At 34.7% G+C, this 119,826-nt stretch overlaps 5 protein-coding genes, 2 long non-coding RNA genes and 3 pseudogenes across 10 annotated transcripts; 8 read left to right on the top strand and 2 right to left on the bottom strand.

Annotated features, from left to right (window-relative positions):
- The first annotated feature begins 5,629 nt into the window (after positions 1-5,629).
- Positions 5,630-28,433, top strand: LOC142539429 (uncharacterized; annotated as a pseudogene).
- A 3,359-nt stretch (positions 28,434-31,792) lies between these two features.
- On the top strand, positions 31,793-36,849 carry LOC142539428 ((+)-borneol dehydrogenase 2). Its single transcript, XM_075644870.1, has 2 exons — positions 31,793-31,864; positions 35,852-36,849. Exons 1-2 carry the CDS (start codon positions 31,821-31,823, stop codon positions 36,648-36,650), a joined length of 843 nt encoding a protein of 280 aa, XP_075500985.1. The 5' UTR covers positions 31,793-31,820; the 3' UTR covers positions 36,651-36,849.
- On the top strand, positions 31,871-34,781 carry LOC142539430 (uncharacterized). Its single transcript, XR_012818915.1, has 2 exons — positions 31,871-32,892; positions 33,400-34,781. It is a non-coding gene; the product is annotated as an uncharacterized LOC142539430 (long non-coding RNA).
- A 1,256-nt stretch (positions 36,850-38,105) lies between the features above and the next one.
- On the top strand, positions 38,106-48,831 carry LOC142539427 (uncharacterized). The gene is made up of 3 exons (XR_012818914.1): positions 38,106-38,410; positions 48,397-48,744; positions 48,794-48,831. It is a non-coding gene; the product is annotated as an uncharacterized LOC142539427 (long non-coding RNA).
- A 1,046-nt stretch (positions 48,832-49,877) lies between these two features.
- Positions 49,878-59,215, top strand: LOC142539426 (E3 ubiquitin-protein ligase makorin-like). 4 transcript variants are annotated; one of them, XM_075644867.1, is made up of 8 exons: positions 49,878-50,040; positions 51,201-51,288; positions 51,367-52,142; positions 52,227-52,296; positions 57,278-57,366; positions 57,470-57,539; positions 57,901-57,976; positions 59,017-59,215. In XM_075644867.1, the coding sequence occupies exons 1-6, from the start codon at positions 50,033-50,035 to the stop codon at positions 57,504-57,506; spliced, it is 1,068 nt and encodes a 355-aa protein (XP_075500982.1). In that variant the 5' UTR covers positions 49,878-50,032; the 3' UTR covers positions 57,507-57,539; positions 57,901-57,976; positions 59,017-59,215. The 4 variants fall into 4 exon arrangements, with proteins under 4 accessions (XP_075500982.1, XP_075500983.1, XP_075500981.1 ...); XM_075644868.1 differs by having other exon boundaries at positions 57,901-57,982; XM_075644869.1 differs by lacking the exons at positions 57,470-57,539; positions 57,901-57,976; positions 59,017-59,215 and adding an exon at positions 56,179-56,447 and having other exon boundaries at positions 49,946-50,040; positions 57,278-57,365.
- A 7,358-nt stretch (positions 59,216-66,573) lies between these two features.
- Positions 66,574-70,019, top strand: LOC142539425 (FT-interacting protein 1-like). Its single transcript, XM_075644865.1, has one exon. It carries the CDS (start codon positions 66,743-66,745, stop codon positions 69,839-69,841), a length of 3,099 nt encoding a protein of 1,032 aa, XP_075500980.1. The 5' UTR covers positions 66,574-66,742; the 3' UTR covers positions 69,842-70,019.
- A 9,057-nt stretch (positions 70,020-79,076) lies between these two features.
- Positions 79,077-84,139, top strand: LOC142539424 (sister chromatid cohesion 1 protein 3-like; annotated as a pseudogene).
- A 7,699-nt stretch (positions 84,140-91,838) lies between these two features.
- On the top strand, positions 91,839-92,657 carry LOC142538840 (uncharacterized). Its single transcript, XM_075644131.1, has one exon. The coding sequence runs from the start codon at positions 91,963-91,965 to the stop codon at positions 92,386-92,388; it is 426 nt and encodes a 141-aa protein (XP_075500246.1). The 5' UTR covers positions 91,839-91,962; the 3' UTR covers positions 92,389-92,657.
- Positions 92,658-96,038: 3,381 nt separating this feature from the next.
- Positions 96,039-98,592, bottom strand: LOC142538839 (serine carboxypeptidase-like 48; annotated as a pseudogene).
- A 2,650-nt stretch (positions 98,593-101,242) lies between these two features.
- On the bottom strand, positions 101,243-103,355 carry LOC142538838 (protein SOSEKI 1-like). The gene is made up of 6 exons (XM_075644130.1): positions 102,998-103,355; positions 102,840-102,909; positions 102,627-102,745; positions 101,796-102,408; positions 101,584-101,685; positions 101,243-101,483 (listed from the first exon to the last, which is right to left on the bottom strand). The coding sequence occupies exons 1-6, from the start codon at positions 103,350-103,352 to the stop codon at positions 101,315-101,317; spliced, it is 1,428 nt and encodes a 475-aa protein (XP_075500245.1). The 5' UTR covers positions 103,353-103,355; the 3' UTR covers positions 101,243-101,314.
- Positions 103,356-119,826: the final 16,471 nt, after the last annotated feature.

Raw genomic sequence — 119,826 nt, 5'->3', positions numbered from 1 at the left:
GTCAAAATTACATTAATATGATATAGATGTTACACTTTTCGTTTTTTTATTCCAATGTTTTAAATTTCATTTTAATCTTTCGATAATTTTTAAAATTATGGTATGATTTTCGAATAAATATAGTCAATTCAAATATCACTATAGTTTTTCATTACTTTTTACGTACACAACTATGATGTTAACCATATTTGAATACAATTCAAATTAATTATATCTATATCGTAAATAAAAAATGTTCCTAATAAAGACAAAAATACATATCAACTTTTTTGTAAGAAAAAATATTATACAAACATACAACATGTAGACTGATACACTAGTATAGATAATATATTTAGGCAGTGTTTGGTTGCCTTGATTAGGTGGGTTTATTTTTTTTTTAACACACCTAATCACTCGTTTGGTACGTTTTTTATTTAACCAAGTTAATCCCTCCTATGAATGATTAGGTTATATTAGGTAAGTTAAAATAATATCTCCTCAGCCCTTAGGATTATTTATCCCACTCTTAATCCATCCCATTTTTTCAATTTTACACTTCTCCTAAATCCAAACTCACCACCATTTCCTTCCACCGACCGCCCGCCGCCAACCCCTGCCGCCGGCCGCCTCCGGTCGACCGCCGCAGCACGTCCGACCGACCGCCGCCACCGCTTCTGGCCGACCGCCGACGCTTCCGACCGGCCGCCCACCGCCGACGCACAAATGGAAGGACAATTTTGTCAATTCATCAAAAAATATTAATTATCACATTCTTATCCATCATATCAAACATAATATTATTTTATCATTATATATTATATTTCTATTTCAATCATTTTTTTTATCATTTATCTCTTAATCATTTCATTATTTTATCCTCCAAACCAAACGCAGCCTTAGTGTTTTAACACCATTTCAAAACTATATTCAGAAGACATGTACATCCTTTACAACCGCGAATATCATAACTTCTATTCATTTTTCCTCAGCATATCGACATATGACTTCACACCACTTTGACAAACACGACGTCATTTTAACTTTTCTTATCGGTATCACATGAATTAAACAAAATAATTTTATAAAACTCAGCAAGTGAGACTCATTTATTATCGAAATACGTATACCATAACTTGAAATTAAGTAGTCTCGTCTTGAAAACATATCCAACCATCAATTTTTGTAGAACATTAATAAGGTTTATGTTATTCCAAGGTTTATGCCACCGATAGTTCAATGTACGTTCAGTCATTTCACATGTACATATCCAGTCGCATTAGGTTATTGTACATACATTGTATTACGGGTTTCCCATCCTTTCAGATATTATCCGTCATTCCTAGTTTGTGGTTTTTTCATCCTTTCACGTATTTACCATACTTTAACATATAACCATCAACCCAAAACTTCATAAACAATTTGTCAAATACTTGATATACATATTAATTTTATAGTTTATTTCACACCAAAGTGTATATATAACATATTCTTTCAATTATACTTGATATATGAATACATTGTAAAACTAATTAAAAGCATTAGAAAGAAGTTATTATCAAAATTATTATCAATAAATATCATATTTTCATGTGAGCAACAAGGAAATAAATTCCACTTACAACCAAGCTGAAAAACGTTAACGGAAATTATTCCACGGTATTCCTAAGCTGCAAATTCATAGGATTCCAAATTAACATGTATAATTCCCAAGATAAATCAATAATCATACCTACCCTTGCACCTCCATCATTCCCACCAAGTATTTCATACATAAGAACACACATATGAAGGATTTTTAATGAAGATTCTTAATTTGGCTTCAATTGATCTTGATGTTTAAGTTTTTGGAAGAGATTTATGGAATAAATTCGGAAAAAAATGAACTGCCCAAACTATTTTCGATTTTCTGGGTTGAATGAGGCAAGAAATGGTGAAATTAGCGAAAAATAAAGTCTCCATACTAAGAAGTGTTGGATTGTCTTTCGAATAGGCTCTGAAAAGAGAAGGAAGGGTGGAATGCCAACAGACGTCTATTATTGAATTGATCTAATAGTACCCATTTTTGGAACTTCAAGTGCCAAAGTCACTGAATGGGTAAGTCGCCAATCCCTAGACTATGTAATGTACTTTATCTGCTAGGTGACGGGTGTACATTTTATCCGATGTTTCTATTATACTCTTGTGTGATTCATGTTGAAGCATATTGTGGGGCCCTTAGCTCCTAATCGTTATTACAATGCACTTTGATTAGGGTTAACTAAATACAACGGAAAACGAGTTTAAAATTTCTTTACAATGAGCCCGAAATATTTCTTCTATAATTTAAATACTAAAAATATTATTTAATCTCACATCATAAACATGTCCACACGAAATCATAAACAATCATATACAAACAACTCATATTCTCGGGACATGTCCCGGTATATAAATACATATACATATATACCGGGAACAAAACATAAACCTCAACTCAACTGTGACTCCCTCCAGAAGTACCCTCTCCGGTCTCCTTGATATCCTGGAGTACCTGCCATTGTCCACACACAAAGACAACAACAGCCCCCCTTGGGGGTGAGCAAAGCTCCGTATGGAACAACCATCATATATACCACAAGTATCTAAACAATGATATATGGTATGCAATGCATGTATGTCGTGGAGATATCGGGTCAAATGCCCATCCACCGAGCACATGTCAGAATCAAACGAATCGCTATCAAATCAATGCTCGAGCTGGCACACCGGCCTCAATAAGGGATACTCGTATGATAGCGTCGACGAAGCGCCATCAAATCCCAATTCTCGTATCAATCGTCGGGGCCACAAATGTCTATGTTTTAAGGGTCATGTAATACCAAACATAGCATTGTGTTCACAAACCCCAGAATCCAATCAAATCATATCAGGGTATCTAAGGATCATAGCTCAACGTGCATGTCATGTATCGATGTATGCATCAAACGATGTGTGTTAACAAAACATTTATTTTATACATCGATAATCAAATCTCAATGTCATGTATGCCACATCAACTCAACAAATAAGGCATATAGACATGTATTCTCATTCCAATCAATCAAATCAATCCAACATATATCATATAATACAGATACCTGTCGTATGTTACCCGGTCGCAACATACCTCAATTCTTCGTTCCAGTTGATGTAGCTTGAAGATATCAGTATAATAATTTATCTACATAAATAACATACTCATTTCAATCAATAACATCATTCAAGATTGACAATATGAGTTTCAAATGTCTATTGAAACTTCAAAAATTCATATCAAATCAAAATCAAAACATAATTTAATTCCGACTTTGAATACGAGTTTCTTGTTGGTTATTCTACCGCATACATGAATCTCGACTTCAAATACATGCTATTCCAGCACTTTAATATTTAGAGCTGCTGAAACTAGAAGAAATTTACCTCAAAAGGAAGCTCTCGACGCGAGGATTCCGAATATATAATTTGTTCCAAGTTTGGACAACGTTTCGAGGTGATTTCGTACGAAAGAAATCGAATTCCCTCTTTCTCTCTCGAAGCTTCAGCAAGGTATGAAGAAAATACAGACAAAATTCATTCTTATCAGCTTTATAACGTGTGCTACAGAGGCATTCGTGCATATGCGCGACCAAACTCGTGCATATGCGCGCATAGTTTTGCCCGCACGTGCAGTTCTCCGCGGGTGCGCGCCTTGATCTGTCCGAAACGCTATTTTAGGTTTCGAATTAGCAAAAATGGTAAACAGGAAAGTTGTAGATCTATGTCTTGGCTTTCATTTGCCACTAACCTCACTCAATTTGGATATCGGATACGAGAGTTATGCTCATTCTTCCAAACTGTGTCATTGTAGGAACTACAACGCACACGATACACTTCGGGATGATTTTGCCCATATTTTCAAATGGATTTGGACAAAAATCAAAACATGAAAGTTTTAGTATTATGAATTATCTTTCCAATGAAATTGGCCTCATGTCATTTGGACCAATACTCTGCTAATTATGCTAAAAACCGTAACATGTGTCACTTTTTTGTTGCGGTTCATCACATGTTTCAAATACAAATCAATTTCTAATACAATCTTTCATCCTCACCACCTATTTTCTCACTTTCATTGTCATGATATACATCATATACATAATCACATAACAATTTCATGAATTATCGATAATCAACATAGAATTTACGATAATACGATACACGGTCCTTACACATATACTCGGGGTGGGTGCATGGCGGACGGTTTTAAAGCAGATCACTTAAAGACCTAAAATCATGTTTTTGATCGTGTGAAGGGTGCTAAGGCATCGCTACCTTGCACTTGTGCATGATGGGGCGCCTCCCCCAAGGCGCTATGGCGCCTGAAGCTCAACTTTTATGTCCCAAACTTATTTTTCTGTTCAAAATTTGCAAAAGTATTCAACATAAAAGTTGTAGTTCTATGTCTTAAATTTCATTTTCAATTTGGCTTCACTCCATTTGAAGACCGAACCATAGAGTTATGATCATTTTACTAAAACATGTTAGTGTAGGAACAACAATACACACGACATATTTCGAGGTGATTTAGGTCATTCTTCTGATTGGATTAGGGCAAAATCCAAAACATAAAAGTTATAAGCTTATATATTGGCCTTTTAATGAAAAGTTGTCTCATCTTATTTAGATTACTATCCGGATTATTTTATTAAAACTGCAACCACCGACGTACTTCTCATATCATTTTCCGCATTTAAATTACCTATTTAGCGTAAGTTCAATATTTTAAATTCTATCATTTCTTTTCCATATCCATGATCAACCTCTAATCATTACCATTACCTCAACCCTTCATCTTCCAACACAATATCACTACATCAACCTTCTACACCAAAGTTTAACAAGTTCTATGCACAAACTCATGCAACATATACCCCTTATACCTATCATTCATGTTCATCTTCTTTCATGTTCATATTTATACACTATATCCTCAAAGCATGGACCAAGTTATAAAATCAATCAATTCATGTCAAAATCGTATATAGTGTCATATTCATAAGAATTAATCAATAAAAATACCATATATCATGTAAAGTATAGGGACGACTAAGCATTACACATACAATATGCGCACAATTAGAATACATACATACAATACGTGCATAATGACAAAAAAAAATTTGACCCTAAAATACCTCAAATATCCCTTTCTTATCAAGGAATTTGTGCTAATTTTAAAATTCAACTTTTAAAATTTTATTATTTGATTAACTTTTAAAACATTCTTATTAATCATAATCATAAAAATATAAAAGTAAGTTTCTTGTGAGACGGTCTCACAGATCTTTATCTGTGAGATGAGTCAACCCTATCGATATTCACAATAAAAAGTAGGCAAAAATTTATGTGAGACGGTCTCACTGGTCGTATTTTGTGAGACAAATATCTTATTTTGGTCATATATGAAAAAATATTACTTTTTATGCTAATAATATTACTTTTTATTGTCAATATCGGTAATATTGACTCGTATCATAGACAAAGATTCGTGAGACCGTGCAGAAATGTCTCACAATTTTTTGCAAAAATGTAAATTGATTTATAATTTTTAAATTTTAGTTTATCAAAGAGTACGCGCGTTCCAGTGAAACTTGAGCTCCGACTCCGGACTTCTCTTCTTCCCCCCTCTGGGTTTATCCCAGAGAACCCTAGCTCCAGTCTCAATTGATCTAGGTGCAAAGTTCTAAAATCTACTAATTCATTGGAATATGACGAAGATTTACGGTATGGGGGTGTACGATTTCCGGCGGCACCGGGTGGCGGAGTACCCAGAGTCTGTGGACGCCTCGCAGCCGCACGAGTCCGACAAGGGACCCAACTTGTCTGGTTCCATTACTCTTAGTGAGATTCAAAGGGAGCGTTTAACCTAAATAGCGGCTGCCAATTGGGCGGTAAACGCGGACTCAGACCTCAAGAAGCCCTTCAGCGAAGAGCTTGTCAAAGAAATTTACTATTCTGAGTTAACCGTCAAAGGTAATTTGACACGGTACAGTTCATGTGCGGTTTATTGCTGGCTGTTTCTCATGCAGAGGCGTCAATACGCCGAGTGTTGTTGGTTCTGATTGTTTGGTTAGCTTGTTGTTTTTGGAATGTGAATTTATCTTTATTCTGCCTTTTGTGACAAATTATGTCGCAGCATAAAAAACCGACCTGCATTGTATCAACGAAGATTATTTTTTTGGATAACAAAATTTACCTTTTGTAAGAGGGAGCCAAACTAGTATATCATTATAATTATTTTAGATTAAGTTAAGCAATAACTAATTGCAAGACACGGAAATTCTTAGAGCAAATACTATTGAGGAGAACCGCTAGAAAGTGTGTTTTACTTAATTTGGTTGTTTTTCAGTTTAAATGAAAAATGAACTGGGTAAAAGGAAGTGTCAAGTGGACCCTACTTGCACAAAGTGTTGGCTGAGCGAGCACTTGCAATTACCAGTGTTGCACAAAATCTTTTTTCTTTAAAAGTTTGATTTCCTATTCTTTTGTTTGCATTTTCAAACATATTTTGTAGCCTTTTAAAAGAATTATTGTTCCATATTTTGTTTATCTTGAAATGACATATTTCCCAGAGCCCAAAATGTAGGCCTCTGTGTGCGTTGAACTTCTAACATATTTCACTGGGCCCTGGGGTAGTGTTGTGTGGCTTGTGCCGTTTTTATGAATGTTTTAACTTTTAAATACAATATTATCATTTTCTTGCAATCAGATACTCATGCCTGTGCATTGACTAGCCATATATACTGTGTTATATTATTACTATAACATTAAATCATTTTTGAACGTAGGAGGTAGAAAGCCGGTACCATTGCAGAGAGTTATGATATTAGAAGTCAGTCAATACTTGGAGAATTATCTGTGGCCAAACTTTGATCCTGAGACTGCCTCTTTTGAGCATGTGATGTCAATGATACTTATGGTTAATGAGAAGGTACATATTTAAGTGTTTTTTTGTTGATACATCTTCTTGGTTAACCATTTGTACAACCACTGAACATTTTTTGCAGACACATGTCCTGGATGTAAAGCAATTTTTTCACTACGAGTTGTGTTTACACGATTCCTTTTTAATAAAGTGTTAAATAGTATTTTTGCTAGCAGTACATACTCGATTAATATCCGTAGTGAGATGGAAGTTAAGTTTGCTAACGGGGAATACAGGAATTAAATTTTAAAGTATGTGGCATTTCCGGTAGAAAGAAGGGATGCAAAGCGTATTAGCAAGGCACTAGTCCATCCATAATCACGAAATAGGCGGTGTTTTGGCTGAACTGCAAGTATTGGTATAATGTATTCACCTGTGCCAGAGACTTTTCTTTCCTTCCTTTGGGAGCAGGGAATGGGTCTCGAATAAGGTTCTGTTTGCCTGCGAGATTGTAAATTCATTTGTGGCATATCCCTATTAACTCTGACCTGCATTAGGCCAAGCTGAGATTCTTAGGTAGGTAAGAAGGAAAATATGCCCTGTCTGTGATCCTTGGTTAGGTAGGACTTGAACATTTTACATGCTTTAAACTTGCAGTTTCGAGAAAATATGGCTGCTTGGATATGCTTTTATAATAGGAAGGAAATGTTTAAAGCATTCATTGAGAGGGTACTTCGCTTGAAAGAGGTATGCTGCACTCATAACTTAAAAATGTTTTATTTTCCTGATTTTTCATTCACTATACCAATATTTTCAGTGTGATATTATGTTGACTGATCTTTTTTTTACTACTGAATCTAATTCCTTCAATATTTTATACCACGAAGCCTGAAGGTGCTGTGAATCGACTTGCTAGATATAATCTCTAGACTCTGTGATTTTTGCAAATGATGCACCAACTAGGGAAAGCATTGGAGAAGGTCTTTTCTGCTTGAGAATAAATTTTTATTCAGTGAGTCTATTAGGCAATAAAGTCCTACAAAGCACTTGTATCTTAGTTGGAATAATGATTTTTGAAATGAGAGGTGGGAGTAGGGGTGGGATCTGGTAGGGACCCGTCCTGTAATCCTTTTATCCAATTCCCGTATCGATAAGAATCGGGAGCCTTTTTCCTCCCTATCCCTTACCGGACACATGTCGGGACCTGAATATTCGGGATTTCTTCAGGCAGAGAGATGATATCCCGATAATTTTCATTTTCAAAGTTTTGTTCAAAATACCTAAAAAAATTGTTTTAATTTTTTTTAAAAAAAACTATTTAGAAACTTGTGTCCAAAGAAAAAGCAATAATCAATTAGAAACATATAAGATTGAAATGTTATGGATAATGCTTCAAGAATTTCTTTAGGAAAATATTTTTTATAATATTTTTTTAAAAAAAACTATTTAGAAACTTATATTTCTAAAGAAAAACAAAACCTTCAACTAGAAACATAAAAGTGCATAACATGATCATTATATATGTTCATGATTAAATTTGATGATCATAAAATTCTAAGTATTGTACGCAATAACTAAGATCAGTCAAATTCGTCACTAAATTTGTTGTTCATGCACAACCCAATTTCACATCAAAAGTTGATTAACATATAATGCGTTGTTGAAGCTACATTGGTAGATACGATAACTTGGTAATTGTGTTGTTGAAGCTGGATTCTTAGATACGATAACTTGGTGATTGTGTTGTTGAAGCTGCATTTTTTATAAGCTTTTCTTATCTTCTGTTTGTATCTTTTCTTCTGGAAAATGTAGTTCCTGTTTGGAACTGCCAGCATTTTCTTAACCGACTCTTTTTCATGATTTTTTAGTTGCCAACTCTGGTATCTGCTTCCTTTTCTTTTACTTTTATGTGTTTATGAGTCATTGCGGCCATTGTACTGTAGCTGTGCGCTTCTTAATCCACTAAATTTGGTATGTGGGCAAAGAGGCAGTCATTGTAAATGCGTTTCTTAATATAAATCTGAACCTGCAGTGAATTTCTTTCTGGATTAGGGGAAAAAATATTTATAATATGCTGATGTATGCTTGCAGGGAAGAGTTCTAACTGTCGCGGAGAAGACAAATTATCTACTTTTTATGATAAATGCCTTTCAGGTATGTGTTCTTTGATTTTTCCTTTCAAATATCTACATTGCAATTCACTTCCTTTTTTTCTGAACCTGATTTCGTGCTAATAAGTGAAGTCCTGTTTGAAATAACTTCATCTCTAATTGTTTCCCATAACTAATTTTAGTTTGATTCTTAAAATTTGTATGTTTTAGTAAATATGCTGTGTCAAAATTTATGGTGATTTTTCTATTCGAATTTGTGGCTAAGCATTATGAATTGTTTATTTAGTCACTTTAAAGGGGGCTGTCTTTTCTTATTTTCTTTTGATCTATTGCCATTAGATACCCTACTATGCTTTAAACTACATGTTCACCATCTTGACTATAGACATATTTTAAGCATCTAAACAATTCTCATGTTGCTGTGTCTTCTGTTGACCCCAAGAGATGTGTGTAATACTTGATATTTATTTTTGACCACGATATTACTGGGTATTGCATGCAGAATTTCTGGAAATCATTCATTATGTTTGTTTTCATTTCCTTGAACTATCTCCCCCTAAATGGAGAACACGCATTATCATGTGTTTTATTTCCTTTCCTCAAATTAAATTCCTCCTTTTTACATCACTAAAATATCATTACTTTTAACTTAATTTTTCATTATTTCGGAGAAACATGCTATTATTATATTATAGTACACTCTAAAATATATAATGATCAAATTTTAAAACTATGCCTGACATCATTCGATATTTATAGTAATAATTTAATTTCCCAAAAACAAAACCAAACTTACATTTTATTTCCCGAAAGATAAAACTCCGAAAACAAATCTAAACATTGTGATTGTATTTCTTTTAAAATGAAAATAATTCTAATGCTTGCTGTTTTCTGTTTCTTATCATTGATAGAGTCTTGAAGATGAAATTGTAAGCGAAAAGATTATGAGATTAGCGAGTCTTGAGTGCTGGCATAGCCTTTCATATGGCCGTTTTCAGGTATGCTTCATTAATATTGTTTTGATTTACTTGGAGAAAGGGGTCACGTGACACACAAGATTTTATATTAACTAATTTGATAAATTCAGTGATATTTTATAATTTTATCATGTGTTCTGGTTGTCTGTGTTTCAATGGGCAATAGATGGAACTTTGTCTTAATGAATCTTTAATCAAGAAATGGAGAAGAATTGCGAAGCGGGCAAAGGATGCAGCTAAACGAGGGGAACCTTTTGATCCCACAACAATGGTAGAAGCAAGATTCTTGCGTAACCTCATTGAGGAGTTTCTAGAAGTACGCTTCTGCTCAGTATCTTTTGTAATCTTCGATTGAATATTCAAAATACCGAGTAATGCAATTGTCTCATCTGTCAACTTGATTGCCAGGTGCTTGATTCTGAGGTTTTTCCTACTAAACAGCAAAATGATAAGGATAACGACCTGGTTGATATAACTGGGATGAATGAAGGGGATGGCGCCAGTATTTTATATTGTGAGAGGTTTATGGAGTTTCTTATTGATCTGTTGAGCCAACTACCAACTAGGAGGTGCGATTTTACAGTGGAATGTTTCTATCATGTAAGTTTCCCCATTTATTAAGCTTGATATAAATGATTGCCGTGACTTAAATTAATAGCCACAACTAATTTTTCCAGTTGGATCGGATGAGTGGGCTAAACAAATAATTTGTTTTCAGGACTCCACGTCATTTGCAAAAGAGAATGTAAAAAAAGAATGAATCATTATTTTATTTATGCATCTGCACTTAGGGTAGACCCTAGTACGCAAATGAATAAAAACCTTGGTACACTCATCGGTCAATTTCAGAATACATTCAATTGCTAGATCGGGTCATGTGAAGTGAAAAAATGGTGTATGGAAGATCTTTGCTACTCATCCCAAGCATGTTTTTTCCGAATCCTATACTAGCTAAGAAATGACAACTGTTAGAGACTAAAACTATTAAATATCACCACCGTGTGGACAACTAATTTTTGTGGCGATGAATGGGTTAGTTTTCTTGGGGTGCGTTTCTAATGTTTCCTATTCTATTTTTATCAACAGAAGGCCACGGGGTAAAATTAAAGGGGAGAGAGGACTCGGACAAGGGAATCCCCTATCACCATTCCTTTTTAATTTAGTAGTTGATGGGTTGGGAAGGATGGTTGATAAGGCTAAGGAAGATAACAACGTCAGAGGGCTCGAGGTAGGTAGACAAAAAGTACAAATTTCTCACTTGCAATTTGCGGATGACACATTATTTTTTGCACAATCAAAGCTGCATCTGTTGGAAATAGTGGAACTACTAAAGAGGTTCGGCATACTCTCGGGTCTTAAGATTAATTTGGATAAAAGTACGGTGGTGGGCTTGAATATGTCTGACGAGGATACCAATGGAATGGCACTAACCATTGGGTGCAATAGAGGCAACTTTCCGATTAAATATTTAGGGGTTCCCTTGGGAGGAAACCCTATGACTATGGAGTTCTAGGAACCGTTGTTATCCAAAATGGCAAAAAAATTAACAAGCTGGAAAAAATCATTTTTATCGAGGGGGGTCGGCTAACGTTGATCAAGGCTGTTTTGAGTGCCATGCCATCTTACTTTATGTCCATCTTCAAAGTGCCGATTAAGGTGGGGATAATAATGGAAAAATTGATGAGGAACTTCTTTTGGGATTTGGCCGACGGAGAAAAGCATTGTCATGTAGTAGGATTGGGATCAAGTGTGCAAACCTAAGGACAGAGGGAGTCTGGGATTGGGAAACATCCGTTTAAGAAATAAAGCGCTTCTTGGAAAATGGTGGTGGAGAGGTTCAGTGGATAGGGAGAATATGTGGAAGAAAGTGATTACTATCATTTATGGTACTCAAGATAACGGCTGGGATATGGGGTTGGCTGGGAATACGACCTTCAGAAGTCCGTGGAAATGTATTTCTCGATCGTACCCGGCTTTTCATCAGTTGGTTAGGGGGGTGCTTAAAGAGGGTAATATCATTCGGTTTTGGGAGGATGAGTGGGTAGGGGGGTCCCGTTCAAAGATCGTTTTCCTTTAATATTTCAGATTTGCACTTTAACTAACAAACCAATCATAAGCTTTGTTGATGTAGTCAATAGCAGCGAAAACTTTCTTATCCAATGAGATGTCTGGTTTAAAAGGAATTTTAATGAGAGAGAAGAAAGTGAGTCCACAGATCTTTTACGGGTCCTACAGGACGTTCGATTGCAGTGGGGTGTAGACAATTTTAGAAGTTGGTTGGGGGACTCTTCAGGGTTGTTTTCTGTTAAATCTTTTTATAATTCATTCTTTCCCACACCTATTTCTAATCCATTCACATATTGTTACAATATCTGGAAAATACCTGTCCCACCGAAGGTTCAAGTGTTTTCGTGGATTGTGGCTTTGGAGAAGTTACAAACTTGCGATTCGGTGCTAAGAAGATGGCCGGCTTGTGTATTAAGTCCACAATGGTGTTGTTTGTGCCGCATGAATGAGGAAAGTCAGGATCATTTATTACTTCATTGTTCCTTTTCATCACACATTTGGATAAAGGCTTTGAAAGAGTTGGACTTGGTATGGGCTTTCCCGGATAAGGCAAAGGAGCTGTTTATTATGGAACCGAGTTTGCATACAGGGAGGAAACATATGAGGTTCTGATTTATCATTGTATATTCTGGTCCATTTGGTTGGAAATGAATAAAAGAATATTTGAAGAGAAGTCGAAGTCAGTCGACGAAGTCTGGGATATAATAAAATTCAGGGTTGCGAGTTGGTCGACGATTCAGCCGGAGTATCAGCATCTTTGTATCTCAGATTTGTCTTGGGATTGGAATTTTGTTTTGTCATGATTGTGGTGTTGTAGTTTGGTTTTATTTACTTTAACTACAGCGGATTACTTATCCGCTAATTGTAATCTTTTATTATCAATTAATATAATATGTTTCCTATAAAAAAAAGTTGTTTTGATCTAAGATCCTTTAGTTGCATGGGAATAGGAGAACAACTACTATAGTCTTAGTTATTTATGAGATACATTGCAGTGGAAATTGAGTGTCATTCCTTTGTGATTTTACTCTGATGAGTTTTATTAGTTTTTAGCTTCATCAATATTCCCATGAATGTATTGATGTGTGTCGCAGGTTAATTTAACTAGTCTAGTGTGTTGTTATGTTTATATTGGGAATGATGTTTAATATATGTCAAAAGTAGGTGTGATATCTGGTTTAAGTTCTCCTTATGGCTCTTGTAGGATCGATGTGGGATATGATCAACAAATGATATCAGATCTGTTATTTTGCTTTGTTTACATTTTTATGCGTTTGGTACACATTAAAGGTTAAAAAAACAATATTTGTTAATTAGCAATCTCACGCAAACTGTATCTTTTCAACCATCTAAATTAAGCTTTCTTGCGGGTTAATTGGCGGGAACTTGGCTTTTATCAACTAATTTTTTATTGCCTATAATCAAGCTGCGCAAATAAATATTCCATTGTGGTCATACATTGAGCTTGGATAGTCCGGAACTTAGAGCCTAATAGATACCCATCATTTTGTACTCCCTTGAAATTGTTTTTCTCTTTACTTGATGAATGGCTAGCCCATGAGAAACTGCTGGATGTCTTAACTGGTTGAGTGGCCTCGATGTTACATTGATTGCTTACATTTGGAATGCTCTTCAATATCACGTGATTTTCAAAGTGAGGTGTGTCTATTTACTTGGCGTTTCCATTATCCTGTTTTATTCTATTTCTTTTTGTATGCTCAGATTAGTCAGGGCACTTGTTGCTGACGTTGCCGTTGTCTCCAAATGCCACTTGAGTACTTTGTATAAACATGAACAATGTAAGCTCTTTGGGCAATTGGTTGACTTACTACAGTACTATGAAGGTTTTGAGATTGATGATCAAAAAGGTAGACAAATGACTGACGATGAAGTCCTTCAAGCTCATTATAAGCGCCTTCAGGCTTTTCAAGCTCTTGCATTTAAAAAGATTCGAAAGGTATGAATGCATACTATGTGAATGGAAGGAATTATTGTAATTTTTTCTGTTGCCAAATGACAGAAGAACAAGAGGGAGGTGGAACATACAAACTGTTTGAAAGCAATTGTCTTGTAGGAAGAGCGGTTGAAACGTTATTTTGGTGCTGCTCTATGATATAAAAAAATTTGAGTTTCACCATTACCAGCAGTTATAGTTTTTGGTATTTAACAAGTGTTTGATCCTACGATTAGTGATAATAACGGTCATATGTTCAATTTCCATTAGTTATAGGCATGTACAATTATTGGGAAGGATCCTTTTTTTTGCTTAAATTTCACATCTTTATATTTTGTAAGTGTGTTTTGATGATAAATCGAAAACCTATTCAAAATGCTCTCTCCCTCCTCTGATTTTCGCCCCATCGTTCTCGCCCTTTACCCAATCATCAACCATCGTTCTTTCAACACCGAAGGTCGAACCTGAAAATCCGGCCGTCTCCGACTGCCGATCGCCGGAAATAGTCTTTCAACTTCAACAGAATCGTCTTCTCGTTATAGTCATCTGCTGATATTTTGTCCAGGTAGTTTCGAAAGATGTCTCATAGGAATCGTAAGTACTGTTCTTCCGCAACTTGGGGTGCTGGGTCAGCAAATCGTGATCTAGTTATTAAAGTAGAACACAAAATCTTCTCGATGAGACGAGGGAACAGAGGAGACTCGATTTGGTGGTCCGAACGTACCAGGAACTCGTGTTACATGATGGATTTTGATTCAAAGGAAGCCCATTGGATTCAACTTAGATTCTTAGACGCAGTTAACTCTTCTCAGTTAGAGTCGCCGTTCTTTAGACTTAGAGGTCGGAATGCGGTGTTCACGGTTCAGATTTTCTCTAACAAGCGAGGTAGGTTTCTGGAACTTTCTAAATTTAGTCACCAAGGAAAGAAGCAAACTACCATTGTGCCCAGTGGTATCAAGTCTGTGGGTTGGAGTAATTTAGCTAAGGCGTTGGGCATGATGAGGTCAGGGTATAACCAGAGCGGCAATTCTATGGATGACCGTGGGCCCATTACTAGAAAGCTCATTAAGGATAAGTACAGAGACAAAATGGCACATCGGGAGAACATCCGCGAGAGGAAAATCTCAAATGTTGTTGGAGGCAACCTAAACTCGAATAGGAAGTGGGAAGAGGCTCTTATAATCTCCAAAAGCAAGATCACCACTCCTTGGTTAGACATTCAAGAGGTTCTTGGGAAATCATCGAATAAGTCAGTAATTCTATTCCCGTTTGATGCAAACAGAGCAGTTTGGTGGCCTTCTAACGCAGATGAATTCTCCTTTTATCTGAGTCTTAAGAGAGGCTTTTTCGATAAGGGGATTATGCTGGATTTCAAGGGATGGAAACAAGATATCAACTCGGCTGTTATTAGAGAGAAATGTTGCAACAGTTGGATTTCCATCTCTACGGGCTACCATGGAACCTCTGGGGTGTGGATACTTTTAAAATTATAGGGGATTTCTGTGGAGGGTTGATGGATATCAGTGGGGAAACTCTTTCACTTAGTGAGCTTGAGGCAGCTAGAATTAAGGTAAAAGGCACCGAGAGAGGATTCATTAATAGCAGGATGCATATTCCAATCCAAGGAGAGCTACGAGAAATTAGTATACGGGTAGAAACTTTCGACCCTATTGCTTATCATCAATATGATAAGTGTACGTATGCTCAAGTGGCGGTGAATGGCAAGATAACATTGGCGGGCTGGGGTAACAACAACATTCTCAGGTTGCAATCTCTTGAGGTGGGAAGCAGAGGAGGAAAAAGTCTAGAAAATCAAGAAAAGTCATGTGCTAATGATCAGACAGTGGACATTGTTTCCGAGAAGACGAACCCTGATCCGATCATCAACTCAAAGAACAAGGCAGATAGGTCAGCTACTTTGAGTAGGGAGCTACTTAATCTTTCACCCAATAACAAGGAAGAAAGGACGGCTCCTTTGATCAGGGAGTCACATCATCTATCACCCAAGACCAAGGGTCCAGATCGTGCCTCCACTGCAGATAATAAGGTGATCAAAATCCTTTCAAGAGTTGTTCCTAAAGAATTAACTGATTTTCAGCAATCCCAGATCAACACATTGACCGAGACGCCAAGGAAGGGTCTGGACAACGAGGAGGGCGTTGTAAACTCTAAAATTTCAGTGCCGAAGTTTGGGAAAACTTATTACCGCAGATATAAGAGAGAAGAGGATGTGATTAATTACAAATCACGTGGTCAGGAGATTGATGACCAAGTTTTTAATAGCCCGAGGAAAAATTTTTGTGACTTGATGGGCACAGAAGGAATTGATGATGAAGGCTCACTGGATAATCAGTTGGAAGAAGAGTTGTTATATTCGGATACGGATTCTCATATTTCTTTAAGATCAGAGAGTTCTGATAAATTGGAAGAAGATTTTGAGGACTTGGCAGAAATGTTTTCTCCATCGAAAAAACTAATTGATTCCAATAAGTTACAAGAAACTGTAATTACCAGATCTAACGTGGGACATGTATTCTCTGGAATTCAATCATCTTTTTCCAATTACTCTTTTAAGATTCAGTGTCTTCTTCCCGCGTCATTTTCTTCTTTGGGGCTGTCTAGAAGTTTTTTAAGAGGGGGGGGGTCTTACGATCGATGAAAAGCCGGGTAACGAAAAAGTAATCCTTGTCATGGAATCGACAGGTTATAAGGGTAAGTTCGGGGGTGGTAATGAGGGGACACATTCAAGTGCAATTCGTGAGGTAAGGACTAAAAAGGGGAACTTGAGTAGAGAACTACAGAGGCTATATTGTGGTATCAACTATGAGCGAGGTTCTACTTCCAAGGGATTCAAAGTATCGTTATGAAAATACTATCATGGAACATACGAGGTGGAGGGGCAGCAAGTAGGAGAGAATTAATAAAGAGTGTAATACGAACAGAGAAACCGGAGGTTGTTGTATTACTGGAAACAAAAAGAGATCGGGTGGACAGGCAATTTATAGCTAGCATTTGGAAATCGAGATTTGTGGATTGGGTATGCTTACCGTCAGTGGGAAGATCGGGGGGCATTCTGGTTTTGTGGGATCCTAGGGCTGTGGTAGTGGGTGGTAATTTGATAGGTGAATTCTCGGTCTCGATCGAAATTTGTGCAAGTGAGGAAATTAAATGGTGGTTCTCCGCGATTTACGGTCCAGTTAATCCGAGGGAAAGAGAAAATTTCTGGGATGAAATAGCGGGTTTGCACTCGATTTGTGGTGATAAGTGGTGTTTAGGAGGAGACTTCAATGTGGTTAGGAATACGAGTGAAAAATTTAATAGCCTTTCCAGAACTACGAGTATGAGATGCTTCGATAGATTGATTGAGGAACTACATCTAATCGATCCACCACTCCTGAATGCCAAGTACACATTGACCAACTTTAGGACACAACCGATTTGTTGTCGTCTTGACAGATTTCTAATAACTAAGGGATGGAAAGAAATTTTCAAGAATTACAGACAAAAAATACTGCCAAGAATCACTTCCGATCACAATCCGGTTTCTTTTGACACTAGTACTTTGCGCTGGGGACCGACACCTTTTAGGTTTGAAAATGCGTGGTTGACACATTCCAAGTTCAAAGAGATGGTCAGGGAATGGTGGAATGATGGAATATATCAAGGGTGGGAGGGGTATAAATTCATGTCAAAACTGAAAAGGATCAAAGCGGATGTATCTAAGTGGAACAAAGAGGTTTTTGGAGATGTGGGTTTTAAGATAAAGGAGCTGACCAGGGATATTCATAGGCTGGACGAATTAGAGGCGGCGGGTAGGTGGTCTGAGGCGTTGAAAGATGAAAGAAAAAATTTAAAAGTCGAGTTGGAAATGAACATGTTAAGAAGAACACAAATGCAATGTCAAAAAGGGAAACTCAAGTGGATGAGAGAAGGGGATCAAAACTCTAAATTCTTCCACTCTTTACTTAGTGACAGAAGGAACAAAGCACTGATTGACATTGTGGAATTGGAAGATGGCTCAAGAGTCATTGAAGACAGAATCATTGAAGATGAAATTCTGAATTTCTATCGCAGATTGTATATGACTGGAGCAGAGGGACAGCGAGAATTCGAATCTGAGTCCGAAGAATTAAGAGGTCTAGATTGGTGTGCAATAGATATCAGTCAATCACAAGAGTTGGAGGCACCTTTTTCGGAGGATGAGATCAAAAAGATGGTTTTTGAGAGTGATGGATGCAAGGCTCCGGGTCCAGATGGATTCACAATGGCTTTCTATCAACATAATTGGGACACGGTAAAAGATGATTTAATTAGAGTCTTTGCTGATTTTTTCAAAAGCGGAATTGTTAATGGTGTTACAAACGAGACTTATATTTGCCTTATTCCGAAAAAAAAAGAAGCGATGAGAGTAAAAGATTTCAGACCGATTAGCTTGATTACGAGCTTATATAAAATCTTATCTAAGGTTTTGACAAATAGATTGAAAAGGGTCATTAATTCCACAATCGCGGAGAACCAAAGTGCGTTCATTACGGGAAGACAAATATTGGACTGCTGCTTGATTGCTAATGAGGTGGTAGAATTTTATCGAAGAACAAAAAAGAGTGGATGGATGTTCAAAGTGGATTTGGAAAAGGCTTACGATTATGTTGACTGGAATTTTTTAGATTGGGTACTGATGAAGAAAGGCTTCGGAATCAGATGGAGGAAGTGGATATTGGGGTGTGTTTCCAGCGTCTCCTACTCGATTTTTATTAACGGAAGGCCAAGGGGTAAAATCAAAGGAGAGAGGGGGCTTAGACAAGGGGATCCACTTTCACCACTTCTTTTCAATTTAGTTGTAGATGTCTTGGGAAGAATGATCGACAAGGGAAAGGTGGATGAAAAAGTTAGAGGTTTCGAAGTAGGAAGACAGAAAGTTCAGATTTCTCACCTGCAATTTGCTGACGACACTTTATTTTTCGCAAAGTCTAAACAGAATCTGCTGGAAATTGTTGACATACTACAAAAATTCTGCATGCTCTCAGGTCTGAAGATCAACATGGATAAAAGTATGGTGGTAGGCTTATTCATGGATGATGTGGAAACAGACACAATGGCTACCACCATCGGTTGTAAGAAAGGTAACTTCCCACTGAAATATCTAGGTGTCCCATTGGGGGCAATCCTCTGAAGATGGAGTTCTGGGATCCAGTTATTTCGAATATGAAAAGGAGACTAGCAAATTGGAAAAAATCTTTTCTATCTAGGGGCGGGAGACTTACACTGATTAAGGTTGTATTGAGCGCTTTGCCTTCTTACTTTATGTCCATATTCAGAGTTCCGAATAAGGTGGGGAAATTAATGGAAAGATTGATGAGAAACTTCTTGTGGGATGGTCCGGATGGCGAGAAGCATTGTCATGTGGTGAATTGGGATCAGGTGTGCAAACGCTAGCCAGCGGGGGATTGGGAGTGGGAAATATTCGTCTAAGAAATAAAGCACTCCTCGGTAAGTGGTGGTGGAGAGGCTCAGTGGATAGGGAGACTATGTGGAAGAAAGTTATTACTGGGATTTATGGTACGCAAGATAATGGATGGGATTTGGGTCTAGCTGGAAATTCTACTTTCAAAAGTCCGTGGAAGGGTATTTCTAGATCGTTTCCCGCTTTTCATCGATTGGTTAAGGGAGTTCTTAAAGAGGGGAATTTTATCCGTTTTTGGGAGGATGGGGGTGGGTGGAGGGGTTCCTTTTTTTATTCGTTTTCCTTCTTTGTTTGTGATTTCAAGTCTTACTAACAAACCTATCTCATGTTTTGTTGAGAATGTCAGTAGGGAGGGGGTGAGTGTTCAACAATGGGACATACGATTCAGGAGGAATATGTATGAGGAAGAAGAGGCTCAATTCAGTGAGCTATTAGGGGTTTTAAACGATGTTCGGTTGGAAACGGGGGTAGACGATTATAGAATTTGGGTGGGAGATTCATCGGGGAGGTTTCGGTTAAATCGTTTTACAACTCTTTTTACTCTTCGAGTAATAATTCACCTTTCCCTTACTACTTGAATATCTGGAAAATACCTGTGCCGCCAAGGATTCAAGTATTCTCGTGGATTGTGGCGTTGGAGAAATTGCAGACTTTTGATGTGTTGCAAAGAAGATGGTCAACTAATGCGTTAAGTCCGCAATGGTGTAGTTTGTGCCGCAGTAATGAAGAGAGTCAAGATCATCTCCTCCTTCATTGTGCTTTCTCTACACAGATTTGGATCAAAGCTTTCAAGGAGCTGGATCTGGTGTGGGCTATACCAGATAAGGCTAAGGATATGTACACAGTAGAACCGAGCTTGCATAAAGGAAGGAAACATTTGAGATTTTGGTTCACCATCGTCCATTGCATTTTTTGGTCCATTTGGATGGAAAGGAATAAAGAATTTTCGAAGATAAGGAGGAGGTGGTTGAAGAACTATGGGACAAAGTCAAATTTAGAGTGGCATGTTGGGTGAAGATTTGGAAAGAATACAAACATCTGAGTGTCTCTCAAATTTACAGGGATTGGAATTTTGTTCTCGTTTAAGATGTGTTCAACTTGTTTTTAAGTTTCGTAGGAGTTTTATTCTAAATTAGCGGATGTCTTATCCGCCTATTGTACTAAATCCCTTTTCATCATTAATATTATATGTCTCTTATCAAAAAAAAATAAATCGAAAACCTCAATTCATGTAAATTGTTGTATCTTCTGGTCACCTAGTCCTCGAAACAAGTTAAAAATATCAATATTGTCAACCTTGATTTGAACATGAATGCTCATACAAAATAAAAAAACTCTCTTTTATTTTGAGTTTGAGAAGATATATATATATACATACATATCTCAATTTCTTTTTGTAGTTGCGAGAACTTGCATTGGCTAACATCGGTGCTATTGATAGGCGTGCGAACCTGGAGAAAAAGCTCTCAGTACTTTCTCCTGAAGAGCTATTTAGTTTGCGGTAAGGTTAGTGTGGTTGCCACTCATCTCTCATGTCACATACCACTAAGTAAAAGATTATCACTTTGTCTTATTTCGTACAATAATTGCTAAGCTATCATAAAACAGGTGGTAGTGTTGTTTATGTATTTAGATGCATTTTGATATAGAAATTGTTGCACCCGAGTGGTTTTTTAAACCATTTTTTAACAGAAATTGATGTTTGAAATTTGAATGAAAAAGGTGCTTCAAATTTGTTAACATAAATTGATGCTTCAAATTGTATGAGAAAGGTGCTTCAATTGCCAAGCTATCCCTTTATTTTTTTTTCATTTTATCACATCATTTTAAGTAGCCGTTTTCTGATTTTTTATTTTTTGTTTTTGAAACTGCAGCTCAAGTTGATATCTAAGGATGATCCATGGTCAGAAAGAGTTGACTTCTTGATAGAAGTCATGGTTTCATTCTTTGAGAAACAACGGTCTCAGCGAGAGGCAATAAATGCTCTCCCACTATATCCAAATGAGCAAGTAATGTGGGATGAAAGTCTTGTGCCAAGCATCGACTACTCTGGAGAAGGCTGTTTGGCACTTCCAAAGCTGAATTTACAGTTTTTAACTCTTCATGATTACCTTCTTAGAAATTTCAACCTCTTTCGCCTTGAATCAACCTATGAAATCCGTGAGGATATTCAAGAGGCTGTCCCACACCTTCTTGCATACATTAATTATGAAGGAGAAACTGCTTTTCGTGGTTGGTCAAGAATGGCTGTACCTATTAAAGAATTTAAGATAACCGAGGTTAAACAACCAAACATTGGGGAAGTTAAGCCATCGGCGGTTACAGCTAAAGTTACTTTCAGCATTTCCAGCTATAAAGCACAGATAAGATCAGAATGGAATGCGCTTAAGGAGCACGATGTTCTATTTTTACTGTCTATCCACCCTTCATTTGAGCCTCTAAGTGCTGAGGAAGCAGCCAAGGCATCTGTTTTGCAGAGGTTTGGTCTTCAGTGTGTACGTGGATGTGAAATTGTTGAAATACGTGATGAAGAGGGAACTCTCATGAATGATTTTACAGGGAGGATCAAGCGCCATGAGTGGAAGCCTCCTAAAGGAGAACTAAGAACTGTGACTATTGCACTGGATACAGCACAATATCATATGGATGTTTCTGATATGGCAGAAAAGGGTCTCGAAGATGTGTATGGCACTTTCAACATATTGATGAGGCAGGAAACCAAAAGAGAACAATTTCAAAGCAATTTTGGAATCAATAAGGGATCTTATGAATGAATCATGTATTGTTCCTGATTGGTTGCACGACATATTTTTGGGTTACGGAAATCCTTCAGCAGCGAAGTGGACTAATATGCCAGACCTCCTGGAAGTGGTGGATTTTAAAGACACCTTCCTTGATGCTGCTCATGTCAAAGATAGTTTTCCGAACTATCAGGTTTTTGTCTTGTACTCCCATTATTTGAAGTTCTGTAATCAATTATAGAAGTAATGATTCAATGAACTAGAATGCTCATCAGTACCTTTTTCACTTCTCGGTAATTGCTTTACAAATTCAGATGGTAGTATGAACATGCAACCTTCTCCACTCTTCCGTATTAAGTTTCCAAAAAATTTTAACGACGATCTTCATTCTCTTTCTGGCAACGAGATCGCCAAAGCATCTTCAACAGATTCTGCTGCTTCGGCAGATATTGATTCTGATAAAGAGAAGCTTCTAGTTGAGGCTTATATTCCTCCTGATCCAGGTCCATATCCCCAAGATCAACCGAAGCAGAATTCTGTACGGTTTACTCCCACACAGGTGCTTGGATACTTTCATTGATATGGTTTATTCCGTTAGTTGTTGATCTTGCCTCTTGTTATTCACATGTCCTAACCTCTATTTTTTATTTATGGTATTGTCGAACAATTTTGAAATTATTAAGTTGTGTGGTCGGTCTTTGACAAAGATGGACAGCTTTGGAGAAGTCTCCATGCTACTTTGAAGTTTACTGTTAACATGCATACATCTAAATCATTCATGCAGTACGAATTCAGTCATCGTCCATCATTTGCTTTTCCTTCTCTTTTTTGCTTACCGTGTTTACCTTGTAATTTGGAAACCTTTTGTTGGCTTTTGGTTCGTTCACTCTTTGTAAATAAAGCAAGTAAACCATGTTATGTGCTCATGCTGATTGTCTCCTTCCTTCTCATCCTTCCCCCAAAAAACAGAGAGAAAATGAAAAATATGAACAAATGAAGTGGATCGGTGAAAGTGAATCAACTTCCTTCTGAAGTTTTATATTACTTGAGTTTATGTTGACCTCGTTTAAACAAGGTTTATGGAGAAACTTTTGAAAGAGTGCCGTACTGTTCTTATCCAATGAGAACTTAATATGTAAGTCTTATGATTTTTGTCCTATTTTTCATGTTCAGTATTTATGTGTCTGTCTAGCATATTGTTCGACTTGTACCCATGTCGAAAGTTAGAGTTAAGACCTACAGCAGTATTGGTTACCGATATTTTCTACTTAAATATAGCATGATTTGGGAATTCACCGTTTATAAATATTATAATTTTAGCTTCCTAAGCTTCTGTAAGGACAGCAAGAGCTGATAGTTTCTGCATATCATACTGAAATGTAAGTTGGGTTTGATCATATTGTGTTGAAAATTGCTCATTGATACAGTTTATTAGATTGGCCGTCTATGTTGCATGGATACGGGTACGAGTATCGTATCGAATACGATACGGATACGGCGACACGTCAAATTTTGAAAATATTAGACACGATACGGCTAGGATACGACAATCATTAAAATATATATAAATATTATATATATTTATATTTATATAAATTTAGTATTGAAAAGTAAAAATTATAGAAATGGAATGAAAGAGACGGACAAATTTATTTATGGATTTAAAAGCCCATCCAAATTTATTTTAAATTATTTTTCTTTAGTCCCTAGAAATTTTAATTTTTTTAATTAACCCCTAAAACTTTTAAATATTTGCAATTTTGCCCAAACGTATCCGAAAAACGTATCCATGACGTGTCCTCGCCGTGTCCAAAACGTATCCGGCTGGTCAACCCTAAACAAAGTCAACGATACGGATTTTGTGGTATCCGACACGCGTATCCGCGTGTCGTATCCGTATCCGTATCCGATACTTAAAAAAAAAATTTTTTAAGGTATCCGTGCTACATAGTTGGCCGTAATTCACAGAATTGACCTTATGGGCTAGGTTTGTGCTGAATTCAAAACATTTTTTTACTGCTTACATTTCTCATGTAAAAATCTCGTGATTTTTCATGGCTAAAATTGACACTTCTAACTTTCATTAAATTCTCATTGTTTCTTTCGATGCGTTATCATGCAGATAGAGGCAATCATATCAGGAATTCAGCCTGGATTAAGTATGGTGGTTGGTCCACCTGGTACGGGAAAAACGGATACAGCTGTGCAAGTATTGAATGTACTTTATCATAATTGCCCTTCTCAGAGGACATTGATAATTACCCATTCAAATCAGGCGTTGAATGATCTTTTTGAAAAGATAATGGAGGTAAGAGATCCACTGAGTATCCTCTAGGCAATGATAAACTTTAGTTTATCAAATTCATTTTCAAAATCATTTTGGATGATATTTTTATTTATATTTGATTTTATGCTCTCATTGTGCTCATGGTTTTATAGGGATGTGCCTGCTCGATATCTACTTCGACTCGGTCAAGGTGAGCGAGAATTGGCAACTGATCTTGACTTCAGTCGCCAAGGCCGTGTGAATGCAATGCTAGTTCGGCGATTAGAACTGCTTAGTGAAGTGGAGCGCCTTGCAAGGTCTCTACAACTGCCTGAGGATGTCGCATATACATGTGAAACTGCTGGATACTTATGGGAACTATTTTTAGCTGCTTGTGTTGAGAATCAAGACAAGCCGTCGTGTGTTCAGGACCGATTTCCTTTTAAGGAGTTCTTCAACAATACTCCAAGGCCAATTTTCACGGGTCACTCCTTTGAGAAAGACATGCATGCAGCTAAAGGTTGCTTTCGGCACCTGCAAACTATGTTTCAAGAACTTGAAGAGTGTAGAGCATTCGAGTTGCTCAAGTCAACTGTTGATAGATCAAACCACCTGATGACCAAGCAGGCAAAAATAGTTGCAATGATTTGCACCCATGCGGCTCTTAAAAGGAAAGATTTTCTGCATCTGGGATTTAAATACGATAACTTGTTGATGGAAGAAAGTGCTCAAATCTTGGAGATTGAAACTTTTATTCCAATGTTGCTCCAAAGGCAGGAAGATGGCTATGCTAGGCTTAAACGCTGCATATTGATAGGTGACCATCACCAACTGCCCCCTGTTGTGAAAAATATGGCTTTCCAGAAGTACAGCCATATGGATCAGAGCCTGTTCACTAGATTCGTGCGTCTTGGAATTCCATATATCGAGCTCAATGCACAGGGCAGAGGTAGGCCAAGTTTGGCAAGACTTTACAATTGGAGATATAAAGACCTTGGTGATCTTCTGTTTGTGAGAGAGAATGCTATGTTCCATAGAGCAAATGCTGGATTCTGTTATGACTATCAGTTGGTGGATGTTCCTGATTACCATGGGAGGGGCGACTGGCGAGACTGCTCCATCACCTTGGTTCTATCAAAATGAAGGAGAGGCTGAATATATTGTAAGCGTGTATATGTACATGCGATTACTTGGGTATCCAGCCAACAAAATATCCATATTGACTACATACAATGGTCAAAAACTTTTAATTCGTGATGTTATCAACAGAAGATGTGTCCCATTTGACTTCATTGGTCCACCTTACAAGGTGAGTTATGTATCGTCTTGTACATTAGACTTGTGATTGCTAAAATGTCCAGAGTGCAGAATGTTGGATAATTTAGGATCCTAGTATGTAATGCATTTACATGTTCTTGCAATTCATGTGGTTATTTAATGACAGAACATGCCAGGTCACAAAGTAAAATCAGCGTGGTTATGACTTCTGAATGGACTTGAATTTTTTATGTATTAGAATGCAAACTATCTGCATTGGTTTATCTACCGAGGTAGAAGTCCTTGTACATAGTGCATATTTGTTATCTCTTAGCTATTTACCCTTTCTTGTTTTTGTTCCTTCTGCCTTCATTTTTATGTCAATTGTGATGTGAAGCTACTTGGTTGGTTTCTGGATAAGTTGAGGATTTATTTTAGTTGACTGATTTGTTATAGAAGTGGACAATATTTTATTAGAATAATTTATTTCATTGTTGTATCTGTTTAGAATATATCTGGACAATATTTTATTAAAATATGGACGATGTTTAGAAGTGGACTATATTTTAGAAGTGGACATTTTATTAAAATATTTAAATGTTGCACGCTCCTTTTCAATGCAAAATGTATCAGTCGACCCTGATTATGAATATATTCTAATTCTCAATAAATCACTGGAATTTAATATGGGATGGGGATTGTCTTTAAGCAGCAATCTGATGCTAAATTTAAACAATGCGGAGTCGCGGAGATTTAGCTGTATTAGCATTCAAACTGATGCATGACCGGGGTGGGGTCCTTTCCACTCTGCATTCTCTTCTGCACTTGGTTGTAATTTTTGTTGATTATCACTCCTGATAAAGTTTTATGCTCTAGGTAACCACTGTCGACAAGTTTCAAGGACAGCAAAATGATTTTATCTTGTTATCTCTTGTTCGTACTCGCTTTGTGGGCCACCTTTGTGATGTGAGAAGATTGGTTGTTGCAATGTCTCGCGCTCGATTGGGGCTTTATGTTTTCTGCTGGCGTTCGCTGTTTGAACAATGTTATGAATTACAACCTACATTTCAGCTTCTTCTTCAGAGGCCCGATCTTCTTGCATTAAACCTAAGTGAGGTTAATGAATTCACTGATCGTCACGTTGAAGAAACAGGTCCAGCCCAGCTTGTTAGTGGAATTGAAGAGATGGCCAACATTGTAAATTACAAGATACATCAGGTCTATCAGGTACTGTCCTCCTTACCTCTTACATTGTTTGGTGCCTTTTTTCCACATAGCATACATGTCATTTATTCTTTACTGGTAATATTGTAAGTTAGAAGTGTGATAAGCCACTTTTATCTATTGTTTGATGGTACGACTTACAGTAGGGAGTCCAAGAAGTAAAACTACTACAATCTGTGCGTGCTTTCTTTCCCCCCTTTTCACCTGGGTGGTCCTCACAAGTTCTTGCATGTGTGAACTTTTCAATCCTGGCACATACCCTGGTTATGACTGAACGCTTTTTTAGTTACCTCTGAGATAGAGCGTTCCGTGAGGAGTAACATGTGAACTGAATGAAGTATTCTGTGCACATTCTGTGCACTCCATACTCATTGCATCCCCATGCTGCAACAAACTCATGGCACAGTCACTCGAAACTTTGTCAATAATTTTTAAGAAGCAGTATTTCTATCTTTTTGATCAACCCCTTTTCTGATTTCACCAGGAACGATTAATGATTCACCAGTTAAATCAATTTCCTGCCAACCCAGAGCAAGGCTTTGTGGGCATTGATGCGCAAGAAGAAAATGGACTGCTGAATTCAGAAATCTCTATGGGTGCAGTGGATCTAGATACGCGTGGTTTGGCAAATGGGGCTAGCAAGGAAATTCTACCTGATGGCAACTCAAATGATGTATCAAGTCCAGAAACTTGTGCGAAACATGATGGGGATAAGCAATTACAGAAAGATTTAAATATAGAAGCTGATGTGGATATGCAAGAAAATGATATAAATGGAGTAGCACTTGAAAGCAATCTTGGTGAGAGCATGATGGATAAGTAGACAAACATCAATAAAGTCCTTGCCTAGGCTGATTTTCATAAAAGGATTCCAAATTCTTTCCTGATCTTACTTTTTGCATCAGTTAGTGCTATCTAGTCGAATCAATTTACGTTCAATCTGTTGCTAAAGGTGATCAATGGAACCACTCACTAGAATGGTGTGTTGTAAGATGCAAGAGGTTGTGCTACATCGGGAATTAATCATGCAAAAAGATTGGGTAGCAACCCGGGTCTCGTTTATTTTGATAAAGATGTTCTTGGGCTGTTGCTTGGAGGTATACTTAAGATAATTCTAGCTACAAACTACCAGAAAGATCAGAATGTGTCAACCTTCTGTCCTTGACTTGGAGCTGCTACTACATGCCATGAATGTTAATCTGGTCTGCATTGTCATTGGAGAATGGTCTAGGGGATGATATTATCGGCTTAACCACCACGTTCAAACGACCAGTCCTCTCGTCATTGTTTGTTGAGTTTTGAGCAAAATATCTTCTTTACTTATGCTTCATACGTATACTAACATAGACGCTTCTAATCTTAATTCGCCTCGAATTTATAGAAATGCTGTCATTGTATGAAACTCCAGATTTCCATTGTCATGGGATTATATTTAGAATCTATCAAAAGAGGAGCTAGTTTCACTCGACCCGGCAAGTTTTTCAAGTTTCACGCCCACCTTGTTCCATTTTATCCATTGGTTTACTTGGCTCCCTGAAATAGTTATCCTAATCGTCATTCGTAACCAGTGAAAGTTCACATGCATATGAGTTAATTTTGTTTAAATATCATAATTTGCACATATTTTATATCAACTTTCGAGGCAAAGTGTATTATGGAAAATAAAAGAACTTCAGCAGTTTAGTATACTAGTTTAATACAGATTTATAGCTACGTATCTATATTATATATTAATATCAGATACGAACAGTGCTTTACAGAATAAAAAATAAACCAATAGTTTAGGGGTTAATTGATATGTTATGAGATGGAAGCATTGTAGGATATGGGTTCATTTGTACTCAGACTGATTGTAGCCGCTAAAAAAAGGTTTCTAAAGCTTTTGTGATGAATTTGTATTTCCTTCTTGCTTTTTCTTTTACTTTTTGTTTTTTTAAAAAAACAAATTCTTAACATATAAATTAAACGTTTCGAAATATGTAAAACTAATTCAAATATTGTTGTTGTATTGTGCTCAAATATGTTTAATTAATTTGCCACAGATTGATGATGTACCAAGTAGAAAGAGATTTTTTGAGTTATCTATGATTTAAAATAACGTGTTTAGATAAATGAAATAATTTGTGGAAGATGATGAATAAATAATAATCACATATGAAAATTTTGATTTTTTTAAAATTAAAATAGTAGTTAACCGTTGACTAGCTGTTAATTATTATTTTTTTTAGATTTTCATCCTCTTAGAATTATTCAATTGAGGTTTAATGGATCGAAATGCTTCCAAATCTATTACAATTATATCCGTTGGTTTATAATTGCTAGCAAAGAACAAAAAAATGAAAAAAATGAAAAGAAAATAATGAGATATGGAAAAGGAAGGTGCATGTAGGGGTGGGCCAATCCCATCGGCCGCCTCCGATCCTAACTGTAACGCCTCAAATTTGACGACTGTCCTCACTATACCAAGACGAGTCTTTACAGCGTGCTTATGTCCTCACTTACACGAACCTGGGAAACTTCCCAGGAGGTCACCATCCCAGAATTGCCCCAAGTCAAGCACGCTTAACTTTAGAGTTCTTATGTGATGAGCTACCGAAAAGAAGATGCACCTTCGTGATATGAGTAGTACAAATCTAATCTTTTAAGCCCTCTTCAACTGTACAGTCCATTACATTGAACAGTCTCGGAATCCCTCTCATTCCCGTGTGGGTCGGTTCATTCATGTTCCCTCCACCTAGAAGCCTGCCAAGAGCCGCTCATTGTCCGTGCAACTGATGGCACCGGCGATCACCCCCTGCCCTCTTCGGCCCCGGGCCTCACACTAACAATATTTGGGCCTGAGTCTAACTTTTAAAAACAGGCATCTGAATCATAATGTGTGTTCATATTTTTTTTAGTTCCATAGAAATTTTTCAAATTAAATCAATACGTCAAAGACGATATAAAAAACTAAATGAATAAAAATATCAAACATGTCCAAAATGATCACTAAAAAACAACCCGCCTAATAGTTTTAGAGTTAAAAATATTAATCAAGTCTGTATAATCAAGTTGTTCAGTAATTTCTTTTTCAATCGATAACTATAGCCAATCCATTCAATCTTTCTTGTGACATGGTTGATCGGAGAAAAGTTTTGATGAGCTTTAACTTTGAGAAACTTCGCTCTGCACTTAATTCAATGAACAATTTAATAAATAAATGACAAAGAATTCAAATACAATCCACTTATTTTTTATCGGAGCAATTCACTTACACCATCCCAGTCTATTTATTTATTTACGTACTTATTGTCATATTACTGTTATTGCTACATAGAGATTTGAGAAAAAATATCATACAAATACATTATTAATCCTAAATAGTAATCGCATGATATGCTTGTAAATTTTTGGTGTCACGCATACTAGATATCAAGTATTAACTATGGACACACACAAGTTTGCTGCAGTTGTACTGTGCTGCAATAACATGAATATAATATGTTCCACAAAAATCCAATCATCATGGATCCTTTGTTAGAAGGTAAATATGAAGCAGTTTAACCTTTTTTCATATACAGATGGAAACTACCAGGAAAGTAAATACAGAGGCAGACAAATAGCTCGTATGAAGAAAGAGAACTTGTCATACGTGGGGCGAAACAGAAAACATGAGCAAACAGAGTCTGAGAAAGACTCGTGACCAAAATTTCGAGAAAAAATACTTTGAATTAAAACAGAAAATACATTACACATTGAAAGCCGGATAAGCATTACATCCACCAAAATTTCAATCAAAAGCGTAGATTATAGATACCACATAAAGCCCCGAAAAAAGTAAAAAACTACAATAAAATATTAGAAGCCCGAACAAAGGAAATGCGAGAAAATAGACTTACAGCTCCTCACGAGTCTTTCAATCAAACCTAGAGACGACGCAACGACTGGAGTCGATTAGGGCTTGTCTGCAGATGAATATTGGGGAAGATTGAGGAATAAATCGATAACATGCTAAGCAAGTTCCATTTAATAAATAGTTGGTTTTGAGCTATCTAGTAACTAGTATTATATATACTAATTTTTTTAAATAATTTTTGGGCCCCAAAAAAGAGATGGGCCTGAGTCATTGGACTCATTTGCCTCTTAATAAGCACGGCCCTGCATGCAAGCTCACACCAACATGAAAACGAAAACTTTTTTTGGGCGTTCATGTGTCATTATCAACCTACATTGATTTTGAATACGAATGATATGAGTGTATATTCCGACTCGGCATGGTTTAAAAAGTGGTGATATTTAGAAAAACAGACCTAAATAAACTATTTTTATATATATATAAATCACTTCTTCGAGTATATTTAAAAGGCAAAAACTGGTGCTGAGACGATCTCACGGATCGTATTTTGTGATACAGATATCTTATTTGGATTATCCATGAAAAAATATTATTTTTTACGCTAAGAGTATTACTTTTTATTGTGAATATCGGTATGGTTGACCCGTCTCACAGATAAAGATTCGTGAGACCGTCTCACAAGAGAATTACTCTATTTAAAATATGGAAAAATTTATAAAACAAACCAGATTGACTAAATATATACACAATGTAAACAGAGGTGTTGGTCAATGTAATATATGAGTGTGTATATTCCAACTATGCATGTAGTGGAGAGCAGAGATATTTAAGAAAATAGACTTAGTCAAACAATTTTTTTTTTTAAAAAATAATCTCTTTCGATGTTTTTAAAATAGGGACAAATTTATAAAATAAATTTGGTGATTAATTTTTTCTTTTTTAATTTTAGAAAATGACCTCACGTGGGCTCATTCTTTTGTCTGATATATGGTGGACTTGCCGCAGATTGTTGAAAAAAATATGGCTGCCACAGGATCTGATCACTCCACTCTTCTTGCCCGAAGGTAAGAAGATCCCTTTTCGTGTCTGTAACTAAATCCCTGATGCCTCAAAAACTTATAAACTTTAGGTGAATCTTGCTTGAATAATTTCGAAATAGTTTTTTTTTATTAATTCTGAAGGTTGTGAATTCAATGGGGTTTTGAAATCGGGTGGGTTAGTTTGACTGCTGATTAGTTTCATGGCATAGATTCTGCCCTTTTTTTAATTTGATGTTGGTACTTCGTTAATTGAGTTTTTTTTAGCATTTTCTTTACGTTCTATTTTGGTGGTGGGAACTTAAGAAAGTCTTGAAAAATTACTGATTGAAATATGATACTTCTCGTTTGAAGGGAACTTGGGGATCATATTTTGTTGTTGTTGGTATTTGACATAAACTTTGCAGGGCTTATCCCAGGATTTAATGCTATCAGACGAGGGGAGCAGGGAAGAAATTTGATTTTTTTAAGAAAAGTAAAAATTCAAAAAATTTCAGGTCGACGGCGCTCGGTCTTCCTCTGGCACAAGACTTGATTATCTGTTGGCTTTGATGTTTTAAGAAAATTTCATCCTTTTATTTTGCTGCAAGTGTTGATGTGTTCTATCAATGTTTTACACCTCCCTCTAAAATCTTTTACATTTCAAGATAATTTTTTTCCCGAAATGTGGAATGCTGGGAAAAGCCTGCATAATTTCTATAGCTGGCCAGAAGTGATGTGGAGTTTTTCTGACATTTTTGATTCTCAAACCCAACGAATAGCAGTAATATATCTATATGTTAACTTTTTCCTCACTTCAGTAGCGTGACAGTTTTCTCCCAAGTATAAAATGTGGGAAAAATCATTTCACATAGAAGGAGAACCCTGATTTCATGTCTTTATTAGCTATTTATATCATTTTTTCAGTCAGCCATGAACTTAGTGTTTGTGGATGGAATCCTCCAAGAAGAGTTAGAATGACAGTTCATGCTCCTTGGGAGGTCCCAAATAAATGACTACTTGAATCAGGGTTTTGTGCATAAAGATTACTTGTATAAAATGGGGCTAACCCTTAGGCTATGTTTGGTTGGATGATAAAATTATGAAATGATTAAGAGAAAAATAATAAAAAGAATGATTGAAGTAGAAATATAATATATAATGATAAAATAATATTATGTTTGATATGATTGTTAAGAATGAGATAATTAAGAATCTTTTGATGAATTGACAAATTGCCCATCCATTTCGGCGGCGGTGTGGTGGCCGGCGGCGGCGATCTGCCGGCATTCGGCTGTCAGTCGGCAGTTGTCAGCCGGCGGCGGCGGTCGGTGGGCGGTTGGTGGCGGGAAGTGGTGGCAAGTTTGGATATAGGAGAAGGGTAAAATTGGAAAAATAGGATCTATTAAGAGTTGGATAAATAATACTAGGGGTTGAGGAATGATTATTTTTTCCCAGTTAATATAACCTAGTCATTTATAGGAGGGATTAACTTGATTAAATAAAAATCCTGCCAAACATAGGATTAGGTGGGTTAAAAAACTATAAACCCACCTAATCCCTCGTACCAAACGTAGCCTTAGGGACGCGGTAATACATCTAATAAATTATTCCATAGAAAGTACTCCTCTCTGGATCCAGGAATATTAAAATGTCCTGACATGCCTTGTTCCACGATTCTGCCATTATAGCAGAGCCAAGATCTAAGAACCAGGGGTTAAAAACATTGCGACATAGTAGAACCATAGCATCCTTGTTAATTGCCTTCATGCTGCCATTGAACTTCATGATTTTGACTTGTATAAATTATGTATATAAATAATCTCAGATTGTAAATTATATTTCTGATCAAGAAGTATGCAGCATTGAGGTACCAATTGAGCTATGAAAGTGTCTAGGGGGAGTTGGGATCCAATGGCCGACTAGACTCTTTGATAGGATTCTAGATAGTAGGAAAATGCCAGAATCTTGAAGACATGGTATTGTAGTACCAATTTATAAGAATAAATAAGATATCAGGACTGCTCAAACTATAGATGAATTAAGCTCATCAACTCAAACTATAGATGAATTAGCTCACGAGTCATACGATGAAGCTACGGGAGTGAGTGATAGAGCGAAGAATTATAAGTATCACTACTGTATCAGAGAACCAATTTGGTTTTATAGTGGGTAGGTCTACAATGAACGCTATTTACTCGATTAGACAAATGATGGAGAAATATAGAGAGTGATAGAAGAGCCTGCATAAAGTATTTATCGACTTAGAGAAAGTCTACGATAGATTGCCTAGAGAATTAATCTAGTGGGTGCGTAGAAGGAAAAATGTGTCTCAATATTACATCGAGATCATTAAAGATATGTATAAAGGTGCCGTAACTAGTGTTAGGTCTGTTGAAGAGATGTCATGTGAATTCCCTGTGGCAGTAGGACTTCATCAAAGATCGGCTTTAAGCCCTTATCTCTTTGCTTTGGTTATGGATGAGCTGACAAGAGATATTTAGGATGATGTACCTTGATGTATGTTATTTGCAGTTGATATTATCTTGATAAACGGAACCAAAGAAGGTGTAAATAAAAAATTATATATATGGCGTGAGGCTCTTGAGAGTAAATGTTTTAGAAGTAGTCGCTCAAAAACGAAATATTCAGCTTGTAACCTTTGACCTGCATCTAGACGAATTGGTAGCCCAATTGAGATTGAAGATAAGAAGTCTCAAAATGTGAAGCTTTTTGTTATTTAGGATCTATTATCCAAAAGACCGAGGACATTAGAAAGGATATAGACCATATGATTAAAGTAGGGTGGATGAAATAGAGGATGACATCAGGAGTCTTATCCGATGAAGGGATGTCTGCGAGATTGAAAGAAAAATGTTGTAGGCCTATTGCTTGACCAGCTATGCTTTATGACTCAGAGTGTTAGGCCACTACAAGACTACATATGCATAAGATGACGGTAGCATAGATGCGTATGTCAAGATGGATGTGTAACAAAATGCGCAAAGATAGAATTAAGAATGGAAGGATTATGAGCTTTTTAGGTATAGCCCCATAGAAGGTAAGATTAGGGAGAGACGTCTAATATGGTTCGGTTATGTGAAGAGGAGATCAAACATGGCCCCAATCCAACATATCTTAGATTGAAAGGTAATGGAAGGAGGGGTAGACCGTTGAAAACTTGAATAAATGGGGTCAAGGAGGATATCTTATATCTTGATTTAAGAGATGACTTGTTGTTACCTCAGTTCTCGTGTTCGTAGTTACAGAAAAGTTTCAGTGTGTAAATACAGTGATCCATGCATGATAGTTGGGGAAGTTTTCCATGGTTAAAGAATATAATATTAATATTCTTGAGCAATACTACATAATGTCACTACATCAGGTATTCCCGATCATGATGAAACATAATTGTAATGTTGAGTAGGACTTCGTGATAAAATGTTGTTCTAGTATATTTTAACTAATGATTTAATCTCCTCGAATTCTGGCCAAGTAATCTGTTTTTTCAGCTCAATGGATTTACTTATGGCCATCATTTTATGCTTTTCAGGGTCTAACTAATATTGAAACGATACCAAGTATCCGATTTGAGATGTATAGTTTTATGCTGTTTCTGAATTCACCTGATGATCTTAATGGTTGTAGGCCTTAATACCATAGCTTGCCATTTTTCCATCATTGAATCTGCAACAAACAAAATGGAACTTGGCAAAAAAATAAGTGAAAATATTCTGAAAGTTATTGCTTCACGTTTGTCAAGTAAAGAAAACATTTGATTGAGATAAACACAAGTCGGGGCATCTTCTTCTGGAGAATAGGAATGATTGTCCAGTATAGATTGAAAGAGATGATTTTTTTATCGAGTGTACATTTGCATTTTGGATCGTTTGTCTTCTCCAAACTGTACTCCTATCTAATGACTTGAAAGTGCAAATTTTTGTTTTCTATTTTAGAGTTTGTGGTTTTACTTTCTAGATATAGTAGGGGAGAGATGTACACAAAACTTCACCGTTGATTAATTCATGATTTCAGATTACTTGGAAGAGTTGCTTTGGTCACTGGAGGTGCTAATGGCATTGGCGAGAGCATCGTGCGACTATTTCACAAGCACGGTGCCAAAGTTTGTATAGCTGATATTCAAGAAGACCTTGGTCAGCGCCTCTCTGAAAGCCTCGATGATGGCATTAGTGTTGTGTTTTGTCTCTGCGACGTCACGGTCGAAGCTGATATCCAATGTGCAGTTGACTTCACCGTGGACAAGTTTGGTACCCTTGATATTATGGTGAACAATGCAGGGGTATCTGGCCCACCATGTCCTGACATTCGGGACTTTGAACTCTCGGTATTTGATCGTATCTTTGATATAAATGTGAAAGGTGTTTTCCTCGGAATGAAACATGCAGCTCGTGTAATGATTCCGGCTCAGAAAGGATCGATAATATCAACCTGCAGTGTGGGAAGTGTCATTGGTGGGGCTGGGCCACATGCATACGTGGGATCAAAACACGCTGTTTTGGGGCTCACCAAGAACGTTGCAGCTGAGCTAGGAAAGCATGGCATACGAGTGAACTGCGTGTCACCTTATGCCATCGCAACAGGCTTGGCACTTGCTCACTTGCCTGAAGATGAGAGGACCGAAGATGCATTGATTGGTTTCCGTAATTTTGCGGAGGCTAATGCAAACTTGAAGGGTGTGGAATTGACTACCAAGGACGTCGCGAATGCTGTGGTGTTCTTGGCTAGTGATGAGGCTAGGTATATAAGTGGGGCTAACATCATGATTGATGGTGGATTCACAACTTCAAACCATTCCTTTCGGGTATTTCGGTGAAGATAACTTATACGCAGGATCTAAAAATACAGGTTTGGTTCAGATATACATGTATTTTGGATAATTTATATGCATATATCGAACCATTTGCATGCCAAAAAAATGGTTCGAGACTTTGTCAATGGCCAGTCTTGTTGTCCTGTGCTTGCACGATCACAGTTTTTACTCAACATTTGAATGACATATTGGATGAGGCAAACACAGGAGAACCAAAATTACACTGAATTTTCTAGAAAGATCTCCAAATCTTTTGGACCTTTTCTTTTACTAGAAATTTATCGGATAAGGGAGATTTACAAGTGGCTCTTTGCAAATATCTAGAGAAGTCTAGTTTAATTTACAAAGATTTATTTATGCAAAATGACTCGCTACGCCTTATAATTTATAATAAAACACAAGCACGAGGATCGTGGAACTTTGGTTATTTTATTTCACATAAATTATAACTTTTGATAAAACAAAAACGTTTTATCAACCATATAGATTTCATATATTCAACAATGTCATGTTATGTCGAGATTTTTTTCTCGCGCTTAGGCACGAAGAACTTAAATCTCAAATGGTGGAACACAATGTCATCACTATGCACATACATAAAACGATTTCGACTTTCTTTTTATGGTTCATGTAATTGTTGGTACATGGCTGACATTTTCCTACACGTGTTAATAAATTTGGAATATGAATCTAGGCTAGCTCCTGCTTCATGTTTGGATATTGCAAAGACCAAAAAGTGCCATCCATTCCTCATTAAATTAATTTTCAAAATATGTAACAAGAGGAAATAAATAATTATCGAATTATGATACAAACAATACATAGAAAGAAATACAAAAAAAAAAAAAAACGAGAATGAACTCAGATTAAAAGTCTGAGTCCACCACGTTATATGAGTTTATTATATTCACTCATATATATAGGTTAAATTGTTCTTTTACAGTTTTAGTGAATGTAAAAAATTTAAATACCACCACGATATGAGTCAGATCAAATGTCTGACTCGGATATTTTAAAAAAAAAAACGAGAATGAACTCATATTAAATGCTTAGATTGGAATTACGGATGACAACTTTCCCCACAGTTTTGAGATCTCATGGGAAAAACCCGAAATGAGGATGGGGATCCTCGATTTTTTCGGTTTTGGGTTCGGGGAGGCGAGTATGGTATTACTATCCTCATCTCCGAACCCGCCCCGAAAATAATATCAATAATAGTATTTAATTTCGAGACTAGTCATATTTTTTTTTAATAAAGTAAAAGAATTAATCTTAGTTCTCATATATTTATATTGATAAGAAGAATTTGATTTAGTTTATATTAATTACAAAGAAAAATCATTTTTCTGACAAAAAAAAGTAAATAATTTCCGTACACCAAATTTACAGCCAGACGTCCTCGTAAAGATTTTTTGCTTTAGTTTAGTGTACATATTTGGAGTTCAAAACGAAACATTATGAAATTCTAATGTATAGAGTTGTATTACGGGAGAACAACTAAATTGGTCCTCGGCTTGCTCTACATCCTACTCTCGCTTAGCATTTTTCCCCTCGAGAAAATTATCGTTGTTTGAGGGATTAAATTCTGAAAACCATGAATCTGGTTTGTTGTAATCGTTCCCCGAGATTATTATTCAATCCGAGAACCAGCCGAAAAAAATTGCAGATTATTAGTGCCCAGAAGCGATGCTTGAGGTGTAATACACTTTATGAAGACAGGGACAACTCCTCAACTGCTTGCTCTTTCCATGGCTACGCCACTGGTATGTACATTTTTGTATATCACTCGAATCCTACATATATTTACGTGATTTTTATCTGTTTCTGATATAATGTTTTTGACTATTCAAAATTTTATGAGAATTCTGTAATGGGTTGTTTTTGTTTCTGGAAGTTGGTTTAATATCTATCGGGTACTTGAAATTTGTAGCGAGGGCATAATCTCGTTTTCTTCTATAAGAGGACCGATTCTCATACAATTTTGACAGATAAAATTTTCAGACACTATAGTTTTTATCTGTTGTTTTTTGGGGGAATTATATTTTTTGATGTGTAAATATAAGAATATTGGAGTGAGGCTGGATGACAATGATAAATATCACCTCCAAAACTATTCTTCCACCTATGAGTTCCTGCACCTACCTTGTACTTGCTATCTGTAATGGTGATCGAATATCTGTTGATAATAGGTAAATGGGTTGATAAAAATATGTAGACTCGTGTGGTTATATAAGCTCAGACCATCTCAGAGTCTCGAGTCGCTATACTTGCAACTTGTCTGCTTATTCTATTGGCTCGAATGTGAATTGCGTAGTAACAGACTAGAAGTTGCATTTAGAATTACGTTTATCACACTCACCACCAGACACATGTTTGCAAGATGGTGATATTGTGTCGGCAAGATTGATGATATTGGAAGATGTAGGTACAATTACAGGCTCTTTGCTATTATTTATGTTGAAAGCGATGTTACAAACTGATATGTGCCATAGGTTCAAAAATCAGTATTTCAATGATTCTTACTAAGTGGACTTGCTTCATGATTCTACACTCGATCCCACAGCTTCCTTTACAAAGCCTTTTGCATGAAGATACTACGCTCCAACGATTGTGCAAGGACGCGTAGCTTGAGTGTGTACCACTATGTGGTGTAAGAATTATCCATTTGCCCTCGTAAAGGCAAGTGAGATTTAATATGTATATATGTAAAAGGCAAGTGAGATTTAATATGTATATATGTAATCACTTTAGTATAGAACTAGGACGAGGTCATACTTGATCAATCTTCCAAAATTCATAATAGTTTATTTACAACCGGATGTGCTAACTATTATAATAGACATGGTCTCACATTATGTGAGTCAAGAGCTCTTCAGTGATTGGACTCGTATTCGTATGGTGTTTAGAGCTTGAAATGCCCAAATGGGTTGGGAGCTCCGTCATCGTGTATTCATACTGCAGGTGATTATTAATACGACCATTTAAGGAGATTGACCGAATCGTTACCTGCTTTGTCATTGCGTGTGCCTTAGATGTTATTTTTGCTCTTCGGGACTTTAGACCATGTTCAATCCGCTACTTTAGAATGTGTTCCATGGCCAAGATTGAGTTGGCTTGTCGTAGCATGTGTAAAAAAGTTTTCAAAACCAACCTGAGTGGCATTGAAACACGATAATATTGTTCTACAACTCACTGGATGGCAAAACAAGTCGTAATTAAAAGTTTTGACATAGATGTAAGTATAGTATATTATTTCAATTTCATTATTAGGGATGATCAATAACTTTGGTGATGAAGCTAGGAATTTTTAAATCTGAGCACTAAAAGATGTACTGTAATTATCCGAATCTTTATTTTGAATGAAGCATTAATTAAGAGATGATTAAAGGGTTGCTAATTAAGCATTATTAAGGAATTGATAATTCGAGATCAATCTGTTGGGAGCCACCGAATTTAAAATGGACAAACCAATCTACTTCAGATTACATTATCACAAGAAATCCAACTAGACAAATGAGATGTGACACATGACAGATAAGATTTATTCGGATCTTCTGAACTAGTCCGGATGCAGCCTATAAATGGAAGCTGATTTCTTTTGTTCCCTACACTGCTTCCTTCAGAGAGAGTTCTAGCCATATACCTTAGGTTTTCTAGCCAGTTTCTAGGGCATTTTGTGTAGAACCCGTAAATCAGACTACGTATAAGCCATGCATAATTTCTAGTATTTAAATTAAAATGATTTTTATTGCATGAGGATTTAAATTTTTTTTCTTTAAATTTAATTCTTTTGTGCAGTAGTTTAATTGTTATCTTTTCAGTTAATTAAGTGAGACCGGACTGGAGTTGGAGTAATGAGATAAATTTAACATTAAGAAAACAGTCCCAGAATTTATTTAAAACAAATAATAAGTTAATTTAATGTAAAAGAATGTTTAGGGAATTATTTAAGTAATTTGAGGTAAGTAGTAAATAAGTTCAATAATTAATTTATTAACTCACTAAATTATTTAATGGGTAGATAAAACTCTAAAGATTTAAAATACAATATTTAAGAAATATTCTCCCTCCCATTATCTTAATTTTCGGCCACTTCACTTTTAAGGATTTAATTTGTCAACCCTCAAACTTTGATATCTTTCCCTATCCATTCATGATAGATAATTCCCTAAATTTTATTCACCACTAATTAATATTTAAGCAATATTTCTACCATGTTTATCTAGAAATATTCCTCTTCTTTTTAAATGATAAAATCGGCCATCACTCTTTTCTAGATTTAAATAATTGACAACTCATTTCTCTTGATCCCTTCCTTAACCATTTTTGATAGAAAATCCCTATCCTTTTTATCACCAAGTAAATTATTAAGTAAACAATTTTCTACCCTATTTCGAATAACAAGAATCGGCCATTCACCTAGTAAATTATCCCTCAAAATCTTTTGTTATCAAATCATTCCCATTATCTCTCAACTCTAGGATAGAAAGATTGACATTGCCATTTTATCCCATTTTATTTGTAGACTTTCCCTTCACTCCTAGCCATTCTCTCCCTCTCCATTATTTCGAAATTTCAGAGCATACTAGAGAGAAAAATCGTGAGACTCCTAGCAAGAAACAAGAGAGAAAATCGAGTAGGAAAGAAGAACCCTCGGTCTCCTCCGCGCCGCGTCGTTGTTTTCATTTGTTTTTCGTTCAAAACAAATCCAGACATGCTTATATTTCCTTTCACTCTTCAATCATGATCATGGTTTGATAGCCAAAAACCGAAATTTCATGATAGCTTTTTCGAAAATGAAGTGCAGCTTTTCGACCTCTTCTTTCATGCTTCACGGTCTTGTTGTTTTTGGTATGTACAAGTGGTTGGCTCGACCCTAGGCTCCCAAGGCTGCACCTAGGCATGTACTAGGGTGTGTCGGGATCACGTTGGTCCATTAGTTCAAGCCCCATGCCCGCTGGAATTGAGAAAATACAGCAACTCTTCCATAAAGTCTTTTTGAGTTCGAATGCTCGGTTTTGCTGTCAAGGGGAATGATTCTGATCTTGGCTGCCCTAAGGGCTATAGCCATGGTTAGAACATCTCCTTGTTATGTCTAAGACGAGACCAAGTCGGCCTTTCAAGGCTTGGTCCATGGTTGCATCGGTTTTCAAATAAAACAAGACAAACCCCCTTCGATCCCTTCATTTGCTGCATGTGTATGTTTCGAATTCTAGGGGTGGTATGGATCTTGGTTGGCTTTTTAGCCCTTAGCCACGGTTCATACCATACCTCTTGAAGTCTAGATCATGCCATGGTCAATCAAATGGCCACTGGAATGGTCCGTGACAGCAAGAACAAGCGAGACACCCCACGCGTGCATATGCGTTCTCGGGTAGGAGCTTCGAGTTGTTGCTGGTGTTGTTTGAGTTGTGGCTGGCCTAGGGCCCTTAGCCATAGTTCAAACCACACCCTAGGATGTTGGTAAGAGGCTCTGGTCGGTGGTGCAAGCCCCAATGGCCATTAGCCTTGCAAACGACGCAAGGAAACGCACCAACATCTGCTGTATTTTTGACAGCAACTGCACCCACGGTTCAGAGGTGTGTTTCGAGTTCTTGGTTGGCTTTTAGCCTATGCCCTTGGACTGGACAGTACCTCATTGAGTTAGGAAGGTCATGTTTTTGGCCGTTCGTGGTTTGGTCAGGTTTAGAGGTTGTACGAGAATTTACGGTGCAATGTGCCAAAGTGACTCTCGAATGAGCGTTTCATGTTTTTGGCCTCCATTCCACTAATTTCGAAGTACTGAAATTTTAGGAGCATTATTTCATCATTTTAAGTGTATTTTAATCATGACTAAATGATGGTTCGGTGTTGGTTCGGTTTGGCACGGAGTCATGATTAAATACTAAGTCATTGGGCGTAATTGTCTCGTTTTTTTTTTTTTTTGAATTCAATTACGAAGTTTTGGTCAAGTTAAGTTATTTGCATGTTTCTCATGTTAGATTTAGGTCGCAGCGAGCCTGGGAACGATTCCAACCCATTTGGTAAAATAATACAGGATATTTAATTATGTTATTTAATTATATTACGTGCAAAAATATAAAAGTTTATTTTTGAGATATATGCGATATTGTTTGTGGCCACCTCACTTCATGGGATAGCAGCTTATCATGGGATTATTACTTCGTCCGGTGGTCACTGACCGGTTCAGTTCATGTTCATGTATTGGTAGATCTCTACCGCCCAGTATACTGTGGTTTAGTCTGGTCAGACGATTCAGTTCAGTTCAGGGGCCACTTGCGTAGAACGTATTCTCAACAGAAAATTATGACATGTTATTTCATGACAGGGCTCTATCGAGCAACATTTCACTTATGATTTTCAGTTCAGTTATGCACGTATTATAATTACTCATGACATGATATTTTTACGTTACGCCAGACTCATGATATTTTTACCTTGCATGCAATTTTATTATTATTACTTGTTACTTATGATACATGCATGCTGAGTCTTTAGACTCACTAGACTTGATTGTTGTAGGTACTGATGAGGTCGGGACTGAGGGCGGGGACCTAGTGAGCCATCTTGGGTCGGCAGTAGTAGGAACCCGAGGACCTCATTTATCAGTTTACTTATTATTTCTTTTTATGCAAACTCAGTTTATTACGATTAATTATTTTAAGTTGTCGTTTTGAAACATTATTTACTTCCGCTGCTATTTTGAATGATTAAACTTTTTATCAGTTATTTTTATGAATGAGGCATTTTAATTACTTAAAGAGAAAACTGAAAATTTTTCCGCAAATTTTCAAGTACGAATTTCGGGCCTCTACATTTTGGTGTCGGGAAGTTTCGGAGCTAGTGTCGACTCGAGGAGAGGTCGGTGTGAGATTGAGACATCATCAGTGAGTTGAAGATGGACGCATGTATAATCCTAAGCCTTAAATAGTGATTTAAGGATCATTAGAAAGAATTTTGGAGCATGTTTGATAATTCAAGATCTGATTTGATAATGATTTTATTATGTTGGTATTGTCTAAGTTCAGAGCTTTTTGTCAGACTGTTTAGGTGAGGTACATGATGTACTAACTGAGATATCCAAGCGTAGTATACACACTTATATGCTGCATATTTATCTGTTGTATGATACATGTTTAAAGCTGTTGTTATCGTTCTGTTTTCGTTTGGGTTGTAAGATGATTAAATTATTTGGTTTTCGCTGTTTAATTGTTGTTATTAAGTTTTAATTTTGCATGCTTATTAGTCTGTTTAGTAGTGGCTCGGGTAAGGGCGCTACATGTACACATCTTTGCACCTAAGAATCACAAACTATTGTTTGATTAGCTTAAAGACACTGCATCAAGGAGGAATCAATGATGTATTTTGTAAATTTTTTAGTCACATGTCACAAACCATATTAATCAACATCAACAAAATGCTGTAATCACAATACTTCATTTCTTTTTTACCTTGACATGCTAAGTGGTTGACAAAAAAACTAGATCCAACTAGAATTTTCAACTAAATATTTGCTTTAGTCATATTTTGTGTTTTAGTAGGAGGGCTTGAAAATTCCGAGTTCTTGCTCGCTTATGGTATGTTTTTGCATTTACAATCTCGAGGTTGGTTAAATTATTTTATAATTTTGATTAGATTATCGTTCATAAAAGAAAACTTTGGGTTGTATTTGGATTGAATGAATAAAAACAAATGGATTTCAAATTCCTCACTCAAATCCATCATTTGTGTTTGGGTAAAAATGTGAGTGGCCCTTAGCTCCTAATCGTTATTACAACACAATCTGATTAGGGTTAATTAATTACAGCGGAAAACGAGTTTAAATTTTCTTTACAATGAGCCCAAAACCTGTCAACTGTAATTATAATACTAAAAATAGTATGTAATATAGTCGCGTCTAACTCAATCACAGTATAAAACAAGCCCACACGTAATCCAAATCAACTGAATACAAACAAACTCATATCCTCGGGACATGCCCCGGTATATAGATACATATACATATATACTGGGAAACATCCACTAAATCTCAACTCAAACTGTGACTCCCTCCAGAAGTACCATCTCCGGTCTCCTGATAACCTGGAGTGCCTGTCATTGTCAACTTACAAAGACAACAACAGCCCCCTCTGGGGTGAGCAAAGCTCAGTATGAAGCAACCACAATATATACCACAGATATCTAAACAATGATATATGATATGCAATGCATGTATGTCGTGGAGGTATCAGGTAAAATGCCCATCCACTGAGCACATGTCAGAGTCAATCGAATCGCTATCAAATCAATGCTCGAGCTGGCACACCGGCCTCAATCAGGGATACTCGTATGATAGCGTCGACAAAGCGCCATCAAATCCCAAATCTCAATCAATCATCGGGGCCACTAATGTCTATGCTTTAAGGGCCACATAATGCCAAACATAGCATTGTGTTCACAAACCCCAGAATCAAATCCAATCATATCAGGGTATCCAAGGATCATAGCTCAACGTGCATGTCATGTATGCAACATAAACTCAACAAATAAGGCATATAGACATGTATTCTCAATCCAATCCATCAAATCAATCCAACATATATCATATGATACAGATACCTGTCGTATGTTACTCGGTCGCAACATACCTCAATTCTTCGTTTCCAGTCGATGTAGCTTGAAGATATCAGCATAATAATCTATCTACATCAATAACACATTCATTTCAATCAATAATTTCATTCAAATTCAACAATATAAGTTTCAAATATCTTTTGAAATTTCAAAAATTCATATCAAATCAAAATCATAACATAATTCAATTCCGACTTCAAAACTTAGTTTCTTGTCGGTTATTCTACCACATATATGAATCTCGACTTCAAATACATGATATTCCAGCACTTCAATAATTAAAGGTGCTGAAACTAGAAGAAACTTACCTCAAAAGGAAGCTCTCGACGCGATGATTCCGGATATATAATTTGTTTCAAGTTGGGACAACGTTTCGAGGTGATTTCGTACAAAAGAATTTGATTTCTCTCGATTATCTCTCGTAGCATCCAAAGGAAAATGAAGAAACTTCATTCTTATCAACATTAAATACTGTGCAACAGCAGTATCGGCGCTGGGGCGGTCAAGTTTGGGCGCCCCAGCGCGCCCACTACTGCCGAAAAGGTTTTTGGCTTTGGCCTCGCGTTGGGGCGCGCAAACTGTTGCGCCCTAACGCGACTTGTTCTGTCCAAAACGCTATTTTAGGCTTCGAATTTGCAAAAGTGGTCAACATGAAAGTTTTAGATCTATGTCTTAGCTTTCATTGCCACCGACCTCACTCAATTTGGATATCTGATGTGAGAGTTATGCTCATTCTCCCAAAATGTGTCAGTGCAGAAACTGCAACGCACACGATACACTTAGGGATGCTTTTTCTCCTATTTTCAAATGGATTTGGACAAAACTCAAGACATGAAAGTTTTAGTACAATGTATTAGCTTTCCAATGAAATTAGCCTCCTTTCATTTGGACTAATACTCAGTTAATTATGCTAAAAACCGTAACATATGTCACTTTTCTGTCACGGTTCAGCACACGTTTCCAACACAAATCAATTTCTAATATAATCTTTCATTATCACAACATATTCTCACTTTCATTGTCATGATATACATCATATACATAATCACATGACAATTTCATGAATTATTGATAATCAACATCGGATTTACGATATTACGATACACGGTCCTTACAAAAAAATTGAAGTAGATATTTAAAATTTCTGATTTTTTTCAATGCATTTTCCTTTGCATTTTGGAACGATTTGAAATGACAACCAACTAATGTCATTTATAATCCATGAATTTTCAAACGATTAAATTTCAAATCATTTCATCCAAACCTAATCCTTTGATCCACATACAACCTAAGAGAGGCAAAGTCTATGCTAGTTTAGGAGTTTTGCCACATTACATGGGAAATCTCTCTTTGTCTTTAAATCCAATAGTTGGGGTTTTGCCACACTACATGAGGTGAATTTCACTCCACGTGCATAGAAAAATTCCCTGAGAGAAATATTTTTTCAACAAAGAAGATGGTGCATTGTGTAAGACTTTGTTTCAAGATATAATTTTTGAGTGTAGCCTCTTATACAAAGTTTTTTTGGGTTGGCACTTATTTGGATTCCATGGGATTATGTGAAATCATTATCTGGGGTTGTCTTAGCTTAACCCGAGACAGGCAATCATTCACACTCTTTGTATATGTGTAAAAGTACTAAATGATTTTTATTTTTATTTTTTGTCGATTTTAAAAGTTTGTTAAATCCATCATTTAATTTTTTTCAAAATATGTTAAATTCAATATTTTAATAATTTGTTTTTGCTTATTGTTGAAAAAATAAAGTTTACATTCTAATTTATGCATAGAAACTACTTCCTGTGAAAATTACCAGCATTGTGTAGTTGAATATTTTTTTTATGATTTGGAAACCCACAATCTCCACCTTTCAGTGTGCACTAGGTAAACTTATGGACTAACGCAATAACTTGCAAATCATGCTAACCAAGTAAACCGTACTGGACAAGTTTTGTGCGACAAGCTCATTTGAGAAGGTGTTAGTAGGAGAAATTGATCTTCTTATCATAGGTCAAATGCTCATTTACTACGCCAACTTAAACACCTCTTGAGGATGGTTGACTATTAGTTTTTTATCTACAATTGTTTTATAACAATGATAATCTTAAAATGCACCTTTTATGTTTATTATATTAAAAAAACGAGTTTATGGTTATTTTTAAAAAATTACATTTGTATCCCCTTTGTATCATTTTATCATCAATCTAGTACGAGGATTGAGGAGGGTGTTCTTTGAAATCTATATGTAGAGTCTTAAAAGTTTGTTATGTGATTTAAGTTATCTTAAGAAATAGAGAAAGAAAGAGGAGTTTTCCAAAATTATCCTCGTCATTTTCTTCTGAGTTGACATTGAAACTAGTTTTGAAAATACACATTTGGAGTTTCACGAAAGATTTTCCATTATTCTCTCTCTTAATACATGGGAGAGAATCAGTAATAATAGAATAATGTTTAAGATTGGATCATAGTTTGCGACTTTAATTTGAATTTTTTGGTCAAGTTCTAAGTTTTCTCTTCTAAACTGGAATTCTTGATTCATATTCTATTTCATGTTGTTTTGAAAAAATGTTCAATCTTTTTCTTGGGTGTTTAGAAATTCCCACGTAAAAATGGTTTGCTAATAAACAAACTGAAATGGTGCAAGACTAGTTTAAAGATGCACTGGTAGGTTTTTTACTAGCATTTTTCATTACTCGTTGAGCAGCAATGTTTGCTAATACTGACACACCGATTGGACATGATTTTAAGTTGCTATTTAGTTTGAAATATTTGAGCTACGTGTTCAAAAGTTTTTGGTAACACAGTAAATATCTTTAATTGGTATCAAAGCTAAATGCACGTATTCAATCCTCATTGGTTGGAAGTTGATGCAATCATGGGAATCTACATTTACCTTTGCTAGCAAATTAATGGAAATGTGGTGTTTTGACTGTTACATGACAGACAATATTTGAATTGCATTATGCCACTATATAACTTGTTATAAAAGGGCAAATGTTTGGTCTTGCAACATACTCGCATAACGTTCCATTAATGCCTCAGCATAACGTTCCATTAATACCTCATAAGCTGCCATAGCACAGTCATCTTAAGATGCATTTTTTCCCGACTAAGTTTGAGGTTTAGAAATATGCAGGGGAGAAGGGTTTATTTGCATTCGCCCCATCTCATCAAGGCATTGATGGAGAATGGACTGATCGATCTGGAGTGATTTTATACAGATGGAATGATAAAGATAATAGGCCTAACACAGGTAGAGCAAACTGGAAAAAGAGATGGAGCTGTTGTGGAGAATACGACGACGACGCCAAGCCTTGCCGATGGGGATGGCACTCGTCGTATGATGACGGGTCCACTTTGTATTAATAGATGTTTTTTTCACTCAGTCATGGCGGATTTCTCTGTTGCTTCTGAGAATTGTGCCGACGGAAGAAGTTGCTTGATGTGGTGAGTCATGAGTGCAAAGTAGTGGGCATGAAAACTAGTTTGGAATTGCATCATATTGTTTTGAAAAATAGTGGGCATTAAAAGAGAATAAAATTGCAATGCCATTGCTTCAGAAGTTCACATTAACTACAATGAAGTTTGGTAAAGAAAAAAATAATAAAATGGAAATTAAATAAAAGAACAATTTGGGCAAGTGAATTTCAAGTGTTCAATTCTATGAGCACTAATTTTTATCCACACACATAAATTAGTGCTTATAGAAAGTTGTCTGCAAGATTTAGTATAATTTAGTCAAAGTGTATTTCCTGAAAAAGAAAATAATTTTATCATGTAATGTAATAAATGTTCAATGATAAATATATAATGAATATATTATTAAATGTGAAATATTTTTCATTTTTTAAATTAAAATTTGAATATGATGTAATTTGAAAATATAAATTATATTTAAATGTATGTTATTATATCATTTAGTTTAATTTGAATTAAAGTTTTGAGTTTATGTTACTTTTATATACTAAGTTTACACTATTTTTTAAAATATTAAATAAAATATATTATTTTTACGTAATATTACGTTTTACAAATTTTTAATGAAAAATATGATCGTGAATTTTTTGTTTACTGATTGTTCGTAGATTGATATTTTTGTTATATATCTTAATCAAAGTTTACTTTTTATCACATTTTAAAAAATAATTTATAATTTAAAATTTGTTCATCTAATAAATTATAAAAAAATTCATTTTTTGAAAAATACTTATTTATTTTTAAAAGAATTTGAGATACAAAATAAAATATGATTTTTTAAAAAATATTTTTCATTTTTTTATCGATAATATTTTCACTGAGTTAATATATTAAAATACAAAGATAAATAAATCAATTTAACGACGAAAAATGATATCATCTCAAATGACGTAAACAATTTTTATATAGTACGTTTTTTTATAATAATAATTAAAATTTTAATATATTCATTATATAAAATCAATATTTTTAAATATTTATTCAAATGTTCGTACTAACGCCGAAACTCTCCCCCATTCGGGGTGACATGACACCTACGAGACCTCAAACTAGCAAATGAATTTATTTTATTTTAGATTTTAAAATAAAATTACTTATTAAATTGAACTCTAAAAATATTAATTATAAAAACGATTCTGACATCATCATCAGGTAAAACTGGCGGACAGCGTTCTAATTATAAAGCTCGAATTGCCAATATACCCTAAATTCGCTCCCCATTTCGCTTTTTATTGAGTGGCAGAAGCACTCCTCGGCTAGCCGCGAATTCACTTGGGCGGATTTCACCCAACGCCATGTCAAGGTGATGGATGATTTTGGAAAATCCGATTTTATCATCTAATTATGTTGTGAATATTAATTGATTCGTGTTTTTTTTTTGTTCCCGAGGCGTAAGATCTGTGCTTTTATTTTGTGCCAATCGGTGATTTTGGGATTTCATTCCTTGATTCTTGCGTTGGAATTTATTTTTTACAATCTCTCGGTGTTCGTTTTTCTAATTTATTTGGGATGGAGTTGGGTCAAATTAGAGATGTTAGAGCAGTGTGAAAAGAATTGGAGCATAAGTAGTTTATGAGTTTATGTTTTCAATTGGTCGGGTTGTCGACTTTCTGTGATCAGTTGGGTAAAATTTATTATTCCATCACAGATGGGGAGAGGATTGTAAAATGCTGTTCAAAGAATTAGTTTTGTCAAACGTTATTTACTTGCATGGCTTGGCTGCTTGATTGTCCTCTGATTTCTCACAGTCGGTATTTGGATGGTCTTTTTCCCTAATATATATTTAATTTTTTCTCATTATTTTAATATTACCTATCCGTGTTACTGCTCTAAGTCGAGCTACTCACATGTTCAAGAGATGGGACCAATGTTTTGAAATTTGTTATCGCTAAAGATTTGAAGTTTCATACATTTGTTGCAAAATACCATGGTTTTGAATCAAGATTATTTCGGCAATAGGTTGTTTTACCACTTATATTCTCTTTTGTCTTGTTGCTTATAACAAGAATATTAAATTATGGTTGCATAGTTCTTTTGGAAGACATCCACTCAGTTGTCCTACCAGATTGAATTCTATAATTTTTTTCCTGGAGTTTAGTGCTTAAGAATTCTTTAATTTCTAGTAAAATATCATCACAACAAATTATATTTGTTTTAGTTTGTCTCTTGGAGAGCTTTACTTATTTCTATAATTTTTAATTTATCATTTTACAACAATTATTGCAAAGAAAACATGAATGCATGCGCATTAGTGTGTCTTGGCTAGATAATGTACGTGTTTTTGCTTGGCCTAGGATTTGGGGCACCCATACACCTTAGTATGGCTTGGGCTTTAGTGCCTATCTCTGCATGCTTATGGTTGTCAGTTTTACACCACCTTAATTTGTTAAACAATATATAATTGGTTTATGGACAGGTGTGAACGGAATAAATTGACATGTTTTCTCCTTTTGACTTCTTCAGGGTTCAGTGCAAATTCTTTGCACACGGGGCATGTTTAAAAGGGGAACGTTGTGAGTTTTCACATGATTGGAACACACCTCCGAATAACGTAACTTTCTATCAACCTGCTGGGGCTTAAAGCAATTGTTTATGGTATAATGTTATCCATTTTTCTATGTTATTCCAGATATGTACTTTCTACCAGAAAGGAATGTGTGCATATGGCAGTAGATGTAGATATGAACATGTCAAACCTTCAAGGTCACATTCTTCAGTTCCATCTACTGCAGCAGAACTTTCCTTCTCCGTGGTGCAGCCTTCCGGAACCTCCGGATATGACTCTTATAGTTCCCCAGCCATAATTTCTGAGAATTCAGATGCTAATGGATCTGTCCATCCTTCTTCTAGACCGGCATGGAGGGAAAAATTGGGGCATCAAGATTTACCAGAGAGTGGTCAAGAAGCTAGATCTCTGAAGAGTGTTGATCCAGCTGACCAAGCAATCTGTTCGTTTGCTGCTGCTGGTTCTTGTCCTCGTGGGAATAAATGTCCTCACCTTCATGGTGATCCATGCCCTACCTGTGGCAAGCAGTGCTTGCATCCTTACAGGCCACAAGAAAGAGAAGAACATATGAAAGCATGTGAGAAAATGCAAAAAAACTTGGAAGCATTGAGGCATAGTCAAGAAATAGAATGCAGTGTGTGTCTTGAGCGTGTCCTCTCAAAGCCTATATCTGCAGAAAGAAAATTTGGAATATTATCAGAGTGTGATCATCCATTCTGTATATCATGCATCAGGAATTGGCGTGGTAGTTCTCCTGCATCTGGTTTCGATATTAATGCTGCGCTACGAGCTTGCCCTATATGTCGAAAACTTTCATACTTTGTCATTCCCAGTGTCATTTGGTATTCCTCAAAAGAGGAAAAGCAGGAGATCGTCGATAGCTACAAGCAAAAACTAAAGTAAATCACTTAGCTCCCTCCACTTCCTCCCATCTCTCTCCTATCTCCCTATCCTTCTCTAATTAACAAGTAGTTATCTTCCAGGTCTATTGATTGCAAGCACTTCGACTTTGGTAATGGAACCTGCCCATTTGGGACAAGTTGTTTCTACAAGGTATTTATGGTCTTCTTAAAAAACTACATGTTAGACCAATTCGTTTGATTTTCCTTGTTGGATGGATCGCTGCTTATTAATGGTTATCATGGTAAAACTAAATCCTTCCAACGTTATTTTAACTTCCTTTAGTTTTTCTCTTTCCTAAAAGTTTCTATGGGCCATTGCTTGAAAATAACATATGTTAATTTTCTATTGATTTAATATGTAATTGTTAAGAGGGTTGTATTTAGGCTCTTTTGTTGTCATATATGATACTTAGGAAGATATATAAGCAGCCAATTGAGCCTGACTGTTTGTTGGAGGTTCCTAAAATTCATTTCCCAGGTCCTAGGCAAGAAATAAAGAAGGAAACTTATTTAGAGCTGGCATGTTTGTTATAAGTTATAATCTATGAAACTGGCTGTTGTTCATGCGACTTTTGTTTTCAGCTACTTAAGTTTCCTCGGGATGGAAAAATATTTTGATTTTCTTGAAATAAGCGCAGGTCAGTATTTGGAAATGATCTGGTTGGTGTTTCTTTTTTCTGTTTGAGAAAAGTACCGTGGAAGGATGGCTTTTAATGCACTTGGCTTACATTTACTTGTTTCGAAAAGAGGCAAGAGTATGCTATATTGAGATATACTTTTAGGCATATAAGTAAAAGCCCGCAATGCATCCTCCTAGGCACAATACACGTTTCTTGTGCATATGGTCATTCCAAGGCAAAGCCCTTCATTGAGGCGTGCACCTTGGCCATGAATCCTATGTTTTTGTGCATATTAAAAGTTCAAATTGCATTGAAGCACGCTTCAAATAAAAGAATTATTTATTTCAATTGAAATACAATTTATCAATATTTGATTCAATACTAAATTTTTTTCTTATTATTATTATTGTTCAGTTGTTTGTAAAGTTCACATCAGATGCTTGATGACGTTATTCTTAGTATCTAAACTATTGAATCTTACTTTTTAATGCACCTAGCTTCAATGGGGTGGATGCCTTTGATTGCCCTTTGTGTTTATTAAGGCCCGTGCCTGCTTCTTGCATCTTTAATGATCACGATTTGGTGGCTTCTATCCTATGCATGTGTTTTTAATTTCAGCATTTAATGAAACTGTTGTAAAATTATTGCTTCATTTGTCGTATATCTGTCTAAATGATCACATCTTTAGATTTTCTGTTGAAATGCTTTTGAGAATGTAATTTTTACAATGCAGAGGTATTGCCACATCTGATACGAAGGGAGTATTGTTGTTTGGGTATCTTTATTCTACTTCTTGATCCTTCCTGTTAGCTGTGGCATTCAAGATTTTTATGCCAAAATTTCGCCAAGAATTTTGTTATTTCATCGTCTAAAATCTGTTTCATCGATTTCTTGATGGGAAATGAAATTTTGATTATGTTTGGTTGCTGGTTTATTATCTTGCACCTTTTGGAAATCTTTGTGAGTACCTAATTTTTTATTTGTATGCAACTGATAAGCCTATGGATTTCTTCATTCTGTGATGATAATTATATATGTTTCATATTGATGTAATATTTTCTCCAATACGCTTATTTGAAATTCAAATCATTCTTTTGTAACCATTTGTTAACCTCAATGCTCGTATTTCAGTTACGCATTATTTGAATATGTTTCATGTCAACGCGAACATTCAATGCAATATGCTACTTGATTTTTCTGTCATGGGTTTGAGTCATCTGGAGAGGATTTGGTTCTTCAGATTTGATTCTGATTTAGGAAAGGTGGATAAATTTTTTTGAAGTTATTGTGATCTTAGTAGCTTCTTTCTCGATAATTTTCATGGAAATATTTCACATTTTCATCGATTCAAATTATGTCTCAAAGCATAAACCAAGAATTTCATCATTTGTTTGTAAACCAAAAATTCATGCAATGTCGGTTTATTTTAAATGTTCTGGTAAATATTTGTGAGAATGCTTTCACAAAATTTAAAAAAGATATGTTTTGTATTTTTTTAGAAACTTTATTGTCGAATCCTGAAAAATATTTTTTTTTGAAAAATATCCGTGATAAAGTATGTTTGGATTGAATTCTGTTAATGAGATGATTGAGATGTTTTACAATTTAAAAATGTAATATATTTGATAAAATATAATACAACAATAGAGTATTTTTAAGAAGTGGTCGAAAGCTGAATTATAACTAAATATTATGTCGAGATGTGTAGAACTTGGTTAGAATTTTTTTTTTTGGAGAAGAGTATTGAAAGTGAGGTGGCTGGTGATGATATTTGTTTTTATTCTGGGGCATCAGAAACGGGTTTGGAAAAAGATCAATTTTTGGTGGCCCTTTCTCAAGCTTTTATGCACGGTCTGTGAATTGTCGGTTAGAGGAATCAAGTGATAAAACACTGTAGACATTGTCTTTTGCACAAATAATGTTGAAATGGTGTTGAGAAAGAAGTTCTTAAAGGGGAAAGATCTTTGGGAATGTTTCCAAGCGATATAGAACTTTGGACGTATTATGCTAGTCAAACAGCCTTTAATAGAGGATGAGATTAGATTTTTGCAATCTAGATTTTAAACCATTTTTCTGTGTGTTTTACTTTATGAAATAATTCTAAGGAACTACAATTGTTTTCGGAATTTTTTCCAAGTAATTTCTTTGCTTTACTGTGAAGTATTGCCTTCTCTCTCTCTCTTTAAATTCTTAATAATTGTGATTATTTATTCCAAGAATTGGGCAGCAGGCTTGGTTTTGGATTCCTATATCAAGAATTGAAGTGCTTAATTCGTTATTAGTTATCTGATTTTGAAGTTTATATTGATGTTATTTTGCTACAATGTTTTCTTCCTATCCCCTCTTCGTCTATATCAAAGACTTTACCAGTATGTTGTACTTAGCTTTCTAAAACAGCATTATCACATACATTTAACCATTAGCCTAAGTGCCTAACCAAAATGCGACACAAGTCCAAAATGTTCACTACACACACCTATTAGTAGTCCTGAAATAATGTTCTTGGCCTTCTTGATGATGCATGCAAGTCTTTAATGGTTCAATGCTCATCATGGTTTTTTCATCTCATAAAGCTACAAAAACTGTCCTGTCCCCGTAGATGGTGTGAATTTGTGGACAATTAGTCAAGCTACCTTTTGGGAATGCCCATGGCCTTCCCTGTTATCATTTCATCTTTTGTTTGCAAACCATATTAAGAAACTCCCCAATCTTTGCAGATCCCATTTCGAGTTGAACCATTAACAGGCTTTATGCAGAAATGACATTTTTTTGTTATAGTGTATTCGTAAATAGATAATTTATTGATATTGATGTTAGAGAGTGAAAGACATGACATGGCCATGAACCGAAATAATTGTGGAAAAAATTATCATGGTTCACATGTACATTTGGAATTATATTTTTCCACATTTAAAATAAATTGCAGCAGTCCCTGAAGCTTAAATTTCACAAGTTTCATCATTCACCTTAAATATTAATTGTTGAAGTCTCTAAACCTTAAACACTAGCATATTCTGAGGCCGGAAAGTTGTAGAGATCATTGATTTTATATTTTGTTGGATTATTTTGTGAAAAGTGAAGTTGGTGAGTTCGGGCTTGATCATCCTGAAAAATGTCAAGTGATACTCTTTATATTATTGATAGTAATTGACACTAATTTATGTCAGGGAATCAAATTCCTATTATAGACAATGCGATGGCTAGGGGTAGAGACTATTGTATTAGTGTTGGATACTTAAAATCCAAATTTAACATCTGAATTGGTATCTCTCTGAATCTAAGGCAAAAAATTTTGTATTCATTTGATTGATGGCTTTTGAAAATTGTGGGGAACTTTTAGTGCACACTTCTTCTCTTATTGTAAACTTGGTTGGCTTATTATTCCAATGACGCATCAGTTTGTTGTGTTCCAGCATACCGTCAAGTTTGGCTCAATTTTACGGAATGCTACATTCGAACCTTATTTAAACAGATCAAGATTTCGGGACATAGATGAAGTTCAATCGGGCTCTGACATCTCAGCTACAAATGGCTTACTTGAGCAATTTTATGGGCTCCACTTTCCTGAAAATGGGGAATTGGATAATGATACTATTGAAGATTTAAACAATATAGTGGCAGAGATGAGCGCGATGTTACCTTTCCTGCGGGATAATTGATGCGAGTGACTATAGTAATGAAAGTATTAGTGCTCCTTCGGCTGTTATATTTTATTTAGTTGTGAAAAACGTGATCAAGTAATTAATATTCAACAGAATTTTGCAGTGTAAACTTGTGTACCATTTCATGAGTATAAATTTGTGACTAGAAAATAAATTAAGTACTGATATTGGGACCTGATGCTGGACTATTTTGGCTGATGATATTAGAGTGCTCCATGCTGGCTTTGTTCTGCTTTGGATATATTTATGGATGTGTCGAGTTCCAATTCTTGAATGCATTTATTTCACATTTAATTGTGGCAATTAGTTGTGATGTTTGCAGCAAATTTATTGATGCCATGATATGCTATGCCTTCACATGTGATTGAGGATTTGTTCGGGTTTGTGTAAATTACGTCGTTTTGGTTGCAATTGTGTTTTACGAGTGAAATAATGCCGCAAGGTTAGTGTATTGATGAGTATCAACTACCTTGAAAATTAGTTTGGTCAAGCTGCAATTCAGGGAATCAATACAACATTATTTGACTTTCTTGTTTGCTTCTTGGCACAATAGCCATTAGTTAAAATTTGGGCTGTCCTGTCAATTTTATATTGTTGGTGCTAGGATAAATATTAGTTCGCGACAACAAAAGACCCGGACGTGTAATTGGCACAAATTGCGGATGTAACATATGTGTTTTGCATTTATAATGATGGTAGTTTGCTTATAAGCTCTATTCTTTATCTGATCCGTGTATATTTATGACTAACAATTATTTTACTACTAAGTGCTTCATTCCTCACATGGATGCAAATCTTTTATGAATCCCTGAGTTTTTAGCAATTTTTCATGTGGATTCCATTTTTACAGCATGCATATCGAGACGGTACACTCGAGGAAGTGGTTCTTCGCCATCTTGGGGATGAAGATGGAAATACAGTGATTGTTAAAGATATTAGGTCACCTTTGTCCAATTATTTTTTCTATAATGTTTACCAAATTTTGTTCATACATTTTTTCTGTAGTAATTTGTGTTTTATTTACGAATTATAATGTTTTCAGACTCTCCGATTTTCTTAGTGACTTGCATTTAAGGTGATTAGAACTTTGAAGATATCACGGAGTTTTTCAGGTATGAATCTTTTCTCCCCCACTTCTATGATCATCCTAATTTGTATCTATGATTTTGTGTCTTCAACAGTGTTCTATTTTTAGGCAACAATAAATGCTGTTTCAAGTGATATGTTGTTCTTATGGATTTTCTTTATTTTCCGTTCACTCATTTGAAACAAGGACAAATTATATTTATGATAAGTCACTTACTATGAACAATTTACAGAAATCTTTGCTATTCTTATCATCAAGGTGCTTTTGGTTCAAGTTTTTTTATGATGCGACTTTTAAGCTTGTGTTTAATTCATCATGACATCGAATTACTGACCATGTAATTACATTGTGTTCCGTTTATTCATTTACTGATCCTGCACATGCAGGATTTGGTAGCATACCGTTGTATGCCATCTGATTGAAATCTCGAAGACTAATGGATGAAAAATGATTTTATCTGAGGTAAGCGTAACTTTCTGAACCTTTAGAATTATGTTTCGATATCCCATTCATCTTGGATGTTTCAACTCGTTATTGTAAGATCCTTGCATCTGCCCACATTCTTACCCAATTATGAATATTCATTTCAGCTTCTTGTTATAATTGAGAAGTTTGACTAAATTGTCCATAGAGATCTACTATTCCCAAAAAAAAAATGGGTATCCAGACAGGAAAATCTGTAGCAGATTAGGTTAAATTGATCATTCGGAAATGCTATCTGAATTTCAAAGTGAGGGTTTTGTATGAATCTTGGTTATCCATGCGCCGCGCCCTTTGCTATGAAATTCAGTGGCTATTTTCTCAGTTTATTCTTAAGAGCTACCTTATTTATTATGTTGTGACAAAAAACTGGATCAATATCTGTCATCATAGACTTTCCGCAGTTACTCTTCTATTAAACTTAGTACACATTGATGACATGGTGGATACCTCGAGCAGTGGTTGTCTTGTAGGAACTTGACTCCGAATCATTGGCCTGTGGACGGGTTTCGGTTTTGGCTAGGTTATCCAGAGTTAGCTTATGAAAGTCGTGTCTGTGGCTATAATTGTTGTGGTTGAGAAAATGGGGTAAGATGAGGTGCTTTGATTCTAAAACTTCCACCACCGCTCCAACTTCCATCTTGCATGAACCAATCATCTGAATGCCTTAAACTTCCGTCGTAATTGTCTGGAACTCCTTTGATACTTCGTGGACTGTTTGAAATCCTCTTAGCCATGAAAAATGCTTTGATCAAACATCACAAACCAAGTTTGTTTCCTACTTAAGGATACCGTGTAAAAAATGGTCTTTTTGAGCTCTGACATAAGATTGTTGGCTGCTTAAGCCACCATATCTATCTTTTTTCGTCTTTAAACTCGATACCTTCAGAAACTTCAGTAATGACTTGATATCTGCATTTTCTCCACGGTTCTCGTCGTTTTCTAATTAAATTTGGGATACAAAAAATTGACATGTTCCTTGTAATGCATAACTCACAATTTTTCCTTCTCGACAATTTCAGATACTACATTTTCCCTTAATGCAATGCAAGCACTGGATTCAAGATTAGAGACTGCAAGGCATGTCAACCACATTATACAAATAATTTGGATTGTATTCAAGAAAGAGATCTTATGCATACAATGTATATTGATAAATTGGTTCAAATTTTATACCAACTGCGTATGAATGTAATTGAAAGAGAAAGGATATGCAATAAATTCTGTCGTCGAACCTGGGTCAATTGTAAATTTGAGGCACGGCGTCGTGTTGTTTCAAATTTGCACTGGGGGGCTAGGTTGATCAATTAGCTCATTGGTGGATAAATAGGTTTTCTGGGGAGTTGAGGTCTTGTATTCGAGTCCCTTTAAATGCCTACATGTAAAATATTTATATTGGATTTTGTTGAACATTGAAAAAATATTGTTGCGGCATGTTCCCCTGTAGAGTACGTCAACATATGAAACACTGCGCTGGATTCATATAATGTGGATTGTAGAGGTTTTAACTCGAGATTCTCGTTCCAATCTACACAGTAGAGATGGTATGCAAAGATGGATCTAGAATTATTGTTTTTTGAATGGAACTAGGATTATTGTTTTTTGAGTTGGGGGAGGAGTTGGTTACAATCGAGTCTCGAACCTGAGCCGCTAAATGCGCGCTCTTAATGTTGAGTTATAAATTACGTACAAATATGAATTTAGGACCTTGTTTGTACGTGTGTGTGTGTGTGTGTATATTAAAAACATTATATTGTCAAGGTTTAGGTAATTAGGTTGTTTATGATTATTTATCAACTAATTATGACCGTAAAATACCAATGGACTCACAAGCTGAATTATTCAAGGGTTAGGAAAATCCCAACCCTTGATTTTGGCCATCCCTTTATAAACTTGTTTCAATGTATTACACTTTACAATTTTAGTTGCTGAACTTAAATTTGGTGGTTGAAGTAAAATTATATTTTTGGGTAAATTTAAGTTCAGATTAATATATCTAAATACATAAATTAAACTTTATTAAATTGTTTATGGTGAAATGATATATTGCAAAATAATAACATTTTTTGATAAATTCTGAATTGAATTAGTATTCTTAAATATTTAAATAAAACGTTGGTTACTTTGTTGGAGTAAAATAATATATTTTAAGAATATGTTTTTTGTGAGATAATCTTACGAATCTATATATTTGAGATAGGTCGATCTGAATACAATAAAAATAATATTTTTGTGATACAGTCGGACATAATATTTTTGAAATAAAAAATAATATTTTTCATGAGTTTGGTCAGATCGGAGATCTCTCTCACAAAAATAACAAACTAGATGGTTAACACAAAAGTTTTTGTGATATTTTAAATAGTCAAACTGTTGAATGAATTAAGTTAAATGGATAGATAGTAAATAAGTGAGGCCGTTGATTAAAGTTATACATGGAACAAAAAATTGGTGGCATTAAATAATTTCGTTCCAAATGAATAAATTGTAGAGATTAATGATCTTCATTAAGGCAAAGAATCTTGGCACGTTCAAAGACAATTGTGAACTTTATAAATTAAGCATATAGATATATGGAGTTTGTGATGGATCCAACCCATCTCCACTCCGAATTATATGGAAACTGATACCCAGGGATGAACCCATCAAGATCCGGCCCAAATTCCCGGCCATCATTAAGGCCCACAGGTGAATGGCCCATGACAAGCCCAGGTATTCTCCTATAAATACCAGGTTGGAGCGTATGATTAGGAGATTCAATATATTGTTTTCAGCAGCACCCTTAGCTGCTCCCCCTATATCCTCAGTCACTGACTTGAGCGTCGCAGGGGCTACGCCAGGACACCCTCATGGCCCCCTTTAACGGTCTTTTTCGTGATTTCAGGCTCAGGATAATTTCAAAACCCTGCGTCTGTACTAGTGACACTTGTTGGGAGCGGACCCTAAATTTCCCGTGAGTATCAGAAACCAATGTAAATATAGGATTCTTGGAGTTTAAAACAAGAAAACAAAAGGTATAGAGCTTGAATGATACTACTTAAAGGTTGAAAATGTTAACTGAAATTTGATAACAAGTGATCCAATGAGTGGTTAGTGAACCACTCAGGTTAAACCATGAGGCATTTTGTCACTCTTGTGCTAAAGAATGCAACAATCTATATGGTACAATAGGTATGGCACGACGTGGTGATAATCGGAGCTTATGTACTCCACATGAATTCCACTTTCATTCGAGGGTCTAGTTATTGATTCGAAAAATCATTGGATAGATCCAGAGCTGTGCTCCACATGCATTGCTGTGATTTATTAGGCATTTTCTGGCCTTGTTTCTGACTGTCTGTAAAATCTTGTAAGCAGACATTTTTCTACTGTTGTTGCTTTTTTATTGTTGGAGTGATTGCTATAATTCAGCTCGTGGCACTCAGCTGAATGGAGTTTTGTGATTATGAGACAAGCTAGTTTAGGTGTCATTTTTAGGCCGAAATCTATTGCTTTTATTGTGTGTGACACCGAAGTACGTTGCCAAATTCGGAAGAGAACGAGATTAAAAAACTTGACTGGTTTTGTTTGAATTGCCATGGCAGATTACGGAAGTCAGTAATAGAAACTTGTATTTTATTTCATGTCAACCGATGTTTATACAAGCATGCATGATGCATCCAATCTGGATAACAACATCACCAAACAAGAATTACAAAATTTGAAAAAAGATAAAAGACCACAAAATAAATGGATTATCTACGGCATGAGAAAACAATTAAAGAGGTTCAAGAAAAAAAAATTTATCTTGAAAAAGCAATTGTTTCTGGAGGCTGAAACTGAGAAGTTGGAACTGGAGCTGGTGAATAAGTCTGAGGAAGTTGATGAGCTGCTGTCTGGACTTCCGGAATAGAAGCTAGAAGTAGAGAATGCAAAGGATTTGCGAGAACATTTACGTAAGAAATTGGATATCAAGCCTCAAAGATGACGGATAACGAACAGGTTGTGAATAAGTATGTGAAGGAGAATAGTCTTCTCACATCCAAAGTAGGGAGTTTGGTGAATTGTGTTGATGAACTGAAGAAAGAACTTCCGGAGAAAAATAATGATTTGGAGGAGGCAAAAAAGGTGCATCCACAGTTGCTCCTACCGATTGATTAACTTGGTTTCGAAAGGGCAAATATGAGGAGGTTTACTCCTTTTGATCCTCTAGTTTTATGGTACCAATCTATGCATATAAGATGTATTTGGCTTTCTTTCTGCATACATAATAAAGTAATAACAGGAGAAACACATAAATGTCCTAAACATAATATAGGTTGATTGGCCTCCAATAGAAAGGCATGGAATGCAAGCAATGCAAGAAGGTTTATGATGCTGTTCTCCCTAATAGAGAAGAAAATGCCTATGGGAACCAGAAAAATATAAGCTGAGAGCACCACAATGAAGTTTCAAGACATCGATACAGGTATGCACCTCATTCGACTCCTGAAGGATTTTGGAATATCAGATTTGAATCTGAAATGTAAGTTCATTTGCTTTTTAATCTAGATGTAGTATCCATTTTCATAGCAATTAAAAATAAAATCTTTTAATCAAGAAACTGGCAACCTTTATAGAATTTGGAGGAAGCATTACTATATTTCATTGTTCTTCCCTACATCAGTTTGAACTAAACATTTACCAGTATACAAAACTCAAGATAAGAGTTGCAGGTATGCATAAGGAGGAAATGCAAATACTTACAGACACCGATTCTCCGAGCTAGTTCTCAAAATAATCTTTGCATGAATGCATAACCAAATGCCATTGATGCAATCAAACACATGTTTGAAATATGTTAGATATTAATACAATGTTTCTTGTAGAATGTTCCAACATGCTATATGATGTTCACCTTAAGCCAATACACAAAGAGAAGTAAACAGTGAATGAAAATTCCTTATAGTCAAGGAGCCTATAATGGATGTGGATCACTCAAATAGGTTAGTTAGATTTAAGGATTTATATTTAATGTTAAGGAACTTAATGATTTTCTGAGTTTATAATCATAATTATGAGCTAAATATTTAAGTTTGCATGAAAAATTATTAAACTTTCTCATTTTTGAAAATGTTCTATAAAGTCCTATATACACAATATGTTATTTGATATTTCTTCTCCATGAACGAATAATGGTCAAATTATTTAGGAGGATCATATAATTATCTCCAAAATATTTCAAGTTGATCATGTATGATTTACATGGTGATTCGTTCGATCATCAAATATTGGCTTTTAATTCACATATGCATTCTAGCCGACACAGATATTTGTTTCCAATCTTTGACATGAGCGTCGAATGGATTTTATGTTGGAGTAGGTGCCCGGCAAGCCAACTTGTGGCTCGAGCTTTATTGACTCTAATGTAAAACAATCTTTATTTTAATAATATTTTACGATTTTATTCGATTATGACATTATACTTTATCTGTATACCCATGCAAACTGCATAGATAAAGTCCTTGAATATACAATAGGTATCATGAGGTCTGCGATATTCTAAACAGGTTCCTAGTCGATTTAGCCGCCTAAAACGAGGATAAAAGTTGTTCGAGCTCGAGACTAGCATTTGTGGTGTAAATGCCTCATTGGCAAGGGCATGGAGATGTCCATTCACGCAGATGGGTGATCATAAAATGATACACTGAACAACCCTCCCTCGGACTGTCCAAGTGGTTCTCACTTATCGAGTGGAATAGTCCGCGGTTATGGTTGTACACCATTAGTCCTTTGACCCGGGACAATGTAGATGCTATAAGTACTAGCATGCACTTTGATCCGTTTACCGACTCCATCTAGGGTCATCAGGTGGCGAGGTTGGGTGTAGTTTCGAAATACGTAGGAACAAATGCATTGTAGTCGGGGATTCACCGTTCGCCTATGGGTGAAGATATTCTATGTGATCTGATGAGTTAATAGTGCAAGGGGTCTCTGGCCAGAGCAAGATATGTGCTTTAGGGAAAGGTGTTTTCCTAGTTGCACATACCATGCCACTATTAGTACTCAAAGATAAATCACATCGTTATCGAATTCATATGCAAATCTCGATATACCAATGGTTGCAGATTCGATCGGGATATATGTGTTGAAGGGACCGTACTGTACGCTAACCATGACTAAAGGTTCTTGCAGGCACTATCACTGATACCTAGGGGATCATGGGGCGATACTACTAGACGCTTTTACCATGATCCGATGGGTGCAATCAGAAATGAGTTCTGACATTTTTGATCAAAGAGTTGATGAAAAGAATGAGGTTAACTAGGGTAAACCCGAATAAGAATAAATGTTATTTTGAATCACATGGAGATGTGAACCCACGACTAGCTGTATCCCTGAACAATTGAAGGTCATACAAGTATCAGATTCTGTGTTCCCGTTGAGATAGTCAAACTTCAAGGAGTTGGAATTTGGCGACTATAGTTTGATGGAGATCAAACAGGAAGCTTATAAAGGAGTTTATAAGCTGATTCCGTACGATGGAAGAAATAGAAGTTAGCATGATTGCTAAATAAGGAAGTGGAGTGGAACTGCCTGTTTTGTGAAGGAGTTCACTAAAACTGGCAGCTGCCAAATATGGTAACTGCCATATATGGTAAGTTCTAAATTTGGTAAATGAAAATTTTGATCTTCGAAATTTTCGATTTTCTTTATATTAACAAGATTTGTATCCTTGGTACATCGGCGCTCTCGGATCGTCGATCGGGGTTATAATAAGTTCGGAATCAATTTTTTAGTGAATTTATAATTTACTAATTAAATGATTATGCTAGTAGTTGTGACTATTAATATGCACAAATTCTCATAAATATTCTAGAAGAGTCTAGAATTAAATTAACCAAGGTGTTAGTTAATAAATTAAATAATTATTATTTAATTTAATATATATATACATGTATATATTTTATATAGTGATAAAAAATATGTGTATATGATATTATTATATCATGTATTATTAAAGGTTAATAAGTACATTATATATTAATTATATGTGATTTTAAATATAATGAAATTATTAGAGTTGTGGGAGAGATACTTCTAATTAGATTAGGAGTCTCAGTCAATAAATACACCATTACGACTCATTTTTGGTGATGAAAATTTGCACACAAAACAAATCAAAATCCTTCTTTTTTCTCCCTCGAAACCCACGACCACTTCAAAAGGATTGTTGGAAGAATTTTAATTTTTTGGCCACAAAAGCAAATTAGATTTGGTTGATTAAAGGTTTGATTAATGATTAAGAATAATTAATCACAAGAAATCATGATTTAGAATCATGATCTCTCGGCCATCAAAAATATTTGAATATGGATTTCGGCCAAGTGGTTTCTTCCATCGCCGCGCCACCGTCGCTGCACCGTCTCCGGATTTTGAAAATTCGGAGGCTACAGTCTCAACGCATAAATCATTTGGATTTTCTAGTGCAAACCAAACGAGGAAGACAGTCTTCGATCGTGGACCTAATTAAGCGATTAAAGTTGAAGAGCCGTTCGTAGGGATTTACAAGAAGGGCTGTATCCGCCTCAAACCGGAATAATTTGGAGTCCAGCGTTTAGAATGCAAAGGTATAATTCTAAACGGCCTATGAATGTTTTTAAACATACACACGACGTCCAAGAACAAAATTTTTAAAATTCCGCTGCATCTTGGGTGTGAGAATACGATGTCCCAACATTTTATTGAACATCTGATCAAGTTCCTTTAATGTGTTTCTTCTGACCATCAGACTACGATTGCCTGACAACCGTTGGAGAAAGATAATTGCAGCAAAGAAAATTACGTTGCCAAAAAATTTATTTATTGCAAATATATAATTAATATTGCATAGTTAGGAGATTGCATATATTTTTTAATTATTAATGATTATATATTAAATTATGTTGCATTCTTCTTTTTTCTCAAAAAACCAAGTTTATATTATTTATTTAATTGTACGCAAGCAAATTATGGTTTATTTTTTTACTTGTCTAACTGAGGGCAGTAAATATAATTCTACTTATAAAAAATTAATCACAGAATTTGCTACTTGACAATACAGTATTTGCCAGTATAATCACATGAAAATTCGATCGGAATGTACTGAAGAACAAGAAATTAAAGGCATCATTAAACTTGATAATCACTTTTGCTTTTACATGCATGGCTACTCTCATTCCCTATTGCTTTTCCCATATAAAAAGGTAGCTGCATTCAGAAGAACAGAATGTCCTCAAAAAAGCAACAAAATCCCCATTACTTCTTTAGTATATATGCTTCATGCTGACTAACTGGATATAGAAACAAGAGAAGGTATAACTTGATCGAAAATCGATTTCATACGGGGATCGATAATGGCAGATCGAAAAGTAGGGAAACGAGCAATAATTCAGCAAGATTATGAATTACATATGTGTGAATAATTATTTAAACTTCAAAAAATTGAAGGCAGACTTACAAACGGTGTTCGAAAAATTTCGAGACGGTAACAATAAACCCAAAGCATTACTTTTTTGGCGTATCACATGGATTCATGACTCTTTTTATAACTTTAGCATTGAGGATTATACCTTCCTCCAATTTTGTCTTGGAGCTAAGCTTATTCAGCAAAAAAATTCTTTCCTTACTTGTCAAGAAGACATATTTGTTCTTTGGGCTAATGCTTTTTTTTAACATGAATTGCTTTTGCTTGCTAATTGAGTTAACGGTTTCTTGAAGGAGCCTGTTACTTGTAATCAGAGAAAGAGGATGAAATTAGTGGTAGAAGTAATAGATGCACATGATCTTATTCCAAAAGATGGAGCAGGATCATCAAGTCCATATGTAGAAGTTGATTTTGAAAATCAAACTAGCCGAACCAAAACGATCCCAAAAAACCTCCACCCCATTTGGAATCAGAGAATTTTCTTTGATTTTGATAAAACCAAAAGCTACCATCACAAATTTATTGAAGTTTCTGTGTATAATGAGAAAAGACCAGTTCCAGGCAGAAATTTTCTTGGAAGAGTCAGAATCCGTTGTTTAAATATTGTTAGGCAAGGAGAGGAAGTTTACCAAAGTTTCAAGTTGGAAAACAAGTCTTTTCTTTCATCTGTTAAAGGTGAAATTGGCCTCAAAATTTATACCTTACCCATTTCAGAGACCACGAACCTTATAAATACCTGCCCTTGTCTTCCTCGTCCTTCAAGCCCAGCTTCCAAAGATTTTTCCGTATCAGAAAAAACAGAAACCCTCAGCTCTTCACTTGACTTACCTGAGCTTACCATCGAACATACGGCTACTGAAGGCAGCAGCTATGTTTTAACAGAGGAACCTAAGAAATTTATTGAAGAGAGCACTGATATTAGACCAGAAACTACTGATTGGATTCAAAAGCATCAAGTTATGCAGCAGCCAGCCTTCTCATTGCGGAAAAGATCACCGAAAGAAGGCGAATCAACTATGCATCATCATCAAGTTAATCAACAAGCTCACCATCTTGGTCATGACGAAGATGAGTATGAGATGAAAGAAGCAAATCCCAATCTTGGTGAGCGTTGGACAGTTGGCGGATCATATGGTGGAAGAGGGTGGATGAGTGGTGAAAGAATGACAAACACATTTGATCTTGTTGAGCAGATGTTTTATCTTTATGTTAGAGTAGTCAAGGCCAAAGATCTTCCAGCTAGCTCCATTACTGCTAGTTGTGACCCTTACGTGGAAGTGAAACTTGGTAACTATAAAGGAAGAACAAAACATTTCGAAAAGAAGATGAATCCTGAATGGAACCAAGTATTTTCTTTCTCTAAGGAGCGGATCCAGTCATCGAATTTGGAGGTTTTTGTGAAGGATAAAGAGATGGTGGGAAGAGATGATTATCTTGGAAGGGTGGTTTTCGATTTGAATGAGATTCCAACAAGGGTTCCACCTGATAGCCCTCTCGCTCCTCAGTGGTATAGACTTGAGGACCGGCGTGGAGAAGGGAAAGTGAGGGGAGAAATCATGGTTGCTGTTTGGATGGGGACTCAAGCTGATGAAGCATTTACAGAATCTTGGCATGCTGATGCTGCATCTGTTCATGGAGAGGGAGTTTTCAACATTAGGTCCAAGGTATACGTCTCTCCAAAACTTTGGTACTTAAGAGTGAGTGTAATTGAAGCTCAGGATGTCGTTCCAAACGACAGGAGTCGTCTCCCAGAGGTCTTCGTGAAAGTCCAGGTTGGTAGTCAAGTGCTCAAAACCGTGATATGCCCAGCTCGTACGGCGAATCCTATGTGGAACGAAGATTTAGTTTTTGTAGCTGCTGAGCCATTTGAAGAGCAGCTTCTTCTGACCGTGGAGGATCAGGTACACTCCTCGAAAGACGATGTGTTGGGAAGAATAAGTCTTCCTCTCAGCACGGTTGAGAAGAGACTGGATCACCGACCTGTGCATTCTCGTTGGTTCAACCTCGAAAAGTACGGGTTTGGTTCGATAGAAGCTGATAGGAGGAATGAACTTAAATTTTCAAGCAGAATACACTTAATGATGTGCCTTGAAGGTGGATATCATGTACTGGATGAATCAACGATGTGCATAAGCGATCAACGGCCAACAGCAAAACAGCTTTGGAAGCCTCCTGTTGGAATACTTGAAGTAGGAATATTAAATGCACAAGGGCTTCTCCCGATGAAGATGAAGGATGGTAGGGGAAGCACAGATGCCTATTGTGTAGCCAAATATGGGCAAAAATGGGTTCGAACAAGGACCATTCTCAGCAATTTCAGCCCAAAATGGAACGAGCAATACACATGGGAAGTCTATGATCCATGCACGGTCATAACATTGGGAGTCTTTGACAATTGCCACTTAGGAACCGAGAAGCCAGGTGCATCTGGTGCAGCACGCGACTCACGAATCGGGAAGGTTCGTATAAGATTATCCACCCTTGAAGCTCACCGTACCTACACAAGTTCCTACCCTCTTCTTGTTTTACACCCTACAGGGGTCAAGAAAATGGGTGAACTCCAACTAGCAGTTAGATTCACCAGCCTCTCCTTATCCCACATGATATACATTTACGGCCACCCTTTACTCCCAAAAATGCATTACATGCATCCCTTCACCGTAAAACAAGTTGAAAATTTGAGATTCCAAGCCATGAATATCGTAGCCACGAGGCTTAGTCGTGCTGAACCACCTCTCAGAAAAGAGGTAGTCGAGTACATGCTAGATGTCGATTCCCACATGTGGAGTATGAGACGAAGCAAAGCAAATTTCTTTCGAGTCATGGCACTTCTATCCGGTATCATGTCCACAAACCATTGGTTTGGCGATGTTTGCCAATGGAAGAACCCCATCACCTCAGTCCTAGTCCATGTTCTGTTTCTGATACTGATCTGGTATCCTGAGTTGATACTTCCAACACTCTTTTTATACATGTTCCTTATAGGGATATGGAACTACAGGTACCGACCAAAGCATCCGCCCCATATGGATACAAAACTTTCATGGGCAGAAGCAGCCTATCCAGATGAACTGGATGAAGAGTTTGACACATTCCCTACTTCTAGACCACAAGACGCAGTTCGAATGAGGTACGATAGGCTAAGAAGCGTCGCGGGCAGGATTCAGACGGTGGTGGGAGACATTGCAACACAAGGGGAGAGATTCCAGTCTCTTTTAAGCTGGAGGGATCCAAGAGCCACAAGTCTATTCATAGTGTTCTGTCTTTGTGCAGCTGTTGTTCTCTATGTGACTCCATTTCGAGTGGTGAGCCTCGTTTCAGGGTTGTACGTACTCCGGCACCCGAGGTTTCGGAGCAAGCTACCGTCCGTCCCTAGTAATTTCTTCAAGAGACTGGCTGCTCAGACTGATAGCATGCTGTGATGCACCTTTGGCAAAATTTATTTCATAATTTATCATGTCATTTCAAGTTTGGTTTAGTAAATGGAATAATGCGTTCTTCTAGTTTGTTTGGCCTCATTGTACTATCAATAAATCGAACTATGTGATATTTCTGTATTGTTACATTAGTCCAGCAGAAATACTCATTATCTTACTTGCTTTGCTCAATCTTTCTAATATGAGACTATTTTAATAAATCTTCCATAGATGTCATATCTAATAATATCACTTTGTCAAATTCTTGAAATAAAATATTTCTTTATATTTCGAATTTATAAAATCTATAGAATAAATAAATTTTTATTTTATGTAATAAATCAAAATGTTTTGTAATTAAAAAAAAAAAGCTAGAAAAAAGAGAGGGGGTTGATAAGTTTTCAGGCCTTTTTAACCGTTTACAGCACATTTTTTAATACTTTAATAAAAAAAAGTAAAAAAAATTTTGACAAAATAACGTGTCTCGCCTCTTCAAATTTTTTTTTTCAAAAATGCAAGTCACGCCATCTCACTTGTCTAATTTTTTTTTTAAAAAAAAGCAAGTCGCGCCATCTCATATGGCGTGACTTGGTAATAAATTTTTTTTAAAAGTAAGTCACGCCTTGCTTAATTATTATTATTTTTAAATAATTGATGGACGATCGTTTTGAGGAACCCTGTCATGTGACAAGCTGACGACCTACTACAGTCAATAATACATGCATATTTCTTCTTTTACAAAGAAGACGTTAAATTTTTTTTAAAAGTGATGTGATATAACACTGATCAATACTAACATGGCGTGTTAAAGTGATGTGATGTATCACTGATCAATATTACATGACGTGTTTTTTATCTGAAAATTTGCTTATATATCATTTGCCCTCGTTTCAAATGTATTATTGTTGTGCCTTTATCATTCTTCATTTCTCTAGATTTAAATGTATCGTTATTGTTCATTCCTGTGGATTTTCGTTCGATGATTGATCAAGTAATTGCACTTCAGCCCATGAGGTTTGTATGCTTTAAATTAAGTTTGTCCTTCAATGTTTGATTAAAACCGTTAATTTATTTATTTTTGATTAAATATTTGCATATAAAATTTTGATTTTGAACTTCTGTTTAAGGTAAGCGTTGATATAAATTAATTTACTTGAGTATTCGAAAATAAATTATGAATTTATCATAATCTTACGTTTCGAGTTTATGATTAAAATGCTTAATTATGTTTCTATGCATTGTTATTTATTCTTATTATGTTATATTAGGCAAATGATAATAACAATACTTAAAAGTATACCAATAATTATTGTTGTTGTTTTATACAGGTATATATAAAAAAATTAGTAAAACAATTAAAATATTTTACACAAATAATATAAATGTTCTTATTATAAATATTGTTAATTTTTTTTTAACTACTTAAATATAAATAAATATTACAATTAATTTCATTTCTTATTATTTTATTTGAAAAGTGTAGTATCAAAACTTGTTATTATAAAAATTATTATTTATAATATTATTAACTTATAAAATACAACTAAGAAATTCAATTTTTGTATTTTAGAATAATAATCAACTTTGTTTTAGAAAATAATAGTAATACTTATATTTATAATTATTATTGATGTTGTTTTATATAGGTAGTATATAAAAACTTAAGTATTACAGTTAATTTATTTTACGCAAGTAATATAAAATTTATCATTATAAATATTGTATTTTTGTTCTTAACTTATTAAACACAAAATTAGTTGTATAATTAATATATTTTATTATTATTTTATTTCACATGCGTATTGTGAAAACTTATTATTATAAAATATTATTTTGTTATCATTAACTTGTAAGATACAAATAAGAAATACGATTTTTTATTTTAGAATAACAATAATACTTATAATTGTAATTATTATTGTTTTTGTTTTATTTAGGTATGTTAAAAAAATAAGTATTACAGTTGATTGATTTTATACAAATAATGTAAAATCTATTATTATAAAAAAAATTTGTTCTTAATTTATTAAATAAAAATAAGTAGTATGATTTGATTATTAACTTTATTTGTATTTAGCTATGACCGTTTATTTATTTTACAGAACTAATATAAAATTTATTATTATAAAACATTTATTAAAAAGGTATGCATTTAAATGATTTTACTATTAATTTTTTTGTCTATATAGTATGAAATTGATTATCATAATTATTTTTATTATTATTAACTTATTAAAAAAATATTTTTATTATTTTTATTATTATTGATAGTAGTAGTATAGTAAAACAAATTTAGCATTATCATCATTATTATTATAATTAAACCTAATATAAAAAAAGCATATGTAAAAATTAAACCTAATAAAAATGAAAGCATATGTAAATTAATTTTATCATGTATTATTTTTATGATATTCCACGTTTTGTTATTCAATTGTAATTTTAAAAAAAATTATTATCACCTTTTTATTTTGTGTGATATATTGAATTTTTTTTATAAAAATGGACAGTGTGTCGGTGCTTTTATTCGTATATGGTAATGTTATTATAGAACATCACACTGTAAAATATAGTACCAATGCGTTGAGGGCAACACGAATACCAAGATATATTAATTTTCATGAATTGAAAGAAATAGTGTACCGTCTGACAAATATTGATAGTTCAAAATTTAAATTAAAATTGTTAACACAATATTCCTACATGGATAAGTCACATTGTGTAGAAGTGCATCTTGACATCAATGATGAGAACAATTTACAGTTTATGCTGGATTCTATTAACGAAATGTGGTGTATTGAATTGTATATTGAAACGGATTTCATTAAGCATAATGTACATGTTGAGGTTCCTGAATCATACATTCCATGTATAACTGAAGGGTTCAATTCGATGGGATTTAATGATGAAGCTAGTACTTCCGCTGCTGCTTTTTTTTCGAACCAATAGATGAAAATCGATTTAATTCGGATGATTGGACTGGGGGATGAGATCGGTATATTACTGACACCGTAGAAGAAAATGTTAGTTGGCGATTTCCGCACGAGGATGGGATTCTGGTGCAAGAGGATGGTACTTAGTTGACACAAATCATGCAGGTTTCGATTGTTCACTGAGTGCACATCCTACTGGATTGGGTCATGTACCGACACCTGTCGTACCTAATGAACAAAGATCATGTGAGTTGTCATTAGATATTCACCTTGACGCTAATGAAATATTTACTAAACTTGATACAACTACAAGTGAAACAGATGAATATGAGCATGACGAAAATGCCACATTTGCTGATATTGGTCCATCTCATACCGACACCAGTGATCATTTGCATGCATATCCTTTTGAAGGCATTTCAAATCTTGAACACCGACCCAATGCATTACCATTATCTGTCCAGCCTGTCGGTCTATCTTTATATGACGTACCTCAATTCTTTAGTACAATATATGATGAGCAATGCCCTGATTCTGTTGGAATTCCATCTGCATCGAATTTGAGTTATTACAACGCAGATAGAGGAGTCATTAAGTTTGTAAGACTTTAAAATAAAGATGACTTTATTAATTTTATATCATTAAGTTTGTAAGACTTTAAAATAAAGATGACTTTATTAATTTTATATCATATGTTGTAATTATTACCTTGCTCCATATGGTGGAATTGGAAGAATACTATCACCGCTATTTTGATTTTCATGTCGCATTATTAGGTAGTATCTTAAGCGGTCAGGACATAAAGGAGTCATTCTAGACCATGCCCAAATCTATAAAACAATTGAGTTTCATAAATGTGTACCAAAGAATAGTATATATTCAAATTAAAAATGTAATCAACATACCTGTAAAATGTATAAAGGACCTGCGCTTTCTTGTTTTCCTGATCCAGATGCATGACACAACTCATGATATAAATATGCAAGTACAGTGCTTGCCCAACTATAACTACGAACCTTATGCCGTACCGAAATGTTCGGTATCGGTATTGGTATGAAATATTTTTTTTTCGGTATTTCGGTATATACCGAAATACCGAAAATAATTTATTATTATTATTTTTTTAAATTTAAGTTCGGTATACCGAAAATGTTTTTCGGTATACCGACATTTTTTCGGTATACCGACAAAATTTCCGGTGTACGGTACCGGTATGAATTTTTTCCATACCGAAAATTCGGTATACCGAATGTGCGGTATACCAAAATTTCGATATCGGTATCGGTATGGAAAAATTGTATACCGATATTTTCGGTACGGTATACGGTACCGTAGTTCGGTACGGTATACCGTACCGTACCCACCCCTAAACAAGGATGCCATAAAAACCCATTTCATGTAGACATAACCGAACATGATGGTGTATTAATTCACTTTTCCACAATTTTCAAATTAAATTATCTTATCTACGTACTCTTGGGATGTTATCCAAGTTGTTAGGTGTAATAAAACTAGACATAAATTATTTTAACATTTTTTTAAAAAAATAAATGATAATGAAAATTTATCAAAAGTTTCTAAAAGGAGTCAGATTTACCTATGAATATCCTGCCCATGAATAAGGTTAGAACGATTTTGAAATTTCTTTACAAAAATAATTCTTCATAATGATTACTTTGAACAAGTTTGAATTGAGCTTAGTCATACTAACTGAATCAAATTCTTGAATTGTTCAGCAGGTGAAGGTGGATATTTAGTCTTCATTTAATGATCCAAACTACAAGATGTCGATAACCTATTTTCTTTGTAGTTTTAGAGACTGGTGAAGGACCTTAAGGAGAATGTAGTTATTGCATATATTGAGTATTGAGTAAAGTTCGAGTGGCCCTTTTTTGGACTGTATAATATATGCTATTCATTCACTCATTTCGGTTGGCATTAGTGCCAATTTAAGTTGGGGTGGCAAAATAAGTATGAAACTCATTTTTGGCATCATTGAATTGAAGTTTAGCAATGATGTTTAGAGTATTATATTGACAGAAAGTCATCAGACTCTCCTCCACATGTTTCTAGAGCCTTCAATTTGTGCTTCTACATAATTTTTTATGCCTGCTTGACAGCATTTGATGCTAATGGAAAGTAGTAGACAAAAGAAGGGTAAATATTTTGGAAATTATATTCCAGTAGGATATAAACATTACCAACTTGCACAATTTGGGTGAGCTTATCAAGAAGCACAATTTGAAATAGATATGTTTGAACACAAAGTGGGAAGTTTTCAGTATTTACCATTTTACATTCTGGTCCAAATAACATAACATTTACAATGCTGTGTTTGTAGGTCATGTATGATGAGTACTCGGGAAGGAGCCGAAGATTTGCATTTGTAACTATGAAGTCGGACGAGGATGCAAATGCTACTATTGAAAAGCTTCACGAGACAGTAAGATTATCTGTTTTTAAAGTTTTATGAGCATGCATTGAACAATAGTTATCGATTTGGTGTATGAGCTTTGCTTAAATTTGTTCCACACTCTTTTCTCTTAGGAAATTGGAGGACGGACGGTTGGCATCCTCAGATGCATCTTTTCTTCAAGTGGAAGATTCCAAATTCATTGACAGTCCCTACAAAGTTTGTGTGGGCAATCTTGCAAAGAGTGTAACTACAAAAACACTGAGACTTTTTCTCAGAAAAGGGGAAAGTTCTCAGTGCAAAGATATCCATACTTCCGAGGACATCAAAATCCAGTGGATATGGCTTTGTTACCTTCTCTTCAGAGGAGGATGTGGAAACTGCCATATTTGTCCGAAATAATGCGGTGGGTGGTAGATTAAATTCTAGGATGAGCTTATGGCATTCCAGTTATTCGCACACGTGACACGCTAACGAAAATTATGTTGCAGTTTGATAATTTTAAATCTTAGCTAGTTGTGCATCCTCACTCCATTTTAATGTCCTATATTCAAGGGAATACTCAATTACATCTTTGAAATTCTTCTATTCTCTCTTGTATCCTATGTTGTTTGCATGTTCTCGGGGGTCAGAAGATTTGGGTTAATAAAGCATAGGATTGCCCGCGGATAGCAGCATTTTGTATCTGAAATTGCATTTGATTATGCTATAGAGATTTAGACATTTAACATTGAATGAATCAAGAGTTAAGGCTAGAGTTTGATAATCATCAGACAAGGTAAAATTTTATGTGTTTTTGGAAGCTGTAATTTCCCGGATATCTATTGAGAAATGAAGCTCTCAGCTTCTACAAATGAAACCAAAATTTATTATCTGAAAAATGTTTCTGAAAGTTATAGTACAAAGCTCCTAGCTAGTCTATTTATACTATCCAACTTTTGAACTAAAGTTGCTATATGGTAAAGCACGTTTTAACACTCCCCCTCAAGCATAGAATAGATCAAGTATTCCAAGCTTGCACGACAGATATTGATGTTGGCTCTTGCTCAATGCTTTTGTAAACAAGTCCGCTGGTTGTTGATCTGTAGGCATATACGACGTCTCGATTAGCTTGTCTCGAATCTTTTCTCGAACTAAATGGCAATCGATTTCTTTATGCTTTGATCTTTCGTGATACAATGGGTTAGCTGCAATATGTAACGCTGCCACGTTATCACAATATAGCTTTACTGGAAGCTTCAATTTCATTCCCATGTCTCTTAAAATTTCAACAATCCAAACCACTTCACAAGTTGTGTTTGCCATTGCCCTGTACTCAGGCCTTTGCGGATGATCTTGAAACCGTGGACTGTTTCTTGGTTTTCCAAGATATCAGAGATTTACCCAACTTGATACAATAACCAGTCACTGATCTTCTACTCATAGGACATGTGCCCCAATCAGAATCACAAAATGCTGTCAAGGAGAGTGAACTCTGGGAAGAAAGTAGGATTCCATGTCCTGGTGCACCTTTCAAGTACCTCAAAACTCTTACAGCCGCTTCCATGTGAGATGTTTTAGGGTTATGCATGAATTGACTCAGCAATTGTACTGTAAAACATATGTCTGGACGTGTGACTGTTAGATATATCAACCTCCCAATCAATCTACAGGTAAGAACCAGAATCATCGAGCAATGGATCAAGCGAACTCTTCTGTCCAATGTTGTCATCATATTCTTTTGTAGTTAGCTTCAGATTTTGCTCCATAGGCGTGTTAAAGACTTTAGCACCAGCAAGCCCTGCTTTCCGAGATGAGTTCCAAGGCATATTTCCTTTGATTTAAACAGATTCCATCCTTTGACCGAGCGACTTCAATTCCAGAAAATACTTTAAGGTTCCCAAGTCTTTTATCTTTATTTTCGAATTCATCGCACAACTTGCCTAAGCTTCGAATAGTAAACAGAGATAGAGCTGTTACCTTGCACTAACTGTCCGATCTCCCGATGTAATGTAAAAATTCTGGAACCATTCACCTTGTCGAAACGTTCCTGTAGACCCTCCCAAACAGTGGCTGCATCAGTGGAGTACACAATGCCCCCAAAGATTTCCTTCTATACATTGTTCATTAACCAGGATAATACGATAGCATTGCATCGCTCCCACTGTAAAATAGTATTGGCTCCAAGTGCAGGTCGAGAGCAGCTACCATCAATGAAGGCTAATTTGTTTTTGGCGCGTAAGGCAATAACCATCGCGCGGCTCCAGATTCCATAATTGTCAGTGCCGATGAGCTGCTCATTGATCAAATTAAGACCAGGAGTATCAGATGGATTCACATACAGAGGATCATATGTATCAATTGAATGGGTGTTCGATCCCCATGGTGAAGCAGAAGTAGAAGCCATTACAAAAAAATTGAGAGTTGAATCTGGAAAAAAAAGGAGAAAGAACAATCGATTCACTTCGATTGATTGGTAAAATCAAGAGAATAAAGCTCGAGCTGAAGATCTCAGAACTCGGCATTTAGTTGCTCTGATACCATATTGAGAAATGAAGCTCTCAGCTTCTACAAATGAAACCAAAATTTATTATCTGAAAAATGTTTCTGAAAGTTACATATAAAGCTCCTGGCTAGTCTATTTATACTATCCAACTTTTGGACTAAAGAACAATATATCATCAATAGTTTTTTAAATTCGAAAGTACATATTTTGTCATAAAAAATTTAGTGAGGCGATCTCGCGAGTTAATTTTATGAGACAGATTTTCTGAAAAAATATTAGTTTTTACGCGGAAAAATATTACTGATTATTATAAATATGGATAAAGTAAAGATCCTTGAGCTCGTTTCACGGCTAAAGTTCTGTGACTCCGTGTCATCAACTAATATTTTGTAATCATATCGGTTGACAATGAGAGTTGGATTTGAATGGTTGAGATTGGTCTAAAAATTCGAGTTTCAAAACAAGCTTGGTTGATGCTCAATAAAATTCAAGTTTTATATTTTCAAATTTATTATTAAAATAGCATATTATATATAAACAAAATTATTCATTTGAAAGTAATTATGTCCTCGTTAACTTTCTCTCAAATAAATCCGTCGAAAAGGCCAGTTAGGTGAAGATGAGATTAAATTAAAAATCTTATAAATATTTAGTCAATATTTAGGGTTTTTTTTAAATATGTCATATAATTGTGAAAAAGAAATACTAATAATTGTAAGTTTTTTGAGAATTTATTTATCTAATTTTGAATTTATCGTATGTATATATGATTCTACGTATTTTTTGATGTTAAATATTAAAATTATTATATAAACTGAAAAGTATTTTTAAATTTTTTTATGACATTAGAAACACATTACTGCTACTTTTTTGTTTTAATGTGTATTGAGTAAATCAACACCCAATTCACTAGGAGTAGGTCTCTTGCGAGACGATCTCACGAATCTTTATATGTGCTACAGATTAATTCTAATGATATTCACAATAAAAAGTGATATTCTTAGTATAAAAAGTAATATTTTTCATGGATGACCCAAATAAAAAATCTGTCTCACAAAATACGACCCGTGAAACCAAGTCACACGAGTTTTTGTCATTTAGTAGTATGCAAATAGTGTTAGTTTGATAAACGATTTATACTTTTTTCATTTTTACTCCAACTAAATTTGATTCTTTTTTAAAAAAATATAATATATATCTTTTTTAAAAATTATGATAATTTTTTTTATAAAATCATTTCAAGATCAATTTTATGTTATATATTTTTAATCTAATTTAAATTATAAAAAATATTAATTTTCGATGCGACACAAAATAAAATAAAAGAAAGCATTCGTGACAAACCAAAATTACCTAAATACCCAAATCAGCAGCCCTATTTTGTAATGAACAATTTCGGAATATTTTACCAATTTCGCGCCTCTTCTCCTTTCCCGCCCCACCGTGGTAAAACCCCGCAATTTGCACGCACATTCACTCAATACACACACAAGCACCACCGATATACATATATGCACAGCGTGTATATATATATGATTGGATACATACATCATTATCTCGTACGAAATCGAAGGCGGTAGCCGGAAAAGAATATGTTTTTCTCGCATACATTCTTGGCCAGGAAGGGGCCGTTGGGCACGGTTTGGTGCGCCGCCCATTTGCAGCACAAGCTCAAGAAATCTCATTACACCTCCACTGACATTCCATCTAGTGTTGGTCCGTCCCTATCTGTACATTTTATCCATTTATTTATGGTCGATTAACAATCATCATTTGTGGGTTTTGATTGAAATCTATCAGACTTTGATAAGAAAGCTGACTTTTTTTTATTTATTTTGGATTTAATATCCGCTGCACTGGCTTTCTCGAAAGATTTAGCATTTTTTATTGAACTGAACGAAGATTAATGAGATGATCGATTTTTAGTTCAATGGGCTTCGGAATCTTCTATAAGGTGACAAAGATTCGATGTTTTAGTTTCATTTTGCTAATCCTGAACTCCAATGGTTTTCTAGAATTTGATGTTTTCTATTATTTACTTTATTATTATTTTTTGTGGTAAGATTAGAATATCCTTTTAAAGATTACATTTTGGTTGGTTTAAAGTTCTTATGCCTACAAGTGTAGCATCGAGATTATATTTTATGTATATATTTCGGTATCACGACATTATTTACTTTTTAATTTTCTTGTCGGTTGGAACCTCCAAGTAGAGTTTGATTTGGTATCCCCCTTTGTCTAGATAGAATGTATTTTGTTTGTTCGTCACGATGAGTCAGCTGCGTTCTTATTATTTCAAGTTTCCTTGTAGTCGATGCTTGGTGCATAGTCTTTTAAGAGCATATTTGGTTGTTCAGTCTGCAGTTAATTACGTATGTGCAAGAAGGGATGCTCGGTCTTAATCGATCCTCCACATGTCCATTCCCTTCCGTTCAAATTGTATTATTTGATAGTTTTGATATTTGTTGACGATTCAAGTGTTTGCTGCTTGTTTTACAGAACGGATCATGTGTCCCGAGGTGCCGATAGCGCTAAGAATGTCAGGACATCTTTTGCTCGGGGTCGTACGGATATATTCAAAGCAAGTTGACTATTTCTACGACCATTGTAATGATGTAAGGATTACAATAAATAGGGTCTTTACATATGTCAATGTCAATCTGCCAGAAGATGCCAATCATGCTCCATATCATTCTGTCACTTTACCGCAAACTTTTGATCTCGATGCTTTGGATGTGGATGATTTTTATAAAGACTGGTATGTTTTGATGAAACTTCTTACATCGTCCTATATTAGAAAAATATGCTGATAAATTCAGGAATTTGTTTTTTAGGGGCCAAGATTCACATGTTAAGAGCCAGGATGATATAACGTTGATGGGTATTGATATTTGAATGACTGATTACTTGATGATTTAGGAGTTTCACGTCTTCTCATTTGTTATCCTTTTCCTCCTATTAGTACTGATAGTGAGCCTCTTGAATTTTTATCCAACAGATCAAGTTCCAATTGGGAAAGATCCTTACATTGTCATTTCGTTTAACGAGGTGCCAACAATTTTGTGCAGCCTTTAGTTGGTGAATTGATGCATTTAAATGCTATATTAAATATTAATTCCATTACAACAATGATGTTCTTGTAGGATGACCTCCGAGATTCTTCATCCACACAAGAAAGGTTAGCATCAGAGGCTGTGCCTATGGAGGAGTAAGAATAATACGAATTATCAAAATTTAACAATTCATTGCTTTCTAGTTATGAATCTCTTCAATATTCTTGCAGTGTTCCTCCTCCTGTTCAAATGGATGCAGATACTGGTTATGTAGATCGGTCCCCACAAAGTCCAATAGGTGTTAATGAAATAACTATAGGAAAAAGCAGCCCACAAGATCCGCCGAGCATTGAAATTATGCGTAATGCTAAACATCACGGTTTTCATTTCAATAATTCTCCCATTCTGCCTGATCGTGCTGATCCAGACAGACACCTCGAGGAACAAATCCTGAAAGAAAAACAAACCTATACTCCTGTCAAAGAAGATGCAGTATTTCCAGACGGGCATTCTCTTTCATCTCATAGGCATGAAGAAGAACATTCATTTGAGCACTTGGATACTTTGATAACTTTTGGTGGGTGCAAACCTACGATCATAAAAAATTAGATATATGTTACCCATGTCAATGACATCTGATCCATTGGTTTGCAGTCCACCGGACACCTGAGTTAGAAATCCAAGAAACTCCAGCTGTTGCACAACCAAAAGTTAAAAGGAGAGGAAGAAAGAGAAAGCAGTTTTTCGACGAGTCTACCGTATTCAGTAACCAGTATGGTTTCTTTCTTAAAAGTAATTTGTTTTAGACTCATTTTATATATGTTCCTTTGTAAAAATTTCGGGACCGGTGATATAGGGACATGAAGAATGCATTAAGCGATACAACTGGTATTCGCCGGGTGAAGAAAAACTGTCCTTGTTCTTTGCTTGGCCCGATTAAAGAAGGATGGCGTCTTTTTTGAGCCCTTAATAACTGGTCAGTAGCATTTTTCTTAAATATATTTAATAGATCTGTTAGCTTTGGAAATTATTTTCATTTGAGACAGCTTACTTGAATTTGCAGGATCTTGTGCTGCTATTCAGGATATCTATAAAGAAGACTTAATTACTTCTAAACCTCATTTAATTATCATAGAAAGAGAACACCAAGAGACAAATGTTTCTCAATCTATGCACGGCAATGATGATAATATAGAAATTGAACATCTTCGTTATAATGAGTGTGCATCACCAGAAGGATGTATGCCTTTGTTCTCCAACATCACGCTGCCTTCAACTAGGAGAAGACAGAGAGGCCAGCTCACTCCCAAAAACTCCAACCATAAATTCCAATCAGAACGTCTGGAAACTACAGAAGGATTTGGAACGCTAGCCACAGGAATAAGATTATCTTCTGGACTTCATGATTCAGAAACGAGAACCCCTGAAACATTCTTCGGGGATGGGCTTCATCATGAGCATACAACACTTTTCGATATTCCAGAGCTGTTCAATTCTGCAGGAGTACACCACCCATAACTCTTACAATATTTGCTTTGGACTTTGAACTTGCTTTTCTTGGACTTGGCTGTGCTTTCCTTTTTGTAGTTAGTGAAGCTCTCTCTTTGTTTGACATGATTTTGGTTTTGTGAACTTTTGATTGTATTGTGGGATAAAAAGGTGTATTCCAGAAAATGCTAAAACGTCAGAAATACAAGAATCGCCGATTTTGGTTTTACGCTGGTATCGTCATCTAGATATTATCAAGCTAGGATTACAGTAGTTAGACTATGTTCCTTTTTTGTTATGTAACAGTGTTTTAAGACATACTTAACCTTTCTCTTGAACTACGATCATGCTACATAATCACCTCTTTTTCACCTCGCCATATGAATAATGCACTTGTATCTTTGAAAAATATGGAAACTCTTTTGCATGTTTACATTTGGTTTTTGCCCACTTTAACGAGTTTGGATGAATGAGATTACGTCCTGTTATTCGCCTGTATTTTATTATGTTAGTGATGTGATAGGATGCACTTCATGGACACTCTATCTAACGTGCTACTTTTTTTTCCTGCAGGAACTTGGTTTTCTGGAACAAGATGATAATTCTCCAGCTGGTATTTTTTCAAACAAAAAGTTATTTTATGCTCTCGATTATCAAAATATATACTTACCTGTGGCTCGATAGGATCCCGAGGAAAACTGGATTTCGGTTTGTCCTCAATAAATCAGGGAACCCCAGAATTGCGAGCAATGTCTGCACGAACAAGGTGCATTATTTACCTCCCTAAATCCCTTAAGATTTAGCTGAGCCCCCAAACCAAGTCCAGTAGCATTCATGGATTTATCTGCAATGGAGCTTTTAAATGTTGAAATTTTGTGGGATATGCATGCAGGGCTGTGGCTCAATATTTGAAGAGGCAGTCATCTGCAACCCCTTTTTCAGACAAATCAGGTGAATCATCATCTGGAGATCTCAGTATGAACAAGATTTTGGAAGGTAAACCAAGAAAGATATGTGCTCGAATGTTTTCTGAGACTTTGGTAAGTTTTATAAATCCATGCACTATATACCTGTAATGGGTTTTGACTTGAAACTGAATGCCATACAAAACTAATATCTAGGGAGTCAGGTCTCATTGTTCTGATTACCTATAATTTATATCGGCGTTGACAAATATACCTGCCTCAGCTTTCCTGGGAAACTATGTCTTGATTATATTAAAGGCTAACAATTCTCACTGCTACTTCCATTTCTTCACTTTATGATATGTATCAGATTTGATGTCTACGTCACGTCTTGTTGGTTATGGTTTAGGTTCAATGAAGTCAATATTGTTTGGATTTACTATGCTTTGAACTCGACCCATTTCCCTCAAGTTCCACAATGTTCCCTATAAATTTTGGTACTTAACTCAGCTGTCCATGAATTTATTCCCAGGTTTTGAAGAATTATGGCCTTGTAGATTTGCATCAAGAAGAGGCTTATAATGATATCACTCTGAAGATTACTCATCAACTCTCAAAAGGTCAATTCTCGGGCTGAGAAATCCATGGTAGTCAGTGTAAATAGGTAAGCGATTCTTGTTTTTGTTTACCATATCTCGAATTTACTTGAGTCAAATAAACTGAGCTGTTTTCATTGATCTTTCTGATGATCATCGTATTGTATACAACGCAGCTAAATTTGTATACTCTCCGGATTCCTATGATTCAGAATAACATCAGCAGTTTCAGAATCAACACTCAAGTTAAAGCTTGTTCAATTTTGGGGAATCCGTGTCTATTTTTTTGCAAGATTATTGAGTTCTAACATATAAACTTTGTTATGTGTTTATTCCTGCTAGCCTTTTTAGTAATGTAGACCGGGAACTGGGAAGTATTATCTTCGCACCGTTTTGTTCTATTCTCAATTTGTAATTTCTGATATCTATGGCAGGTAATTTTTGTCTTAATTTATGCGGTTTACATTCTCAACTAAAATAGGTTATATAAGCAACTTATACTTCATTTTTTTTCTTACCGTTCTCAAATTTGTTTGTTCGAGTATTCGAATGGATTTGAAGTCCTTGGATTTAATACATAACAAGCATGAGAATGATTCCTAGACTATTCTCAACATCAAATTGCAGTGATCTAACTTGTCGTCCCGTCTCGCCAATAAACGGGTCGGGAAGTACTAACCCTCCAGAAATTTAAAAAAATATCAATTTTTTTAACAATCATATATTGTTATGAAAAAGTAAAAATTTATGGTAAAAGTAAAAATCTCAAACTCTCAAAATTATCAAACTACACATTTTATAATATTTTTCTCTCAACGCAATTGTCTCAAATCTTTACAAATGGAGATCTATTTATAGGATTTCTTTGGAAAACAATCCAAAAACAATTTCATCATTACATATATCATCACACACTAATTTTCAATATTCAACACCTAATTTTCAACATTCAACATTATAATTTTCAACACTCCCCTTATGATGATGATCATAATGATTGTCTTCATTACGTGTGTTTATACTGTCTCGTTAAAAACCTTACTAGGAAAAACTCATTGGGATAAAAACCATAGTAAGGGAAAGAGTGCAGTCACGTAAACTCCCCATCATGTTGACATGAACAATTCTTCACAAATTTCGTAAATTGTGTATGCCAATATTATATATGTGATTTCTGAATATTGTCGTAGGAAGTGCCTTTGTGAAGATATCTGATGAGTTTTTACTTGATTGAATGTGACGAACATCAATATATTTATTCTTCTCAAGCTCCTTGGTGAATGCGAAGAACTTAGGAGGAATATGTTTAGTTCTATCGCTTTTTATGTATCCTTCTTTCATTTGAGCAACACATGCAACATTATTTTCATATAGTATCACAGGCTTCTCGTCGAATGATAATCCGCATGAGATTTGGATATGTTGCGTCATTGATTTTAACCATACACATTCACAGCTTGCTTCATGTAGTGCAATGATCTCGACATGATTTGATGAAGTTGTTACGAGCGTTTGTTTCTGTGAACGCCAAGAAATTGCAGTGCCTCCACGAGTAAATACATATCCAGTTTCGGAACGTTCCTTGTGTGGATCAGATAAGTATCCAGCATCGGCATAACCAATTATACTTGGATTAGCATCTTTTGAATATAAAAGTCCCAAATCTGTTGTTCCTCGTAGACAACGGAATATATGTTTAATCCGTTCCAGTGTCTTTTTGTTGGATATGTGCTAAATCTTGTCAATAAATTTACGGCAAAAGATATATCAGGCCTTGTACAATTTGTAAGATACATAAAGGCACCGATAGAACTTATATATGGTAATTCTGAACCAAGAATATCTTCATCATCTTCACATAGGACGGAATGAATTCTTTTCTATGTTTATTGATCTAACAACCATTGGAGTACTTAAAGGATTTGATTTATCCATATTAAAACGTATAAGAATCTTTTCTGTATAATTTGTCTGGTGAACAAATATCCACATTCTTTTTGTTCAATTTGTAAACCCAGACAATACTTTGTTTTTCCAAGATCCTTCATTTCAAAATTTTCCTTCAAGTATGACACAACTTCTTGAATTTCCTTATTTGTTCTAATAATGTTTAAATCATCAACATATATAGCAATAATTACGCATCCGGATGTTGTTTTCTTAATGAAAACACAAGGGCATATTGAATTATTTACATATCACTTTTTCATCAAGTGATCACTTAGTCGATTATACCACATTCGGCCGGACTGCTTTAACCCATATAATGATCTTTGTAATTTCACAGAATAACATTTTCTGGGTTTTGAACTTTGTGCTTCAGGGATTTTCATATATATATTACTATCAAGTGATCCATATAAGTAAGCTGTAACAACATCCATAAGACGCATTTTTAAATTTTCAGATACTGCCAAGCTAATCAAATACCGAAACGTAATATCATCCATCACGGGAGAATACGTTTCTTCATAATCAATTTCCAGGCCTTTGAGAAAAACTTTGTACTACAAGTCGAGCTTTATATCTTACTATTTCATTTTTCTCATTTCGCTTTCGAATAAAAACTCATTTGTATCCAACAAGTTTTACACATTTAGGTGTAAGAACTATAGGTCCAAAAACATTACGTTTATTTAGCGAATCTAATTCAACCTGGATGACATCTTTCCATTTTATCCAATCTTGCCGATTTTTTCATTCACCAAAAGATTTTGGTTCATGATCTTCATTATCATTTATGATGTCGATTGCCACATTATAAGAAAATATATCATCAATTTCTTCTATATCTTTCCGGTTCCATATTTTTCTAGTATTAATATAATTGATAGAGATTTTCACGATTCTCGTCAGTTTGTGGTTCTGACAGAACATTTTCATCATCATGTGTTATTCAGGAACATTATTCTCTATTTTGTGATCATCATGTGTTTCTTCAGGAATATCATTCTCTATTTTGTGATCATCGTGTTTCTCTATGAATTTTTTTTTTCGAGGATTTTTATCCTTGGAACCGACTGGCCTTCCATGCTTCAGGCGTTTAATGACATCATGAGTATCTTCAATTTATTTCTTCGGAATTTCAATTCGGGCAGGGGTATTTGCAGCATGTATATATGATTTAGTTACCCATTTTGTGTCTGCAAATGCATCTGATATTTGATTTGCTATTCTTTGCAAGTGCACAATTTGATGTACATCTTTTTCATATTGTTTTGTTCTTGGATCCAGATGTAACAATGATGATACATACCATGTAATTTCTTTTTCGGTATGTTTCTGTTATCCCCCTAACATTGGGAAGATTTCCTCATTAAAATGACAATCAGCAAAACGTGCTGTGAACACGTCACATGTCTGAGGTTCAAGATATCGAATGATTGATGGACTATCATAACCAATATAAATTTCAATCTTTCTTTGAGGTCTCATTTTCTTTCGTTGTGGTGGTAGCAATAAACACATACACCATACATCCAAAAATTCTCAGATGAGAAATGTCTGGTTCTTTACCAAATGCAAGCTGCAATGGGGAGTATTTATGATATGCACTTGGTCTGATGCGAATTAATGCATCAGCATGTAAAATTGCATGTTCCCATATAGAAATATAGAGCTTTGTTTTCATAATCATCGGTCTAACAATCATTTACAGACGTTTAATCAATGATTCAGCCAATCCATTCTGTGTATGTACATGAGCAACATGATGCTCAACAATGATTCCCATAGACATACAATAATCATTGAAAGTCTGGGAAGTAAATTCACCTAGCATTATCAAGTCTAATTTTCTTGATCGTAGAATCGGGAAATTGATTCCTCAATTTTATTATTTGAGCAAGTAATCTTGCAAATGCAACATTTCGAGTTGATAATAAACATACATGTGACCATCTGCTGGAGGCATCAATCAATACCATAAAGTATCTAAATGGTCCACATGGTGGATGAATTGGTCCACAAATATCATCATGAATACGTTCAAGAAACATTGGTGATTCAGTTTGGATTTTGGCTGGTGATGGTCTTATAATAAGTTTTCCAAGAGAACATGCTTTACATTGAAACTTATTCTTCTGAAAGATCTCCTGGTCTTTCAATGGATGACCATGTGTATTTTATATAATTATTCGCATCATTGTTGAACCAGGATGTCCTAATCGATCATGCCAATTGGTTAATATTGAAGAATTATCAACTACCATATTTGATTCAATGAGACTTATATGTGTATAATGCATTCCAGTAGGGAGCATTGGTAGTTTTTCAATCACATATTTCTTTTCTGATTTATATGTGGTAAGACACATATATTTCTCATTCCCTTCATTCATTGTTTGAGTATCATACCCATGGGAATATATATGATTAAAACTCAACAAATTTCTTTTTGATTGTGGTGAATACAAAGCATCATTGATCAAAAATTTTGTACCATTAGGTAACAAAAATTGTGCTTTACCGCATCCTTTAATCAAGTCTACAGGACCTGATATTGTATTCACCATTGTTTTTGTTGGTTTTAGTTCCAAGAAATATCTTTTATCTCGGAGGATAGTGTGTGTTGTATCACTATCAGGTATGCAAACTTCAGCTTTGTTTATAGCATTTTCCATATTTGAACTTCAAAAAAATATGTAATAAAATAAAATTACTGACAATACATTTATAAAAATAAAATACAATACAATGTATATGTAAAAATATAACACATGATAAAACATTATCATACGAGTACATAAAAATATTTTACATATTTATTCCACCAGTAAATTGATCATTGTCTGAGAAATCAATCAGAAAATCTCCGGCATCAAAATGAGTTGAATCACTCAAAGGTTCACTGTGTTCAGTGAAGTTGATCTCCTTTTCTTTCCTCTTTATTGATTCTTTATAAAGTTTACAAAGATGCTCAGGGGCTCGACAAATACGGACCAATGTCCTGGAGTACCACATCTAAAACAAGAACTTTCAAATCTTTTTGAGTGATTCTCATTAACACTCATATTCTCATGATGCCTTTTCAGTGGATGGTTTGGGACGTTCTTTTGAGATGAGTTATAAAAGTAACTATCTCGATTATTTTCAAAACCACGGCCGCGTCCACGACCACGACCACTTCCACGTCAACGTCCACGACCACGACCTCGATTTCGTCATCGACCAAAATCTTGTCTATAACCTTGATTTTGGTTTCCAGATTTAAATTCATTTTTGCTTACGACATTTACTTCAAAAAATGCCGTTGAACCAGTGGGTCGTGCCTGATGATTTCTCATTAACAGCTCATTATTATTTTCCGCCACAAGGAGACATGCGATAAGTTCAGAATATCTCGCAAATCCACGCACTCTATATTGTTGCTGTAGAGTTATATTTGATGCGTGAAACGTGGAAAATGTTTTTTCAAGTATTTCCGATTCTGTAACCTCATGTCACAAAATTTTAGCTGCGAGATTATTCGATACATCGCTGAATTGTAATCACTTACTTTCTTAAAATCTTGGAATCTTAACATATTTCATTCATCACGGGCGGTCGGAAGTATAACTTCTCTTATATGTTCAAATCTTTCTTTTAATCCTTTCCACAGAGCCATGTGATATTTTTCGATGAGATATTCACATTTTAAATCTTCATCAAGATGTCGACGCAAAAATATTATAGCTTTTGCTTTTTCTTGTGATGAAGATATACCATTTTCTTTAATGGTCTCGCTTAGACCCAATGATTCAAGATGCATTTCTACATCAAGGGTCCATGGCTTATAATTTTTCCCCGTAATATCAAGAGCAATGAATTCGATCTTTGCCAAGTTTGTCATGGTGGTAATAAAAAAATTTACGATACATTTTATTAGTCAATGAATATTGCAATACAAAGTAATTGATAAACAATAATTACAAGCATTCGTAAAAATAAAGAAAACACACGATGAGGATATTCTCCAATAAATACAAGACTCGTGAATATGATAACCAAAATAATTAAAAATATCCTTGAGAAAGCCATCTTCTTTTTTCTTCGAAAATTTGATGAAGAATAATTTTTAGAGAAAAAGTGAAAGTTGGAGTGATTGAATGTGTTTGTGAGATCATATTTATAGGGCAAAAACTAGCCGTTTTGTTACCGTTTATGACCGTTGGTGTACAAAAAAATAAATGTATGCATTTGTATAATTTTATGGTAATAATATGATGTATATAATATTAGTCATGTTTAAATAATTATGTATATCATATCACATTATTATAATGTGGTGTCACAAGTTATTTTGTTTAAAAACCTTATAGGCTTTTATACTTGTCGTATCCCTTACCGGGAGTGTGGAATGTCGTCTTAACATCCTCCCAGGATTTATAACAAGTTTTTGAAAAATTTATTTTTATTATTTCTGAATAACATTATATTATATATTAAATAGATACACAATAAATAAATAAACAGTAAAATAAATATTATTACTTTTGTTACATTTTTCTTCTGTTTTGGAGCTTGGAAAAATATGGATGACTTTTAGAGCTTCGTGCTGATAACGTGTTATGAAAAAGTAAAAATTTATGGTAAAAAGTAAAAATCTCAAACTCTCAAAATTATCAAACTACACACTTTATAATATTTTTCTCTCAACTCAATTGTCTCAAATCTTTACAAATGGAGACCTATTTATAGGATTTCTTTGAAAAACAATCCAAAAACAATTTCATCATTACATACATCATCACACACTAATTTTCAATATTCAACACCTAATTTTACCTAATTTTCAATATTCAACATTATAATTTTCAACACAAATATTTTTCACATTTTCAACATATATAAATTATTATAAATAATATATTTCTCAAATTTTTTATACGAAAGGTAGTCGTGGGCTGGGATTATTTAGAGTACTTGACATAATAAGAGATTTCATTATTTCAACAAATTTGACTGCTCCTTAAACAGATTGGGCTGGTTTTTTCATATACGAAAGGTAGTCGTGGGCTGGGCTGGTCAAGGCCTACTAATTTTGTACCAAATATCCGACATCTTTTGAGCCCATTCTTGTAGTCAACGTAGTATATCCCGAACCGGATCTTGTAACCCGAGTCCCACTCGAAATTATCCATAAACGACCATAGAAAGAAACCTTTAACATTCACACCCTTGCTGCAAATTACAATGAGATGATGATGTTAAGTTTGGCTTCAATCAATATTGTTTTCGATTTATATTTCATTTTTCATGTTATAATAATATAGAGTCGATCATTTTCGCCCCTATCGTTCGGTTGAGCCACGCCGGAGATTTCTCTCGTTTATGCTCTCCGAGATAATTTATCATTCAAAACTAATGGCGGATGGACAACAAAAGTTTTGATTCCAAAAGACGGTCTCACGAATATTTATCTGTGAGACGGGTCAACCCTACCGATATTCACAATAAAAAGTAATACTCTTAGCATAAAAAGTAATACTTTTTCATGGATGACCCAAATAAGATATTCGTCTAACAAAATATGACCCGTAAGATCGTCTCACACGAGTTTTTGTCTAGTGATATGATACAACACAAGGGCTTTATCTAATTGATTTTTTTATAAATGGATTTAATTTATATATGAAACTAACAAGAAACAACAAAATATACGAAATATTAAGAACTTTATAAGTAAATTAAATTAAATCAAATTCAGGAGTGACTAATAAATGGGATTGGTGCTATATACTTATATTCCTCTTAAACTATTCCTAATTTTTATTTTTACATCTTCTATTACAAAGTGTATTTGTTCGAAAAAAATTCGAATAATAAATAACAATAAAGAAACAAATATCAAATGAGTATGTCTTTTATGAGATTCTGTCATTATCTTATGACGGATCGATCCGCTGCATAACTAAATTTAAAAGGAATACATTCAATAAAATAAATAAATATTTTTTATAGATTGGATCAAGCAGAAATATATCTCACAGACTTAAACTCCTGAAACTTTTGTTTGTGTGGTATCAAATTTAGTGATAAAAGCTGTCTTCCATTGTCTGTAATATGATGTTGATGGATCTATCTCTTTCAAAAACAAATTAATAATTGTTTATTTGATAATGATTTATTTATGTGTGTGAGTGAGGGGAGAATTATTTCGTAGGAATGGAATAAATAATTAATCCTGGGAATTATTCTGTCCCAACGATTTTTCATTTTAAGACTAATTTTGTCGGTGAGATATCCACCCAAATCTTGTTTTCGAGTTCTTGCGATGGGTGTCATCATAATCGACGGTTCCACGGTCATCTCCTTCGTCAACGACGAGTCCCATTTCCATAAGAGCGTGGACGAGGCCTTCGCGTCCCTTGACCTCAACAGCGACGGAGTTCTGTCCAGGTCGGAGCTCCGCCGCGGCTTCGAGTCGCTGCGGCTGCTCGAGACCCACTTCGGGATGGACGTGATCACCACGCCGGAGGAGCTGACGAAGCTGTACGACTCTATTTTCGAGAAATTCGACTTGGATAAGAATGGGACGGTGGATCGGAAGGAGTTCGGGGATGAGATGAAGAGCATACTGCTGGCTATAGCCGATGGGTTGGGCTCGAACCCTATTCAAATGCTGGTGGACGATGATGGAGAGGGGAAGAATTTCCTCAAACAGGCTGCGGATCTCGAGGCTTCGAAGATCTCTGGTTGATCCCATGGCTCCAAGCTAGGTGGATTAATTCTTGAATTTTGATTATCTGAACTAATAAAAGTGTTGTTTCTAGCAAATTTCATGGGTTTTTTTGTTTGTATCGTGGGAAAAAAAATCAAGAACGCATCGAATTCTGTAATAATTGCAAGTAATTTAGCAAAAATAAAATTTGATGTGTGTTGAATTAAATTCTTGAGTATATTTGGTGGAATCTCTCGATTTTCTTGGTCAGCTAGTGATATTGTACTTTTGGGAAGAGTTTTGGTGCATAGCTCGTCTTCGAAGCTTGAGATTTCGATATAAGATGAATTATAAGTCATCCAACTTTGACATCCTTTTTTTATATAGTTTTCTTTTATGTTTTTGTTCTTTCATTTCCAATCATGCAATTTTGGTACGAGCATAATAGATTTTAAATACATCAAAAAATAATATCATTTGAAATCGATTTTCTCGGCTCAAACTATGCTACATCGGGTAAGCAAAGATCTTAGGCCAATCATTCGTTACAGGTGACCTTTTAATGGATCCTGTAAAAACTTTGAATCCTCGACTATGACATGAAATGTATTATTTTCGATAATAACTATGAAAAGTCTAATCTCTTAATAGGCATGTGGCCTAACATTTTGAATCTATTGAGTCTAGTTCTATTTTTGAATTTGTTTATTATGGTGAGTCTATATTACATCAGAAGTTCTACTCTCGGTGTGTTTGTATAAGATGATCGGTCGATCTTCTCGTTGCGAAATAAAAAATATTGATGGACTCCACATTTTTTGTTTTTAAGTGAGATGATCAGAGTCGATCAACTTATACAAAACAAAAATCGAGAGATCTACGTCTAGTGTATAACTCGTCGTGTTAACACCATGAAGTATTATATCATGACTTTAGTCACATCATGGGCATGCACTTGGGTTTTTTTTAAAAATAATATAATTTTTAAAATTAATTTCAAAAATAATTTAAAAAAAAAACGTTTGCAAAACTAACTCAATCCGCGCTTACGAAACGCGGACGCTGCTTACGTGGAGCAGCGTCCGTGCTTTGTAAGCGCGGACGCTGCACACGTAGAGAAGCGTCAGCGTTTAGTAAGTGTGGACGGTGTTTGCGACGACATTTAGCGACATAATATATATAACAACCGTCGCTAAAATTGAATCAGCGACGGTTTTAATTTAGCGACGGTTTGTTCCGTCGCTATGCCGAAATTTTGCTATTTTTCATTTACGTCGTACATTGCACGCTAATAATAGTATTAACAGCATATACATGTACGCCGTGGATAATCATGAACTTTCAATGGCTTGCATCTTTGCAGCATGCAATGTACGCTGCGGAAAAAGAATTTGCGCGCTGCGAAAAACCATTTTTGTTGTAGTGAAGACATTGAAAAAAAAACAAACAAAATTCATCACGAAATAAGTTTTTTCAGGAAATATTTGATCAATTTATTATTTATCGAGTACGAAAATATTGTTTTCTGTCACTAGGACCTTGAATTAGGGTGGGCTCCAAGAATAGCGACGGTTTATAAACCGTCGCGATCGTCGTTGATGCAATACAAAACCGTCGCTAATTTAACTTTTGCAACAGTTTTGATATACATTCCGTCGCTAAATATTTTGTCGCTCCAACGTGCAACACACGTTTGCAGCGTCCGCGCTTACGAAGCACGGACTGTCCACGTGAGCAGTCCGCGTTTCGTAAGCGCGGATTGGATTAGTTTTGCAAACGTTTTTTTTTTAAATTATTTTTGAAATTAATTTTAAAAATTATATTATTTTTTTAAAAAACCCGCATGCACTTAGATACTACCGTTTTCAGAGCAAGACTTGCAACTATTTCATGTTTCCATGTGTTGAAATATTAGGCAACTATGCAGATTCCGACACCAAGTGTCACATAATTTAGGATGAAATTAGCTGGATTTATGATGGCCATTGTGGAGAGAATATTTTGAATAAATAACTCTACGTTTGTAACGTTTTCTTTTAAAAATGTTTTCTCTCTCGTTTTAATCATATGTATATAAGAAAAATTTCTCTAATGAAAATATTTTGTATTTGTGGTGATTAAATCAAATTAAAATCTGAATTTCTTTCTTGAACTAATGATGACATATATATAGAAACAAAATCTGATTCAGAACTAGCGCGACTCTTTAAGAAACAATGTATTTTTTCATAAAAATAAATCATGAAACAATGTGTTGTTTCCAAAGAGCCGTATTACCCCTTATGAAATATTGTGTGGTTTCTGATCCAAGTCGATCTCCGTAATTTTCGCAGCTGTAGAATTTGTTTGTTACCAACAAACTAAATAAATTATGAAAAAATGTTCTAACAGCCATTACTGTCATTGGATAGTCTAGAACTATCAAAACGAGACCTTCAAGAATCAATATCACCGACATAAGAAGTTAAAATATTTGAAATTCTCATATGAAGTTTTCTTAATATCTACATTTGTAAAATTGGATAAAAATTAAACTCTCAATAAACCAAGATAAAAATAGTTAAAAATTAAAGAATAGGTCTCTTGTGAGACGGTCTCACGAATTTTTATCTGTGAGACCGGTCAACTCTATCGATATTCACAACAACAAGTAGTACTTTTAGCATACAAAGTAGTACTTTTTCATAGATGATCCAAATAAGATATCTGTTTCACAAATTACGACTCGTGAGACTGTTTCACACAAGTTTTTTCCAAAATTAAAATATCATCAAACCAATATATCAACTAAAAGGTCCCAACTCCCAACTTGTGTGAGTTGTTTACTTAGACAAAAAGTTTATAACCCCCTTTGTATAAAAAGACCAAGTAGCCAACCTGCCTCAACCCGTAATTCAAACGACCCGACCCGACCCGACCCGACCCGTTTTCAAACGGGTTGATAAAATAGTAACCCAAATCCCATTCATCCATACAGAAATTGACGCTCTAGCCCTCTATCTTCAAAATGAATACACACACAACATGCATGCATGATTTTGATAACTTCACTTCAACAATCTTACGGGGTTGCAGAAAATTCTTCATATGAAATCAAGAAATGACGAAACTGCTTACGCGACGCAAACAACTCAAGCATACAGGTTCTTTCTAGCTTGATTTTTATGACAATTATATGAATATAGTAACTATTCTATAAAACTTGTTTGAATTTTGTACTAGACTTTATATGAATTTATATGATTGTTATTGCAGTATTTTATTGTAACTAATAAGTAATAAATAACAAAGTTCAAAAATCTAAGATTCGTTTCATTTAAATAATTATTTTAAAAAAATACTATTTGAAGTATGTATTAAATTATAAAATAATTTTTTGATAAGAACTATAGGAGTTTATTTGGATGAAATAATTGGCTATGTGAATTTATTTTATTTGAATGTTTATTTTTCAAACATGAGCAACTTATATATACCATGGAATTTTTTTGATAATATTGTATTAGTTTAAATTATTTTGATAATTGATTACGTAAATTTATTTGACTATCTACGTAAAAATCTTTTTAAAATCAGTTATTGTGTTTATTTTCTGATCCAGGCGTGAAATTTGGATAGATAAATACTTTCTTTGAAAATCTTCCATTAACGAGTTTTTGTGTTATAAAATACATTGCTATTACATATTTTTTAAAAACTATATAATTTGATGTTTACGTGTATCGCACATACCTCGTGATAGATTTAAAAAAAAAATCATTTCCCGTCTTCAAATAAGATTGGTTGTTATTATTGAGGACAAACCATAGATGATTAAAATAGGCAAAGACCAAAGGGTTCTAGAATGATTTCATCCAATCTTTAATCAGTTCCAAGATGTAGTATGGCTGATCCATGGCAATGAAATGGCCAGCATTATTCATTATTAGAATCACAAAAGTTCCTGCTCCCTTATTAAGCGCGACATTTACGCCGTCTACAGAACAGTGATACAAGGTTGATGATTTGAACACCTGTTGTTCAGACCATACTGTTGCATCAGTCCATCTTAAAATACCTGCCGGAAGCACAAATGCCATTAAAACGTTCCAATTCCATGGTTAGCAATCAAAGATAGTACAGAAGATGTATACAAGAACCTTACCGAACCAATTGTATTAAATAAGATCATGGTCTCCACCATATATAAGTACTTTGATTCTACCCTCCAGAATAGGGGGGAGATCTACTTCAAGATTCCTCATAAAATCCACCGTCATCGCCTCATACACATTGGTGCTACACAACACGAATTCTCTGTCACCAACACCAAGAGCAGTTTTGACGGATTTCAGGTTCATAAAACGCTCCACGTTGGAGAAGTCATAGCACATAGGGCCTTCACACTTCTTTCTGATATCATAGTACTGCATATGATTGGCAAAGTAAAACACTTGTTCTGGTTGGGTGATGTTTCATGTTCGTTACCATACCCAATAAGTACTTGTAAAGGATTCAATGTTCTTACATTTATGCCAGGGTTAATTTCCAGTATCTTCTGGAAGATTTTGTTGGAGGTCACATACGCGTCCTTGCATTAAGCGCCACTATCCGAACCTAACGAAGAGCAAAAGAAAGGCATATTTTACTTTTGCAATTTTCGAAACACAGGAGGGTGCAAGTTAATGTAGTACCACAAAGCTTGGCTTCATTTGCACATTGAGAAACTGATGCATTCAACATATCGTGGTCAGCTTGTGTGATCAATGACATGTTTAAAGCATAATCATGGTAGGATTGGTACTGGATTTCTGGCCACACCATTCCGCCTTCGATGGCTAATCCCTGAGAAAAAAAGAAGTTGATTTATCCCATAATACAAGATTCAGACTAAAAGATATATATTTGAAGGCTGTAATCTACAAAAGGATATGTATAAAAACCTGTAGATTGATGTTGATGCCTTCTTTGTTTTTGTTTCCTTGAAGAATTCTGGTGGCCAACTTAGGAATATAGTGTCCAGCATAAGATTGTCCAGTTAAAAAGAATTTGTTACCCGTCAATTGAGGATGCACCTTAAAGAATTCCTGCCGTTATGCACAAACAGACTATTAGGTACATACAACTTGTGATTAACCAAAGTAAATTAGCGAAACAATGAATCTTGGTACAGAAGAAGACCTGAAGGAAATCGTATAGATCGTTACTAACACCCTCCTCGTCATGTCTAATGTCAGCAGGATCAGAACTATAGCTAAAACCGGTACCTATTGGCTGATCGACGTATAAAAGATTGGACGCCTACATTTAATGGAAGAATCTGTGTTATATAACATGAACATGAAATAGGAAATTGGGGATAAAGGTTGAAAAGCTACCTTTTCCGCCCGATTTCAAAAATAAAGACAGTTACCTTATCCCATCCAAACTCATTCCATGTCAAGGAAAGGTTGTTTGTTATGTGAAAGGGGCCGTTTTCATAAAATAAAGGTATCGCAGCACTGCAACCTGGTCCTCCAGTTAGCCATAGAACTACCGGATCTGTTTTGCTGCTGTTTCTTGATTCGAAGAAATAATAGAACATCCTGCAAACATTACATCAAGAAGTTAAAGACAAGCCACATGTTGGAGGCCAAGTTTGCACGAAATGATATCGGAATATTCCATGAATGTTTATTTAGATAAGTTTTAGTTCGAATATACGGGATGCCCTTCATATCTGAATTCCGTTCGCACAACAAGTACCTTGAATCTTTTGCATGCTGCAGTTTGTAATAACCAGCATGATGACCCAAGTCTTCAGGGACAGGTTCCCCTGAATCCAATATAAAAGGGAACTTGAATATTTCTTCTCAACTATTCTCGATTCTGCGTCAAATTTGAACTCTGTGTCTTCCACGGAACCTTGATTCATAGCATGCTTCGGGAACAAGTTCCACGAGCTGATGAGGTTTTCCGCCTCCTTTTTCGGAGATATCGGATCAAGAAACCCATCATCAGTGACTGTTCTCGCACAAGAGAAGATTGCAAAAACTCGAATGAAAGAGACAAATGGGATTAGACGATGAAAAGAAAGGGTCGAAGCCATTTTTCTTGGACAATATTTTTGTGGGAGAGTCGATGCCAAGGCCAGCCAATTTATAGCAATTTTCTGTGTATGTGTGTGAGAGAGAGATTAATTTTCCCAACTACTAGTACAGTACATATAAGGAATTATTGCTTTGTTCTTTTCAGAATTATTGCCATGTGTTTAACTAAGCTGAATGGCTTGATAAATTATCGTTATATGTTGGTATGTTGGGTAATAATTCTCCTCTCTCTCTCTCTCTCTGACATGTATATTATTATTTTTTTCACGAAAAAGTCTCACGAGTCAATTCTGTGAGACATATATTATATTTAAATCATTCATAAAAAAATATTACTTTTTATCCAAAAAATATTATTTTTATTGTAAATATGAGCATGATTGACTGTCTCACGAATAAATATTTATCAGACCATTTTCACGAATCTTTATCTGTGAGACGCGTCAACTCTACCGATATTCACAATAAAAGTAATATTTTAGTATAAAAAGTAATATTTTTTCAAGGATGACCCAAATAAGAGATCAGTCTCACAAAATACGACATGTGAGACCGTCTCACACAAGTTTTTGTCTTCTGAATAATAGATTTTTGTAGAGATGACATATTTTTATCGGCTTGTATAGAATTACACAGAGTTGTAATGTAAGAAATTTTGATGAATTCTTGTGGATTTATTTTGGAAGATTTATATCAACGTCCATGTAGAATTCAATGGATTTTATATATGATAAATAATATTTATTCTTGTAAATAAAAATAATTAAAAATACTATTTAGTACTGTGCAAATATAAATTATGAGATAAAATAAAATATGAAAATAAATACTAGAGAAATAAATAGTTGGACGCACAGCCTTATTATATAGGTATGAGTATGAAGTGGATGTTAACAAATAGGACATAAAAAACAAATAAAACACTTTACTTGCATGCATGGAATAAATAAATATACCGTTTGACGAATAACATAGGTAGGTGTGGTATATCCTACCGTATTGAAAATCCTATACCATATATCATACCGAAAATTACGATATAAAAAAATTCATACTGATACCGTACCGAAATTTTCGATATACCGATTTTCGCTACACCGAAAATTTCGGTATATATAACTAGCATACCAATTATACCGAAACTTCGGTACGGTATCGATATATACCATTTTATACCGAGAAAAGCTTACATTTTAAATTTTTTATAAATTTATTGTTTTAACATATTATATATTTTTTCGATATTTCGGTATATATCGAAATTTTTAAAGTGCAAACTGTTACCGTACCAAAAATTCGGTATTGTTACCATACCGTACCGAAATTTTTGGTATACCGAAATTTCGATAAATTCGATATTTTTTCATTACGGTAATCTCGGTATGCCAAAAATTCGGTATTTTTTCTCACCCCTAAACATAGGCAAATATATTTCATCATCCTGAGAATCAAGCCATTTAACACTTTATGGAGACACTACCACAATAAAAATATATATACAAATTTGAAGATGAAAAACGATGGCAGCAAGTGCAATGAGACCCTGCACTTTTTTCATTAACATAGAACAAATATGCATTTGGGTAAGTGAACAGATTAACCCAAGACCAGAAGACGACGGTGACGGAAGTGGCGGTCGGCGGTGACCATTGCCACAGTGGTAAAAATGGACGAAACTCAGCTCCCCATTTCAACCTATTTCCGAGGTCCCTGGATGATGTGAGGAAATTGGGTAGGGGTGCCTTGATTTTCTAATTTTGAGGTTATCATGTTGTTTCAAATTTTTGTTGTTGGAATACTACGTGATTTTATGAGAATTTGGGTTAATTATTTTATGTTATTTCAATGATATAGAAAATTGTTCAATTTTTTTTAGGTGATAATTTCTAGACCAAAAATATTTTATTAAACAAAAATAATATTTGTTCTTGGATGGCGGCCGTCGCATTTGATATGCGGGCAACTATTTATTAAATTTAATATAAAATCTCATGAGATAATAGCAAAATCTTACGATATAATTATTGTAAATATCGTTGTACGATATATTTGTTGTATCTTTAACATTATATATTCATTTACTAAAGGCTTATGTTACTAATGTAACCATATATAGTATGGAAAGTACATAAGGATTTTTTTTAAAAAAAATCTAAATATCCAAAATTTTATGAATAAATTATATGTATGTGAATATATTAATTTTATTTATCTTGTACTAATATTATGGTTGAGCTTCTTTGAAAAACTAATGGTGTCATTATATGATTTTTTTTGAACGGAATAATGTAATTCTTTTAGCAAATATATAATTTATATCGAACTCATTTACTAAACCTTTATCTCTAGAAAATATTTTTCGAGTGACAATTATTTTATTTGCAATAATTATTTTGTTATCATAAATGAGTATTTTATGCTTATATTTGGAGTGTTTATCACTCTACGATGTGGTTAGATGTTATTCTTTAGGTCAATAACATACTTGTCAACTCCCATAAAAATATGAGAGATTCACATGATTTAATGATATTGGAATACGAAGATAAACACTATCGGTGTATTATAAACTAACCTTATCAGAAAACTTAAGTTCGGATTAATAAATTTCAAATATATTCAAATGTATTTTTGTAGTTTCAGACAAGAAAGAACATAAACTTCAAATTCAATTTATCTACGTGTATAATATTTCATGTTATGAAATTATTTGAAATTCATCGTAGTTTGTGTAAACAAGTAACATATGAATTTAAGATTTCATTTATTGTTATATCGTAGATTTTAAATCTTTTCATCCAAATGCAAATTAAATTTACTAATGCTACCTATAAACCTTAGAAAGCTCAAACTATGATTTCTTATCATTAAAGGCACTAAATTAATGCTTCTAACTATTAACGTGTAAGAAAATAACCCGAAACCGAATCTTCGTTTCGATGATCTGCGGATGATTTCTGTCCTATCTTCTTAGCAACAGAGACATTCTTGGCTAAGACTTTCATTCCTTTGCAGGATTTCATATGTGCATGTAATTTCTCCGGGTTGAATGGCTTACCACATTGCCTGTCATCACAACATTACGAATCGTGATGCCAATATATGTAACACGATGTATATATTGCGTTCTTTTATGTATGAAATAAACGATAGCTCGCTAGCTTACGAGCAATTTGGACCATATATTGGCTTGTACGCAGCAGCAGAAGACCGGCTCTGGCCTTTGGATTCTTCCTTGTCCTCTGTGGAATCCTTCACTCCGTTGTTCCTATTGTCCCCGGCCACGAAAAATGGTGAATGGTCGTTCCATTAGGTAAAATTTGTATATGATCAGAATGAACACGTTGTTTGTCTAGTGTCATTTTAGAGATAAGATACCTGCCACTCCATTGTTGTTGATGCCAAGGGGTGTTATAGATCCTATGAGGTGCCCCGATCTTCCGGTCCCCTTTGCGTGTTTCTGCTGATTGAACGTTTTTCTCATCCGTAGAACAGATGTTAAAGAAAGGTCTATGGTTCTTCTTGACTGTCACCGTCGCTGAATCGTCTGTATTGATTGCACCACACGACATTATGTTCCGGAACATATTGCTAGATACCCCGTGTGAACAGTTCTTGTTTTTGCTGAAATTAGGCTTCACTGATGCAGCATTGGATGAAGCAGCATGTTTGGTAATCTTCTCATCAATCTTGACTTTGTTCTTCTTCTTCTTCTTAGGATGATCGATTATCCCATCGCGAGACGGTTTTTCGTCTAGCTTTTCTTGTTTGATTCCATCCGTATTATTAATGATGCTCTTCTGTGTTTCAAGATTGAGGGAATCATCTGTCAATGTGGATGCTTCTGAGCCAAAAACTGGATATTCTTCTTCAATCTCCGAGGTCGAGATATGTGTTATAAAGGGATGACTTTGATTGTGATATTCAGGTGTGGCCTTTTGATCTTCGTCGAGGCACGATCCTTCTTTTTCGATCGAAACTTTTGAAACACCTGCCAAGAAAAAGGTTAAATCCAGGCCATACATATACAGGTCCCTGTATATTTTATACAGAACTCTAATAATAAGTGCATGATCCAACTATTATACTACATGATCTGTTTTTTTGGCCATTATAACACAGCCTTAACCCCCCATCAACATGACATTCATTGGATTAATCTTTCGTCGATGCCGAAAACTGATTTGATCATACAAATTCGATTTTTACCAGTGTTATTTATGGCAGATGCAATCTCTGATCCTTTGAGGACATATTCATTATCTGATATTGGAGTGATTAAATCATCATCCTGTAAATCTTGCCACACATACCCCGTTCTATACTTCCTGTTAACGAAAAACGACGAAGGATGAATAACATAGAGACTCGAATTACATCAGCAATAGACCTTGATGATCAAGAGATGCATAGAGAAATTACCTCTTGTATGACCAAGAATACGATTCGGGCATGTCGTTGCCTCGCAGTTCTCTCAACCATCTTTTGATATCTAGTCCATAAAATTACATATGTATCAACATATTTCGTGTTTTTCGTGCATAGAAACATGACGATGTCGTCCATCAAAATACACTAACCTCTTAATCTCACGCCATTTCGGCAAAGATGAACAACTCGAATGAGATGAGGGTGTTCGATTCCGCCCTTCTGACTAAGGAAGTACACAATGTGAAGTCTCCTCACTTCTGCACCACTCTTTGCCTCCATTGATCTTCTGTAAACAAATTTTGCACTAGTTATGGAGAATGATAAATATGTCACGCCCGAGCACACGGCCCTCTGAATGCTGTCTTGAAAGATACCAAATACAGCGTAGAATTCGATTATTTTTAACGAATGAATGTGCAGTAAAACGGATAAAAATAAGAACAAAAAGATCAATCCAAGAAACAAGCTTCTTTGTTCTATGCTGCCGGCTTGCATCTCTAACATATATGCCGCCCTCAACAATATGTGTGTGTATATATATATATATATATTTGGTAGGGAAAACACACATTAAAAGTGGAAAGTATGTAGCTTAGGCTATAAAAAGGGAGAACTTGGTCACCCGCAAGAAGCTGTAATTGATCTGATTTACCGGGATATTGTGAAATATTGTATAATTGTGTGTTGAATATGGTTGTGTAAGTTAGCATGTAAGCTATATTTTGGCCATGTTTTTTAATACCATATCTGATGTAGCCAAAAAATACAAATCCTCAAACTAAGTGAACCGGAGTACAAAATACATCTGGTTAGTAAGCATAAGATTTGTAGGCTTCAACTGTTAGAGTAGGTGCTCGGCAAGCCAACTTGTGGCTCGTGCTTTATTGACTCTAAAATAATCTATATTTTAATAATATTTTACGATTTTATTCGATTATGACATTATACTTTATCTGTATACCATGCAATCAGCATATATAAAGTTCTTGATTGTACTTTAATACAAATGAATCGTAATTCAATGTTGAAACTCATTTGTAAACACTGTAAAATCTAATTTTGTTCCTAGTCGATTCAGCCGCCTAAAACATGGATAAAGGTCGCTTGAGCTCGAGACTAGCATCTGTGATGTTGTGTACCGCATTTCTTGGTAAAGGCATAGAGACGTCCAAACATGCAGATGGGTAGTCATATGATGATTATACCGAACTACCCTCCCTCGGACTTTCCAAGTGGTTATCATTCATCGAAAGGATAAGTCCGTGGTTGTGATTGTACACTTTTAGTCCTTACGAGCCGGGACAACACTGAGGCTCTATATGCTAGGGCTGTGCTTTGACTCGTTTACTGACCCCAGAAGGGTCATCAGGTGGCGAGATTGGGTGCAGTTGCGACACATGTAGGAGCCAGTGCATTGTAGTCGGGGATTCACCGCTCACCTACGGGTGTGGATATCCTATGTGATCTGATGAAATAATAGTGCGTGGAATCTTTGGCCAGAGTATGAGATGTACGTTGGAAAATGAGTTCTCCAATGGTACATGCGATGCCACTATTATATGTATCACATAGTTATCGAATTAATATGCAACCCTCGATGAACCACTGGTTGCAGATTCGATCGGGATATATGAGATGAAGGGACCGTATTGTACGTTAATCATAATCGATTGGTTCTTGCAGGCACTATCAGTGATACCTAAGGGATCATGGGGCGATGCTACTAGACGCTCTTACCATGATCCGATGGGTGCAATCAGAAATGAGTTCTGACATTCTTGATCAAGGAGTTGATGAAAAGAATGGGGTTCACTAGGGTAAACCCGAATAAGAATAAATGTTATACTGAATCACATGAAGATGTGAACCCACAACTAGCTGTATCCCTGAACCATTGAGGGTCATACAAGTATCGGATTCTGTGTTCCTGTTGAGATAGTCAAATTTCAAAGAGTTAGAATTTGGCGATTATAGTTTGATGGAAATCAAACAAGAAGCTTATAAAGGAGTTTATGAGCTGATTCCATAGGATGAAAGAAATGGAAGTTAGCATAATTGCTAAATAAGGAAGGAGAGTGGAACTGCCTGTTATGTGAAGAAGTTCACTAAAACTGACAGCTGCCCAATATGGTAAGTGAAAATTTTGATCTTCGAAATTTTCGATTTTCATTATATGAACAAGACTTGTATCCTTGATACATCGGCGCTCTCGGATCGTCGATCGATGTTATAATGAGTTCGAAATCATTTATTTAGTGAATTTGAAATTTACTAATTAAATAAGTGGTGCTAGTAGTAGTGACTACTAACATGTACAAATTCTCATAAATATTTTAGAGGAGTCCATAAATAAATTAAGCAAGGATTTAATTTATAAATTAAATAATATTTATTTAATTTAATATACATATACATGTATATATTTTATATGATGATATAAAATATGTGTATGTGATATTATTATATAATGTATTATTAAAAGTTAATAAATACATTATATATTAATAATATGAGAATTTAATTATAATGAAAGTATAGAGTTCTCGTGGAAGATGAACTCCTAATTAGATTAGGAGTCTCACTCTATAAATAAACCACAAGAGGGCATAATTAAGAAGAGATTTTTTCCACAAAAATAAAAACAAAAACCCTTCCCAATTCCACATAGAAACCCACGGCCACCCTTGAAAGTTTGGAAAAAAATTTTGTCCAAAAATAAGCAAATTAGATTTGTTTAATTTTTGGTTAAGAATCAATAATTTTTGGTTAATTATTGATTAAGAATCAATAAGAAAAAATTAACAAAGTCTTCACATCCTTTAAAAGAAAAAGTCTCGGCCATACTTTTAAAAAAAAGGGGTTGGGGAAAATTTTGGCTATGTGATTTTCTTGCGCCGCTTCGTCTCCGAATTTAAATCTCAACGCATAAATCGCTTGCGATTTCTAGTGCAATCCAAGCGATGAACATAGCTTTCGGTCGTGGACCTGATTAGATGATCAAAGAAGAGAGCCGTTCGTAGAGATTTACAAGAAGGACTATCTCCGCCTAAAAATCGAAATAGTTTGGAGTCCAAGCATTGAGAAAGCAAAGGTATAATTCTTAGAACACTCTATGAATGTTTTAAACACACAACATCCAAGAACAAAATATTTTAAACTTCCGTTGCGTCTTAGGTGCGAGAATACGATGTCCCAACATCAACTTCACAAGTCAAAATTTTGTAAGAATAGACCGTACCAGTAAGTTGTAACTTCGTAAGTCGGTACTTCGTAAGTGTAAAAAAATAAGTTGTAACTTCATGGATCGTCACCTGTGTCATGAACACTCATCATAAGCTCCTGGTGGTTGTCATAAATTGATATTCTGACGCTCTGAGTCATCAAAAATCGTAATGATAATCTCGAAAAATGAGAGTCCAAAATGAAAAAACACATGAGAATGTCCATGGACATAAGGGAGACACGTATATTTATGGATGATTAGGAATGCTTGGCGGGCTTGAGCCCTTGTATCTTGGGCATATAAAATTGGGATTATTTTATTGATTAATATATTGGGGTTCCATATCACATTGTAAGGCGAAAGGGATTTAATGAGTAAGAATTTCACCATTTTGTGGCTCGTCGGGACACGATCCTCGAGAAATTAGTAGAGTGAGTTCTCCTATTGCTTCAACCACCTCTCCTGCAAAATCGACGAGATGAGTTTTCACTTGCATTAACTGTGCGTTGCAGATCCACATCTTTCACATGCTAGTTTATAATGAGCTTACAATGGACTTCTAATATCTTTTTTTACCCAAAGTTAGAAATTGTGGTGAAAATTATTAAGGCGTCATTGTGTTCATCTCGAGATACTTCCAAATATGCATTTCCAAATGAAGGCTCTTCATTTGTTGCTTAAATCTCGTTTACTCTTTGGGTGGAGGTTGGGCGTGAGGGCGGACGATCTCCTCTGGCAGCACACACCAAATTCTTCCATGCATTAATAGTATCACCGCAAGCAGGCCCCCAGTTATAACAGATATTGTGCCTCCTATGGGAATATTCTCTTCCCTCTAGTTGAGTTTCTTGCTTGTCTCGCCTCGCTCTTTCTGTTGTTCGTGTTGACGGCCGTCGTCACGATGCTTGCTATCTCGCTGTTGACCGCGAGATTTATCCACATAATCATCTAAGTATCCTCACTTGATTAACTTTTCTATCTCAGCGCGGAGGCTAAAACAATCTTCAGTAGTATGTCATTTATCCCTATAGAAACCACAATATTTCTCCGATCGATGTCGCTTAGGGTTCTCCTTCATTGGACGCTGGGATGCAATAACCCTTGTTGTTCGGCCACTATCATTTTGTCTATCAAACGTCCATTCAGGAGGGTGAAGTCGGGGGCTTTGAGCCGTTCGTTTATCAACTTTGCAAGCGTAGACCGGTAAGATGTAACTTCGTAAGTCAGAACTTCACAAGCGTAGACCTAACAGTAAGCTGTAACGTCGTGGATCGTCAACTGAGTCACGAACACTCGTCAGAGACGTCAGGTTGTTGTTCGACATAGACTTTCCAACGTTCAAATCAGCAAAGAACACAATGATAATCCCAAAAAATGAGAGCTCAAAATGAGAAAGCACATGAGGATGTCCATAGACATAAGGAGACACATCCATTTATAGATAGTTAGGAGTGTTTGGTTTGAGCCCTTATATCTTGAGCTTATAACATTGTGCTTATTTTATTAATTAATATATTGGGCTTCCATATCATCAACATCGAATGTAACATTTCTCAAATTTTGTAATTATTTTATGAAGTGTAATTTTTTTTAAAAATTATTCATTCTCTGCTTAAGAGCACGTAGCGCAAATTTTCTTCAAGATTGGGCAAAAACTTGTGTGAGACGGTCTCACTGGTCGTATTTTATGATACGTATCTCTTGTTTGAGTCATCCATGAAAAAATATTACTTTTTATGCTAAAAGTATTACTTTTAATTGTGAATATCGATAGAATTGACCCGTTTCACATATAAATATTCATAAGACAGTCTCACAAGAGATCTACTCTTTATCTAAAACATGACACAACGTATATTCGTCCAAGTAGTTTTGTCCATATTATTCGGAAACAGGGTCGTTTTGGTCTTTGTTTTGTTAGTTTTAATCAATTTAATATTCAAGTAATTCAGTTGATGCTGTCCCCAATGATAAAATTAAATTAAATTTAAACTATAAAATATATATATTATTGAAAAATAATATTTAAAATGTGTGTATTGAATATTTGAATGTTGAATATTTGAATGTTGAAAATAAGAGTTGTAAATATTGAAAATTAGTGTGTGATGATGTAGGTAATGATGTATTTTATTTTTGGATTATTTGTAAAGATTTCCTATAAATAGATCTCTCATTTGTGAAGAAAATCACAATTGAGTAGAGAGAAAAATATTATAAAGTGTGTAGTTTGGTAAATTTTGAGAGTTTGAGATTTTTACTTTTTACCATAAATTTTTACTTTTTCACAACACGTTATCAGCACGAAGCTCTAAAAGTCCTACATACTTTTCCAAGCTCCAAACAGAAGAAAAAGGTAACAAAAATAATTATATTTATTTTACTGTTATTTATTTATTGTGTATTTATTTAATATACAATATAATGTTATTATTAGAAATAATAAAAATAAATTTTTCATAAACTTGTTATAAATCCTGGGAGGATGTTAAGACGACATCCCACACTCCCGGTAAGGGATACGACAAGTATAAAAGCCTATAAGGTTTTTAAACAAAATAAATTATGACACTCATTATAATATTATGATATGATATACATAATTATTTAAACATGTCTAATATTATATATATCATATTATTACCATAAAATTATACAAATACATACCTTTATTTTTTTTGTACCCCAACGGTCATAAATGGTAAAAAACGGCTAGTTTTTGCCCTATAAATATGATCTCACAAACACATTCCATCACTCCAACTTTCTCTTCTTCTCTAAAAATTATTCATCATCAAATTTTTCGAAGAAAAAAGAAGATGGCTTTCTCAAGGATATTTTTAATTATTTTGGTTGTCATACTCACGAGTCTTATATTTATCGGAGAATATCCTCCTCGTGCGTTTTCTTTATTTTTACAAATACTTGTACTTGTTGTTTATCCGTTACTTTGTATTGCAATAATTATTAACTAATAAAATGCATCGAAATTTTTTTTAGAACCACCATGTCAAATTTAACAAAGCTCGAATTTGTTGCGCTCGACATCACGGGAAAGAATTATATGCCATGGACTCTAGATGTAGAAATGCATCTTGAGTCATTGGGTCTAAGCGAGACCATTAAAGAAAATGGCATATGCACGTCACAAGAAAAGGCAAGAGCCATGATATTTTTGCGTCGACATCTCGACGATGGATTGAAATGTGAATATCTGACTGAAAAAAATCCCATGGCTTTGTGGAAGGGATTAAAAGAAAGATTCGAACATATAAGAGAAGTTATACTTCCGACCGCCCGGGATGAATGGAATACATTGAGATTCCAAGACTTTAAAAAAGTCAGTGATTACAATTCGGCGATGTATAGAATAATCTCGCAATTAAAATTTTGTGGACATGAGGTCACAGAATCTGAGATGCTTGAAAAAACATTTTCCACGTTTCATGCATCAAATATTACTCTACAGCAACAATATAGAGTACGTGGATTCGCGAGATATTCTGAACTCATCGCCTGTCTTCTTGTGGCGGAAAAAAACAACGAGCTATTAATGAGAAATCATCAGTCCCGACCCACTGGATCAACAGCATTTCCAGAAGTAAATGCTGTAAGTAAAAATGAATTTAAACCTGGAAACCAAAATCAAATTCAAAGACAAGGTTTTGGTCGAGGTCGAGGTCGTGGACGTGGACGTGGAATTGGCCGTGGTCGTGGTCAAGGCCGTGGTTTTGAAAATAATCGAGATAGTTATTTTTATAACTCATCTCAAAAGAACGTCCCAAACCATCCACAGAAAAGGCATCATGAGAATACAAGTGTTAATGAGAAGCACTCAAAAAGATATGAAAGTTTTTGTTACAGATGTGGTACTCCAGGACATTGGTCCAAAGTTTGTCGAGCCCCTGAGCACCTTTGTAAACTTTATAAAGAATCATTAAAGGGGAAAGAAAAGGAGACCAACTTCACTGAACGCAGTGACCGTTTGAGTGATTCAACTCATTTTGATGCTGGTGATTTTATGAATGATTTCTCTGGAAATGATCAATATATTGGTGGGATAGAAATGAACAATATTGATGCTGCAGATTTTCTCAACGATTTCTCTGAAAATGAACAATATAATGGTAGAATATAAATGTACAATAATCTATTTTTCATGTATTCATAGAATAATGTTTTATTGTATAATTATGATTTGTGTTATATTTAAATATATATTGCAAGTAATTTATTTCATTGCATATTTTTTTGAAGTTCAAATATGGAAAATGCTATGAGCAAAGCTGAAGTTTGCATACCCGATAATGGTACAACGCACACTATCCTCCGAGATAAAAGATATTTCTTGGAACTAAAACCAACAAAAACAACTGTGAATACAATATCTGATCATGTAGACTTGATTAAAGGATGTGGTAAAGCACAATTTTTGTTACCTAATGGTACAAAATTTTTGATCAATGATGCTTTATATTCACCACAATCGAAAAAAAATTTGTTGAGTTTTAATGATATATATTCCCATGGGTATGATACTCAAACAATGAATGAAGGGAATGAGAAATATATGTGTCTTATCACATATAAATCAGGAAAGAAATATATGATTGAAAAACTACCAATGCTCCCTACTGGATTGCATTATACACATATAAGTCTCATTGAATCAAACATGGTAGTTGATAATTCTTCGATATTAACCAATTGGCATGATCGATTGGGACATCCTGGTTCAACAATGATGCGAAGAATTATAGAAAATACACATGGTCATCCACTGAAAGACCAGAAGATCTTTCAGAATAATAAGTTTCAATGTAAAACATGTTCTCTTGGAAAACTTATTATAAGACCATCACCAGTCAAAATCCAAACTGAATCACCAATGTTTCTTGAACGTATTCAGGGTGATATTTGTGGACCAATCCATCCACCATGTGGACCATTCAGATACTTTATGGTATTGATTGATGCCTCCAGCAGATGGCCACATGTATGTTTATTATCAACTCGAAATGTTGCATTTGCAAGATTACTTGCTCAAATAATAAAATTGAGGAATCAATTTCCCGATTATACAATCAAGAAAATTAGACTTGATAATGCTGGTGAATTTACTTCCCAAACTTTCAATGATTATTGTATGTTTATAAGAATCATTGTTGAGCATCCTGTTGCTCATGTACATACACAGAATGGATTGGCTGAATCATTGATTAAACGTCTGCAAATGATTGCTAGACCAATGATTATGAAAACAAAGCTCCCTATTTCTATATGGGGACATGCAATTTTACACGCTGCTTCATTAATTCGCATCAGACCAAGTGCATATCATAAATACTCCCCATTGCAGCTTGCATTTGGTAAAGAACCAGACATTTCTCATCTGAGAATTTTTGGATGTATGGTGTATGTGCCTATTGCACCACCGCAACGAAAGAAAATGGGACCTCAAAGAAAGGTTGGAATTTATATCGGTTATGATAGTCCATCAATCATTCGATATCTTGAACCTCAGACAGGCGACGTGTTCACAGCACGTTTTGCTGATTGTCATTTTAATGAGGAAATCTTCCCAATGTTAGGGGGAGAACAGAAACATACCGAAAAAGAAATTACATGGTATGTATCATCATTGTTACATCTGGATCCAAGAACAAAACAATGTGAAAAAGATGTACAACAAATTGTACACTTGCAAAGAATAGCAAATCAAATACCAGATGCATTTGCAGACACAAAAGGGATAACTAAATCATATATACATGCTGCAAATGCCCCTGCTCGAATTGAAATTCCAAAGAAACAAATGGAAGATACTCATGATGTCATTAAACGCCTGAAGCGTGGAAGGCCAGTCGGTTCCAAGGATAAAAATCCTTGAAAAAGAAAATTCATAGAGAAACACGATGATCATAAAATAAAGAATGACGTTTCTGAAGAAACACATGATGATCACAAAATAGAGAATGGTGTTCCTGAAGAAACACATGATGATGAAAATGTTCTGTCAGAACCACAAACTGACGAGAATCATGAAATCTCTATCAATTATATTAATACTGGAAAAATATGGAACCGAAAAGATATAGATGAAATTGATGACATATTTTCTTATAATGTGACAATCGACATCATAAATGATAACGAAGATCATGAACCAAAATCTTTTGGTGAATGTAAAAATTGGCAGGATTGGATAAAATGGAAAGATGCCATCCAAGTTGAATTAAATTCGCTAAATAAACGTAATGTTTTTGGACCTATAGTCCTTACACCTGAAGGTGTAAAACCTGTTGGATACAAATGGGTTTTTATTCGAAAGCGAAATGAGAAAAATGAAATAGTAAGATATAAAGCTCGACTTGTTGCACAAGGTTTTTCTCAAAGGCCTGGAATTGATTATGAAGAAACGTATTCTCCTGTGATGGATGCAATTACGTTTCGGTATTTGATTAGCTTGGCGGTATCTGAAAATTTAGAAATGCGTCTTATGGATGTTTTTACAGCTTACTTATATGGATCACTTGATAGTAATATATATATATGAAAATCCCTGAAGGATTTAAGATGCCTGAAGCACAAAGTTCAAAACCCAGGGAATGTTATTCTGTGAAATTACAAAGATCATTATATGGGTTAAAGCAATCAGGTCGAATGTGGTATAATCGACTAAGTGATCACTTGATGAAAAAGGGATATGTAAATAATACAATATGCCCTTGTGTTTTCATTAAGAAAACAACATCCGGATGCGTAATTATTGCTGTATATGTTGATGATTTAAACATCATTGGAACGAATAAAGAAATTCAAGAAGTTGTGTCATACTTGAAGGAAGAATTTGAAATGAAGAATCTTGGAAAAACCAAGTATTGTCTGGGTTTACAAATTGAACAAAAAGAATGTGGAATGTTTGTTCACCAGACAAATTATACAGAAAAGATCCTTAAACGTTTTAATATGGATAAAGCAAATCCTTTAAGTACTCCAATGGTTGTTAGATCATTAAACATAGAAAAGGATCCATTCCGTCCATGTGAAGATGATGAAGATATTCTTGGTCCAGAAGTACCATATCTAAGTGTCATCGGTGCCCTTATGTACCTTACAAATTGTACAAGGCCTGATATATCTTTTGCCGTGAATCTGTTGGCAAGATTTAGCACATATCCAACAAAGAGACACTGGAACGGAATTAAACATATATTCCGTTATCTACGAGTAACGACAGACTTGGGACTTTTTTATTCAAAAGATGCTAATCCAAGTATAATTGGTTATGCTGATGCTGGATACTTATCTGATCCACACAAGGCACGTTCCCAAACTGGATATGTATTTACTCGTGGAGGCACTGCAATATCTTGGCGTTCTCAGAAACAAACGCTCGTAACAACTTCATCAAATCATGCCGAGATTATTGCACTACATGAAGCAAGTCGTGAATGTGTGTGGTTAAAATCAATGACCCAACATATCCAAATTTCATGCGGATTATCATCTGATGAGAAGCCTGTGATACTATATGAAGATAATGCTGCATGTGTTGCTCAAATGAAAGAAGGATACATAAAAAGCGACAGAACTAAACATATTCCTCCTAAGTTCTTCGCATTCACCAAGGAGCTTGAGAAGAATAGATGTATTGATGTTCGTCACATTCAATCAAGTGAAAACTCATCAGATCTCTTCACAAAGGCACTTCCTACGTCAATATTCAGAAAGCACATATATAATATTGGGATGCGCAATCTACGAAATTTGTGAAGAATTGTTCATGTCAACATCAAGGAGACTTTACGTGACTGCACTCTTTTTCCCTTACTATGGTTTTTATCCCAATGGGTTTTTCCAAGTAAGGTTTTTAACGAGGCAGTACAAAAACACGTAATGAAGACATCATCGTATCATGATCATCATCACAAGGGGGAGTATTGGAAAATAATATTTAAAATGTGTGTATTGAATATTTGAATGTTGAATATTTGAATGTTGAAAATAAGAGTTGTAAATATTGAAATTAGTGTGTGATGATGCAGGTAATGATGTATTTTATTTTTGGATTATTTGTAAAGATTTCCTATAAACAGATCTCTCATTTGTGAAGAAAATCACAATTGAGTAGAGAGAAAAATATTATAAAGTGTGTAGTTTGGTAAATTTTGAGAGTTTGAGATTTTTACTTTTTACCATAAATTTTTACTTTTTCACAACATATATTAATTTATATGCGTACAAATGTCAGTCATATAATTAAGTCACACATTTGATAAATAACTCTATATAATAACACAAGGAGAAGAGCATAATTAAAAATAATATTAAAGTATTTTCAAATACGAACTTATGTCTAAAATATTATTTTTTTAGGACAAGTATAAATTAACTAGGTTGACTCATCTCACGAATATATATAGATCTGTGAAACTGTTGTACATGAGACGTATATACTCTACGAATTATTAATTAATTTTGTTTAATTTCATTATATGTATCTGGATGATTTATTTTCAATTTCCATATATTTTCGTTACATTACTAAATAGAAATGTAACGAAAATATATTATATATGTTTGTACGTATTATATAGAAATATTATCATCAGTATTTTACTCTATATATAATCATCTTGATATCGCTTTTTCAAGAATTATAAAAATAAACTAAAATTATTTTATGAAATAAATGAAGTTATTTCTTTGGGAAAAAAATTACTGACATTAATAACACATGTCACAATCCGACTTATCTGAAATTGACAGATTAATGGAATGAGAAGTAGAGTAGATAGACCATTGAAATATTGGATAAATATGGTTAAGCATTATATCTTAGATCTTGTTTTAAGAGATTGCATGCATGTAGGGAAATCGCTATCAAATTTATATAAATCATAGTTAAATTTAAACTAAAGTTGAGATGGAAATAGAGACAAATATAAGAAGAAATAATAAATTCGACATAAATTTTTGTAGACAAAAATAAATACAGATTTATAAAAACATAATAGATAAAAATATATACCGATTTATAAAAACATAATACGAAACCGTATTATTTTTGACAAAAAAAATCGGTTTATATGGGTAGAAATTAAGGCTATGAAAAATTTATCAATAAAAAATAACATTTTAATTCAAGAGTAGGTCTCTTGTGAGACGGTCTCACGAATCTTTATCTGTGAGATGAGTCATTCCTACCGATATTCACAATAAAAAGTAATACTCTTAGCATAAAAAGTAATATTGAGATCTATCTCACAAAATATGATCCGTGGAATCGTCTCACACAAGTTTTTGTCTAAATTCAAAGTGCTTAATTAATTCTTAACTTAGAAAGAAGTAATTCTTCCCAAAAAAATTATATGCAGGTGTTATATTTCTAAAAATAATTTATATAGATATTATTTAAATAGTTATTTTTAACAAAAAAATATTCAACAGCAATTTATATATATATGTGTGTGTGTGTGTGTATATGTATGCATGGTTGCTTGTATAATTAATATGCTGACCTCTTCATCGTGCGTTGATACTTTTCAAAAGCCCTGTCTTCCATGGATTCCGATGCTGATCAAGAAACGCTGATAAAATATCACATGCATGAATTCATATGTGTGTTTATTTATATATATATATATATATATGAGCGTAATCGAAATTTCGGATAGATTCGGATGATCACTTACTATATTTTCAAATCATATTGAAAAAAATGATTCGATTCGGATTAAAAACATATATAATATGAATTCTGATGATTAATACAATACATATATAGGTAAATATAGGTAAAAGATTCTTACATTTGTTTAATGATCTGCCTTCTTCAAACAGAGAACTAGAGAAGGGAACAATTAATATAGCTGATATAAGAACTGTAAATATTCTTACACACACGCATATATATACACACATACACACATTTATATATATATAATATATATATATATAAGTTGGGTACCAACTGTATGTTGCGTTTCAAATTTTATTCAACGATCATTAGAGTTCTTAAAAGTGACCTATATATATAGTGTACTAGCTCGACACAAATATAAAAGATAATATTTCGAAATGCTTCTAATGTAGTCAAGCGGTGAGGTTAAAATATTTCTAATAATCACTTAAATAATAATCGTCTCGCAGTTTTTGGTGACGAAAATAAAGTTCGCATGATCAATATGCTCTGCTATATTTTTTTGTTAAATATTTTAAGTATTTCTAAACTTCTGACTAATGAAATCGTGGAAATTGTATGAAGAAGTTTAGAAATACTTAAAATAAGCTCTTGCAAACACTACCTTGATATCATATTTAATAAATAGTATAATTTTCCGGACCCTCTCAAAATTACGCTTGGTGTGCGTATTTCTTGGAAATTACTTCAGGTTCGGCCCGTGCGCGTGTGTATATATATTATATGTGTGTGTAGAACGTGATGCATATATGAAAAGGATTAGATAAGTAGAGAAATTATATTAAAGTGGATGCTTAGTTCCGTACGCACATATTACCTATATTTGTATGTTCTTAGATTTGAAGTTTTGGTCAAGAAAATTGTTTTATACGACCTAACGGAGAAGTGACGCTAAAATGATTGATATTAGTATTACCTCTCTATGGCTTCCATATTCCTAAGATTTTGAGAGTCTAATTAAATTTTTCAAAGATTCTCTCGACTAGGGATGGTAATTTTCTACTGACCTAACGGAGAATCTGATATTCGACCTGAGTGGAGAATAATATGGAGAAATTTTTTTTATTCAATTAAATAAATGGGTAATCGGATATGGAGATTTTCGGGTATACGGATGGAGGCGGACATAGTAATATTATATCCATATCTGACCCGAGTACTCGATTGTATATAAGTTATTTATATTATTTTGTTATTTCTTATATAATGTTTATTTTACTATTTTTATATTTATTTTTTTCTTATTATTCTCGTAAGAATTTGGTAAATAAGCATATTTTTTTTATCAAAATAATTCAGATTTGAAAAATTTCATTGTAGGAAGTAATAGAATATTTGGATAGAGTATTAATACTCAGTCTTGACTCAGTCCTCATACGGAATAAGGATGAAAGTTGAATATCTGACGGGGATGGGATGAGGGTATATACGATAAATGAGGATGAGGATATAAGCATATAATCCTACCTGAATCCGACTCATTGCAATTCCTACTCCCATCCAATATATCATGCTACATCTGATTGGCTTTTCACAAAAAATATTTTTATTTCTGGAAACACAAATAAATATATGGGTGTAATTTTATTAAAAAAATGGAAAAAAAAAATCATTTGGAGTAACATTTCCTATAACAGGCACATTTAGAATTTTTTATTACTGTGAATTATGATGCCGTTCGAAAATTAGTTGAAATTTTGATACACTTGAGAATCAATTATCGGTGTAATAAGAATATTGCAGGATGTGATATAAAAAATTTTCACCCAATTTTATAATTTGTTCAATGAAAAATTGCAAAATTGACATGTAAGTTTATGTGATTCTAGTTCTTTAAAAAATATTAGTCTTAATATAATAATTTTCTTTATTCTACAAATTTAATCACTTTTTCGCTAGACTAAAGGCTTTGGCTCGAGATATATTAGCAATATTCGACATCACAATATCAACAACACCATCAACTAATGAACTAATTATTTGGAGTTGAATTTATTGAGGTGAAATGTCGCTAATCATCTTTAATTTTCAATTGAATATAATATCGCTTAGTTGAATTTGTACGTTTATTTGTGTGTTGTGTTATATATAGTGAATTCTACCAAAAATTAAATATATATATATATATGGTTGATAACAACAAAGTAACAGCCTTGTGATTAATAAATATTAGTATCTTATGGCACGCATGAATACGTACATACCTATCAAAATTTCGCATATTAATTTCGATATATATATATATATATATATTAAATTTTATTAGGGTGTATCCCAATAATTAAGCAATAATATTGATGTAGCCAAAAATTGTAATTATTTGAATTACTCCGCAGGTTCGTAAACGGGTCCAAGTAGTTGGTTGAGAGAAATCTTTGTGGGTTATTACCTGCGTCACAAACAAACATCAGAGGTGTCGGGGTTTGCTAGGCGTAGACACTCCGACGTTCAAGTCAGAAAATAATTTAAAGATGTTAATTGAGAGCTAAAAAGTTTAAGCATAAAATCATCATCATTTGAATAATGAGAATCATCTCCTATTTATAGATTTTTTTGGAGTGTATAGCGGGTTTGAGCTTTTTTATAATTAATTTGGGCGTTAATAATAAATTGAATAATTAAATTGAGTTATTATCCATCAAATATAATATTATAAAGATTTTATTTTTTAACTGTCTTTTAGTTTCGCATATTAATTTCGATACATACATATATATATATATATATATATATATATATATATATATATAATATATATATATATATATATATTAATAATTAAATTTTAGAAGGGAATAATTAGGCAATAATATAATATGTACATTTGATAAGTTAAATAGTGAGAACTAAAATGTATTATATTAATTTCAATAATAATGAATGAAGTGGAAAAGATTGAAGATTATTTTTATAAAATTCAAATTTGAATTTTGTGAAAATTAATTATATTGATAATTAATTTAAAGACTTCGTTACACTTAATGGAATTAATTCAATGAAATTAAATTATATTTTTTGCTTAGAATAACTAATCAAAAAAATACCTTTTCAGCCATTAACTCAAAATATCTTTATTCAAACATTTTCTTGTTCTTTAATATTTCTATGTATTAGTCAATTAAATTCTAAATTTCAGATGTTTTGTTTTTTTATTTGGATTTGAGTACATCTTTTGTGAGACGGTCTCATGAATCTTTATCCGTGAGACGGATCAACCCTACCGATATTCACAATAAAAAGTAATATTTTTAGCATAAAAATTAATATTTTTTCATGGATGACTCAAATAAGAGATCTGTCTCACAAAATACGACCGTGAGACCGTTTTACATAAACTTTTGCCTTAATATTATTGGGCTCGGGAATAAAATTCTTTTTTCTTGGTTTATGAGAAAATGAGTGTTATTCCGTTTTAGATTACTAAATTTAGGAATTGAGAAGTGAGAACAATTATTTTCACTTTTTCATAAAAAACTGAACCAATAAAGGACATCATTATCAATTTATACTATCATGAAATCTATCTATATATATAATAATGAGCTTGGGCTGTTTGCCCCTTTGTTAAGCTCACCTTTCCCTTGTAATAGGTCCCAAGTTCGAGACCTCCTCTCTCCCTAGAAAAGGAAATCAAAAAAAAAAAATCTATATATAATAAGGCAAAAATTTGTGCGAGTAGTCACACGGATCCTATTTTATGAGACGAATATCTTATTTAAGTCATCCATGAAAAAATTTACTTTTTATGCTAAGGATATTATTTTTTATTGTGAATATCTGTAGGATTGACCCGTCTTACAGATAAAGATTCGTGAGATAGTCTCACAAGAGACTTAATCATATAATAATAAAATGTATATAATACCATCATTTAGTTAAATAACAAATATCGTGAAAGAAGTATTGTATTCGTAAAAGTAAAAACATAATTTTGATTTAAAAAACTAACATAATATCGATAAAGATAGGCTTGGTTGCCCACAAGAGGTTGTTCGAGTTGGTAGAGTAAATAATGACATAACTGATGATTATGAGTTTGATTTTAGCTT

The sequence above is a fragment of the Primulina tabacum genome, chromosome 3 (genome assembly GCF_025594145.1).
Source record: "Primulina tabacum isolate GXHZ01 chromosome 3, ASM2559414v2, whole genome shotgun sequence".
Taxonomy (NCBI): Eukaryota; Viridiplantae; Streptophyta; class Magnoliopsida; order Lamiales; family Gesneriaceae; genus Primulina; species Primulina tabacum.
Note: the sequence above shows the minus strand (reverse complement) of the source record. Positions and strands in the feature narration are given on the sequence as shown.

Coding starts and splice junctions, on each gene's coding strand:
- LOC142538838 (XM_075644130.1), bottom strand. CDS start 103,352: ATGTTAGAGATGCAAGCCGGCAGCATAGAACAAAGAAGCTTGTTTCTT. Junction 102,910..102,997: donor AAATGGCGTGAGATTAAGAG/GTTAGTGTATTT, acceptor TTTATGGACTAG/ATATCAAAAGATGGTTGAGA. Junction 101,686..101,795: donor CAACAACAATGGAGTGGCAG/GTATCTTATCTC, acceptor CGGGGACAATAG/GAACAACGGAGTGAAGGATT.
- LOC142539426 (XM_075644869.1), top strand. Junction 52,143..52,226: donor AGCTACAAGCAAAAACTAAA/GTAAATCACTTA, acceptor GTTATCTTCCAG/GTCTATTGATTGCAAGCACT. Junction 52,297..56,178: donor GGACAAGTTGTTTCTACAAG/GTATTTATGGTC, acceptor GTTGTGTTCCAG/CATACCGTCAAGTTTGGCTC.
- LOC142538840 (XM_075644131.1), top strand. CDS start 91,963: ATGGGTGTCATCATAATCGACGGTTCCACGGTCATCTCCTTCGTCAAC.
- LOC142539428 (XM_075644870.1), top strand. CDS start 31,821: ATGGCTGCCACAGGATCTGATCACTCCACTCTTCTTGCCCGAAG. Junction 31,865..35,851: donor TCCACTCTTCTTGCCCGAAG/GTAAGAAGATCC, acceptor TCATGATTTCAG/ATTACTTGGAAGAGTTGCTT.
- LOC142539425 (XM_075644865.1), top strand. CDS start 66,743: ATGAAATTAGTGGTAGAAGTAATAGATGCACATGATCTTATTCCAAAA.